Consider the following 144,179-nt stretch of genomic DNA (forward strand, 5'->3'; position numbering starts at 1 on the left):
ATTGATGGAGGACAACAGAGGAACGAGGAAATCCGAGAATTGAAAATTTATCGATCTTATGGTATAATATACTAGTTTAACGATACCTATAATATATATATATATATTTTTAAATATAATCATTATACTAGCGCGTGGGATGTGAACGAAGACATTCCACATGGCGCATATTGATTAGTTCAAGAGACTTTTTAAAGGTATAGAAAATACAATGTATGTAAAACATTGAAGCTTAAAATATTCAAACATAACTATATTAATATAATATGTCATTGGCATTAAGATTATTTATACTATTAACACTATACTATTATACAATATACTGCTGTCGCCTGTCAGCTTCAAACACGACCCATTAAAACATCATTATGTACGATTATTGTCTAAGAGGCTTGTTTGAAAAAAAATCACACTTATAATTTTTTCGTTCTAGTAATATAATATGTTTAATATTATTCACATACAAATATTATAGTCGAAGCCGACGCCGACCATATAGTTCGACTAGCAATTCGGGCGGTATATAATAATTGCATTGGGCCATTGGTGTGATTGGTATGTTAGAATATATTCTGCAGAAATTCCAACCTCAAGTGACGTTAGTCTACCGCGACGAATCTATGAGAAAAAAAATAAATAGATATATAGACTTTCGGAATAGACCGGACACTGCAGGACAGTACTTAATAATAATATGCCCGATATAAATGATATTATACGACGGAAACGTTCGAATATTTTATGAACGTCTTCACTCACACAGCATTCAATAATATTATATAATAATATTATATGTTTACGATTATAGTTCACATGTATACGCGTATTACGGTGTGCGCATATTATATTATATTATATATCGTTGGGTTGGCGCCACGGCCACTGTCCCGCGGGGAGGAACGGACGGCCATTACTATTGCGGTTAGTACACTAACTGCATTTCGTACACAGTACAACACATATATGCACACGATAATAAGTCCCGTCCTTGGGACCGTATTATATATAATATGTAATATTGTAATATTGCACCGACTGCAGCTCCATCGTCTGCGACTGCTGCTGCAGTAGTAGCTGTTGCAACGTTGTACATAATAATAAAGTTTCTACCACATAATATGTATGTGTATATACATTTTTCCGTTCGCCGACCGTCGTCCGACAACAATATAGTATTGTTAAAGATCTAAACTATCGACGATTTTGAGATGTTTGTCGTCGTCGACAATCGATTGTGTGGCCGAGTCGAGTGGTACATAAAAAACCGTCGCACCCCGTGCTCGTCGCATTTCGCAGATATCGTATTTTTTAATTATAGCCGAACCTTGTCCGCATGCTACCGATAAATCTTTGTTATTTATGAAAAATAATAAGCCTATACGTATATTATATTATATTCAACAACAACGACGAGGACGAAGCGGAGATCGCGTGGGAGTATAAATTATAACGGGGGGAGTGATTGTGTGAGGGGGGAGAGAATGAGACAAAGACAGAGAGAAAGAGAGATAGAGTGATAGAGAGAGAGAAAGAGAGAGAGTGAGTGGCAAGTCGTCGCCGTATCGTCGTAGCAGCAGCAGCAAAAACGGGGATTCGTCGTGTTATATTCCTACTATGGCGGAGATACGGTTTTGTGTTGGGCCCCGTTTGATTTATAATATTCGGCGAGTTTTTGACGATTCTCGTCGGTCGGTCGGAGCGGTGGAGAAGGAGGCGGCGGCGCGGTAGATCCCTCGCGCGCGCATAACAACGACCCGTGTAGATATTTTGAAAGAGACCCAAGGCCCGCGTAACTCAGTCAGTTTTTGACAGATTTATAACCGGACCCGGGGAGCCCATAAATGCGCGCATCGCGGGACGCTGTTAAACCGGCGGCGAGGTCGGTGGAGGGGTGCGGCGGAGAAGAAAGTCATCGCCACCACCACCGCCTCCTCTGTATATACGGATAATAATAATAATATACGTGTCCGTACCTATATATATATATATATTTGTGTATGGGGAGGAGGACTGAGCAAACGCCGCTGCCGCACGGGAGAGTGAGGGTTATACGGAATTGATTGTAAAATCGGCTTGGACCAGGCTGTGCACACGGTAAGAGAAAGGGTGGCGACGGGGTAATAAGGATTTCAGGACGAGATGTTACTATTCGATATCACAATGTACATGAGTATACGTGTGTGCATGTGTTTTCGTTACTTTTTTCCTCTTTCTCGTGTACAAGTGATTCACCAAGCATGCTCACCCTTATGTTTCCATTTAGTACCTAATGAATTTATTTTAATTCTGACATTTGGGATTTTTATGTACACTTACTCAAGGATCAAGATTTCAATTATTTAGATTTTATAACGTTCAAGGATCGTGTCCCGTGGTGACAACAACTTACTGTAAATTGTTAAGCAGATGGTTTTTTTGAAATGTTGATATATCTAAATAATTCGAATAAATAGTTTCCTATTTATTAAAACGTATGTATACGTGTATTAAGGAAAATAGTTCTCATAATATAAAATAAATATAATATTGAATCTAGTACATATCTAATATATATTATACTCATGAGTCATGGACAATTTTTACAAAACATACACTATTGTTAGGTTAATATTAATTATTTACCTTGATTAATTTTCAAATAATCATAACCTCTATTTCTCCCAGATCTATCATTATGAATCTATTATCTGGAATACACACAAAGTTAAATAACTCAAAACTACTCTTTCAAATTTAAATGTATGTATAGGACATCATCGTTTTCATAAAAGTTGTAATTCAATTCACAGTAAAAAGGGAGATTCTAATTAAACAAAAAATAAATTGGTATTAAAAAGTATAAAATTATAAACAATTAAGAATTCCGAAAAATCATAATATGAATAATTATTCAAAAACAAAATGGGGGTGAATATGTTCGGTGAATCATTTATACGCACTTACTGCATGCTTTTTCCCTTCTCCAATTCCTAAATATATATAGTAAAATAAAATAGTAATATGTATGTACTATATATTATTATATACGCTAGCTATCCTTGCTTTATTATGATTGTCTCATCTTCGTTGTACACACGTCCACCCACCCCGAATAATATATTGTACACTTCGATTCCGAGATACCGTATGCACGTGTTATAATATACAATATAATTCTATATGATAAATAAATAAGTATATTTATATATATATATATGTATACACACTGTTGTATTGTGATCGGTAGCAGCTACTCCGCTACCCCCGCGTCGCACTGCGGACACATAATTATGTACAGGTAGAGATACACTTGCACCTACACGTACGAGATAATTTGTAAGGTGTGTATAATATATAATACGTGGTATATGCGTGTATATTATACACTTTTCACGGTTCGTTTAAACGCACTCGGGCGGGTGCTCGAGAGTCGAAATCATACTTAAACCTATCGCACTTACGCGTATAATACCTTCACGGGTGTGTCGCCGTGGGTACTGGGTAGGTTACGAAAAATCCCGCAACTACGGTGGCAGCAACCGTGTAGGTACAATAATAATAGGTACACAATAATATAATAACAATAATAATATCAAACCTTTTGAGCATAGGCGTGAGTTTTCGAAAATCCTGTATAATGGAGTTGGTTAGTACTAACGTCCTGTCGAATTCGAAGTGGCACGTCATTTTTTTTCAAATTCATTATTTACGCTATCTATCAGTAACGTTACTTTTTATTTACCCGGAAAATTATACGAATTATAGATTATATCGCTCGACTTCTGTAAATTATATTTTAAATTTATTACAGTATTACATATTTGAGATGCGTGTCCGTTCCAACAAGTCGCCCTAATAAGTGTCAATTTTTTTATTTTTCAGTGAAATTATTAACCGAGAAGAATAGCCAATAATTTTTGTTTTAGTGTCAAGTTATAAAATATGTGTAGATATCGAAAAAACATTACATCTGAAATTGTATAAGTAATTTTATTTTTTTATTGTTACTTACAGCATCTATTACAAGGTTATTAGCTTACAATAATAGAATTTAAAGTTATAAATTTTAATTAAATTAAGTTAAACATTTCAATTTTTTTTTTAAAGGTGATTATGTTTTGTGTATCAGCATAGGGTCCTATAACTTCGTATAGATTGTCTGGGATTTTGCATTCTTTTCTGATCTCCTTGAAGATTTAACAGTAGATGATGTGTTTGACTGTGATTCAGGAATTGCAAGAACGGCATATCGGTGGGTCGGTCTTTTCCATTAGGTATCCATGAGGAACTCTCGTGTGGGAAATTCTGAGAACCTCTTCTTTTCGTTTTGAATAGTTGGGTTTTGGCCAGAGTTCTACTGAGTGTTTGATTTCTCTTAATTTACTATCGGTAACTTGACGCCAATCTGAATCTCATAATTGTATGCAATATTTGTCAACGTTCCTGTGTCTTCCGATTGCATTAGGCTGTAGAAAAAAAATTCTAGTGAGTAAATTTGAGTCTACGGTCTTAATTTTTAAACGATATTGATGGTAGATTTGTGAATTGTGATTATATGATTACCGATTACCTATATGAAAAAGATTTTACGTCATAAGGTGAAGTAAACATTTATGACAGTTAATTTAATTTTAGAACGGTTTTTTTGCTACCTATTTTCCTCCAGGAAATATTTCTATCATAATTAGTTTTGATATATCTAAACGTTTATTCCATTGTATTATATTATATATTTAAATTTTATAATTTATTTAAATCATATCCAGTATCAATTAAACATTATGGATACACGAGTAAAACTATCAGGGTTAGATTCGAAACTATTTAAATCCTCAAAACCCCAACTTATGTTTTAGTGTTTCATGCGTAATGTTTTCAAAGCACCTAATCATTAATTGTATTAATTAATAATCTTATCATTATCATGATGACCAACCAGTCTCTTTATTCTTTAAGTTAAGTTTGATAAATGAGTAATACTTAACTCTTTCTAGAAACTCGTAAGGACTTAAACTATTTTGAATTTTCTAAAATACAAATAAATGGTCACCAAATGAGAACATAATACAAAAAAATATGAAATGATTTTTTTCATAAAAAACAAAATTCATCAATATTATTCTTTTAAGTTGAAATCATTTTTTAAATAATCTCAAATAGAGCAATTTCCAATATAATAGGCCTGCAACCGACATAAATAGGTGAACAAACACTTATCGCAAGAGTTATATTTATTACTACACCTACATTTCCTCATACCTTTCCTTTATATTAATAATTATCAAATACGTGTGTGTACAAAAATATTTTTTACCTATATACTTATGTTTATAAAGAAAACAAAACGGCTAACGGAGAATCGGTGATAACTGCTGTAATAATATTGATCTTGACTCTCGTTAATAGGGCACGTATAGGGATAATAATATGTTATACATATTTGACATAATAAAAATATTATAATATGTAAGTAGGTATATAATATTATGTTTATTTACGCCTTGCTGCAGTATATAATAATAATATAGTTGTTATATTTTCAGAAACGCTTATTAAAACAAGTAGTATATAGTATATATAGTTGAGTGTATACCTACGCGTAAATACTGCAGCAGTGCATATTAAATACAAGAACATATAGAATTTAGTTTTTTTTTAATGTTTTTTGTGGAATCCATAAAATCATCATAAAAACTTTAATATCGTTGTAATAGGTACCTCTATATTATAATGCAGCGTACGGAACGAATAGCTTGTTGCAGGTTGAATTTTGATATGCATTTTAAAGGATATATCACTATTAAAATAATGTGTTTACGCGTGTATATTATAATATATTATTATATTGTATATAAATGTTTAATATAATAATATGTATTTACATTTTTTTCCACTGTACTGTACGTATATCATACCCATTATATTAATATCTGATTTCAAATCAAGTTCTCGAAAAACCAGGTGGTCATTTATATTATATACTGTTTGGGGAGATTTAAATTCGACATTTTTATATGCGATGCACCAATGTAGGTATAATAGGTACGTAAGTGGTTTGAATCACGACGCGTAGGTATATTAGCAGTAGATGTATATCGCTATTTATTTACAAACACAATTATTACACTAAATCGAATCGTTTTAGGCTGGTTGGTTAGAAAACAGTGGCTGTGTATATAATATAGTAGTGTGAGTGCGTGTGACAGTGGTGTATACATTCTACCTATTCGTATAGCGAAGTCATTAGGTATATTATAATATTATAATGTCGCACGGTATATGAGTAACCAATATACACGTCGTACGTTCAAAATAATTTAACACAATGTATCGTGTGGAATATTTATAACTATTTAGGCATAGCTGTAAATCCGTAATAATATTATTATATAATATAATATTAAATACCTATCAAGTCCTAAAAATAAAAATAAAACCATCCAAATAATTTCTGCGGGCACCCCGCGCGTGTTTCTATATGTTTCTATTTATAAATATGCGAATAATTAATGATATAATATTATAATTTAACATAGGTACTTACAATATAATGCTAAAACTGTTAATTTACGGTTCAGTCTGAAATATTATTATAAATAACATGTTATTATTTTTATACAAATATTAATTACATATAGAATAAAAACTAGAACCTGTGATAATTATAATTATAATTATAACTAGTAACTAATTTTTTTTAATACCTATTGATATGAAGAAAAATTTTGTAGAACCATAGTTCTATGGTTGTAACAAGAACACATTTACAGAAAAAATAAAATACACGCATTTCAAATATACACATAATATACAAGAATTTATAATAAAACAAATTTTATACTTCAACTAAACATCAATATGGAGATCTTAATATCAAAAATTACAAAAAAAAATTAGCAATATACCAATGATTGTAATGATCATAATTCATAAGTAACGAAGAAAATAAAATAAAATTGCGATGAATATTAACAGTTTCAAATCGCTATAAACCGAATCGTAAGAAAAATAAAATTTTGACGACAAACAATAAATTATTATTCAAGTTTAAAAATTAAATTTACAATAAAAGTGTGGCTGCTAGTTACTACCTGCGTGTAAGTCTCATATTGTGACAGATTATAGACTGCTGCTATTAAAATAATGGGATGAAAATTGCATTGCATCCCATTATATTTCTAGGAAAATCCCGTTTATCACAATTCAAACAAGAAAAATTAAAATTTGCTATCCAAGAAATTTTTTTTCGAGGGAGTTTGAGCACAATAGGGGGGTTATATCTTTGTCTAACATTTCACTCATAGTTTATATTGTATTTTAATACAATAACAATATTTAGTATAAGTTAACTCGTTTTTCACTTTGAAAGTAACCAGATTACATTAATTAATTAATATAATTGCCAATGGTAGATACAAACAAATTGAGTAAATATTGAAAAACATTGATTAAAAATATTATTTAGACACCTAAAGGTACTCCGTCCACCTGTAGTCTGTAGAACATGCTGCGGCACTACAAAAATTGGTTCTTCTCACATTGCCGTGTGACATCCTGCCCCGGGCAATGGCAGGGTGTCATGTAGATGTGTATTCCGCTGAAAATCGGAGTGAGGATACAGAATATTTAATACTTTATGAAACTTACATTACAAATTAATTGGAATCTTGATATATGAGCCTATAATCTATATATATACAAGTAAAGCTGTACACATTCAAAGTCGACAAATATCGTCCGGTACGTCCAGTGTTGTAACCAGTGGTGATGTTTTGGGTGTTGAAACATCGCCTCCCCTCAGTCGTAGTCATACAAAATTATAATTTTTATATGCTATTTATAAACTATGGTACCTATTTTTGTAAAATATGTTGTCATATTAATGAAAAAATAGATATGCCAACAAAAATCTTATTTTCATCCTGTTGATGCCATATATCTGTGCTCAAAGTCGTCCACATTTCATTGGTCGTCATTATCGTTAAACGGAAGCGGTTGAACTACGTGATAGACGAAGCATGGGGTGGTATGCGTATCAAAAAGTTTCTGACATACCTATATTTATTGAGTCATAGTCCTATCCTTGCATTATTCTGTTTCATACTACTTAATATCTTATTTTTTAAATATTATAATATGCTAGGTGCTAAACCGTACTGTGCCGCAATCATTCTGGATGATGGCTGACGTGTCCCACAATAATAAAGTGATTTTCTATTTTTGTGCACCGAATTATTTACTATATAACTGACTATTTTTGTTGCTCGTAGAGGTATATATACGTCATACTATAAAATAACAATAATAACCAATAATACGTACCTACCTGTAAATTGTGGCGATAAGATACGTGCATGTGTAAATATCTAACCTATATATGATAGTTATTTCAAACTTTAATTGACTTCTATATTTTATACACAAAACACGATGATATAATATTATTGTACAAATAGTAGGGATATAATAATATGATATTATTGTAGTCGAGCTGCTCAGCAGCAAGTATAATGTTATATAATAACATCGCAATTTGAACAACATACTTCTGTACGTATTCAGTACAATAATGTAAACCCAAAACGGTATGTGAAAATCGTGTTACGACACATGAGGTTTTTATGTATGGGTACGCGCAGGAGTTATTATTTGGCTGGATTTTGGTTAAGTGTACTGGAGGTCAATCGTAATTTACCTGCAGGCTTTTCGTATTCTATACGATTTACTGTAGTTTCACGGATTATATAGGATATATTATTATAGGTATCTATACGAAGCACAAATACAAAATGAAAAGACACATGATGACGGAGAAGGTCATTCGACGGGGCATCATACTCGTCATATATAATACATCGTGTCATCGTGCAGCAGTCAATGCTTTCGAATTGACATCAATGACCATTTTTTTTTAAATATATATATAGATTCCTCGTCGACCGTATGTCAGGATAGTGTGTATAATGTGCCGGAGCGTGCAGTATAATAATATTACGTACACATAGGGCATCAAAGTCTGTCTATTTTGAACCGCAAGTAGTTTTTACGGCGAATTCGATTTCTGGGAAATCTGCACGAATAGGCCCCATTGATAATTTATTGAATACATACCTATACTATATTCTTTGTGTGTATACGAGCCACATATTATTATTACATATGATATAATGTACATTATTTCGATTCGACAAGACCTTATGAATTCAATCAATTATTTTTCACACACGCGCGCTCGATGCACACGTATAATATGTTATATTATTTTATACATGGTTATTTATTCTTGACGTTTGAATACACATTATACAAGACGAGTATATTCTATGGATATACGATTTGCCTACCTTAAACCTACTTAATAACTAAAACAAACTTTACATCTGGAATTTATAATTTATAGCCTTATAGGTATATGTGTAGGTAATATTATATATTATTATTACCATCCTAGAAAAGGTCTATTATTATTTTTAAATCCGTAAAAAAGATAATATAATTATAACAACTATTATAATATAATATTATCCTATACACTTCTTATAGGTACCTACATAATATCTTCTTTTTATAAGAATTACATGATGATTACAATGACATAAATGTTGTGTGCGTACTGTGTGAATGGCATACGGTACCTACCTGTGTAATATTTTTTAACAATAAATCTTGTTTGTGTACATCTTGACCTAACTGTACTTAACGCATTCTATCTGAATATGTTCTATTATTATATTAAAATGGAAGAGGATACATTGTAAATTGTGACATTGCTTCGAATGTGGTCCAAGATACTTTTTATGTATATAGTATAATATGTATAGATACTTAAACTCGTGTTCTTATTTTGTGTTGTCTATGAGTACTCTATTATATAATGTTGTTAACGTAACAACGAAACGTGCCAAATTGATTTTGTTTAAAAAGAGTTCCATTATTTACTATTTAGTAATTTACTACCAACTATTACCATATACTATTTTATTATATCTTAATTTAAACTTAATCCTCTTCGTCCACGTCTTTCTGTAATCCTGACTGACATATCAAAATTCGTTACTAATTTTAAATGATTATTTAATTGGTATTTAATTGTCATAAATCATAGTACATTTAACGAATATCCGATATTAAGTTGTGTACGAACTTACAGACATTTCGTAAGCAAACATATTATTATCATATAATATGTTATAATATTATGTTATCAAGTAAGAAATCATTATACAAAGACATAATTGTACATTTTTTAAGTAGTGGTTAAAAGAGTTTAAATGTTAAAACTTTAATAGAGTACCTCATACCTAGAAAAACTATTTAACTATTATTCGTGTTTGCTAGTTAAATATAATGGGCAAAAATACATTTTAAATGTGTTAAATGTGATATGATTTTATAATCAGTTTAGAAAAATATTTTATAATAAATGGAGATAGACACTAAAGTTATAATTAGTAAATCGTTAAATCAGTCACGATTGTTATTATAGGTATATTTGATTTTAGCTTTAACATTATTTAATTAATGTAACATTATTTAGTTAAGCAGCCCGTAGATTAATTTATAGTTGTACCTATCAATAATTTAACCTCGATAATAAGATACCTACATATAGATATAACCTATATGTTATTGTATTTGATATGTCATTTAGGTACCTAAATGTTTATAAATAAATATTGTGTGCGTTTACGTGTTATATATATAGTATTAGTATATAGGTTGGCACATAATATTATATTTATTTACAGTTGTAATGTGTTAATAATTTATATCGGGAAGTTTTCGTTGTTCAGGATGTGTATAATGTAAAATTATGAATATATTGTATATTTGTATGTTATACATAGACGTCAACATTTTTATTTTGTGAAGGCATTTTAATATAGTTATTACTTATTAGTTATTACCCTCAACTCTGCAGCAGTACGTAACTACTATATAATATAATATAATATAATAATTTTTTAGTAAAATATTTTTTAATATTAAGTTTGATCTGCAAATTTAACGATTCGTAGTAAATTATTTGCCGAATACCTAATACATAGTAATAATATGACCTTTACATTTTCGTGTAAAAAAAACTTAACCGTTTTGAAAATAAAATTACACGCCTCTCAACTATTCGCATAAAATTAATATCTTTGGCGTATATCTCGTGTGCGACGAGAATATTTGCGATTACAATCGATTTAAAAACAGATTTTTTTTTATCGACACACATTTTCGCAGTTGTTTTGTCAACGTTTTCAATGTATATATTTCAATTGGCCCCCAAACAATGTCGTTCACGTTTATACGCAAACACACATACATACAAACATATATATATATATATATAAACTGTACATATTATATACACTGCTGCAGCAGCAGTCCGCTCGCGCGTTATTCTATTTATTGCTGCCGATGGGTGCGCGCGCGCGATAGAGAGAGAAACTGACAAAATTTACGAGTTTGAGATGTTCTCGGGCCCTTTAATTCACACACACTCACACTCATGCTGCACGGTGCGAGCTATAAATCGTTTTGGCGCATTTCTGTGGATATACATAGATATATATAAACGAAGAAAACGGATTGATATATACTGCCGCTTCTGCTCATGGATGAGGCTGCAGTGTTCGAAGCCATCAGCGGGTTTTCGTTTGTTCGCAAACAGAGTAGGTATGTATAATATAATATAATATATTATTATGTATAGAGTGTTGTACAGTTTATTTATATCTATAAATATATTGGTACCAATTCGAGGTGTATGATGTGCAAGGTTGAGGGTTAACTGCATGCAATTGCAACGTCCTCTGTCGCGTCATGACCGCAAAAGTTGAGCTCAGCCGAACTCTTGGAAATATTACGATAATACCCAAAATACAAGACCGACAACGTATATAACTGTGAACTCAACGCGGACTTAAGAGAAATGAAATTATATTTGTAAATCGGTACATAAACCTAATAAAAATAACAAAGCTTATGGCCGGGAAATTAGAGTAAAGTTGCAGATAGTTAAAAATAATAATAATATTATGGGACACAGGAGTCTATAATATTTTAGTAGCCATTACCCATGGGTGGCGATTATAATGTTAACAATATAGACACGAAACCGGTAAAAAAAAATTCAGCGAGTTAATTGAATTTTAATAATAATTAATAATTATAATAACGACAATAATATTAAAATAATATTATTATTGTGTATAGTGCAGCGACGAAGCGCACCCGAAAGATTTCCGCGCGGTACAGCGCGGCGGAGGAAAATTGGCGGCCGCCGGTCGAAAAAGTGATCCGGAGCGGTACTGGCTCTGGTCGGTGGCGGGCGGGGATGAGTTATGTGCCCGTACCCCGGAGTGGGCGTCACCGAATGCCGCCCAGACCACGCCCGGGCCGCCGTGACGTCATGGTCGGGCGTGCTCGGGCACCGTCGGACCGCGCGCTCCGACCGGCGTTACCGCCGTCGTCGTCGGCCCGCGTTGTTGACACCCGTCAGTCAGTGATGGCCGTGTCCGCGTCCGTGGTCTTTGTGCTTTTCGAGGGTTCCGTCGCCACTAACGCCGCCGCCGCTACCGCTGCCGCCGACGCCGCCTCCGACACACACTGCGTCGCCGTTGTTGTCGGTTGACGATTTTTATATTGTTTCGTCAGTCGTCCATATAATATTACACACGTCTCACGAAACGCGATCGCAATTTTTATAATATCGTACGATACTGTTTATTGTTGTAAATTTTTTTATTTATCATTATTCGTATAGGTACGTCGATCGTTTCGTATAATAATCTATTATATTAAAGTGTTTGTTTTTCGAGACTGTTTACGCGCGTCTGTTTGTATTACAAATATTGTTACTGGTACGAATTTTTATATTTTTTAAGATTTTGATTCTCGCGAAACGAGTCATGTCTGACGATGATCAGTGCTGTTCGTGATTATTAGACGCGAATTTCCGTCTTCCGCGTGCACTCGGAAGTCGCGTATCCCGCTCTCCACCGTGTCTTGCCTGGAGGAAGTATTCCGCACGTCGCAGAAGCCGCTACACCGTAGTAACGCCATCACGATCATGACCAGAAGGAAGCAACACTGCCCCAAAAGGATGAAATGTGAGTACTTACGTGTAATTTTCTTTTTTTTTCATAGGTAGGTAATATTATCTTTAGTATAGGTATATCTTTCGTCACCTCCTCGTATTTTTACTCAAAAGCTCATAAATAATTAGTCTGAAATAAAGGTCTCATGTATTTAAGTATACTTATAAAGGTATACCTTTATTATATCATACAAATATTATTATTCATTAGAAATCTATCTATAGAACTAAAAAAAAATTTGGAAGGTACTTAGGCAAATACTAAAAATAACGAGATGCGCTATACCATAGATTAGGTATAGGAACAGCATTTAAACAAAAATGTTTTTCAATCGAGCAAACTATTCGCGGCATCTGGGTCTATTTGATATAACATTTCAGATATAATTTATAAATTACATAAAAACTTAACAAATGATATTAACAAAATTATTTGGCTGAAAAAAAAATATGTCCCATAGGGATTTTGTTATAACATCCCAATATTTTTTACGTCCTCCCCAAAAAAGAAACGTAGTTACTTTGGTCATAGCACGTCCACGGTCGTAAAACATGGGTATATAAATACTTTCATAAGTCCCTGCAGGCTGCAGGTATTGTTTTCAAACGATAACTATATATATATATTGTGCCTGTAATTTATGATTACGAGATGAGAGATTATTTCTCAAAGGTCACCGCTACAATATAAGAACACCTACTGTTTGTCTAAATGTAGGTGTATCTTTAGATACTATCACCGCGATTTTTTTGTCGTATGTGATCCGTTGTGTTTGAATATTATGTAGCTGTTCGTCGTTGTGTATGAAGACGTTTCGACCTCTGGTTGCTATAATACCTAGGTACTTTATTCTTCGCTGACGATGACGAGAGATCGGTTCCTATTGCAATTCCACCTGGTGCACTATCTATATAGGACGTACCCTCGCGGCTCTGTTGGAGATTTTTTGGGTGTACTATATATATATATTATATATATTACAGGGAAACCATATAATAGTATAAAAGGTGTCATAAATTTTGGGCACAGGTTGCTGTACACATCACACACATATAAATATTATATATATTTATATAGATATAGATAGGCGCAATGACTTGCAGGGACCGTGGTGGCGGCGTCGCGTTATTAATGATGACCGCGACTACGTTTAACACTTTTTCCCCGTAAATACGCACGTTTTTCGGCGCCTTCTTTTGATCTCTTATTTTTGTCCCCTCCTCCGGGCGAGAAATACAAAACGCGCTCTTCTTGGGACTACAATTATATAATAGTCGTTCTACAACAACACACGTTCGCCGATACAACCACGACTTATCATTATATTATATTATATACATATTCGGTTGTTCGTACGTGTAGTATAGGTAGGTAGGTACCTAGTGTGGTATAGTATGTATTATATTGTATATTTTCATGTATGAGATTTTGTAGTGGGACCTGTTGATGGGTGAGCCGGTGTTTTGCAGCCGGCAGCGTGTTTCGGCGGGTCGGCCGCCAGCTATACCGCGAGGGAAGACTGCCGTGCAGGCGGCAGCAACAGAGCGGCGTCGTGGGCAGAGCAGGGCGCGCGCGAGGGGCGAAACGCCGCCACCGCTGCCGCCGCCGCCGCTTTCGACGCCGCGTGTGCGGCTAGCCGGGGGTAAAGCGCATCTCTCTCCTTGTCACTGATAAATGAAACGGGCACGCCACCATATATATATATGAAATACATATACACCACTCGTACACGTATATATATATATTATATATAATGCGCGTATATAAACACGATGAAGCTTGATTATTGCTCCTTTCCGGGTGCCTAAATCAACAAGTGCGCGCGGAACTTGTATATAATATATATGTATCGTTTTTTTTGGTTCGATTCATATTCATGCATACGCGAGCATGAGGGTTTTTTTACCGTTTTGTTTTTTAAACATTTTTTGACGCCGGAGGATGAGATTGGGTGCGGCGAGAATGTGACACTAAATTCCATCGAAGGCCAAAGGTTGTAAAGAGAGAAAGAAAACAGTAGGTAGTAGCACGTCCAAAAAAAACGAACGTGAAAAAGGTGTGCGTGTGTATGTGTGTGTAGAGTGTTTAGAGCAGCGAATTGGACGTGAAACACGTGTGCCATTTATCAGCCATTTGACGTTGTCGTCGTCGCCGATGTCACCCTTCTTTTAGCTATATCTGCGTATACCTATATAATAGGTATACGTTTTTTTATGCTGAAAAACTGCGCGCCAAACATTGACTCTGGGAAGATTTATGGAACTATGAAAGTTTATTTGAATGCCGTCGCGCTCACGTTCACGCGTGACGATCGCGTTCAAAATTTGTAAATACCACTGAAGCGCACCCTCCCACTGCCAATTCATTACATGATATTTAAGCACATAATGTGATATAAGGTGTCTGTACCTATATGAATATAATATAATTATTTATTATAATGTGGAACCTCGAGGACGTATTTCCGGAAAATATTGGTTTTTCAAATTATATAATTAATTGCTGGTGCATATGATATTAGAAAATCCGTTATGAAATGTCAAATTCTGACGACGGCAGTCATTTGTGTATGTTATCTGGTCGTTTTTAATTTTTGTCTCTCGTTTCTAGTGCGATTTCGTTGTTTTTTGTTTTATAATACGTTCCGATAAAATATTACAGTGTCCGCCGTTGTGACGACTTGCCACGGAAATTACATCATTTCACGTTACATTTATATTTAATCTCGAGTGTGTAGATAGGTTATTGGACATATTCCAAAATTCTTTTAATCGTTGGATATAAAGAAAATGTTACATACAGAAATGCACAAAAAAGTGTATATGGTCGGCACACAGACCAAAATTTTAGTTACCCTGATAGAACAATGTATAGGTTAGTATTTAATATTTTGGTGCCGAGAAATCGTCTCTTAAATTGTAAATGTTGAGTTCCAGCCATATATTAATATATGTGTAGACTTAAGTACAATTTACTAACTACGTGAGTTTAAAAAATTCGTTTTTGTAATATTAAAATAGTAATTAGTAGCTATAGTAAAATGGTGATCTTTTTTAAACTTTATTTGATCAATTATTAATTTCAAATTTATACCTATAAGTACTGAGTACTTCGATGTTCAAGTAGTAATAATAGGTAGTCGTATTTAAGTAAATTCCGTATTTAAATGTAAACAATCGTGGTTTGACGGTAATTGAGCTCGTATAGGAGCCAGGAGACGACCGAATGTAGATGGCGCGTTTGTGTATTCAAAATGTTTTTGTTCCACAGTTTGTTTTATTATTACCTGTACCTACCATTGGTTTATTTTGCTGCACCTGTCTACCGCTTATTATCAATTATATTATGTTTACAGTCTACATCGTCCTCGCAGTTATATACTAACGTGACTTGATAATCTGTTATATTGGAAATTTAATTTCGTTTTATTATTATATCAACATTTGACATTTTAATACATCATTATAAATTATTTAATTAAACCCTCATAAATTGAAAATATTTTATATTTATATTCTATTTATAGTTATGATAAGTTGCTGCCCACTGTATGAAATATCTTGATAAAACAAATTTAATTTCTATATAATATATTGCATAGATTTTCTATTTTAATTCCCTCAATCCCTGAACGTATGTCCAATTATAATATTTTTGGTCAATATCAAAATTTAATATGATAATTAAATTAATCATTATGATTGAATTCGTTCTTCCTTAGTTAGTGGTTAACCATACTTAATAATAATTCTCATCTGTAGGTAACTCAATGGTACCGGTATTCAATATTAAAAAAATTTATAAAATATAAAATTTTTTTTATTAATTTCAAGCAATATAAATATTATGTTTGTGGTTGATGAGGTGGATAGAATACGGTATTCGCTAGACGCTAAACGAGTTAATCATTTTACCACATTTTCGGTCAGTTGAATATTTTTAAAAGACAGCGGTAAAGATATATTTATATATATATATATATATGCGAATAATAATTTGTAAAAAATGTAATTTATTTAATAATCACGTCATTTATAATATATGTAGACCAACGTGTACATTTCAATAACATCGTTTATACGACACGATAAATAACAATATTATTACACACATACGCATAAACACTGGGACAAATGTAACGTGTGCGAAATCGTCAAATTCAATATATGTATATGCATTAAATAATAGATTATATTTAATATATTATATCGAATACGAATGTCTGCAGACGACTTCGTTTGATTTCTGACTATTCTCGCAGTCGCCGTGATACGATATGCCCGTAGAGAGTGCACATCAAAACTATATAAAACGTTTTGGAAAAAACACAAGTATAATATCTATAATGAGTCTATACTAGAAACGATGGTGTAAATTAACGAACGGTTTGAAACATATAGTGTGTACTGCTTATAAATTTTTAACGACTATATTATTATGCAATGATTGTGACGTGGGGAGAGGACGCGATTACCTGTGCATTATTATCATGCATAATAATATAATAGGTGTATGGATTAAGCGTTATAATAAAATAATAGACCTCGGCTGTGTAGGTATTTATAGTGGGGAGTCGGTGATAAGGAGGAAATACGTGTATAGGTAGGTAGTAGGTACTATATATTGTTTTGTCGTCTGCAGTGCAGTGTTCGCTGCTGTCGCGGCCAAGGGTTGTAACTGCGCGAGTATATACTATGTGGTGTGTACATATATAATACGTGTGCCATGCCTGGAGACGATGTTTTCCCGTATGACAGTTTAGACAAAAAAGGAACGCGACGTTGATTGACAGCGATTTATATATAATACGAAAGCGCCGTCAGAGACACACACTCGTACCTACATATAATGTTCGTCTCTCTCTAACACACTATCCCCCGATATCGTTTCGTCTCTCACCTTTTGTGCTCGCAAGTGCGCGTGCGCCGGTCTCGCTGCGTTTGATTGATGCGTTACCTTACTTTGTACGTACGCACACAAATGCACACAGATTAGATAGGAGAGACCGCCGTCGAGCATTATTATTATTATATTATTATTATTGTGTGTGTCACACGGACGTCTCTTTTAGACGTAATGATTTTGACATGTCTACCGACGACGGAGGGGACATGTTTACTGCACTCACACATATAATATGCCTGCCTACCTATATCTACTTCATATTGTACAGGAAGAGAGAGCGGGCAGGCGGTCGATCAAAACTCGATTACATTCGTGGCAGCTCGTATACTTAAATACGAGTGTATCTTTACACACACACAACATACACACACACATATATATATATATATATATATATTTACGTTGTATACAGGGAGAAATGGGAATTAAACGGTTTTATTTTTTTGTCTCTATTCTTCCTGCGTTATTCGTTTCTTTAGAAACTTAGAAAGAAATCACGTTTGTATCGGATCTAAATTTTACACCGACCATCGAGACGATCCAAATTTTTTATAAAATGTACGTTTGTATCGTCATGCGGCGCGGTCGACGTGTACATCATCTATACCACCGCCGCCAGTTTGTTCATGTTATATATCATTAGGTACGTTACTTTATTATATCATATGGATTGCACTAAACATGAATAATTCGTTTTGTGTCTGATAAAAGTATTTAGGTACTTAATCTATTTGACCTCCACAATAGTATGAAATAAGAATAATTTCATTTATTCAAAAAAGAGGAATTTTGACGTTTATTTTAATTTTAATTTTATGAGTTTGATGCAGGCTATAAATAGACCAATATACCTGCGTAAGCAAAGCCGAGTTTATTTTTTAACCTGGCTTCCTATTTCCTTCTCAAAACGGCGTCTCAAAGTCGATCGGTATGATCGCGGTATGCTTAAACTAAATAATTATAATATGATTAAAATGATATTGCTATATTATTACAACGAAAATTGAAGGGAAATGGATCTCAAATTCTGTACAATAGTAGTCCCGCGATAACGCGATACCAATAAATATATACGTCACGTGTAAAGAATATCGATCCACGTTATTAATTATTACGATAGGTATAACAACAATATTATGTGTTGTGTGTATTATATATCAGGTCTCCGGACAGACGTTTGTTGTGCTTGTCTACGTCGTGAAGTATATCGTATATAACAATATTGTGCCGGACACATCATGAGGCGACACGCGGGCCGTCGGTTAGTTATTGTAGACATTTTATGCTACATTATTGTAATCATATCTGCGCGTTTTACACATCAATCATTTTGGACTTGTGTATCCGGCGCGCGTTGTAGTAATGTATATTTCGTGTGCGTCTACTATATGTACCGTGATATATTATTATTGTAATGCCATAGCGGCTATACACTACCACATCTGTTGAATATTTACACTTTTGACACACATATTTTTTTGTCACGCAATTGAAAATCGAAACGTTATAAAATAACAATAACATTAATAATAATTATTTAACGTATAGGGACACGAAATTTGTTCATTTTTGTGTCTGACAAGTGCCTATAACCATCTAATTTTAATAACATTATATATATTATATAGGGTTGTACATATATTATATTCAGTGTGACGACAATATACTTACGACGGTGTAGTGAATCAAGACAGAGTATGTGGTGTGTTGAAGGGGTGGTTTGGGGTGTGCGGTGGTAGATTCCTCTGGGATTTTTGGTCGAGCTCCTCCGGTGCTCCGCCAACGTTCCATTCGCTCTACTACGGTCTGTGTACACCACTACATACATTTATACAAGTATACACGCCGTGTACGTATTTTACACACACACACATCCGCTTACACAACAACATCCTCCACGGCTCCACTGATTCCGCCACCACCCTCTACGCGGGGGCATTTATATTCACGTGGCCGCGTGTTCCATTCAAAATTTTCTCCTCCCTCGGCAGTAGTGCAACAAGCGCGCGAAACTCGGTCAAGAGTTATTTGATAGAAAAAAAATAATAAAAACAACGATATAATATTGATAATCATTTCTCTCGAGTGATATGAAAACAAATAATAAGTATAGGCTAATAATCCTGAAGTCAGAACAATCAATATTGTATTGTTATTATTAATAATTTTTTTTAAGTATATTCCTATCACACCTATTGATCCCTCTAAACTCGTGAGTATTTATGAGTCAGTTACATATTTATAATTTAATACTTTATAACAGTTCCTATTTCCTATACGTATTAATGCGTTTATAAAGCTTTCCGAAAACGTGACAACGATATAACAGTCATAATATAATATGCATAACCGTTGGCCTAATTTCTTGAGGACCGGTTTTGAAAGAAAAAAACCAAATAATAATGAACACATAACATCGCTACGCCGGGAGAAATAAACATATATAAAACTATCGGTACAGGAAGACGCGTTTGTAATACTCGTATTATAATATTTTATACGCGTACGTTTTACCGATTATAATATATTTTATTACGAATTTTCGGGCGGCCGCGCTGCAGTCACTCCGTGTCAATCACGTTTTTTCTTTGTTTGTTATTTATTTTGTTTCTTAGAAATTAAATAACAGCCTCGGGGTTCAAGTTTTTACGCATTACACACACTTTAATATATCGCATCATATTTATTCATATTATTCCAGTGAGCCGATGTGTTACATACCTACGCGACGTGTGTATATTATTTATTATTATTATGATGCGCTTAAAATATACCTATACTTATATACGATATACAGTCGACCGAACGAAAACTATTATCACTGGCTTTCGGAAACCATTCGGAAGACACGTTTTTCTCCCTTTCTACATTTCGTCGGCGGCGTCGACGCCTCCTCCTGATGTTTGCTCGCATCAAATCTCAGGTGACTTCTATAAATCATTCGTCGTACACTCGCACACATAAAAAGAGACTCACGCTCCGCTGCAAAGGACGACGAAAAAATATGGGCCTTTCACGCGTTTTTTGCCGCCTGTTCCGCGTGCACCGCTCGCCCACTCCGCAGCCGTCGCTTTGTTTATTTTATCATCAACACAAATATTGCGAATACGTCCTCTGTACGTCTCTCCGACCTCCATCATTTATACAGGTGTCAAAATAAGAAGTAGAATGGGAAGAAAAAGGAAATAATATATAACTTAGGTGTACAATGTCACGCGCGCCGCAAACACACACGCAAGACAGTTATTTTTTCAGCTGAACGTGCGTGCGCTGCCCCCTCGCCGACAAATAGTCAAACTGGCTGTAGTTTGTTAGTAGCTAGCCGAAATAATCACTACCTTCTTAAACGTATAACAATTATAACAATTATTTAGGTACCTGGAACCTAATAACGTTGCGTACACACTTCATTTTTTCCAAACTGTTTCCTAAAATATTACGTAACTAGGTACCTATCGTTTTTTTAGTACTATTCGTTCGTAGTGTCGTGTAATGCTATAAAATTATGTATAAATTAGTACCGACTACTGGCTTATAATATTATTATAATATATACACACACGCAACTTGTACATAGATATTTAGATGTATTATAATTATATGGGTACGCGTGTACCGGTGGCCGCGGTTCCTATCCGTTAGTGATGTTGTGGTGTGCGAGGAGGGGAGCAGTTGTCGCGGTAAATATAAATAATCCGTTCAAATTAACAGTCGATTGAATTAATTAGAGAAACAAGTTTTCTCTTTTCGTTTCGTATTATTATTAATATTATTATAAGCAACATATAAGAGCAATGCCGTAAGTCAATGGGCCAGTGGGAAAACGTTTTAATTGGGCGCCCGTTAAACGTGAAACGTTGATCTGAAATTTCGATCGAAGAGTCAGATTTTATACAATTCTAAGAAGCTATGATTCCGAAAACCCCTTCGAATATTCGTTATTATTGTCGTCAGTTGTCGGCTGACAATTTTCTACCCCATTTTCTCAGTTATATTTTCGATACCCGGTTACAGGAAACAAGCGAATCGTTATAAAACTAATATGTTATATTATATACACTGACATAGGACCTGGTCTTAATGTCGAATACTTAATATAAAACAATCAGTTTTACGCCTGTACTCGGGTAACCGTTGGTTTACCGGTGTGCATATTATCCCCATGGCATATAGATCAATTTATTGCCTGCAGTATGTCTGTAGTCTGTACGATGATGTATATAATATGTGTTCCCTTCGCGCGCAGGTGTCTCGTCATCGCGCAATTACGATTGTATAATAATAATTATTATATTTGTCCCGGCCGCAGCGGCCGTCAGACTTGTTTGCTTAACGAAATAGTAATCATAAAAAAAAACGTTTCACGTATACCCCCCACTGTAACATAATAATATCTTGTATGTACATATGATATAATATACCTACCTACCGAGAAACGGGACTTTGTAGGAAAAAAACCGCTGTCAATCCGAAACTAATACAATATATTATATATATAATAGATGATAGTTATACTGGTAATGAAAATGTTTGGGCGCGGGGTGCAGGGGTTGGTTTAGGCTTTTAAAATACGTGTCGTGCGCGCCGCATTGAACGCAGTGTCTCCGATGGGAGACAGATGTTATCCGGACGGATGGGCACACACACTGCAACACGGCTATTATATATATATTTATCATTTATGATATCCTAGTAGATCGCACCAGATCTCTATTTTCGTTGTCATTAGACAATGGGTCCTACTCGTCAGACGTCCCGAGGACCGTTTTTTTCTCCATATACGTTTTACGCACTTATGGGGGTTTGTGTTTTGTGTGTTAGTGATTTTTTTGTCCATTTCTTTAGGTCTCTACGTGCGGTCGCAGTTGTGTCACATGTTTATATCGACGTTCGATTGTATCGATGCCTTTTGGAAATAACAGTTTAAAAAAAAAATGATTTTCAGCGCAATTTTGCGTATTCTCATGTACCCATTACTCATTATATTTCATAACAAATAACATGTAACTGTATGTGATATACTGATATAACTATGTAAGACATAATATGTCCGAATACGTATTAGAATATTATTAGGCGCTCCTCTCTCCGGTTTTCCTTTGTAAACGTTGCCGATGCGTAATAAATTTATTTTTAAAATGGCTAACAAATAATTTGACTTATGTTAATGTAACAACGGCAATATAAATCATGCGTGCGCCACGTACATCGACTGCACGCCCGTTGCTTGTTATCTAGCCCGATAAAACACACACACATAGATTCACTTAATATATAATCTGATACTTATATAATACTAAAATAGCCATGTCTGTATACAGTCAATGTGTATTATGAAAATAATAGTGTCCCGAAGATGGTTTGTACCGCAATCGGACGATAGTAGAACAACGACGATATAATAGTAATAAGACGAATATAATGGGTTTTTAAGGAAATAACAATAATAAAATATTATTACTGTATAATTAAATGGCGGCCCCTCGGCGCTGTGACGTTCTTTATATCGGAGACCTAGGGCGTGCGGCGGCAACAAGAATGGGATATTTTCATTAATATTTTTATGAGACCTGGTTCTATACTCGCGCACGGTATTACTATTATTATATTATTTTCAGGCTGCACCGTTGCCACCGTAACCTATATAACCTAACCTATCATTATTATATAGGTATAATAGTATAATGGGTATATATATACATACATATAATGATAATAATAATACACTTTACTACTTTAGTGTAGTATAGGCACACTGTATATATAGGTTATAGGTACTTAGCCATGTACCCACGCAGAACGAGTGTATGAACGTATTATAACATAATATATTTTTTCCGATCGTTTTCCGAAATCGATGTTGATGATACATTATTTCGATATAATATAATAGGCACTTACACCCAAACATATAATGTATAATACGTGTATTCGGGGACGTCGTTATTATTTTGGAGGTGTGTGCTGCGTAGTTTATTGTCTCCGGCCAGTTTTTGCCGCCAGAAGAAAACTAAAAAAAAAACGAATTTCAACCTGATGTTTACTGGCTCGATTTTTATTGCTTTAAATAATAGACCGTGGCGCCCGCGCGGGACCGCCACCGCCGTAATTGTAATTTTGTCTATACGAGTGAGTACCTTCTATACTAGTTATACTACGTCTTTTAGGTAGGTATTATATTTACCTACCTATAATAATATGATGATGACGATGACGACGATAATATGACCTTTCTCGTCGCGAGACATTCGGCCCGATAAGGCGACGCGTTTATAATTATTAAAGGTGGGTTACTAGCCGCCGTCTAGTTTTCTTTACCTACACTGGCCGATATTGTTGCTGTAAGAAATTTGTATGATTTAAGTCATTTTTTCGAATAATTTACCCGATTACTGTGTAATTTATAATTTTCGACGCAATGGACCACGGCGGCGGCACAGCATTTAATATAATATGTTCAGAGAGCGCCCACACGACACTCACACACGCAAATCTGGTTTCAATATGTGATTTTTTTTTAAAACATAATTTATTTATTCGATTATACTTCGAGTAGTTACTCATACGGAGAGTGACGTCGACAACGTTCGACAATGTTAAGTCGAAACCCTATTTAAGTAGGTGTTTGTCACTTGCACACACCCTGTATAAACGTGTTACAGGTGTTTTACGTTTTTCTGTATTTGTCGCCGAGCGCTTGTGTAATGCACTCGCGCTGTATATGCGTGCTACGGAATTATAATACCGTACATTATAATATTATAGCTGCTCCGGTAGTATGAAATATTATAAATCATTTTAATAAATTGTGTAAATAGTGGTTTGACGTCGCAGACATTTCCAATAAAACGCGATTTCAGTGCCCGTCGAATATTTTAATACCTATCCGCGATGTTACGTGTGGAATATGTATAGGTACATACACTGCTCGGACCTACATAATTTTATTTATCGGCTCAATCGTTTGCACAATTATTAATATACTACCCGCGTGTGGGTTACGCATATACGCGTACACCTGTCATAGTCGTCGTACGATGTCTCGCTTGTCTCTTGCCTCTCTTGTCACCGCGTCTATAATATTATTATTATTATTTCGGTAAGCCGTCGGAGTGGTTTTTATTATCATTATTATATTATTGTGTTTGTTCGTCGACTCGAAAACAATATGTAGGTAATAATAATAATAATGTGTTGTCGTGCTAGGGTTTTAATTTATGTGCGCTTATACAACGACTCCCGGACTCCAGCTAGAGGTCGACGTTTGTTCTACACACGCACGCGCGTTAATATTATTTCTATGGATTTGGACGTACCTGCAGGTTTTTTTTCGTATGCGCAGACCGTCACGTCGTCTCTATAGCAGGTTTATTTTCGTCCTTTTCGTCATTTAAATAAAAAATAAATAATATTATTGTTTCGTGTCCGAAGAAAGTAGCGCGCGCCGGTGGAACTCGATATCCGCCGCCGCCTCCGCCTCGAAGGGGATTGACGTACAGAACAATGGAGTACGATAAGACACAAGCGCAACGTCAACGTATACGAGTTTGTGTGTTACGTCGTCGTTTCCTCGGCAGAGATTTCAAGAATCTGTCAAAAAATCTCGATTGAAGCACCAAAACTAGTTTCGTTTTTCGCCTCCGTCGAACGCGCCCCGACCAATATGTTAATTTTTCTCGAGAAAACTCGTCCTTCGTCGCTGTTTTTGACGGATGTGTGCCTCTTCTATATCATCGCGTACATACAATTCAATAATAATATTATAATATCTTCGTACGTCTGGGAGTCAAAAACCAATAGACTCGAAAAAAGCGCCTTTTATTAGGGGTTCAATTAATGTCTGGTGACGGTCGTACAGTGCACGGTTGCTTGATAAAGCAACCAGGTAGACGATATAATAAAATAATGTATTTATTTAATATAATAACGTGCGACCGTGTAATTTATATTTTATTTTATTCGTCCGCGTGGTCTTCGTCTAGTTTTGATCGGGCGAGCACACCGTTTTATGTTTCACTGCTTTATTATTATTCGTGCACGTGCGCCACCCAACAATCATACGATATCGACCGCCGGACGTTCAATGATCGATAATAATATGTATGTGTTTTTCAAACCAGACTTTGGTGGTCTCCGAAAACGTGGTAAAAAGGTATATATACTTTAAACTGTCTATTGCAGGCAATGTTGAGGCGGGTGGTAGAAATGAGGTGGTGGCCTGGAGATTTATTTTTTTTGACGATTGGTCCTCTGTTTTTTATCAACTAATAAGTATTGTGTATACACGAATTATTATCGGTGGTGAATGGGTTCGTCAGCGTGTGTGCAGTCAGTTCGTAGTGTGTTTTATTACCACCGGACCGATGCGAACACATGCGCCTATACACTATATTATATTATATAACATTATTACGCGTCCTATACTATATGGTCGAACAATCGGTAAACGAAAAAGAATCCTTATATATACATTTATATAAACCACGGAGAGAGTTGTAAAAATAAATAAAAATACGAATCGTCTTAAAAAGTCGATGCGGAAATTCGTTGGAAATAATACGGGCGGGGAGCAGGTCGAAGAACGCGTCAGTCGCCACCGCCGCCGCACGTACGGAAATGTATATACCTATCTATATACACGAGTATATAATGTATATATATATACACATATATAGTAATAAAAACGAACGTAACGCGTTTTTATATTTCTCCCGGCCATTGCGGGGGGTAAAGGATATATATTCGCAGCCTCTGGCCGTCGTTTTCGTCTAGTGGTTGGTATGGAGGAAGGAGAAGGGGGAATGCCCTGAGGACCTGGCGCGCGGGGCCCACATAAACAGACATTTCGCACGGCTACTGCCAAGTGATAGACATGGATGGATGCCCCTCAAGAGAAATAAATAACAACGGGGCCGACACACTCACACTCGCGCGCGCGATTTTCAATCTAATTCCGTTCGATCGCACTCCGTGGCGGGGCACACTTCGCCTGTTCCTCGTCCGTCACCCCCGTCCCCCCGGCACCGCCACCACCGTTCGCTTTCGTCCCTCTGACCTTTTTTCCGCCACTCCCGGCCGACCCTTGACCGATCGCTGTACCTATACATAACGAAATCACCTGCAGCAGAAGCTAAAAAATTGTATACACACGTCACACACCTAAATATACTGGCTCGCCACCCCTGGAAAGTTTTATCCGGCTTCGGTGCCGGGTTTCGTCGGTTTCGTCTTTTTTTTGGCCGCGTAATTACCTACTCTGGAGACGGGCGGATATACCTAATATGATTTTATCATGCCGGTTTCCTCTTTCTCCGCGGTGATGGATCGGATCGTAAGTCTGTGTGTGCGCGCGTGTGTGTATGTGTGTGTGTGTAATTCTTATGGGTTTTCGTCGATTACATATTATATTTATATACCTGTTGCGGTCAAGAGAGTGAAAACCTGTTTTCACGTGTTTGTGTGTATCGTCGATGTCGTCCGGAGTGACGTGCTTCCCCAACCGAGTGACGAGACAGTGCTCGCCAAGGCAAGGCTAATTTAATATTATATCATAGTCTATACAGTATACACCTACCCACCATTTTATATATGCGTAATAATAATAATATGTATAATTTTTTTTTTGGTTTTGAAATTAAATCCGTTACGAACGTTTCATGTGGAAAGTCTGACGTCGCCTGTCACTCCTTGTCACGTCCGCCTATGTACGTAAAACGTATACATGTATGTATACGAGTCCTACGAAATTTTAATTCGGGATTGGGTTACTTTATTACTGCCGCTGTACCACAGTTCGCTTGTCGCGTACGATTTTAGTGTCAGCCGAGTGATTTTATGTATAGGCGCGCCGTGTTTGTTTGTTAGGGCGTTTTCGTTTACGTATATACACGTCTACTGTTGTAGTAGGTAAAATTGCAGACATAATATTATAATAGATATAATATTTTACCTAAATGTTAGGCACCGGACGTTCGATGCAAAAAAAAAAATGTGAAAAGACTATTGATTGTTGCGCATTTTTTGACCGAGTCTAATCCGAATCATTTTTGGATCCCGTCGCCGCGCTTCGATTTACCTACAGCGTTGACGCAGAATGTCGTCCGTGTGTGTGCAGTGTATGACGGGTGGGTCGTTGCGTCACGTTATCCCCAAAACGATTATAAAATATAATCATTTTATATCGATACATAGCTCGTCCCGCCCATACAATAGTATAATATGTACACCAAAAACGTAAATAATGATTTACGGTGCGGGGACAGTAGCAGGCTGAAATGTCGAAAACCCCGTGAGGAGGACCTTCGGATTCCAGCGAACGCTGCGGGAATCCTTGGTTGCGCGTTCGTGTGTCCGGAATGGTCGTCACGGATTACGCAATTATTCATCGTGACGGATTCTCTTCGGGCCGTTGTTGTTCGCGACGGACGCTGTACACAGCATACTATTATACATCGCGCAGTACACATACACACACTCACACACACACACATTTACATATATACTGTATTACCGTATAATTTATAGGAGACTGAGATCTTATTCCTCTCTTTCTAACAGTTTTAAATTTAGACACTACGGACCGCCGCGACGCGTCGATCGGCCAAAACGACTCGGCGTCTTGCGCGTACGCACGCGATATTATAATTTATTATTATTATTGTGCGACGAGATTTGAGGTCTGCGGCAGACGCGTTGACGGACGCGTTCCATTGGTCCGTCAAGATACGGCCGGCACTGTGGTCGTTAAAGTGCGCAAAAAGAGATTGGCGATCGTCGTCGGCGTCGTCGTCGTCGGACCAGTGGCCAAAAAAAAGGGTCAGCGAGATTGCGATATTATTATTATATTAAAAAATCTCGTCGCGGGGCGAGCGAGAATCGCATTAAATAATGATATTTTAAAAATCAAGACGTGTAGATAGTATAATAATATATGTTATAATATAATATCGTATGAGACCGACGTTGTGTGTACATTATAATTTACAACTGCACCGCTCGAGCGGCGGTGACGAATTTGAATACCGCGCGAGCGACGTGGCGGTGAAGGAGTGGTGTAATACCACGGGTCGGGGATTTGACGTTGGGGGGGGGGGAGCGTGGAGGGACATGTGCAGCGCGAGACTTGACACATTGATGCATGGCGCTGCCGCCGTCGCCGTCGCCGCCCGTGAAGGAAAGGACGACGACGACGCTGAAGAGTTTATCTGTAGTACGAGCGACTGATGGATTTATTGGTCCGGCCTCTGGCGCGTCTTTTTATACGACACACACACACACACACATGCTAAAAGCGAACAGAGGCGCATCTACACCGGACGTGTTTCGAATGCACAACTATACGATATTACGGTCGCGTGCGTGTATATAATACCTCCTAATAATATTATTATATTTGATACGATATCGCCGTCTGCAAAATATAATATCTCGCGCGTTTCCTACACACATTTGTGTTATATTATGTTACACGTCGTCGTCGTCGTCGTCGTCAAGTGTCTCGATAGTGATGTAATATAAGAGTATTGATAGTTTGATAGTTTTTCTTCTATATACATACACGCCAGCTCGCCTTCATGGTTCGGTATGTACACCTATGAACCGCGATTGACGGATTCGTCGTCGTCGATTTCGAACGGCAGTTTTTTATATCTGTCGCGCGAGACCTTCTGTGACTTGCATAATATTTTCTGTGCGTCGCCCTGAAGACTGTTTCGTCACAGAAACTACGCCATCTCTGTCCTCTGTGAATACCTGCACGCAGCGTGTAAAGGAGGATAACGCGTCCCCCTCGCCATCCGCCACCACCGCCGCGAGGTTCGCGGAGGGCGTTTTCGAAACGGTCCCGATCGTTTTCACGGTTCATAAATCTCTATTAGGCCGAGGGCTGTCTACGAGAACGAGTTGTCGTAGTCTAATTGTGCGAATGCTGCACGAGAGAACCAGTTGTTAAATACTTCTAAACTGCTTTTTGACGTGAGCTTGACGAGCGCAGAACAGGTATTATAATATTATAATATGTACACATTATCACGGCGGCGTAATAGTATTACCTATATTATATAGGTATACTTGTGTATATAGTGTTCGGGGCTACTATAGTAGTCGTAGTCGTCGTCGTGACGGCGGGCACTGGTTGACAGATTGTCGACCATTGTGCTCGAGTTTTTCTTTCTCCGCATCGTACACACATGCTGCACAATATGTTTAATAATAATAATAATAATAATAATATAATGTATGGCGATGACGATATTAATAATAATAAAAATAATAATATATACGCGCAGCGACTAATTTTCTGCCTGGTCTAATTTGAATGAACTCGAACGGCGGGAACTTCCTCCCCGCGAGCAATCGTAATCAGCCCTTTTTTATTACTATTATTACGGTCCACTTGGCTGTTTGTCTTCTGCGAACAAACCTCGGTGCGAAATCATTTTTTCCCGTTCTCGACGGACCGTCGTCGTTTTCTCGTCAAAGCGTTTCGCAACTGCACGACTACAACTGTACATATATATAAGGTGTGTGTATATTATACGCTTTAGACGATGACATTGGTCGCATATATACGTTCGAGAGAGGAATCATCGGCAGAGAGTCGCCGCACATTGCGTGCGAGGCATTAATCCCGGTCCCATTTCTTTAATAACGCAATAAATCATCACCGCTCCTCCGTTCGTCTTTCTCCCGCTGTCCGTCCGTCTATCGCTCGGTCTCGGCCTGTGCAGGTGGCGATGACGGCGGTGGTCCCTGGATTTAAATTTAATACTAACAAGAGAGCTGGACCGCATGTACGCGCTTTGGATTTTATTTTTGGAGTTTTTATTACCCGACGAGATAATATTATGTTGTTGCGTTTCCTCACCGCCGGTAACGCGGTAACTGTGATGTATTCGCCCGAAAACGCTAAACCACACCGATGAGCGTCAGCCGATGGCGAAATTAAAATTACATTTTTGGCCGTACGTCAAGGCAGTCCCGTCGTCGGTTTTTTGATTTGCATAAATATTCGTTACACACGTTGCTCGCACGCGAACTATTCGAATGGCCCAAAACAATATAACGCGCTACAGCATCGGCAGCGTTAATCAATCATCGTGTGAAAAAATGAAACCAAATAAATAACAAAAAAAACTTTGCACGTCACATTTCAAAGTCGTTTCGTCGGATTTTACGGTCCAGCGACTTTGCGTCCCGTGTTGTATACACAACATCGTCCGATACTGCACGACCTGCTGCTCGCACGATTGCGTCGCATCACGATTGGCAGCAACCCGCGAGTGTATTCGATCGACGATTCAACCATTTACAATAATTTACGACGACGGCGACGATATCGTACGCGATTTTTACCGCCGCCGACAGTCGAACGACGTATAGTGACTACTGTCTTGAAAAATATTACACGTGCGTCGAGAATATATTGGAGAACGACTGCGATCTCCATAACATATTTTGTAACGCAAGTAGCTTTATAAATATGCATTTAAGGTATAAGAGTAGTAAACCCGAAAACCCAATTACTCGCTTTGTAGAAATCGAAACCAGATAATCAGTACCCATGATACGTCCACCCCGCCATAATATGTTTTATGTTTATGAGTATTGAGTAGGTACGTACGTCGTGTCGAGACGAGTGGTTTAGATTTGCGTTTCTTTTGAGAACAACTGCGCGTCTGCGGTACGACAACCGACCGACTATATTATATTATGTCTATATGTATGCGTCTTTAATAATAATTCGTCGTCGTCGTCGCACAGCCTCCGGGTGACGGGCAGGGAAGTGGAAAAAAAAACCGTTGCCGCGGCGCATTAAACGTCATTATAATTTGGCAGGAAGACAAATCCGAAACCGGCGAAGAATGATACGAACGGTTCCTGACGTGCTCGGCGCGAAACGTGTTTGCAAATAAATTACCCCCCGGACATTTTACCGTGTATATACCTCACTCACACACAATCACGCTAGTCCATATTGTATACGTGTAACGTGTGCACTAGCCGAGTGTACCTCTTCGTCGTGTATGTGCACTTACATGTATGTGACGCGGTCGGGCACGACGGTATTCTCTCGATAGGCCTTCGAGCGTATTCTTTGATCAACAACCCCCGAGTTCTCCGGGGCGGTGGGGGCGAAAACATCGTTACTGGATCTCGTTATGGGTCCGGGTAATTGATTTGAAGTCTTTGTGGAATCACGGCGGCGGGCGGGCGGGCGGACCGGAGCGGGAGAGCGCAGCCCGCGGCCTAGGATTCGCCGCCACCGCTTTTCTACCACCGCCGCCGACCTCTTTTATGTCGTTGTTATTATTTTCGGTAAACGAAACAAAAGTTTAATAATTCCGGCGGCGCAACACGATAACGTCCCGGTGTATACGCACACACACACATATATATGTAGAAAATATCTCCTTCGGCAACGCAAAACGACGTCCCTTGCGCATCACGTACATATATATGTATATAATCGTATTTTCCGACACACGCGTGTTTACGATCGACGCAGGATGAGGTCCCAGGCATTATAGCATCGTCGGCGCGCTGAAATCGGATTCGATATCTCCGTCTCGGGCCTATCATAATAATAATATATCGTTGTACGTATATTATTATTGTTACAACATGACGTGTCTATCGTCGCGCAATAGGTCTAAAGGATGTTTAAACGAAACGTCTCTCCGCGTACGTGCCCGCTATGGTTGTTTAAACTATCCGGTGTTCGGGACCGCGAGACGAGCGCTCTCGACGGGCGTAGTGAAACGGTTTAATAATCGTTAAGGTCCAAATTAATGCGAAAGACTGCAGTGGGAGAAATAAATAGCGATCGCATGTTCGGCCGGGTAAAAAGGATCACGATGCGAAGGTGTAACCCGAAAAGTTATTAATGGCGTAAGATACAAGCGCGCGCGCTCGGACGGTGCGTATTTACCGAGCGGCGGCGGCGGTGTTGGTGGCGGTGGTCTACAACACTGGGAATCGATTACAGCGTGGTAGCCGGGTATATGCGCTGCAGGACGTGACGGTGGATAGGTGATGGGTCGGTGGCGGGGGAGACATTGATGAGCCTGAGTCACTGGGTGATTGAAATACGGTCACGGTATGCATGTAACCGTGCTTCGAGAGGGGTGGGCGCCGAGGGGAGGGGAGTGATTGATGGGTGCCATTATCAGCTGACACGTTCCAGACATCATCGTGTCGGACAACTAATCCCGGGCCTGGTCCCTTTGTTGTGCGGACTCACAAGCGCTCAGGTTATACACTGACGCCCACGATTATTTATCATTGCTCTAGTTTTATATACATATATATATATATATATTACATTATACGTAATTAATGTCCGTAAACGGACGTAAACACACACGCCGGTAACCGACAAACCCCTTCGTCCAATCCTGCCACTCCCTCATCATCGCTAATGTTTACCTACGTGGCGACCCACTCGAACGCCAGGCGGACGAAATAGGAAAATTCGTGTTCAATTTTATACACACATAATAATGCTGTACTATTACCTATTATAGTAATATTATATGTTATACGAACACGAAAACACAATTTGTTTCCCTCTCCCCGTGTTTGCTGGCTCTCACCGTCGGTGCATGTTTGCGGCGGTTACTCGAAAAAGTTAAAACTTTTGACGGTTCTTATATGGATATAGTAAAAAGTTTTAACGCCAGGCGGTCGTCGTGTTTTGCGTTTACATTTTATGTTTTACCTTAGTATTTTTTCACTCTCGATCGACGTCTATTAATATTGGGAGGCGTGCGATAATAATAATGTTCGATTGCAGCTTTTCAGCGCGCGCGACACACTATTTAAGCGATTCATACAAGCTTGTGCGGGAAGTAAATATTTAATAAATATAACGTCTTGTCCGTCACGACGACGCCCCTACTCCTTATCATGTTTCCATACCACACCACTCTTGCCCGCAGTAACCGGTTACACCTTCGCGGTCCGGTTTTGAAATACGATAGTGATTGATCCGTCGTATACGGTTTTTTTCAACTCTTTCCACTCGTTGCAGTCGTTTGTCGTTTTATATACGTTTTAACTCGAGACGGAAACTGTCAACTTTTTTCTCATAATAATAATAATAATAATAATAATAATGGTAATAAAAAAAATAAAACACAGAAACCGGTTGTATTAACCCGCGAAAACAACACGTACCTTACGCATACCTCTATATAATTCTCGTTAGACGGACACAAAGATTTTTTTGCGGTTTTCGACGCACGTCCGGCTTATGTAAGTATACGTGACGGCGTGCGTGCACGGCCCCGAGATAATATTCATCCTGCGGTGGCAGGACGTCCAGGAGAAGCTTTTCGCGCGCCGGCGATAACGTTGACGTGCGGCGAACGCGTATAAATCATTTGGTCTGCCTCGGCACGTCCCGCGACGGCGTCACTGGGTTTCTCGTGTGCGCTTTGCGAATGCTTTGTTTTCACCCCGTGTGCGCATTTTTCTTTACGTTTTTTTTTTCACTCGTCGTCCGGTCGCCGGGCGGGAAAAGGCGGTGGCGGTGTAGAGGTGGCGGCGGCGGCGGCCTACGGGGATTTGCGCAAAGGACCAAAGTTTTATATACAGACGCACACACACCCGTATATGTATATATATATATATATTATACAGGCGGGCGAGGCGGTAGTCCGTTCGTCCGTCCGTCGTCCGTCTTCTCCCTCTCGCCCACTTGACGGGTACCGACCGCTCCGGCGTTGTGCAGTTCGTGTGTGACGGGCCCAATACATCACCGGTTGACACACGTCAACAATATATCACTCGGCCGACCGTACAAACGGGCGTCCCCCCCCCTCCCCCAACCACGCCGACTCCGCCACTCTCCCGATTCCCATTTGCATGTAACCTCGGCACCGTGCGTATATATACCGCGAAGAACTTTGCCGCGCCCCTGCCTACAAGTCCGTCGCCTCGTTGCCAGATTTATGACTTCCGAGCTCCAACGGTAAAAATTAGCCGCGGCCACGCAACGCGCTACCGACGGTATATATATTTTGCACATATATAATAACAATATGAAATGTAGGTGTATAATATCATATTAATATATATGTATACAGGGTCGTCCAAAATTCGCGGCATAATAAATGACGAACGACCCTCTCCCCCCCTAACGTAAATGCGCGTATAATAATAATACAATTCGCCCTCATATATTATTATGTTATGTAAATGTAAGTTATGGACTTTCGCACGCCGGTCGCCGATAAATCGCTGTCGACCGACGGTCAAAATATTTTCGATTTTTGATTCGCGTCGACGAACCGTATCATATCCTGCTACTCTCTATGCGAGCGCACTCGAATCAATTATAATAAATATGTATACATACTGCATGCGCTTGACGATTTCCCACGAGGCCACTGGAGCCGCCACCGGAGCTGTCGTGTAAATCACCGACGCCGACGGACACGGGGAGTCGGTGTCTCGTTACTCGGCACGTAGTATGTATATGTACATAATATTATATACTATGGTAGGTACGTATATATATATATATTTATTGAAATTTGATAGGCAGATTTATACGTATTATATGCACGCCCGATGCGAAGAATATACGCACCCCGAAGATATTGTTGTAATAGTCTACCAATTTCGTGTGCAGCGCACAGAGGTGTACACGCCGCGAGCTTTCTACTGTGACGGGGGTGAGTGCGAGAACTCGCTAGCACGGCGGGTCGTACGATATTTTATAAACGTCATATATATATGTATACGTATATATTCACAAATCAAATCCGCTCACCGCCTCCGGTGAACTTTTGATAGATAACGCCTGGCCGGGGTCGCGAGCGTACATAATACGCGGGGGAGGGGGCGCGGCGGAGTCTTTGATAACTTGTTTCGTTGCCAAAACGCCAAATTTGCTCGCACATCGTATCCCCCTCCCCCCGGTTCACGTCATCTGGCCCACCCGTCCGCCCGTTACCGAGAGAGCGCGGTAAACAACGCGTCCAAAATAAATATTAACGCCATAAATCTAGACGTGAGAGACGGACAGAGAGATACAGAGTTGGTGAGACGGCGAGAGATATAGAGCGTATATGTACTGCACGGTATACACGCGGAGCGAGTGAGATATGACGCTGCGGCGTTCTGACGGGGATGAAAAACTCTTACCGTCACTCGCCGCCCGCCCGCTCGCGTCCAGAGATATTATTATTTCTGGGTTTGGGGTACCTATAGATATAGTGTACTGCACAAACACGTACATATATATATATAGTCGCACTCACTCACTGCACACTGAAGCACATTTACAGGGGCGCGTGCGCGAACGCACTTACACACTCACGTGGATATATTTTATGTACACACACAATCGACAGCCCGAGGTGATTGAAGGGGGATGATAGGGTGGAGGGTGGAGAGAGTATAGCAAGAGACGATTGACTGATGCCGTCCCGTTCGCCCCCGGCCCCGCACCACCCATCACCCAACCGTCCAGGCGGGGCCGAGGAGGGAGCCCTTTGACTTATGGCCGTAAAACGTGCGTTCCCCGGGAAATACTACTATACTGCCTCCACCGATACTCTATGCTATTAATACTACTACTACTACTACTGCTGCTGCTACTACTACTTACTATCGTTCCGTGATATTGGCTCAGTTTTCATTCCCACATGTTTCATAAAGTTCGCACTATATCGACCGTGCAGCCCGAAACAATACGAAAAAAACATAAATTCGATTGTTATAATACGTTATTATATAGGATACATATTACATATGTATTATGTGTATGTAAACGTCCACAAACACACATAGGTTACACAATACACATGTTGTTACCGGCTACGGATCGGTAGGTCTACAGCCATATAGGTGTTTGATATACGGTATGCATAATATCGACATCGGAGGAAAGCTCGCGTGTATTGCCCGCGTAATTTTTTTTCTTGTTCTATCGCCTTTTGAGAACTTACAGGGTTCAATTAAAACTCATCATCGTCGAGAATCGTAAGTTTTCTTATGTTTAAAATATTGTTTTTCTCTTTCGATACATGTAGTGGGTATACCTAAAATTCGTTCTTTAATGTTGACTCCCAACTCAGAAATAGTTGTATAGGTTCATTTTTGAAACAATTTTTCTTACAGGTTGATAAAATTGATGCTGTAGCAAATGAAAAAATTAAATTTATGTATAATCCGTTTTTAATACCGTATTTTTTCACTCATGTTATTATTTTTACACCCTGGATATTCCCGAAATATTCGATTGTTATTTTGTAATCTATTCACATAGGTAGGTATAAGGAATTATAAATAAACGCGTGTGCTTATTTATTTAATATTTTACTCTGATTACTCTCATTTGCAAGTACATCGACAGTAATGTAATAAAATGGTTATCACGATAAGACTATTGTAAAAATTAACACATTACTTACCTACCAACGTATTTTGGAACTGTACATGAAATATTAATTTACGTTACATAACTTCTAATTAAATGTAAATCAATCTATCAAATTTTTATTATGGTGACCTCGACTTATCTTGTGTAGCTGTACAAGTTGGAATTTCTAAGTAAATTATTAATAAGAAATAGTACGCTTATTTATATATATCTTATTTGTAAATTGATTACTAAATAAATTCGACAGTTCAACAATGAATAATAAGGTTGGAAAATAAAATTCGTTACAACTCTAGTTCAAATATTTGACTAATCGACTGGGCGCTTTTTCTCACCACCTCGGCAAGAATATATTATTATTTTTGTACCGAGATAAAAATATAATGTTTTTATGCACATTCGCGGTATAAACAACATTCCGTCGCCGATATGTTGGATGTGCTCAAACGTCGTCACGTGATGCATATAATATAACATAATATACCTATCGTTTAAAAAAGTTTTTTTCGGTAACGGTTGAATAATTCCCGCGAAGACAGATGCTGTTGTAGCCAGGTCGGCGGGTGTGGCAGGGTGTATCGCGGCAGCGGTCGTGACACACTCTTGAGCCCTAGTTGTGGCTGGGCGCGGGTGGGCGGGTGGTGGAGGCATTGGATATTTCGAGATCAATCAATTGGCCATCATGCGGCGGCTACTACTCCATCAATGTGTCAATTAAATTTAATTTGTACCGACGACGCCGGGCTTGGAGATCCATCGATCAGAGACAATGCTCGCCGTGTCTCGCACACATATACATTATACACACAACTACTGTGGCATAATAATATACGGACGAGTTGCGTCACAATATTGAACAGTCGCACCGCTAATAAAACGATGACTAACCCGTCGTGGCGGCCCTCTCTTAATGCAATATAATAATTTTCCGTAAAGTCACACAGTGTCCAGACGGCGCCTGTGTCGCGAGTTCATTAACGATTTCACAATAATTTAACTCTCACACACACACACACACACACACACACACACACACACACACACACACACACAAACACATATACAGAGTTACACGCACACTCAGCACACACACCCGCAAAGCCAAACACAGACTTACGCGCGCTTGGGCCGACGAAAACCAGTTCCCCTCGTCGCCGCCATCCATCAATCTCGAAACTCGTTTTCGTCTGTGTGTTTTTCGACGGGAAATATTGTCACCTATCGTCGTCGTTGACGCGCCCACGTGCGTGTTAAGTGGATTTTGCTTTTATTTCCAACGTCTCCGGCGACACTAATGTGTCCGTGTGTATACAACAATAATATAATAATATACCGTGCGGACGGCCCCGATAATAATATGACGTTTTACATGTACTTGTGTCATGTGTCTCCGTACCGGATTTCTCCGACGCGTAGGTATACGGCGGACATTACGTAGGTACGTTATAATAATATTATACATATTATTATCGCTTTCGTGAAACACGACGGACGACGTTGCCAAAAGCCGATATCGATTTTGTGTACGGTCGTGCGATCGGGCGTCGAGCGCTGACGATATATTGTATTGGCGATCGAGAAAAACACACGATATTATTCAGTTTTGTCTGATCTCGGTGTGTACGACACAATGATCGAAACGGACGCTTTTACCTGGTTTTCAATGGCCCAGCCGTGTTTGCTTTACAAAAATATTACTAGCAAATATAATATACCGCCGACTTGTGATATGCATAATATTATTGTTAACAAATAAATCGTTAAACTTTTGGGAAACTTTGAAACGTTTTATCCCGTGGGTCAAAATGATCGACCGTGGCTACGGTTAAATTTGATATAATGTTGAGTCGAGTTGAGGAATTATTAAGAAATAATAATCTAACTCCCCGCGGTTAAATCCACCATGTCCGGCGCATATAATAATGTATACACAACGAGACGGATCAGTTTTTACTATTATTATTATTATTAATATTAATATACATGGGCGCTTGTGACAACGAACACATTAATAACCTGATTATTTCAGATAGGAAACTTTTATATATTAAAATATTTTAATCTCGATTGATATGAAATAACGGCCTCATTAAAAGAACATTAATGCAATAAATTGTGTATTTGTTTTTAATTTGAATACCGGTCGTGAAGCTAAATTAACCTAACCATATGCCATATGTATATATATATAAATGTATAATGTATATAATATACACATTATAATAATATATAATATCGAAAACGGACAAAATGTATTTAATTGCTTATTTATCTGCGGGCCATTGAGGCATTGAGAATTGACTTGTTTACTACTCTCTCGACACACGTGCTAAAAATATTTAAAATTATGCTTATGTAAAGGTTAAATATATTTGTTAAAAATAAATAAATAATAACAGCAACTTACCATTTTGGCCATTATCTAAGTCAGACCATATTTTATTCATAATATTTATATAAATTCAAAAATAATGAAAATGTTTAAAACGACGAATAATCTACAGGTGCATTTCGGCACCTGTTAACTTTAGCCAATTAAACTGGAGTTTGTTTTTAGATCTATATAGTAATACTATTTTTAGAAATAATATATTATATTATAGGTAAATATACTGTTATGATATTGTGAACGAATATTATACAGGTCAAGTTTCGTAGTTGTTTGGCCTATTATGATCGTATTAGGAGTCTATTCGAGCACTGCCATGACTTCAATCATTCTCGATTACTTTTCAAAATATCTTAAATTTTCACTCTCAGCCGTCGCGTCCGTCACGATTATTTTAAAACCCAAATTACTCATATATATATACTATATTACTTAATTACTCTAATATATATTATATTAATATTTTTACTTATTTGACCATCGGAAATATTTTCAATGTGGTTTAAGTGTACAATAATCTCAGTGTCGCGACTAAGGCGGTTGTTATCGTGTAATGCTCGTTTACAGAAATAAGGCGTATTGTTAATAATATGTCGACACACTCGGTCAAGACTTCCGAAACTTGGGCGATTTTTTGAAACTTTGCAGCAACTGGCGAATAAATAAGTCTGTGACGTCGCATCCGAGTCGTCTAAATAAGGGTCGGTCGGACGTTCGAAACGGCCTCGCGCGGCGTTTTACTGCGTAGTATTCAATAACTCTGGATTAGACGCGCGTTTGCGGCCTCTCCACTCCGCGTGTCACAGCCTCTCCGCACCAGTTTTATGCTTATACACCACTCGAAATATATATATATATATATATGTACGTCGATGCTTTTACCGTGGTATCGTCGTCCTCCGCCAGTTTTGGTCGTCGTCGTAGTCGTAAAAACGAGCGCCGGCAAAACGCAATATCAATAAAACGTAATGGAACACGGACGAGCGTTAATTCCGCCGAGGGGTCCCGGCGGCGCATTAAACTAATTCAGCGACCGATGTCGGTCTTGTGAGCGGGTGGTGGGTGGCGGTGGTCCGCGTCCGACCGCCGTATAATATGTATACGATGCAGCGGCGTCGGCGACGGCAGCAGCAGGATATGTCCCGTCGACTCGAAAACGGTCTTTCGGTAATTGCCCTATGAAAACAACGGCCGCGTCCGATACGGAATCCAAATGGTCCAATTACACGCACACCTTAACCCCGACCGGAGGCGAAGGGTTTTTCTTTTCTTTCCCTTTTTTTTTTATTCAGTTCTTTATTATTATTATTATTGTCATTATTATTGCTGTTGCCATTATTTCGTAGTTTCTCCTCGTCGTAGTTTTTAACGCCAATCGCACTGCTTCAGCAGCAGTAGGCAGCGCAGTAACACGCGCTCACTATGTATATATATATATATTTATATGTATACATAAGGAAACACTGAGGGAGAGGTGAAAAACAAAACGCTACGACGGTACGACGACGTGCTCGGGTATTAAAGTTCCTCCTAGGCGTGACTGGGCTTTTTGTCCGCTGAGCCAGCATGTATTTAAGGTCCGGTGGAATTACAATTGTCGGCACCTTTATTTTTCCAATCTGTGGTAGAAGCGGGCGAGAGTCCTCAAACTCATTTGGAGGATGTGGTGAACCAGTGAGGAGGTTTTTTTTATTTTATTTTATACGGTACACTACTATGGTGTGGTTTGGTGTAATAATTTTTGGATGCTGTATTAATCGCCGTTTCATTATAAACCGCCAGTAATACCAGCCAGCAATGTTCAACCGTTTTGTACTAGAACAAAAATACCGAACCGGATGTAGCCCGTAGCCTGGAACATATTATAATATTATATACCTAATATTACTGCTGTTCTATATAGCAATTGAAATATGCAAATTTGTTTTCTGTCTTGACCACGGTGGTGGTGGTGGTGGACGGTGGTGCTCTTCGAAAACGGCAGAGGCAGCCTCAGCTCTGCCTGTGTTCCATCACCGCATGTACTGCAGTCACGCCTATTTAGCAGAAGGTGCCTACTGCAGTATTACCGCACCTGCTATAGTATGCACTTTCAGTATCACGGTGTAAGCACACAATCGGCGGGACAGAGTTCATTCGGACACGACCGGTGCGTGCAGTCGCTGTATATATACATAGTATTACTATATACTTACACTCGCGCGCGCACACACACACACACACACACACACACACACACACACACATATGTATGGTGTGCACCGGGCGGCGGAGAGTTTAAAAGACACTCCGTGTACATGTGTATATATTTGCGAGTCGTGTACGCGTATACGGGGGCGGCTTGTCGCCGATATTGATTATATCGCGCTCGCGTTTTCCCCCGGAGTTGACTGACAACTGACAAATGACGTCACTCACGGGGCTATAAACGTAACAGAAAACGCGCCGCGCACTTGAAGTTTCCGTCTGTCATTGTACATGTGTGAAACACGCCGCGGCGCCTGTGTTGTATGCGTGTGTGTATATATATATATGTGTGTGTTGTATGGTGTACGCGTGTATATAAATATAATTTACACGGGCCGCTCACACACGATCGAGGACGTGTGTGGTGTGCGTACGCGAAACTGCAGGAAAGAAAGAAATCGATGGGAAACCCGACGCTTTGTGTGCGTGGATGGGGGAGGGGGGCGAGAAAAGATGGCAATTGCTTTTGATATGAACTCGCAGTGAAGCTTTTAAGGCGGCAAGAAATAATAATAAAAAAAAAAAAAAAACTTTTACTCATTTTTTCGCTCCTTTCTGTCTCGACATTTCCCCTTTATTTCTTTTCTATACTTCTCGTCTCCTGACGAATATGCTCGATATTTGACGTTATTTTTCTTTCGCGTTTCGTCACACCTCCGCCGCCCGAAACGACGGCGATTATAGTCGTGGGGTGGTTGTGGTGTCGGTGGCGTTGTCGTCGTCGTCGATCCCAATCATCATTGCGTCGTAGTCTTCGGGGCGCCCCATTTTACTCGTTTTTGTTTTTTTATTTATACGTTTTTTTTCTTTGGCCCGTGTGCGATAAGACTCCGAGACACGTAAAGCGCCAAATCCCAGTTTTCTCGGCCGACCCTCCGGCAACTTTGACAACGACAGCAGCACCGGTAGCATCGGCAGCGGCATCAGTAGCAGCAGTAGCAGTAGCAGTAGTAGTTGTAACAGATTAACATTTTCCCCACCGCCGCTGCCGCTGCCACGGCCGCGTGCTGTTTGCGTTTTTATAGGTTTCCCCTACACCCCCCATCACCGACCCTCCACGTCCGCGATGTCGACAAAATAACTCCCGTTTCCCGGCAAATCGACCATTTGGTATATATACATGTATACACTTTGTGTGCGTGCGTGTGTGTGCCGGGGCGGCGGGAGAGGCAATAATCGAAAAGCTACAGGCAACGGGAGCGGAGTAGATCCGCGCGCGGCCCATAAATCTGATCCACGTCCCCTTGTCGCGTCCGCCTCGCCCGGGCCCGGTTTGACATAAATCAGTCAAAAGTCTTGGCCGGGGCGGGTTTATATGTATATATATATATATATATATATGTACGCGCCAGCACGAAAAGACCTTGAGTAGGCGGCGGCCGGGATTGTCCTGTGACGGCTATAACGGGTGAGATATGGTCCCTGAGGGTGGGCCGCTGCCATATAATTCACCCGGTTCTCTCTTTGTCACGCATCCCCCCCACGCTCTACCCGCCTGTTCGGTCACCCCCCGCGCCCACGCTACGCCGACGGTTCTTAGTCGTCCCCCGTCTTCGTGATGGCCCATTGTCGGCGTCCAATCCACCGCCGCGTTCTCTTACTTTTATTTCTCTCCGACCATTATGCAGCAATACAACACGAACGTATGCGCGCACTGTTGTGCAAAAAAAAAAAATTCACTCAATACCTACACAGAATTGCTATCATATCGCAACCGCGAATATACACCTGCACTGACAACAAATGTAATAATAATATTATGTGACGTAAATATAATTTGTAATATTATTAACTAGAAGAGGCTCGTATTAGACACAAATAATATTATATCGTATTATTATTGCACGGTCGGGTCGGGCAGCGCTCGGTATTAGGTACTATATATACCTACGTGACACGCACGTCCGTTGTCGGGTTGACGTTTGACGAGCGTCGCTTTTGTACCACCCCGTAAGTGACATCTTGATAGACAGCGGCAAGGCTTCCGTCAGCCCCTCTCTCCCCCCCCCCTATCTGCCGCCAAAGTCCACGTCACATCCCCACATACGCCAGTAACCGTATCGTCTCCGTCCCGCGACCCCGTAACGAGCTTTTGTCGTTAAAAGATAACACGGGCGACCGTGTCTCCGCCGTGTGACGTGACACCCGAGTAAACCTTTATTAATATATACTATGTACAGCCAGTGGCTGGCTGGCAATCAATATCTGCGCGTGTGCTAATGTTTTTTTTGTCTTTTTGTTGCAGGTAAGTTGTGTGACGATATTATTTTCGAGAGGGAAGACGAATTGGTAGCGGTCGAAAAACGACGGAGGGCCGACAATATTATACGGTAATCCCCAAGCGGGTCGTTCATTACGGGTCCGGTGCTGGACTGAACGGCTGCACAGAGCGCGCGTATATGTCAAAAGTCGCGTCGTCCGTCGAGAGGGCGTGAGGGAGACGGACAGAGAGCCTCGCGCGCGTGCATATTAGCCCCGTTGCAAACAAATCGCCGCCGTCGGTCGGACTTTGCGGGGGCACGCGGTCATTAGGACAATTCATCAGTTGCTTTCGCCTCTCTTATACCTTTCTCTCACCCTGGCACCTCGCTTCTACTCTCTCTCTCTCTCTCTCTCTCTCTCTCTATATATATATATATCTTTTTGACCTGCTTCTATACGACTATAACCCCTTCGTCTCTCTCTATATATAATGACGAACTTTCGGTTCGCTAATTGATGGGGTCTCGTTTGTTATTCGGCGCTGCCCCCGCCGCACTTTACTACTACTACTACTACTACTACTACGATACTGCTACTACCCACCACCGCGCGACGGATCTGAAACCAGCGGGTCGGGCAGCTTTGTAGCCGGCATTTAGTCACATTCCGCCGTCGTCCTTTACACGTCACATTATAAAACGCAATTAATTCAAAACCGTCGTCCGCCGGACCGAGTTGAACGACGTTGACAAAAGGCCGGGTGCCCCTAATTATGTTATACCCCTCCGTCGCGCCGTGTAGCACTGTTTGGCGTGTGTGTGAGCGGTATACATTATAGTGTGTGGTCCCTGCACTGAAATGTTGTTGTCACGCGACCCGTCAAACTTTCCAGAATTAACTACTTCCGACCATGAAATCGATTATTTTCTGTGTGCGTCGTCGTCGTCGTCGTTTTATATTATTATGTGCAGTGCGGCCGACACCGGGCCGGTTCGGTCGGCGACGAAAACGACCAAGATTTCTTCTTCTCCTATACACGATGCGGTATACTTACACAGCGTATATATATATAATAAATAAATGGCTCGTTGGCGGGTCTCTAGTGCGGGGTGGGGGGCAATAATAATAATAAATTTTCGACTCTGCGTCCGTCGATAAGAGTCGCGCTTAATTGAAGCGAGTGGTTCGGGCGAGAGCGGGGTGAGGGCCCCGGCGAAGAGTTATGGCGGAGTTTGTCATTCACGGCTGGCCAAACTGCGCAACGGCGACGGCGGGCAACGGTCGTATATCTCGGCCGGAATGGCCTCGGGTACCATTAGAGCTTCTATATACCTTCGACGGGCGAAAACTTTTGGACCTCCGTCCACCCACTCTCCCGCCCCGTCGTCGGTCCGTCAGTCTCCCTCGCCCCCGTGTGTACATCGCGCGCGCTCACATAAAGCGGCGGTGGCGGAGAGGTATATACTTAAGAGCGCGGGGGGGGGGAGGCTCACAATGTGAACGATATATAGAGGGACATTATGTCAAGACGAACAGATGTATTAAATAAATATCCTGCTCCCCGCGTGTCCGCCGTGAATCAGGCCGTCCCGGGTTGTGTTCGCAGGGGTCCTACGCGTTTTCTACTACACCACGACTATATACTGCTCCTATACTTCTTCTTCTCCTTCTCCTACTCCTACTCTTACTTCTTTTGGTCGTTCCTATTACGACGACGTACGTACGGGCTCGTCCGGCATAAATCAGCCGGCCGAGATAAGAGAGTGCGGGGCGGCGGGAATTTTTACGATCGGCCGCGGCGCTCGTTAGGTATCCCGTCGACCGGGCGAGCGGCGCGGCGGCTCGAGGAGGGGGTGGAAGAAATTACAACGCTTTCGCGCGAGTAAATTACGACCAGAAAACTCTTAACCGTTATTGGCTCCGTCGGGCTTTTTTTTTTTGCCAGATCACCCGTTTTGCACCCGATCCAACCACTTATCGTATACAATATATTTATACGGTTTAACGTCACCGGCCGTAAATGTCATCTCGTCTTGTCAATTTTTTCGCGAAATGCATTTGATCGATATTATGTGCACGGCCGACTATAGGTCAGCAAGTGTCTATTCCGATGTTCAGTCGTATACTTGGGAAACAAATGTCTCAATTTAAACGGAACGACGTTTGTGTGCACTTTGAGACTATTAACCATATTGGATAATATTATTAGGTGGTTTTTGTGATGTAGGGTAAAGAAATACAATCGACTCCAACCTTACGTAGCCTGATGGTATAAATTTGTTTTTTTCTCATTATTTTGTCCAGCACACATGGGTGTCGTCTCGGCACGGACGTCACCTACAACACAACAATACTATCCTCATACGCGTTTGTTTTACGAATTAAAAAAAAAACACGCGTTCGCGGGCACACCATCGTCATCGTTTACAGGCACACACGCTACATTGGAAACACGCGCATATGCGTACGAGCAAGCATGCACACACACACACACACACACACACACACACACACACACACACACACACACACACACACAAAGAGCTCGTTGACATTTGAATTCAAGCGCAATAATTCTCTGACTGACAATACCGGTTGTCGCACATAAATCACTTAACGGCTCTCGGCCGCCGCCGTACGGTCGCCGGCCAGTATTTTTTATATTTTTTATTATACGTGTATAATATGCACATTGCATGACGAAACACTGTGTTGGCATTAAAACTATGTGCTTGTGTGTACGCGTGTGTGTGTGCGCGCGACCAGTGTAAAGCTACATAAAATGCAAAACAACGAGAGGCGCCTACGAATATTATAATAATCAACCGCCGCCGTACCCCACGTATTGTTTTTATGCCCGCGCGCACATATACACACACACCACTCACTGAGACAACGATACTACTATTTAGTAGTGTCCATCTCTCTGTGTGTGTGTTACGTCAACCGAGCGGTTTTTGCGACTTTATTTTAATATCATCGTTTAACAGCGAGGAAATCACGAAATTCCCTTGGGAGTCGACGGGCATGCTATTATTGTTGTATCGATTCTGTATTATGATGACCATTTTTATTTTTTTGATTTTTATGATCGTTCTCGAGTTTTAAATCGCAGTGATTTTTTTATGTCACGTAGACTCACATTTTATCGTTCCTGAACCGTTCTAGACCAGCGGTTCTCAATATTTTTATATCCGAGTAACAACTATTCAAATTTTGAAAATGTTCGTACTTCTCGATTTTTCGTATCTATAATAAGTATACCTTTTTTATTTTACCTAATGTCTAGATTTTAGGTTTTTTAATAAAGTATCAAATGAAAACAATCAACTATAGCATATAAATAGTAAAACCGAATATTTAATTTTTTATAAAATTATTATTTTTATTATTCATACGATCATCATGCGACTCCTGCATATTATTGGTAACCTCCAGTTCCTTCAAATTCAAGTTGTGTTACATCAACGCAATCTATTTATTCACCTAACGCACATTATAACAGTCAATGTACATATTGTTCGTAATTTTTTTCTCCTACTGGGGCGCTTTCTTTCCTTTCCACCAATGGGTTTTCCGAGTACCATCGATTGAGATCCGTTGCTCTAGACTTTGGAGTCATTCCATATCGCATTGTTCGCACGACCATCGATGATAGACTTGTTGGAGTAACAGTATACGTAAAATGTAAATTATTAATATATGGTATGCATGACGAACACCTGTCGTCGGTTATATTGTATTATTCCATAAGTATTCCGATACGGGACGCGCAGTACGAAATAACCGTATAATATATTTTAGTATAATATATCTTTATCTCCCCGCGGTATACATTGCGTACACACAACTATACATATCTAACTCATGAATTTTCATGAAACAAAAAAATAAAAATGTTTATACGAGTATATATGTGAAAAAACCGGACATCGACGCGTTCCAAACGTCATTCGTGTTATAATGCACGTCAGTCGGACGCACGGGGTTTATTTTTTATCTAGAGTTCTTTTATTTATTATTTTTTTTCTTTTAGCCTACGTGTTTTTTATTTTTTCTCCACGACTGACAAATAGCACCTTGCTCCGGGCCCCGTTCCGTCATTCATGACACTCGTGACTGACACTGATCCGCTACGCGTGTTATTATAACGCCGCTGCGGTGGCGGACGTCGGACGGACGGACGGACGGACAGACGGACAGACGGACAGACAGACAGATAGACAGACAGACAGACAGACAGACAGACTATGTGTGTTGCCCGACAGCTATGGAAACCGATTATGTGCAGTGTATGTGTGTTTTCTTATTTTTTTTTTTGCGTTCGCGAATATATAGAAGAAACGAATTCCGTTTTTGGCACGTGTAATATTGCTCGTCGATTCCGTATACATAGGTACAAATATATATATATATATACGATATCCGCTTAAACCTCTGGCATTTCGACTGCCTCGCGACGCTTTCGGCGAGCGCCGAGGGACTAGATTTTTCTTCGGTCACGTGCGGCGTCAATAACTTACTCTCTTCGGACGGACGACGCGATAACGGACGACGCATAGGATCTCACACCCGCGTGTGGTCTCCGCGGCGCCTGTCGTGAATACCAAAGAGGTCGAACGGTGGCGGCGGCGGCGATGGTCGCACCGCGATTAGTCCGGTCAGTCGACGCCGCCGCCGCCGGAAACAATAAGCCGATGAGGTTCTTCTCGTTAGCGCCGGCACGTCGTCGGGGGCACCGGAAAATGAAAAAAAAAAAAAATATACATTTGTAATAAATTATTATAAACAATACGTGTCGGTACACGGTAAGGCCTTTTAGCGATCGGCAAACATACCTACGCACGCACACACACTGGTCACGGTAATAACATCGATAACTCAACGCGTGTATACTCATTAAAAACCGATTCGACTCGGAACACCTCGCCTAACATTCTCGTAATTGTAATATATTTTAACGAGCGGGAACCTATGGGAATTAATCAGTTGTTCTTACGTAGGTATATGTACTGCAGCACGTGGTGTCATCGAGTATTGTCGTAGAAATTATAAATTATTTTACCTCGCAGTTGGAGGTATATTATTGTAATACGGCGGAAACCGCATTGTTACAGCTGGCCAGCGAGCCGAAATCATCAAGTATACGCGTTTAGTCTTATGGGCTTGTGGGGAATTGACCGATTGTGTACGTACATATATATATAGAGTCCGGATGATCGGTTTCCGCCGAGATTTCCCCGTAGTACAATATCACGTGCGTTTCCGATTTGCTCCTACCCGCGCGCTCTGACGGACGCGATTCCGTGTGCGAGTGAGTGTATGTAAGTGAGTATATAGTGGTTCGAACGCTCTTTGGCCGTTGGAAAGTCGGTGCAGGCGGCGGAGACGGGGAGGAAATAAAATAACTGCGGTGGATGACGAGACCGGCACACACGAAATTGCGGCGGCGGCAAAATAATAGTGATACGGCTTTAACGACGTAAGCCGATTTTTTTTTCCACACATACAACTCACAATTTATTGTTATAGTCGTCGAGCGAGGAGAGCTTGAATATAATAGTTCGTATCGCGAACAGCTAGAGAATACGCGCCGATGACTGCTGCTGCTGCAGTTTGATATATACGTGCGAGATCGATTTCGATGATAAACGGGGCAGGATATATGCGGAAACGTGGGCAGCAATAGTCTATATAATATATTATATGTATATGGGCTTATGTTACGGTGCGTGATGGACTTGGACGTTGCCGGTCGTAAATCTATCGTCGCGAGAAAATAATAGGTACCTATACCCACCTATATATATATATTACCTATATTATATGGAGTCGCGATCGACGAGGTGTTATTTTTGTGCGAAGAAAATCGCTGCACTCGGAACGCAATATTTCGTGAAATCGACGGTAAACGCCGCCGCACCCCGTCTATAGTCGTGGATGTATTGTTATTTCCTCGGGCGGTTGTTTGCGAGATAAATCTGATTAGCTCTCCAAATATAAAACGTCGCGTAGGCATACACACGTGTACGAGACATATATATTATTCTACACTGCCGCCGCCAAGTATATGACCGTATACTATAATGTATATTATATTATAAATGTTATTATTATTATTATTATTATTTGTGTTTGCGTATAGACTGCGCACAGCAAAGGCGAATAGCGGCACACCTTTTGCGCCTAGGGCTCCATTTTTGTTTGTAACGTTATGTAATAATATAATAATATGTGTTGTATACTCGTACGGTGGTGGCAATAATTGAAACGGGACGTAAAAGGCGCACGTGAGGCAGGTACTTGCTCTGCTGCTGCTGCACTAGTGAAGGAAATTCGCTGGGTTTGACATCAAAGGCGGCCGCCCTTCCGGCTAACGCCTCTGCCGCCGCACCGCAGCCGTCGTCAACCCTTTACGCCGCGTACGTCGACCGCTGCGCTACCCCCCCACACACACAATCCGCCACCGCCGCCAAATTGGAATATCAATCAACCGAGACCACCCCCTCGCACTCTGCCGCAGAGCCACACGTCGCCGTCCGTCAATCATTTCGCTCACGTCGTCGCGCCGTCATCGCCGGCACTGCAGAGTAGTACGCATATATATATATATACGTATGTGTGTGTATAGTCGTCGTTTCTGGCCCGACCACCGCAACCGGCGATGGGTGAGTGCGGCGACCACAAACAAAGCCGAATCTTAATTAATCTGGCGCGGACGTGGCTCTCAAACGTCAAAACGCGCTCGGCGGCGGCGGCCGTGTCACTTGCATCCATCGGACGGGCATCCCCGAGAAAACCCAAATCCGTCAACCCAGTGGAAACTTTTGATGAATCGCCCCGTAGGTCCAATTAAGTTTCCGCGACCAACTCTCGGCGGCGTGGTCAAGCCGAATGTCGAAAAAAACTCACTTTCTTCGACGAGTGAGAGGGAGAGAGAGAGAGAGAGAGAGAGAGAGAGAGAGAGAGAGAGAGAGAGAGAAAGAGCCGGAACGAAGCCGTAACTCGTCGGAGCCTTTTACCACTACTATTGCAAATATACTATAATATTATATTTATTATAATACGACCTATGTGCGAACGAAATCCACCACTGGTGTAATATATGTACACAATAATAATAACAATACTATCGTCGTCATGGCACGATAAGAAGAGGGTGCAGTAAATTTCGGGTGTATAAAAGAAGGAAAAAAACCAATTTTAGAGACGGCGTCCGGTTATGCAAAACGACTACGGATTGGACGTGCGGGTAGCGGCCGCAGCCAAAGAAGTTTTCTTATTATTTTCCGACGAATCGGCTGGCGGACGGGTAGTGGGCGGTTAGCTGGAGGGATGCCATTCGAAGACGACTGCGACGACGACGACGACGACCGTCGTAAACGTTAAGGGCGAAAATATCATTGCGAACCGGCCGAGGTCATAACTTGCTTAGCCCCCGGTGCGGTGCGGCGCTCACAATGAGGTGTTTAAATGCAATACTTGTTCTGGCGGTGGGTAGGCGGAGGAGACCTTTTGCTGATGCTGCAGTAATATATATATACGCCCGGCGCAGTGCTCATGCATAACAAGTAGTGAGCGTATTATATAGCGGCGTTTGCTAGTAAATATTAACCCCCTGTTTTTCGGGACGACGGTAATAAAACGCCAGAAAACCACTACCGCAGCCGCGGTGGTCGCAGGGCGTGGTGGGCGGTAAAGCGCGTGGTGTGACATTTCGTTAGGTCGGTATATAGATAATACGATGTGTATATGTAGACGTGCACACCGCAATAACGACAAAGTGTCGGCAAAAAGAGGTTCGACTATACTACTACAATATATATTCATATGTGATTGTGTATTGTATATATAGAACATATATGTAAGTGTAAATCGTGTCCGGTCGATTTCTAGCAAAAATGTTCGTGTCGTCGTCTTCCGGCCAACGACCGGAGGGTAGTCGTGCGGCGATCTTGAGGGATGATAGTGGGTGCGGGGTGGTAGTCGGAATTTCCATAGCTCTGCTGGTCGCTGCTGCACTGGGGAGGCGGTGCGGTCGACCGCGGAAGAAAATCCTTGTCAATTTGAGTCGGTCCACCGGGCAAAACGTCACGGACACGATCGGATAAGTCAACCGCGCCGGAGAGAGAGACACGGGGACAGAGGTATAGAGATAGGGGGAGAGGGCCGGCCGTGCAGCTATATATACGTTGGCGGAGGAGGGTGTGTATGCAGCTCGGTGCTGTCAGTCGCCCGACGGTCGTGTCATTCCAAAGGGTTTTTCCCGCCGCCGTCCGTTGCATATTCAATGAGCGCTCACGTCTATCGTGCCCGTCGATTTCCAAAAACGCCTCCACCGAAACCCAATAACGCGAGCGGTGGACTGACGTCTGCCCGAGGACGGATCGGACGGGTCACCGCCAACCCTCCGCCGGTGAGGGGAAAAACAATAGTCTTCGCGTCTAACCGCTGAGGTGACAGCGGTTCGAGATTATGTACATATTATATATGTACCTATATATGTATATATGTATGTATAAATGGAGAGAGGATGAGAAACATTCGGCGGCAACGAGCTCGTTAAAACAAATAGGAAAAAATATCCTTTTTATTTCCTCTCTCGCATTCGCGTGTATATATAGTATACTCTCGGCAGCTACCGCATATTATATATATATATATTATGTATGTATAATAATATTGTATTATGTGTTCTACCTCACTCGCCGTTATTTTATTATATGTACTGTAGCACAGCTATACATTTATATATATATATATGTCTACTTGAGATGGGGTTAACATTATATACGCACACACGTGGACGGGTGTCGAAAAAATCCGCCGCCGTGCACGTCACGATTTGATGGGGTGCCATAAGTCTCCCGGCCGGCCGGTGTGCAAAGATATTATGACTGCGGACGTTGATCGAAGGCCGCGCATCGCGGTAAATAAACGCGCGGCGGACGTCGTCGGTAGTCCATCCGTAACGCTCATTGCCTGCCGTACATCAACCGGACGGCCGACCCCTGCAACTATATATATAACACAAGTCCGCTACCCGTAAGTTCTCACCCGCCACCACAGCCTCCGCCGCCGTTTCAATCATATCGCTTTACTCGAATTATTACGTTCGTTTTGTCGCCCGTGCTGCTTTGCGTCATATATATATAGTTCACCGTCCAATACGAGTGTGTTGTTATCATTATTATTATTATTCTTCGTCATCGATCAACGAGACAGACGCCACGACCCGTTTCTATCGATTTTCCTATATGTCCTCTCTGCGTTGTTTTCTTTCTATTTTTTTTTCACTCGTCTTCGTAACGAATTTTCTCGTCTGCGTGCCGGATATTCTTTTGTTGTTTCTCTGACGTCGCCGCTGGAAAACGGCGGACAGCTGTCTCTCCGCCCGTATATAATATATACTTAAATGTGTGTGAGTATAGGAAAATAGGAGACCGCCACTGCTACACCGGTGGTGGTGGTGAAAAGAAAAACGGGAAGGGCGAGCGGGTGACGGTGTATCGCGCAGTACAGTAGTATTATATAGTAGTAGCGGGTTGCAGGGGATGTGACGCGCCGACGAAAAAAGCGGGGAAAAGGAAAAGAATATACACCCGGGCGGCGGAGAGTGGGACGACAACGAAGAGGAGGAAGAGGTATATAGAAAGAAAGAAAGCCGCATGACAAGACTGTCACTCATTGCCGTCGGCCGGGCAATCCGCGTTTTCCAATTTTCCGGGGGACGACGTCCACAAGCAATTTCCTCGACTACACCACCACCGTCACGCCGTACTTCTGTGTATGTGTGTGTGTGTATATATATATATACATCTGCCGCCGGTGATCTGTGGGTGACGTGAACAGGTCGCGCAGGGCTTCAACGTCACTTGCAACGGAGCAAAATAAAAAAAAAAAACAAAAAAAACAACCCTGTCAACCGTTGTGTAACGTCGACGGCGGCGGCGGTGGCGAAGACGACCGGACACACACGCACGCACGGATCGCCGCCAGTCACCGAACCTTTTTCGCGAAATGAAAATGTTTATATTCGGACGTATATAAAATAATATTATTAAACGCACCCCGCGCCGCAGCCGTCGCAAAGAGAAAGAAATAAAATCGTCCCCCCCCCCTCAAACGAATTTCACTCGAGTGGCTTCTGCTGCAGCTACCCCGTCGCCGCGGACACTGTCGGGACGTTTTCGTCTCGCGGCGCGTATTTCGTGTATTGCAATCGCCCGTCAACGGGTTCATCTGTGTGGTGGAAAAAAAAATTACTCGATTAACCGTTGTGTACGATTTTTTTTTTTTTTGCCAACCGAGCACTACAATTTACGACAAAAACACATCAAAACCGCCGTAAATTATGTGACATCGGGTGTGTGTGTGCGCGTATGTGTGTGACGTGTGTGGTGCTTTTTTTCGTCGTTAATGATTTGCGCATAGGGCCCGAGGATTAGAGTCGTGCGTGGTGTTAACAATGATGTGCGCGATGACGAAACTATATATATGTATATATTTTTTATGACCACGCTATATATGGCAATAATATAACAACAATAATGAAAGATGGAAAGAGTAGGTTTATGATGATCCGGGGCTGACGGACAAAACCTTGATTTATTGCCGTCCGCGTGTGCATATCTCGTGGCAATAATAATAATAATAACGATGATGATTATAATAGTACCACATATAAATATATGTATATTGTATATGCTATATATATATAGCGGTTTGTGCGCTTCGGATTTTCGTTCCACGCCTATGTAGTCGTCCCCGCGGTCAGCTGCAGAGTGCGTTCTGCAATCGGTTCGTCTCTCTCTATCTCCCTCGCTCTCTCACTCTTTCTCTAAGCCACGTTATTCAAAAATATAAAAAAAAAAATACTAAAATTCGACGTGACGGGCGGACGCGAGATTTATCGCATTCGATATCGGTTAACTATATCCTGCAGGCCCCAAAGGAGACCTCTAATATACTGACGGGTGATGTGTATAATATGTTGGTCTTGGTGGTCGCCCAGTGGAAATTTTTTTTAACATAGTTCCTATACTATTACGAGTACACTGCAAACTCGCGAAAAACCTTGAAACACGTCTCGGTAACTCACGCGCTTGCGCACACATACTGATCGCGAGCGTATTATATGACATGTGCCAAAAAAGAAACGCCGGATAATGGCCAAACGAATAGTAATAATAATAATGATTGGTTGGCTCGTAAACGCGTCCCGAGGTAATAATAATTCGCCTTCTATATTAGTACGAATGCGGTAGGTCCTGCAGCAGCGCTCGTACCTATATATAACATATATAATTCTGCACTGCAGAATGTTATTAAATATTACGCCGTGTGTATATAATAACCGTCTGCATATGAGACTTCATTATTATTGTTGTTGTTACGATGTATTTATTTTTCAAGAACGAGCGGGCAGCCGCCACCGACAGTGTGCGAAATATTAAAGAGGCGAAGAGCGGCAAATTAGCGTCCTCGAAACGTCTAGATTTTTAAATAGGTATTCGCACGCGACGGCGCCCAAACCAATATAATTGCTGTCATACAATTCGATTCGATTTCAATTTTTCGACCGCGGCGCCGTTTTGATTGGCAAACGTCGTGATGTCGTAGACATTTAAATAATATACAGAGTGATTCACTTATGCATATTTTTTAAATTGTAAATTGCCTGTAAAATAATACTTATATTACTAAAACTTTCAAATTATCATACTTTCCAAGTTTATTATTTTATTGATTACTATTATGGGCAATGATTCTTAGTTGAAAGTCAAATAACTCAAAATTATTTATATGAATTTTGATGATAAATAAAGATAGCAATAGGTAAACCATTGATTAAAAATCATCTGTTTTTATTAAATCTATTTGCAGTGAAAATGGGATACTCATTTGGAAAAATAAAGTTCGGGATATAAATACGAGAACGAGAAATCTTAAGTATTTCAGAATATGATCCTTAAAACGCCCAATGCAGAACTCCAATAATCAGAATTTAAGCAACTGCAGCTATATAACTGGATAAAATATTGGGAGTGGGAATGCTTAATGAAATTATCCTGTATTTTTTTTCCGAAAAAACCATGACGTATTGTTAAAATTTGCGTATCGAGGAGGACGAGAGGGAAAATTATTTAGCGCGAGTTTAATAATTATATCCTGTGGTCGTCCGAGGTAGGGGGCGTAGTTGAATGTTTTTTTATATAAAATATACATTTTTTCTTCTCCTGTCGAGTCCGCGTCCCCGCGGCGGTCGTTGATCGACAGCGTCCATCAAAACGAAAAAGCAAAGACCGGAAAAGAAAACGGAGATGGGAATAGTGATGGAAGAGAGTGGGTATAGGGGGGGCATCGAAAAAAACGCCTTGCTGAAGCGCGCGTCCCGCGGCGGTGACAGCTCTCGTATTTTTTACGCGAAAAATGAAACGATTCGCGGGCGCCGTGCCCTTAGCCGCGGGCGGTCCAGGAGTAAAGTGCGCGTAATCTAAAATAAAGAGGGAAAAGACGAAAAGGAAAAAAAAAATAATAACAACGCCAGAATAATCGACGGGGTGATGGCGGAAAACAAAAACAACGCGATGCTGCGACGAAAACCTCGCCATTTATACGTACACATCATAATACACCGAGCACGTAAACAGTAAACACGACCACCGCTCTCGTCGTATAACATCGTAACCGCACACGATTTCGGGACCTCGACGGTAGTTTGTTTTCCGGCGGCGGTGGCGGCGGCGTTTAGGGGTTTCTTGACAAATTAGCCGCCGACAACCGACTGCGCCGCGGCGTAGGGGTCGCGGCGGGGTCGGGTTAAACGCGCCGAGAAGGTATAATATTATTATATTCGTATATACACAACACACTCACACACTTATACTCTTCGTGAGCATGTGTATTATAAGAGTGCATTACGCTTGCCGCGGGCGTACAGAAGGAGAAGGGACGAGAGAGGCACGCCAAGTCTACGGGGCTCGCGGGGTCGTTTTCACGACTGGTATGTATCCACGCGAGTTTATTACATCGCATTAGTACAATACGCGATCGGTGGAGGAATTTTTTTCCTCCCCGATACGAATGGAAAATGGCCGATTCCGATTTATTCGAAAATCGAATTTTGACGCACACCATTCCTCAGCGTCTTATGGATTTCCGTCGTGTGTGTATACATTATATTTGTACATAATATTATTGTTATTATTATGTAGGTATCTACGCTTAAGCGCCCGTTCGCGCATACACGTTTTTATTCGATATTTTTTTCGCGTCGAACATCTGCCGCGGCGGCGGCGCTCGGTGATAAATGTTGACAGCCATTATTGTGCGCCTCCGTATAATATATGTGTAATTCGACAAACACATGTCCATCGCGCGCTGTGCACACACACTGCGGCGGCGGCGGCGGTTATTAATTGCGCGTGTGTGTGACGTTTTTTGATTCCTCCGCCACCGTCGCCGACCTAAAAGTGACTATCATTATAATATTACGTATATTATGTATAACATACACGTATACACTGCACTTTTGTCACTCTCACTGTGACCCGTAAGTATAATAATAATAATAATATTGTACGCTCTGATGCCGCTCTCGTGTCTTCGGCGGATCGCGGCACTTCGTCAACAGACGCGTCACAAACACTTTTATAAATCGTATAAATATATTCGCCCCACGTCGTTCCTGACGGAATCGTATGTCGTCTGTACACGCGTAATATATACAATATCATAAATTTAATAACTAAAAAACCGTAATTCACCGCGTGTAATAAAAATAGTAATAAATGCATAATATTGTTGTGTGCATGTGCGGAGCTGCGGGTACGTGTATAATGTACACGAGGAGCAGTCGCAGTCATCACATTTTATATTATTATTGTATAATATTGTCGTCGTTCCCCGCTCCGACTCGCGTGTGTATCGGAGAGAGACCGGGAGAGTGCATTACGTTCGTATGGGTTTGTATGTGTGTGCGCGCACACGTCACCTCTTGATTTATAGACACGACGATGTCGATGGTAATTAAAGTGGAAAAAAAGAGGGGCAGATGTCCCTCGTGTGCGGCGACAGCGGAGGTCGTGTGTATCATCATCGTCATCGTCAACATCATCGTCACATTACACTCGCGTGTGTGTACACTGTGCTGCGGCGATGAAGTTTAAGCGCTTTTGTATTATGTTCCACGCCAAAGTATTCTGATGCCGCAGCAGCAAAAGCATCGGCGCGTTAACTATATATGTATGTCGAGTGAGTTGGTCGAACGGATAACGTTGTCTTTATGCCGTGAGACCAAAGTGTCGAAATAATATGACATGATATTATGTAAAATAAAGGAGGTGTTTTGGAGACCCCCGCCACATGCAGACCGACTCAGAGGTGATCAACTGTACAGGTGGCTCTACCGCATTTTGTTTACATGAGTATTATATACCAGTTATTTTGTTGTAAGAGCTTTTCTCAGAAACTCGAGTCATTTTGTGAAGTCCACAAGACTGAAAACAAAAAGAAAATTCAAAAGTCGATGTTTGATAACTTTATCATATTGTAGCAGGTACCTGTGTTATACACAGTGTGTATATAAAAGATCGGAAATCTGACATTTTTTTCTGGTTTTTTTTTAAACAGTGATTTTGTTCTTGCTGATTTTTGTTTTCGGTGGCATTTCATTACCTGCTTCGTCATGCTTTTGTGATCCTCATTGAGTTGTCGCAGACCGATATTCGTGTCCACCGGTCGCGTTTTGTACGATTCTATATATTAGTTTAATGTATGTGTGCGTGCATGTCGACGATCTGTTTGCGTCGGCCGGGACGCGATATCCGACTGTTGGCCCGGATTAGACACGGAAAAGAACGTATAGATTTATTGTCGTGCAGCCTCCGGGTGTGTCGAAGTCCAGAGATCTAACGATTTTTTTCCCGCCATGTGCATCGACTACTACTACGACGACGACGACGACGACGACGACTATACGACGTCGATCCCTATGTATGATATATGTTTAATGCAATATAACAAACGTGCGTGTACACGCGGATTTTGCACGGGCCCCGATGTCGAGAAGGGGGTGCACCGGGGGGGTTGACAGCTGATCTTTTATTGCAGCAGCTTTCTGCGGCGGTGGCGGTGGCGGGGAAGCCGTTTATTTATGATATCATATACGCTTGTGTGTGTGCGTGTAATATATATATTTTTTCTCGCCCCGTTGTTGCGGCAAAAGACATAAATCAGTCAGAGGATATTTTCGACAGGGCCGCCGCCGCCGCCGCCACGGCCGATCAGCGCCGTTCGAGCAGCAGCAGTTCGTCAGAACCCCGACGGACGGATGGCCATTAAAATTATTAATTACATAAATAACGCGCGCTCTCACCCCAACTGTATCACACACACTCACAATCTTTTGATGTCAAACCGATAGGACATAAATTACACAATTTTTTTCCGTCCCCCTCGTCCCGCGACACCCCCCTCCCGACGATATTTTCAAATGCACTACTGTGTTATAATGCGCGCGTCCGCCGCTTTTGTCTCGACCGCGTGTGCCCACGTGATATATATTATCGAGTAAATATATATATGTATATAATATATTTAAGCGACGTCACCGTTTTATCGGGGTGCCATGTGATTCTATAGAATTTCGAGGGAAAAAAAGCGATTTTTTTCCTCCCGAAATCCTCAAACTCATAAAACGCAATAACATAATATCATATTTTTATATAGATCATAATTAGACGGCCCATTCAAATCCTCGATAACGACCGATTATACCTACCCGCGTGTGTCACGTCAGCCCGTATATATATATATTACAATGCGCTTCATCGCTACCGAGGGATTGATCGCGGTTATTCGGAGTCAATGACTATATTTTCAAGCATAATATTAAAAAAACGCCGCCTCCACGGAGATAACGAATAGACATCGGGCATATCGTACCTTTATAGAGATGGTAATGATAATTTTTATCCCCCCCAACCTGCACTAGTGGACATCGAGATTAAGTAAATAGAAAAGCTGAATATATTCTGATGAACTTTACTGATTTTATGGGTGTTAGAATAATATTAAGTTTAACATGCGCACTGTACACTCAGATCGCGCTCGAGATGAGGTCAGCCGCACAGTAGTGTGTACATTGCTACACAAGCACTAAAACTACGTGTCCGTCGTAAAAATAATCGTTTCGGCCGCCGCCGATGACACTATAGAAAACCATGTGTTTATGTTGTATGACATTGTTTCGTTTTATCACATCACTTGTGTGTTTTTTTGGTCGCGTCGCAGGTGCTCCCGCCGCCGGCCGGACGTTATAATATTTAATAATGTTTTTTTTGAAGACGGTTAAGGAAAGATAGATGGTGAGCGAGTGAGTAAAAACGATTTCGGAGCCCTTCTGACGTACACTCACACACACACACACACACACACACACACACACACAAGCACTCACCTGATGTGTTATATACGCCGTAGCATGATATAATAAAATATACATATATGGGTTGTGTGTTCGCGGCGGTGGTGGCCAATAAAATCGTAAAAAAATAACACGAAAAACACGCCACGCCGCACGATGATGATAATTTACCGACGATTTATTTATTTTTTGCTTTACCTCGAGTTACGACTGGCAGTCGGGTGTCCTATCGAGAGGAGCACAATATGCATAATATACGTCTACGCATTTTCGAGAGTGCGTGTGTTTATTTTTCGTATTTTTTTGAGAACGTACCAAGAAGTTTGTAGACTAGGTGAATTGGGTCGGTAAAATTAACTGGCGCGCACGTGTGTGACAGGCCGCGCCGGCGGTGGCGGGAAATCAAAATAAATCAAACGACCGACGAACACGAATAATATAATAATATGACTCGCGCGAAGATTTATGCCGCGACAGCGAATTGCAGCCGAGTAGGTTGCGAAACTTCAAAATCGAAATATAATATTAATGATATTCTCACTTTGCTTTAGGTATAATAATAATAATAATAATATGATACCTATGACAGCAGGCTCTGGACGCGAGAGTTAAGATAATATATTATATTTGGAACGATTAACGATATCCGAAGCCAGTCGGTTGGGCACTTGGGCCAACGATTTGCGGTTTCATTATAAATTCCCGTGTCGCATTATAATATGATATTATATTTAATAGTACTACCGCGAAAGAAAGCACGATCTACCTACCGCGCACGCGCATACCTAATATATATTATATACAAAAATGCATGAAACTGCACATTGTGTACATGTATATGTGTACCCGGCTCGTGTTCATTAGCCGAGTTATGTCGTCGTCGTCGTCGTCTGACTTGCCTCCACTCGTCCGCCGCCTGAGATAACCACCTATAACCTAACCGTTGATTTAAGAACGTTGATTACCGCGCACGTAGCCATCTCGTATAAAATCATAGTTATATCGTATATACGTATATAGGGTTTCGTTTCGAGCCGATAATCGTATTTGTTTACGGTCTGCAGCAGAGTGATACTTCGCTGAACCGGCGGAAAATTCGCATTCGCATACACACGTTTAATGACGACAATAATTGGCCGCTATTTCCCGCAACGACAACAATTTCGGTTGAATCGAGTTAAGTCCCGACGACGGTATGCGTGAACGAAAATTCGATTACCTGCAGACGACGACCCATACGATGACGTTAGGTATACGACGCGTACGTTATACGCAGGTATTTAATAAATGCTCGTAGGTATATAGAAAATTCCGCCTCACCATAAAAACGCGTATAATATAATATAATATTATATGTGTGTACCTGCCACCATAACGCATGTCGCATGTAATAATAATATGTGCAATGTGCAATGTGCAATGTGCATCTGTATACGTCGTCGCCGCCGCACCATCGGCGCGTATCACACGACGACGATTGTCCAGAATAAAACCACACACACACAAACACAAACAAACAAACACACTTAATGTTATATTTACTCGGGGCCTGTGCCGATTGGCCGACTGGGGCCCGTCCATTTGGGGCGGGGGGCCGGCCGCGCGTTGCGCGTATACCCGACGACGACGGACGGACGGACGGACGGACAGACGCATTCACTCGCCACCGCGTCCCGCCGATCCAGTGGCGGCGGCGTTTGCATCGGTAATGAGGTGCTGCGCCGAGAGTTAAGCGTCGTTTACGTACGTACACGGGTACATAATATACAATGATAATATTATATACCTGCGCGTCGTACACGTATATAATATTATATACATGTCAATATATCAGCTATATATATATATAAAATGGATACGTGTATAGAGTCCACGGGCTGCAGTGGGTCGTGTGCAGACGTGCAGCGCTGCATCTATTGTGTTGCTGCTGTTGCGGTGCATCGGCGCGCCGCTTTTGTTTTTTAATCGATTATTATCGCCGCCCGATAATTCCCTCCCCCCACAGCCCCCGACCAACGTGTCATCCGGGAAGGCGACACCGTATTTGAGAAGGTGAGGGGAGGGGGGGTTCTATCTGTGTAATGTGTACACTCGACGTCTCTCGCGAATCGTTTCGTACATAATATTATATCCATACGGTTTTTTATTTCTCATCCCGCGCGGACCGGTTTGCCGTTCGCCCGGGAATCGCGTCTCCAGCGTTTACCTCTCCGTCGCCGCCCGAAATCTCGGACCGACCGATTTCTCCTCTCCCGACCCGGTCGCTGTATTTTTTTTTATTATTTTTATTATTATTTTCGTTTTCGCTCAACAAACCTACCAGCGGCCAGGCGACGACGCGGTCATCGCTCATTTTGACAATTCAATGGGACCAAAAACGCGAGCCGGTAATAAACATCGCGTCTATATAATAATGTATACTTGCGCAATATATATATATATATGTCACGCCGCCGCTCGGTTATAAATTTCGAGCCATCGCGCGCGTGCAGGAGATTTATAGCCGTGACTGCCGTCGATATAATGTACGTACAGAGGTATAATATTATATTTGCTGCAAGTCTGTCGAGAGCGTCTTTTTTTTTTATACCCACATAACGGGCGGACGCGTCGCGGTTTGGCGTCGGTGTCGGTCGGTTGTCGTGTACGGTTGTCGAAGGACGGTCGGGTGCGGGGTGGATTGTGCGCATGTGTGAGGACGACGGTTGGAAGTGGTCAGGAAAAAAACCGTCCCCCGCCGGTGACCGGGCGCGTTTCGATATTAAAAAATATTTTTAAAAAAATACCATCGACGAGCAGAAGATAGCTGCTGCTGATTGACAAAAGGTGCGCAGGAATTTCCGACCAACAACGTGTCGCCGCCGCACATAAGACGTCAAATATTATCTCGTTTATTCGTTTATTCTTTTGTCGTCAACCAGTTTGACCGGGCCCGTCGTCCCCCGCCATAAATCACGCGCCGCCGCCGCTCTCGAACAACGCTCGCGCACAATGGCCGCCGCCGCGTCTCGGGATTGCACAATATGCGCGCTCGTATTATTACTATTATTATCGTACAGCGAAGGCAATAATAATATAATATATAATGTATGGTATTATATTATATGCGTACGTACGTGTGTGTGTGTGCCCCTGTTGATTTTCCGCCGCATCATTTATAATACCTTTTGCCGGACGTTTTTCTTATTATTTTCGCCATCACGCGTGTCGTGTATAATATATACCCATAACTCGCCTACCTGGCCGTTTTATATTATTATTATTTTGCTCTCGGCCGCCCGGGGTACGCGAACTGTACACATGTACGTATATGACGTATAGGGTGCGGGTCGTCGTCGTAATATTAATCAATTGACGGCGACGCCAGTCACCGGGCAATAATTTGACGCAGCCGAGATACTCGCAGGAATGCTAATGGCCCGGTCATCGGGCCGTTGTCGATCGCGCCCCTCTTTCCACCCTGTTCCACGGAATAAATCAAGTTTTGTATATTAATATATACGTTGGTGTATGGAGCGTCCCGACAGAACCCATTTTGGTTAGGTTAGAATTGAGATCTTGCAAGAGTGAATACGAGCCGATATCGGTGTTATCTCCATATCTTTCATTATGCAAAAAATGTATTTATTTTTTTTTCATATGGTTCTTGCGCAATACGACTGCAACGTGCAGTTTAATTTATACGTCTATTATTATAGTAGTGATACGTCCTCCATTCGTGTAAATCGTCTTTTTGTTGCAAACTGCTGCAGCAGTTTGAAATGCACCGGCCACGACCTCTCTCGGTGCGGCAGTCGCCGGACAGTAACCTATCTACCACGCGATACACTCACACTCACTTTAATAATAATATACGCGTACCTGCAATGTATGTATAATGCGGCCCGCAGCACGAGAGTGCGGCCATTGTTTCGGAAAGTCCGTCGCAAAAATCGGAAAGCGTTTAACGACGGCGACGACGAGACAATACCGCTACACGCGCGCGTACATATGCAAATGTGCCACGGAATTTGCATACAAACGCCGCGTTCGGTGTACGGTATGGCGATCGAGAGGAGAAAAAAAAAGGGGCGGCCGATATATTATGTTATTTTAATATGCCTATAGGTACGTACCCGAAGCGGCGTGCGGGATAAAAAATTGTTTTATTGTGTGTGCTCGATCCGACTCGAGGACAACGCGCCGCCGCCGCTCGTCCGTCTGAACGTTTATATATTATATCCTATAGGCACGTCGTGAGGCCTTAGGTCGTCGTCGTCGCGAGGGCAAAACGCTGATGCAAAGCTATAGTTCTCGCGATCTCTCGAACGTCGTCTCTTTTCATCGGCATAAATGGGCAGAGATGCCTCCGTCGTATTATACGTACTATTATGTCGTATAGTCGCGTGAGCGTGTCGGTTTGACTGATGGACTGACGTCGAGCGGCTGCTGTGTACCCGCGAGACAGAAGAATACATTATCGTTATTATTATATTATAATGATTATTATTATTATTGTTGTGTTTATATTGTGTCGTACAATCGTGCGTGCAGTATGTATACGCGTCGTGGCGCGGTGAGGAACGTGCGCGGGACGGCTGAAAAAGGGGTTTGAGGTGACAAATGAGAATTAAACAGACAGACGGCTCGCGCGCGCGATTCACCCCGAACCGTGGGGCGCGGGGGTGCCTGGCCCGGGGTCGGGGAGGGTGGAAAACGCAGCGACGTTATGCAGGCACCGCCGCCGCCGCCGGCAACTTAATGTTTAACGACATCACGTTAATTGGTGCGGTTACCAGAGTTGACAATTAATTTACGAGTCTGTTTGTTTTGGCGGTCCCGTCGTCGTCGCCGTCACCGCCTAATTTAGACCTTTCGAAAACGGATTGCCGGACTGCGTTCCACGTGCTATATACAATAGTAATATATTTACACTATACTTGCGTTGTATTTTATGCTCTCGTCTGCGCATGCGCTTTTTCCGTTTTATGTTTTCGTATTGGTATAGGTAGGTAGTATACCTCTACCCATGTAGTATGTATGAAACGTAAAATACAATATAATCTCGGGTATTACCGCGACCGCGGTAACGTACGACGCCGCTTATACCTATGTGCACAGTAATTGCGTCGATTTCCGCGTAGATTACGCGTCGCGCGTGCGCCACTAGAAACGACGGCCGACGATCGGACCCGGGATAACAACCCATACAATAATTATAATACACGTAACCGACAAGTCGGTCGTGAGAGTGTGCCTTTGGATAGGTTTGGCGATAATAAGATGCGGTGGCAACGGCGGGTAACGACCACTGTTGTAGCCTGCGAGGAGTGGCGCTGACCGGTGGCGCTGAAACATAAAATATAATATAATAATAGTAAAAAAAAAACGGACCATCACGACCAGCACGTGAACAATAGACGATAAATCAGACCAATTAAACGATATTTTCTTTTCTCCGCATTCCGCGCACACATATTATATTAATATATATTAGCCACCGTCGCCACGGATGCGATGGATTTAAAAAAAAAAAAAAATAATAATAATAATAATAATAATAAATAAAATAACCCGTACACGGCGCGGTAAGAATATACTTATGGGTGCCTACGTATAATAGTACGAGAAAAANCCCGTACACGGCGCGGTAAGAATATACTTATGGGTGCCTACGTATAATAGTACGAGAAAAAGAGAAAAAACCACACGCTCGAGCCTAATGATCGAGGAAAGCGTGGTGTGGTTTATTGGACGCGTCGTCTCTGAATGTTCATTTCATTACATTATACAGGAATACTTGTACACCATTATAATAATAATAATACTATAAAGTACTAGACGTACACATATTTTCTTTCCTGCTCCTGACGCGGCGGCGGTGTACGCGAACTTTTCCTGGCGCTGCACAATGGTCGCGGGCATCATTCCGGTGCAGGGCGTCGGTGCGCGGGCCGAAGGGTAGGTAGGACGACGACGACGTCTACGGTTTTAAGTTTTCTTAAACAACCCATTCGTTTTTTATCGGACCATCTGCAAGGCGTTAAGACAATAGGCTTTGGGTCGTGACGACTTTGGACAGGTTCGAGAGATCCGCCCCAGGTTTTATTGTTTTTATATCGTTATCTAGCGCGTTCGATCTTGAGGGTTTGTCGGCCCGGAAAATTCGCGACCCCCATTGTCCTCTTCTTTAACTACACTGCAGAGTCCACGCACAAAAATAATGAATTCCGCTGCACCAAAACCTCGTCTTGTCTTTGCGTTCAAAAGTTTTTTTCCCTTATATACCATACCATTATATTATTATTATTCTCTCTATCTCTCTCTCACTTTATTTTTTACGTCCGCGACGTCTATGAATAAAACGCGTTGATCAAAAAGACGAACGTCTGCGGAGATAATAAACTCTTTTCTGGGTCGTTTTTTTTTTTTTGGTAAATTTTTATTTTCTGCTGAGTTCGGGCTCCCGTTTTGTTTTGTAATGCTCGTTCGTTTCTTGACAACGCGCTGCTACGGTCGATTCGCGGGGCTGTGTAGAATATAATAATATAAACATATATAAGCGATGCGGCGGCGGTCGGCTCGTTAAGGGAGGAGAACTATCCGACTAAACTATACTGCACCGTGGAGAGTGAACTCGGCGTGTATCGTTTTTTTGGAAAAAAGAAAGAAACCATTGACAGCCAACGCCGTACAAATAAGTACAAACGACCCGTCGCCGTCGGGCGGGTGTTTGACGACGACGGCGACGCGTACAGTTAATCTAAACGTCGACTCGACGGCAGCCCATTATTTCAAATTAGACTCTCATCTCGACGCGAGCGGGCCGATCGGACGAACGATCCTCTATCGCGTGTATCGTATACCCGAGCAAGCACATGCAACACAATTTTACTGAACACGTCTTGCAATAATTATTATAATTTATAACGTACGACGAGACCGCCTCCTCAATCCCTGCAATTACGCTTTCACATAGATCCCACACGAGTTTATTATCATTATCGCGACGTCTACTACCACTTCCTCACTCTTTATATATATTTATTATTATGTTCAGCCCTCTATGTATACATAAGAATTATTATACCCTATCTACAGTATGTTATTAACACAACGTTCGTTTCGGCTTTTCCAGGGGAAGGTGGTGAAGGCGAAGAGCCTCCAGCGGGCTACCAGGAAGACGACGGCGGCTGTCCGGAAGACGACGAGGACGAAGAGGAAGAAGAGGAGGAAGGCGTGTCCGGAGGATCGTCCGGCTCGCCGCCCAGGTCTCCGATCCCGTCAAGCACGGACGTCGAACAAGACGCCGCAGTCGCTAACGAGCGTTTGCCTCTAAGGTTAGTATCCATACCGTGGTATAATATAATTGTTGTATAGGTACTCAATAACATAAAAAAAAAATTATTTAGTAACGATTTATCGTTTTAGCACGATACATATATATATAAATATAATATATTATATTGATATTGTATATTTAAATTGAGACTTTATAGGTACGCTTATCCTCCCCCTCCGACCCACCCAAAAAACACGAAAACGCGTTACGATCTGGCGGCGGTCATTTTCGTATTTATAGTATTTAATATTTATGTCTCTTGGATCGTGTGAGCGTTCTACACTATCCGAATCGTAATAATTAATGATTTGGTTATATTTATTATTTTTCACGGCAGAATTATTATACCTAATAATAATATTACGATTTACGGTCGACAAGATCTATATAATATTTATAAAACGACCAACAGATTATTAATATTCCAACAGTCGTGAATTATTATTGTTATTATTATTATTATTATTATTATAATAAGTACTGAGTACAGACGATCGTTTTCTGATCCCGGTCGTCGTATATTATAACGCAATCTTAATTAAAACGTATAATTTAATCACGCACGAATAATATCGTTGTGTTCTATAAATAAAATATATAAAGACTGTGATAATAATAATTATTACCATCGATACGGTTCGTTTAATTGGGCCTTGACATTATACTCTCTGTAAGAATGCCATTAAATTTATTCTTGTAAAATGGCCGATTTTACGCAATGTCACACACGTCTCGTCGATTAAACGAAAACGCCTCGGCCATAAATCTGGTTTGATGAATATGTGAATATACGTGTGTTCTATTCGTACTTCAACGTCTTTGAAAATTGTGTTTGAATGTTGCCTTGTATTTTTTTTCTTCAAAATATTATATTTTCTTCGTAAATATATTTTATTAAATTATCAATATTTTTTATTATATGATGTAGTGTATCGTATTTAAACGGCATCGTAATCGCACAAAATTTTTATGTACATAACACATCGTGTGTGCACGTAAAATAACATGTTGTTATACCATTACTGCGCGTTCAGAAATTATTTAAACTGAAAGAGATCCAAATGAGGTAAAATAAAAACCCCCGGTGAAATTCGGCAATGCAATTTCGACCTAGGGCGACAATATATAATAATAATTCAGCCGAAAACTCTTCAAAATATGTATATATATATATACACCAGAAACGTTCCCGGCGGCCCCCATCGTGCCATTAAAAAAAAAACCATTCCGAATGTCGACGAAGGCGAACTGTGTCGTCGTCATCGAGCTCCCTGTAATGTGCTCAGGGTGTGTTGGTTTTGCCCGTTCATTTGAATTTTCATTTAGTCTTGGTTCGCGGCGGAGAGATGGCGGGACTCTTCGACTGATTTACGATAATGGCTCGGGTGCCGCCTCTCCTGCAGCGGCGGATAATTTCTTTTTTTTTCGCCTACGCTCCGCTAAAGGAAGTTCCGGGTGCGGAGTGGAAACCGACAGTGTGTAGAGCGGTGCTATATAATATAGGGGTGGCGGTGGCGGTGGCGAGAGCGGGAAAAAACTGTTATGACCTCCCCGCTGGGAACGTCAACTTTGTACTTTGGATTCGATAATTTTTAAAATATATCGCCCGTTGCTGCTCACGTCGACTCGACTATATATACCGCCGCCACCGGGGCACCATGATAACGTCGTCGTTCCACCCTCCCGCCGGCGCTACCGAAAGATACACCTTGTCAACTTGAATTCGTGACGGCATTATATTACAATTATTCCGGTTGCGCCGGAGACGACACTGCAAACTCCATAAATTGGTTTTAATGCGGCACTCGACTGAGTTTGTTTTTGCGAGAAAAGTCTTGCCAATATGAAATATTGTTCATTAATCTGTCTTGTTAGCCGGAAATTATTGCCGACGGAGGATCGAGTTCCGGGCGTGCAAATCCATTCCTCTACTTCTCCCTCTCGCACTCACTCTCTCTTTATATACCCGCCACTACGCTCCGTCCCAACGTACCGACCCACACCAGAAAAAAGGGCCCTTATATCAAATTCTGAATAATATATATAACGCGTGTGTGAGAGCGAGAGTGGATGTGTGTGTGTTTATACTATGCTCCAAAGTCACCAGGCACCGAGCCAAAATGGCCGCGTGCTAATCATTCGGATTGAAATCTTGTCGCCAACTCAATGTCGGGTTATGCTAATTGTTTCCATTAATTAAACCGACAAAAAAAATAAAAATAATAATAATAAATAAATAATAATAATGCAGTCGGTTGACTGAAATGTGTAGTTGGCAGATGGTAATAATAAAAAAAACACGTCGTAATTAATGGAGAGGAGAAAAAAATATCAAGTAATTTTGATAAACGCCTTCATTAAATCAAGGACTTGGTCCATCTATTCGTGTCAATTTTTATAGTGCGTCTCGTTTTCAGACGACATTAAATGTCACCCGGTCATTAGTCCCGTGTTATTTCAGGTTTTCATTATATTTTTGAGTATACTGTGAAAATATCTAACGTACCAAAAGAACCTAACCTGAATATTATTCACGTAGATTATAATATAATATCGACCTCGAATTATATTATTAAATAAATATATTAAATGATGTGAATGCGATGAATGAGTAATGTTTTAAAATTTGAATGTGTTTATTTTTTATGTTCACAGAGAAACAAACAGTCCGTCTAAAATGAGTAGAGGATCACCGAGGAGCGAATCGAGTCTTCCTCCTTACGAAGTACCGTTGTTGGCGACCGTGTCTCCGGGACGTTCGCCCCCATCTTCGGACGTTCTCGACTTCAGTACGAAAAGGCCTGCCAGCCCACCGGCTTCTTCCCAGCCTGCAGCCATGAACCTCAGCAGCAGCAACGACGACTCACCAATCGACCTGACCATCAGGAGCAAGAAAATAAAACTCGACCCATCACCCGTATCGCCGTCCACTGACGCATACAACCGGATGAGCAGACCGTGGGCACAGTACACTACACCGGTGATCAGGCCCATATCCAGGGGTGAGATGATGACTCCTCCGAACGACACAGTGCACATGTGGAACGGCAAGCACGGCAAAATGACGTACGGGTCGTTCCCATCGCCGGCAAGCGACGCCACCAAGGCGCTGGAGAAGATGTGTGAACTGAGCAAACTTCAAGACGAACCGAGATCGGTGCTGGCGCCCAGCTCTGGACGACACAGCGCGTGGCAATCTCACTGGCTGAACAAAGGAGCCGACCAGACCAAAGACGTGCTTAAGTGCGTCTGGTGCAAGATGAGTTTCCCCACTCTGCAGGCCATGTCAACGCACATGGCCGAGACCAAACACGGTCAAGCTTCCGCTCAAAGTATCCAGCCTCCCCCTCCCCCACCGCCGCCACCCGTGTCCACGTCTTCTGGGCACAAAAACGATCTCAACATGTTGATCAAGGAAACAATGCCGCTTCCAAGGAAGCTGGTGCGCGGCCAAGACGTCTGGCTGGGAAAGGGCGCGGAGCAGACTCGACAGATACTCAAGTGCATGTGGTGCGGCCAGAGTTTCAGGTCGCTACAAGAGATGACCACGCACATGCAGCAGACGCAACACTACACCAAAATAATTTCGCAAGAGCAGATCATATCGTGGAAGTCTGCCGACGAGAACAAGTCGTCGAGTGGCGGTAGCAGCAACGCGAGCGCCGCGTCCACCAGCTCGCCGGCCGGCTCGGTGAACACGTCCGCCAATCACGTCAGTGCCGTGCTCACGTGCAAAGTGTGCGACCAGGCGTTCAACTCGCTCAAAGAATTGAGCGTGCACATGGTGAAGAACGCGCATTACAAGGAGCACATGATGCGGTCGATCACGGAGGGTAGCAACAGGCGCCGGCAGACGCGTGAGAAGCGGAAGAAATCGCTGCCGGTGCGCAAGCTATTGGAGCTGGAGCGGGCTCAGCACGACGTGAAAAACGGCGACGGAGGATATCCGACGTCCGGCGGCGGGTTCAAGGCAGTCAACGACACCAACCACCGACTGGGCAGGATAATCTGTGAAAAGTGTGGTGAAAAAGTGGACGTGGCCAGCTTCATGGAACACTTGCGGGTGTGCGTTACGATGACGGCGGACCAGAAAAACCTACTGAAGACCGCGCTGATGTCGCAGAACTCGATGTCAGCTGCGGCGGCGGAACCGGGCCGGGAGAAGAGACCCAAGAAGGAGCAGGATAGATCTCATGCGGCGGCCGACCTTTCGATGAACAAACCGACCGCGGCCGCAGCCACCACCGGTTCGTCGCCTTCCGTGCTCAACGCCATCGAGAAACTGATCGAGAAGAGCTTCGACTCGCGGCTCCGGTACGGGACGTCGGCCACGGGCGCTTCGATAGGCGAGAGCATACTCAAGCGTTTGGGCATCGACGAGAGCGTGGATGCCACAAAGCCCATAATGGACGTGCAAGCGATGAGCTTGTTGCGCAGCTATCAGTCGATGGGCCGGCACGAACGAAGTGGCAGCGAGTCGAGCTCCATGTCACCTGAATTGGCGGCCATGCGGAGCGATTCGACCACGCCGGACCGCAAATACGAACCGGCCGACTATCAGCGCATGCGATCGTTGACGCCCAAGTCAACTCCCGAACGACACAGCTCGCCCAAGTCGTCGACGTCGTCATCCGGCAAAGGGGGTCAAGAGATCGCTGGCAGCATGGAAGTCAAGACCGAGCCGACCGGCGGGCCCGACGAAGGGTGCGTCGCCGGCGAGTTTGAAGTGAAGAAAGAATATGTGGACGACGACGACGTGGTGGCCAAGAGCCCGGCAGAACGTCGGGCCAGGAGCCGGGAATCGGCCGAGGGTTCGGTGGCGGATGAGACGAACGGATCGAGCCGGGGACCGACACCCATCAACGTCAAGAGCCCTCCGAGTCCGGCGGGCAGCGACAAGTCCACCGCGGACAACGGCAAGAAGACGCCAGTCACGTCCAGCAGTCTGGGCGCGTTGTCATCGATGTTCGAGAGTCTGACTTCGGCCGCCAACAGCGGAGGCGGCGGTTCGTCGTCTTCGGCCAACGGCGACGGTGGAGGCGGTGGCAAGAGCGGTGGGGGCGCCAGCAGCCACCCCCTGGCCGCCCTCCAGAAGCTCTGCGACAAGACGGAGAACCACCACCACCCGCACAACCACCATCACCACCACCGGCCCAGCAGCCGTTCGTCTTCCAACGCGTCCGCCACTAACGGAGGACCCGCGCAGTCCATGTCGCCGCCCGCTTCTATCACGGGCAGCACCGCTCCCGGCGCCATATTGGCGTTCAGCTGGGCGTGCAACGACGCTGTCGTCACGGCCGACTCGATCATGAAGTGCGCTTTTTGCGACACTCCGTTCATATCCAAGGGCGCGTACCGGCACCACCTGTCCAAAGTGCATTTCGTCAAGGAAGGCATCACGCCCGAGCCGATCATGCTGAAACCGGCCTCGTCGTCCGCGGCGGCCACCGCCGCCGCCGCCGCTTCGTGCCACCAACAGTCTTCGTCGTCGTCCGCGGCCCATTCGCCTTCGCCTTCGCCCTCGTCTTCTTCGCAACACAAGTCGTCGCCAAATCACAACAACAACAACAGTAGTAGCAACAACAACAACAATAACAACGGGTCGCCGTCCACCTCGGCGGGCGCCGGCGGCGTCAAGAGTCCCGAAGCCAAAAACGGCGGAGGCGGCGGCAGTTACGACGAGAGTCCGCATTCGAAATTTCTCAAGTACACGGAGTTGGCCAAACAACTGTCCAGTAAATACGTCTAGTCAACGCGCGTCCGTCATTACAAGCACGGTGTATACGACGATAGCGTCGTCATCGCGGTACCTATATTATAATATTATTTTGTATTATACACATATTGTTGATTTCACTATATTATTACCCATGACGTACTTCCGTTATTGGTTTCAAATATTGTTCGCTCGCGACAACCCCCCTGTACATATTATGACATAGTTTCCGAACGTTCATATGTATACACTCGCCCTACATAAAATTCACTTTTAAACGTCTTAAACTTTTATTACTACTACTACTACTACTATTACTACTACTACTACTACTACTACTACTACTACTACTGCTACTACTGCTGCTACTACCACCACCTACAACGACCAACACTACCGCCACCACACTACTACTATTACTTAAAAATTTTAGACGTCTAGCGTGATGATAATACATAAAAAAAATCATATTTTTTAATATTATTATGTACTTAATCTTCCATTTTGTATGATGTATGCGAATTGTGGCGTAAAACCCATTACCTAAAATACAAATGTATACGCGTTAGGAAAATAACGAAACAATGAATTGTTTTTTAATTTTTATTTTGTTAAACAATTTTTAAGAGAAAACTAGTTCGCGAAAATTAATATTTATTATATAATATATACATTATATTATATATTATTATTACAACACGATACGCGAACGAATGTCCTTTATATTATGTATACGCGTTTACTCGATAATAATATCATTATTATTGTCGGCGTCGTTAGACTAGCGACATTTTATTAAATATGATATATAAAAAATGTTAAATTATTTAGTACGATAATTGTAATACTATTACGTTTACGATACGTTTCTGCTCATACGCTATATAAGTGTCCTGTGTTAAAACGGATGTAACTTTAAGGATAAAACATTTTAAAAGGCTGTCACGTCAACTATGTATAACGATTAATGCTTAAGTGTAGAGTTAATTATTTTAATCGACGATAGGTTAAGGATGAATTCATTTTCCGGTTAGACGTTTCCGTCTCGCGGAAACCATTCCACTTTGAACTAAACAATATTTATATTATATAAAATTAAACAAAAAAAACCCACAAAAAAAAATTACAAATATGTATACTAAAAATATTGTTCTTCGAAAATACTACACGTCGTGTTCCTAATCCGACTCGTTTTGTTTGCGTTCGACTACAGACAAAAAGAAAATTAATAATAATAATTTAAAACGACGGTACCTACCCATGATCGGTTTCGCACACTCAAATTTTAATATTCATTTAACCCGTTCCCCGAAGCACTTAATTTTTTTAAATTTAGTTATTACCTAATTATTATTAATCAGCCAGTAAGCAAAATAGTTACCATTTAAATAATTTTATTAGTTTTGTTGGTTATTATTTAATTTAAGGGGAATTTTTTCATTTTTAGTGTAAAGTAACTATCGTAGGTACTTCTTAAATTTTTTTTTAATTTTAATAATTTTTCTATAGGGGAACACAATAATATTATTTAATTAAAAATGATATTCTTAGCCATTGACGGCGGCTATAATATTATTATGATTTTGGGTGCCACAACCAATCGGGAGCCGTGCGAATAGCTTACGACAGATTTCCGTAGGTCATCGTGACGTTAGACATATTTTTATTTCCATTCGATTCGTTCTTTTAGTTGCGTTATCCATCGTATTAAAATACAATTATCATGTTATTATTACTATATGTGTAATACTATGTAGCCGGTACTCTTCAATATATAGTGGCTGATGCTTTTTTTTAATAATTATAAAAAAAAATTTTAAATTTTCCATACGAATAATATTATTAATCATGTTAAGTAAATTATTATCGAAAACAATTTGTCCTAAATAAATAACATATAATATACGTGTATACGATTATAAAACAATATTCTATCGAAAAAAAATTACTAATTTTGCCATGTTTTACGTTCGTGTTTTGATTCTATCATATTATTATAATATTGTAGGATTTACTATTTTGTTTACAAGGTTACTATTACGATAAATTATTATTATTATTATATTATTATTATTATTATTATTATTATTATTATTTTGTTTTTATTTTAAGTTTTTATCAGACTACGAAAAACCTTTTGTACATAATTTAAATATATAGTATTAGACATCAAATACGATTGTAATATAAATTGTACTTATTTATTTATTTATATAAAGAAGTAGGCAATATTTGTTTTAATTTTTAACAAATAATAAAAGACATTTCAATTCGACGTGAGTGATTTGCATTTCTACTCATCCTTTTCAGATATTCCTTTCATTTGGTGAGGATAGCTACAATATATATATATATAGATGGTGATACCAAGTATTGCTGGTGAGTGTTGAGCCAGAAAAAATATCAAATAATCAATTTTTTACATGAAATTGAAATAAACAAATCAACAATTATAAAAAATAAAAAGTAAGGAAAACAGTATCAATAGGGCTATACGATTCATATTATATAACAAAAATAATTGGTAAAATATGGATTTGCAGGATTACTAAAAGTATGCTAAAATATGCAATGAAAATGTGAAATAAAAATATGACACTTTGGTACTACTGCAGCTTGGTGACTAACATTGAAAAATAGTGTTTTTCCATCGGTTTTAAAAACTGCATTAGAAAATTCTTCAGTCTCACATCAGTCGACTTTTTACACTTTGTATTTTTGGCATTTTAAACGACCAAAAGTCAAAATGAATTCGGCACACAAACAACACACGGCGACTATTTTTAATATAACTGTGTAGGTAGTGTATTTGTAGAATGATATTAAAAAAATTAAATCTAATTTACTGTTGCAGTTGCACGAGTTTAATATGACAATAATTTATTAAGATAAAGTATAAAAATTAAATTGCAATAAATTTACTATCCCTACTATTTTGCAATATGGTAGGTTAAATACTAGCATATTTTTGGATGGATATAATATTCTATTTTCTTCTTTCGCCAACCATCTGCATTGCTAAAAATATGGGTTAACCACAAAACATGAATTTCGTCAAAAATATGCAGAAATATGCAAAGAATAATGCAAAAAAATATGAATGTATTGTACAACTGCAGATTGGTCATGACCACTAAAATATAGTGTTTTGCAATAGGTCATAAAAACTGCATCAGACTTTCCACCAACACAATATTGTTGAAGTTTTGCGCCAATACTTTCAATTTTTGGATTTCAAACGGCCATTTTATATTGAAAAATTCTAGAAATCGGATTTTAAATAATATGGAGAAAAAAGGGGTGAGTAATCTTGGTGATTTACCCTTTATGGTGTGTTAAATATACTAGTGCACTATACATGTATTTGTTGGATAGATAACATTCTATTTTCTTCCCTTGCCGAAAACTACCGCTAAAAATATAATATATACCACAAAACATGCATTTTACGTGTTTATAGTTGTAATACGCAATTATATTAAATTATATGCAAAAATAAACTCAAAATATTAAAAATATTCAGAAATATGCAACTTATGAATAAGGGAAAAGATATGCAGAATTATGCAGAATAAAATAACCACCGTTTGCTTTAACGTGACGTGATTTGTGGACATCATAATATGCATATAGCATGCAAAAGCATATAATATAAATCCTAGCGCATCAATTAAAACAACCGTAATTACCTTCAAAAATAAAATTGTTTTAAACTGTTTTAAAAGGAATTCCATGAAAAAACTCAAAACCGTTATTATAATTAGGCATACCTCTTGACGCGTCATACAGGTTTGGATAAAAATAATTTATTTTGCATAATGTGTCTTAGTTTGGACACATAACCAATCCAAATAGAAATTTTCAACTAAGGTCAGTGGTAATATTGTATCGGTCGAGGCGTATAAAGTAAAACCAACATTCGCGGTTTGGCGTAGTGCAATCAGTCATCCAACGTGACTGAGAGTGCGCAACCGTGTGACCGTTCCTACTTCCCGGATGGGTGACCACCCGGATTCTTATAGTGGTGCAAAAACCTGGCCACAAGTACACGAGTTTCCAACAACCGTACCGACCCTAACGTAACTCTTTAAAATGCCTACATAATAACACCAAGTGGCCTAATTAATAATAATTATTTAAAAAAAAAAGAACATAGTTATATTTTTATCTGTAAATAGTGTTGTAAGTCCACCGAGTTTTCCAAAACGACGTCACTCCACAATGACTAGGAACAATCTGAGGCTGAATAACGATTTCGTTAGCTGTTGCTGGGACGCAAACGCAGATAGTTTTTCTCTGACCGGGTAAGTGAACCTTTGTAAGAAATGAGATACACCACGACCACCCCGAGTAGAGGCTTTTAGTTTCCTTGACCTCGGTTTAGGTTATTGCATCTGTCACCTCGTGAAAAAAAATGCGATCAATTGGCTTCAGCCAAGCAATCTTGACCACTTTGTGTACTTAGACGCCGCAGTTTTTGGTCGACGCCAATCGATACTTTGGTGAGATCGTTTCCGGAGACTTGCGAGTTGTGAGCCGCAGCGTGGGTTAGCAGTACCCTATACATATTTATGAATTCGGTTAGCGGGGCAGGATACTAAACTGTTGGACCACCAAATCATGTAGCTTATTTTTTAGCTCTTGTATTTTGCACAAGCGCATCAATTTAACTGTTTCGTGTGTATATTATATTATTACCAATTTAAATTTGAAAGCTGCAGCGGATATAACATATTCATATAAAAATAATTAATATAATATATAATTAATCATAAATACTCGAAAATCAAAAATATTATTTTCGCGTAGGTGCAGTATTCCCATATTGTACTCGGAAAGCGTACAGGTAAATGGAAAATTATTTATTGTTATGACATAAATAACAATACGTGTATAGGTATACTATTGCAGGTTGTTGCGATTGGACAAATTTATTCAAAAAATAGTCATAAAAATACCGAGAAATAGTGAGATTATAATATTTTTTTTGTTTTAGAAAAATATGGTAACTTTCACTACCAAAAGCAGGTCGACCTCATGCTCCATATTACAGTATACACTACACCGTCTCTAATAATTGCCTGTCGAGTTGTACTTATACCAAATCACTAACCGTCACACGGCTCAACAGTCGCATTTCGTTACTATTTGTAGGAAGATAAAACAAATAATTACAAACCAACGATACGTAATATTTTATCATCCCATTTTCGTTTAACTACCATGATGTCCTGAAAATATAGATGTGCTATTTTAACAACAAAATACAAAAAGTAAAAAGATAACAAGAAGAGTGTTTATCTAACACAGTCAGGTATAATGGTCGCAAGTGCAGATTATGCTAAAAAACAAAAAAAAAAAAATATCAAAGATCGGTACGTCGGACGTGTTGGTAAATTCGGTAAGCTTAATAATAACAAACCGACTAAAATAACGCATACATTTATTTCGAAATTATTTTTGGACAGTAACAAATAATGTAATAGTATCTTGGCAATTGTAATTGAATCTTAAATTAAATCTCATTAGTTGTTTTCTTTGATTCTCTCTGATTTTTTTGCCGTACTCGTACTCAAAAATGAATATCTCGTAAATCAAAATAAGATTTATTGGGTTTTGCACAATGATGGCATTTTTAAAACGTTTGATTTCTGTCAGTGAATATACTCATATAAATTATAAACTAAATATATTTTATGGTGCATGCTGTTTGTTTTGATCTGTGCGATTATTATTATTTTTATAATAAATACAATATCAGAACACACTTTCTTTTAAAATGTTTAACATCTAAAATGTCAACGCAAATGTAAACATGATATATAATCCAGCATCCTACTTACATATCGACATAGAACTGCACGTATTATATAGTCATAAATTGATAATTTTTTCCCCTTTTCCTCATTTAAATTACATTAATAATTATTAAACGCTTCGTTATATCGCATGTATTGACGTGTAAGATCATTTTCGTTGTTGATACGAGAAGACTTTAAACTGATACTATAATCGGACACCCTCCCAAAAAATCGTCGAGAAATACGACACGACTGTTCACAAGGGAATTCGTATTCTTTTACGATAACGTTTTGATACGTATGTTGTACGAGCGTATTGCGGTTTCATCTGTTCTGAATAATTGAGTTCAAAGTTTTAAAAAACGTCAAGTTCAACGTCGTTTTGTTCCGGGTCGATGGTTTCCAAATTTTTTTCTCAAAAAACTACTTATCTTATGTCTATACAATTTACTATTTTCCCTAAGCGATTGCATCTATGACCGGTGAAAATTTGCTTTATCACCCGAGCTCATATATCATTATTATTATTATTATTATTATTATTATTATGATCATAATTTTGAGGTAGATACCTGCTAGCTGTAGAGCAATTTTTTATTCTATGACAGTTTATTATTTCAACCGAGAATCCCGCTAGGATTTGCTAATTTAAAGTTGTTGGCGTATAATGCGAATTACGTTTCCCTCGGACCACGTTAAATAATATTATTAAATCTTTGCGGGTAGTTGTTCGGTAACTGTTCAAACGAATTCTACGCGGGAAACGATATTATATGTTATTTTATTGCAACAACTTCATATGTTACACTAATAATTATCGATATGAAATAAGTGGTTAAGGTTTTTTCAAAATGTTTACTTACGAACAGTGTACAGGACGTGTCGGATTTTTTATCGCCCTCCATACACTAGCAATTATTTCGTGGAATGAAGATTATTCTAATTTATATTGCCCCCTACACTATATTCTATTGTGTGGGCACTTCATTTATTGTCTTGTGTGAACTGCAGTACAAGTAATTATACGAACCGATGTCGAAAATAAAACCAACCAAGAGCCAAATGCGTTTAGTACATTTTTACCAAGCGCACGTAGATTTATTGGTAGAATATAATTTTTTCTTACCGTCTACTTTAGATAGGTACTTGATGTAACCTCAGTCAAAAGTAAACAAAAATAAACACGTTCACACACTGACACGCACGACATTATATAATCGTGTGACCCACTGCAGATCGTAATATGTAGGACATCATATTTCAGTAATAATTTATAGTTAAACTATAACTCGTTATAAGTATTTTAATAATCGACTGGTAAAATCCTGAGAGGTCTAAGTGACAGTTTTACTACATTTCAGAAGAGCAAAATCAAAACGTTCCTATCGTGTTCCCAACTAAACTAACCTTTAGCGTTAGTAGCTATAGGTTTTTAGAAATGCTTTTGAAATTAGATCATTATTATATATTTACATTATTAGATAGCCTGAGCACTAGAATACATATTTTATTGAAAAAAAACTAATTATTTTCATTATTATTGCTGGATACCTATAGGTTACCTGTACAACTGTACAAGCCTCAAGATGTGACAGAATGACCTGATAAATTAAAGTACTTTTGTTATAGTCAATAATTTAGAATCGTCTTATTTTACATCTAAAAAACTGTAAGTACTACTGTGGTAAAACTGTTTATCTAAGTCAAGTAGTTACTTTTTTAAATTTTTTATTATATCAGTAATTTTTTGGAGTAAATCAAATCTAAATTAACCTAATAATTGTTTTCAAAATATTCTCTTTGGGAATTTTAGGACATAGGTAAATCTTAAATAATTTATTATCTATATAATTTTCGTAACTTTTTTCATGTGTATTTAATTATCACCAATTGACAATTAGAATTTTTTTGTTTGCCAGGTATTTCTGTTTCATCCAGCACCACAGTTTTAAAAGTACCAAATAGAATATTTTAATGAGAACAATGTTCAAAAGTAGAAATAACAAATGTGTTCCCCCAAAAAAAATTTGGGGTATGATAAAAAAGAATTAAAAATTAATTTACTTTTAATTGGTTTGCACATATTTTATTTTATTGCACGTAAATAAGAGTTATTACTATCGTAAAACAAAATTAGTCTTTAGACTTCAAACCCATCTATATTGATGTCCACAAAGCCCTCAAACTAATCAACACAATCGTTATGATTATAATTTTGCGAGAAGATTGACAGTTTTTTTTCTTCAAAATTCACGTCCGATTTCCCTAAGAACCATTAAGACATATTACAATATTACAATTCATTCTTTTTGTGCATCGTACTCGCTAAGATTAATCATATTTTAATATTGCAAAATTCAATAAAGTATCTGAATGTTGTCGTAATATTGTAAATATCTGAGCTAATGACCGTAATTGTCAAGGCTCCAAAGTAATAATAACGAAAAAAAAATATTGTTACCTCGGCGAATAAAGGCGCGAGCGAGACCACACTAACCGACTGACCATTTCCGGTCGGTCGGAATTCATAGGTAGGTAGGTATACCACCTATATAGGCCATTGGTACACCTTTGAATGTCGTTTTCCTCGACGGTACACGATATTAATTATTAATGACACGACGGTGCGACAAGACGACGTCTGTTTAACGATATGATATTATATTATGTGTCATGTGGGTACTATTTTTACAACACTTTCCGGATACGAACGACATACCCGATAATAATAATAATAATAATAATAATAATAATAATAAATAATGTATAGTAACAATTTATTATTTTCGTCCACATATAATATTATATTATTCACCGCGCGTAGCACGACGCCCGCCATTTATTGTATTATATTATGACGTGTTATATGCGATATTACATTATATTATTGTCGTTATTGATTATCGCCTCGTCTTTGATCCCGGCCCGGTACAATGCCTACAATATATTGTAATAGTGTGATGTAACGACTCGTACGGTGCCTGTCTCGTGGACGTGGCGACCATCAAAGACGGTGTTTATTGCGATCATTAAAAACTGTATATATATGTACACACGGCACGGAGTGCGGATGGCTCGGCGGCCGTATTGCTAATGTGAAGGAGAAGAGGAAAAAAATATATAATATAATAATATATAAATCCATTAAATTGACGGTGACTGATCGTTGTGCTCGCAGCACACGCACAAACGATAATCACGTGTTGGCCGCGATTGTGTGCATTATTGCCGTGCGCATAAGGGAACAGCGAGCTCGTCATATTTTTCGCGTGATAATAATATAATAAAATGTAATGAAACGATTCCGCAAAGAATGGAAGTGAAAAAAAAAAATCGCGATCCGCCGCCGACTAATGCTCGGCGAATTCCATATACGCGCGATTCGTATATGTATACACGGAGAGGTATGATGTGGTAGGTACCAGCCACAACCAAACCTGCAGCCCCGGCTATGACATATTATAGCAACCAGCGTTTATGGCCTGTTCGCACACGTTATTATTACTGAGACCTACCCATGCCTGCCGTATAGTCAATCGATAAAAATTTTTGCAGCTCGTTTGGCGGAGGTTGTGGTGGAGGCACAATCGACCGGGCTCATCATATAACATGATGACGCGTAGTGTATGGTTGCGCTCTTCCGCGGATAAGCGTCGGTTTGGTGATAATTTTTTTTTGAATTTTTTTTCCATCGCTCGTGCGTGTTGCGGGTTTTGGTGGCGTCGTTATTGGCATGACGTTTTCGAGATTACAGCCACCGACGAAATTGGCATTTCGGATGATTATGCATTTATGTGTATAATTCTTCGTTTGTAGACTCCTCGTGGAATATCTATATATACCCTGTCCGGACAATGACGTTAAAGTTATTTGACTTGTCAATTATTACAGTGGATAATGTTACAAGTTGTACAATATTCGATGTATGAGTGTAAGTATGTATGTATGTGTATAAGTCTTCTAAAGCAGTGGTTTCCAAACTTTTTTTTCAGTGGTGCCCTTTTTTGGACTACATTTAGCCACGGTGCCCTGTCGTAAATAACTCTAAAAATAAACATAAAAAACACTTGTTCCGATTGATAATCAGTTTTGATTCGTGCAGTCCGATTCGGACTACACGATGCATATTTCATTTTATAAAATTAAATTTGAAGTCAACAAAAAATACAATAAATCATACATCATTTTTGATGAGCCATGTTTACCCTGGGAAAGAAAATAACTAAAATACGTATTCATTTCAATGTCTGTGTCATTAGTACCTAACTCATTAAAAATTATACACAGTTACCTAATTCCTTATTAATAATTATTTTCGGTCCATAAATTTTAAGAACTATAGTTTGAAATTTTGATTTAAATACCTTCACCAAAATATAAAAATAAATAATATGTTTAACAATAATTTACAGTGAGAGACCATTATTATGCGTATCGAAAACGAAAAAGTTTGCAACAAAACATTGATAAAACGGACCAAGATAATCATAATAACAAATCGACTCAAAAAGTTAGAAATTGCGGGACGGCAGTGCTCCGTCGTCCGTGGGGCTGCAGTAGGCGACGACGGTATCACACTCGCAACGGTGCCATAGATCGACGGTCAGTGTCAGTGTCGGAATCACAAGCGTTTCGTATGCCGACAAGAATTTCAATTTATTCAACAATAATAAATCGTTATATTATACGCTAGGTGGCGACATCGGCGTCGACGCACCTTTGAAGACTCCGTGAGTCACGGGTCGCATCGCGCGGTGCGTTCTCGTCGTACAGGTATAATTATGCGACCAACCGTTACCGAGCTATGTATTTCCCGCATTTCGAGAGGTTTTTTGTCAACTCGACCCCGGTATACCGAACAGACGACGGAAATCCTCGCGGTTACCCACTCGCCGGTATTATACTGGTGCAGTAGGTACATGCAGTGCTGCAGTATACCGTGCGGTCACCGAGTTTATGCCGCGGTCGAGGCGGATGTTATGGGTTCTGTATAGCGGTCGGATAACCACGATCCGGTCTAAATCAGTGGTCTTCAACCGGTGGATTTCGTGAACATACTATATCATAATAATACAAAATTAATTAGGTCAAATTTTTCCGGTTTTCCCCTTTTCATTAATCACTTTTTCGTACTGATCCTCGCTACGAAGGTTCTATAGCTAGTATACGGCACTTTTCGGCACTAACAAACATAAAAAACAAACGACGGGAGAGGCTTCCTTCCATTTGATCGGGAAACGCATAATGTGTGCTTGTCTTAATTCGACCACTTGTCGAAATGTTGTGTACGAAACGACAAACTCAAGTTTCTCACTAATAATTCAAATTTTATTCTGTTTATGATGTAATAAATGCTTTGCTTGAATAATTTAGTTTTTAAAATATAATTTTGTTGCTTTATTTAAAAAAAATAAATACATTAATAATGTAATGAAATAATATACAGTTTTCAATATTTTTTAAATATAATATTACATTTTTTTTCAACAATTACAAATAGCGGACATTTCTCGATGTACACCTTGTCGATCTCGCGGGACAGTAGTGCACCGGGGCACACCGGTTGAGAACCACTGTTCCATAGTTCTATACTGTATATAAGAATCGAATTTCGAACGAGCAGCGCTTTCATTAGTTACAATTAGCTGTTTAAACTCGAAAGTTTATGCGAGGATTAAAACAATGAATAATGATTTGTTGTTTCGTGACGTCCTCTAAATATACGTAACAATAATATTTCGAAAAAAGGTAAATATTTCTTAAATGCTGCATCGTTCCTCATCACTCTGTACGCCCAATCGCTTATCTGGTTTTCGCAATCGTGGTCGTCGCTATTATTATAATATCGGCCGTCCGTTAATTGTTAATTTATGAGCGGCGACGACAGTATCGTTTGCATCCTTTACACACACTCGCGCGCACACACACACACACACTCGTATGTTTAAATATCTAGGTATATAGAGTTTCGTGAGCGGATGGAAAAGTTTCGGGACTTCAGACCTCGATCGAGACTAAATTTAATATTTTTCATAGACGAACTTCTTATTTGCTCGGTATAGATAAGACGCTATAGCAGTGCGGAAAAGGAAAGCGCCGATCGAAGAAAACTTAACGGCGGGTTATCGTCACTACGCAATAGAATATATACACGGGTGTGCGTGTGTGTGCGTGTGTGTGTGCGTGTGTGTGTGCGTGTGTGTGTGTGTGTGTGTGTGTGCGCGTGTGTGCGCGTGTACGTTCTAAATATTATGTGGGCGCAGCACCTACGCCTAATTTATGCGTTTAAGTTTCTCGCGGTGTTCGAGATAGATACGACTATACGACTATATGCGATATCCGCGCCGTGACGCCAAAAAGCGCCTCTATATTCTCGGCTGTACCCAAAATAGTATTTTATCGTCGGACGATATATTATTATTATTATTATATTGTTTTAATGAGCGCTCGTCGCGTACGTGTTCACGTTATATTATCGTAAAGGTAAGTTACCCACCCGCGTGTGTATAAGATTACGAAACGTAATGACAATATTATATCAAAGAATTACCTATATACGTCGTCCTTTCGGTGAAATCTCCGTGACGCGTGATCGCCCGCGGTCGTATAATCTCGGCGAATTTTATAACCTATGACCTCATAATAATATATTATCGTCGCGAGGAAAATCGTCATCGTTGTGCGGTTGCACTCTGATGTGAACAAAAAATGTACAACTGCCGCGACGTATTGTTAATGTCATCAATTTTTTTGTTATAACATTTGTACCTATTGTGCGACAAACATTATATTATTATACGGAGGAGATGTTTGTATTTCCGTCTTTCTTGCCTTCTTGGAATTTGTTTTTTTATGGGGGGGGGGGGGGAGATTTCGCTTCGAAGATATAATTTTTTGGTGCACAGCCCTGCGATTAAAATGCGATTTGTAATATTGATTTCGGCGCCATTATAGAGTTTTACCTTTTCAGTATCGGTTATCGATAACAATACTGCTATATTATAATATTACGGGAGAGAAAGAGAGAGAGAGAGAGAGAGAGATGAGTACCTTAAAGTTGTCTGTCTGCAGCGTTCTCCGGAGCCCGTCTTCTTTTTGTGTTTATAAAATATATTTAAAGTTCTAAGCAAGGATTTTGTTCGGAATTTTTTTTCTTTGGAAACAATTTGTTTGGTGGAGGAGGAAAGGTCGAAAAACACTTTTGAACAGTTCAAAGGTAGGATACTTTAGTCTGGAGGGCGTTTCGAGCTAGACTTTTTTCAATTTTCTTCCTTTGTTTCTCCGTATATATCTATAGAATCAAGGAAAAATTACTGAAGACACGTGAGCGAGTGACAGTTTTTTTCTTATTCATATCTGTTTTTTTATCCATGAAACTCTAAATACTTTCTTAGTATAAAATATACCCTTGTTTCGTATATTTTTGTATTGAAAGATTTCACATTAATAGTCATCTTAACTTTTGATAAAAACTATAAGTACGTTGATTAATAATATAGGTTTGCATATATACTCTATACTCTCATAGGCACAAATAAATAGTGTTTAAGATTTCTTTTTTTCTCTGGAAGGGGGGGGGGAGGTTGACTTAAGTTTGGGCAAGTAACCAATTCTTATAAGACTTTTCTGATATTGTGCAGAAACCCTAAAACAGTTTTGTTGACTTGTCGAATCTTGAGTTCCTTTGAAGGACGATCTTACAGCCACCTGCTATTTACGTCCATGTCTATATCAGGGGTCACCAATTAATCCCACTGATATTATTAATCAAAAACCTATACTTTATCTCATTCTATAGACACAGTAAATGAAGCATAATAACAATAATAATTATAATTATAGTATAATGTTTATTTAAATAATATCTATCGTAAAAGTATATAATCATGTAAGGAGTAATTCGTGTACAATTTACTATTGTTAAAACCGAATATCCTTCATGTACATAATTTATTGAGAAGACCAATGTCACACGAATATTAGATAATATTTATTAATGACCGAAGGCAATAATTGACAGCTCATTGTATGGGCGGATATTATTCCAAGTGGCGTGGCTGCAGTTTTTGCATGCATACATATAAAGTTTTTTTTTTTTTGGTTTTGATGGAGGAAAAAACTTCAAACAGACCAATTTCGGGATTTTGAAATTCAGAATTTTATTTTTAAGAAAAACTTCTAATAATAACTTTCAGTACAGACTATTAATGTAGGTTATACATTGATCAGATGACCATAATCTGTGATAATCATACTATTGTAACAGAAGACTTAGCCACGAGTGACCATGCATAACCATATTTTAATGTTTATAACTTTATAGAGTTATAATTTGCATTCGAGCCTCACGTGTTAAATGGATCCTTGCCACAGCTGCGTTTGAGACGTCAATAACCGGATTATCATATCAGAACCTATATAAGAAAATAAAATATCTATTAACTACCTACTGCATCTAAATTTGGAGAACAACAGTGAAAATCAGATAAACACATTTTGTCAGCGATTCTTGTCTGTTCGGTAAGTGTTATATGAGTACCGATAAAATAATATTATTGATTTATCAACTTAGTCGTTAGATATTAATACGCAGTGGCCTGCTGTATCCATAAAATATTACATAAATATTGTCTAATGTATAGCTTGCCTACGACCTTTACATACTCGCGAACGAGCAGTGAAAACATTGTGGCCTGCAGCTGAACAATTTTGTTCGACTCTTTGATTTGTAGTACACAATTTTTGACATTAGACTTAAACACCCATCTTGCGCTCATTACGTAAGTTAGCGAAACAGGTGATTCAATGTACAAACAGGTTTTTACTCTCCAAACCAACGGACATTTATTGGATTTAAATTGGTTATTTCTTTTTTTTACGTTTAGGTAATATCAACAAACTAAAAAAAAAATTGTTTATTACACATAAATTTGCTTTTATATTTCTGACATGATTATTTTTGCTGCGTGTAGGTAAAATGAATAATACTAAAAACTTAAAACACACGTATGGCTCATAAGAGTAATAATAATAAAAACAAATTGTATTCAGTTTACGTTGCACGAGGACATCGGATCCATAATTTTTTTTTTTTTCGATTTCACCGGACAATCGTATATGTTAATAACCACACCGGAGGTATAAGCGGTCCCTACGCCCATAATAATATACTGTGGTATTTATTCTTTATTTTATACTATAAATAGTAATGTGACAGTAAGTCGTCGGATTGACGTTGAAAACGAATACGGTTTATGCGCGTTATCTGACAAAAATGATTGACCGATTAAAGTGATCAGGTTTTAATGAAACGTGTTTTGGAGAATTCTCGTAAAATTGTTTCATTTATTATTAACAAAAAAAGATATTCTTGAAAGATTAACAAGTGGTGTGTCTGGTCGCACAGGTAAAATATCGAACCGTAATTGAATCGTTACGCATTATTTTTTACACGTTCATAAATAAATATGAAAGGAAATACCTCTCCCCCGCCCGTCTGTCCGTCCTGCGTGCAGTGCGAGTTGTATCAGAGTTGGTTTATTAAATTCGAACTATTATTTCATATATATAATATTATATAGGTGTACACGCTATCGCTAATTACAATAATATTATATTTCGTATATTACGCGTACGGCGGCGGACAGGTACACGCCCGGTTCTATATAATATTATAATCTAATCGCGCCGCCGCCGATAGGTACGACGGACAACACTTCGATCGGACGAAAAATAATAATAATATCGTATACGAAATAAAAGCTATTAATTTTCGGTCGTAAAACCCGAGCGTAATTTTTTTTTTTGTTCCCATCGATTTGCCGACGATAAGGGAATTATTTTGGGGCGCGGAAGGTTTGGTTTCCTTCGGAACGTATTATTATTATTATTATTATTATTATTACGAGTATTATTATTATAGGTGGTTTTCGGATGTGCACCCCACGACCGTGTATACTGTGCACTGACGCGTCGAAAACAACGCCTCTCGAATATGTTGCAGGACGATAAGTTTCCTTTTAAACACGGAATTTCGCTCAAAAATACCATATGTATTAATAATAATTATTATTTCGTGATGTATAATATTGTGACGAACGTTTCGGTCGTTGGTCACCGCACACTGCAATTGTCATACAATTGACCATTATTCGATATCTTAATACAGGTATAGATACCACCACCGACTAGAATATTGTTCTATACAACGGCGAACTAATCATAGTCATATATATCAAGTGTTCAGGCGTGTGAATAACAATTAAAAGGACAGAAGGATTGAGAGCATAGAATTTTCTGAGAAAACCAACGTAACCCCACAAACGAACTCGAATTCCGAGGTACCTCTAATTGTTATTATTTATGAACAGAAATAATCGAAAATGATTTCCGCATTGCCAAACACTTTTTTATCCTCACTCGAAAAATCAAAGAAGACGTAGGCATGAATCCAAACCTTAGGGTTAAATTAAAAATTAAAAAAATCATAATTTGACATGGTTATTCGGTTATCGAATTAATAAATGTGTATTATGAACTTTGAAATGGACAATGACCCACTGTTAATCTAAGCGTGTCCCACGTGATCCCGACAATCACGTTCTTCATTTTGTGAGTGCTTTACAATTATTATAGACAATGCAAATTAATTTTAAAAGATATACTATAAAAACCAGCAAATAAGGTTGGTAACGAGATATCGGTATCATGAAATTCGTTCTTTTGTATTTGGCGATAATAATATAATGAAACCTTTTCCGCGCACCGATAAAGACTAAATATTTTACTAATAGGTATAATTTAATTGATAAGTACGTCGGCGACAGTGCGATATAATCGCCTTTAATTTCCCGAAAAATTTAAACAAGTTGTGGATGCAAGTACGAGTGTTAGCATCGATTATACAGAGTGTCCGCCGTGTTTGTCATCGTTTACCGCCAACATAGGGTTGCAGCTTTCAACAATTTAAATGAAGATATTTTTCAAGTGTCGTTTAGCTCCCCGTTAGACTATAACACTAAAACAGTCGAGAAATATTGACTTTCCCGGTGTTCGCGTACAAACCGAAAAAAATACTCAAAAAGTTATCAAAATATTATAATTAGAGCTACGATTTTTTTGGTGACTTTGCATTGTTTTTCTTTAAATGCTGTTCAGTTCTAACCAAAAACTAAATGTGTTTCGTAGCATAACAATTTAGAATGTGTAATTTTTATTTTGAATTTTTTGTGTTAAAAGTATTTTATTGCGTTTTTAAGCTCATTTTTACAAATATTACTTTCATTTTGATTATTTAAACTAATTTTTGTTTATTTTAAGTTTTTTTTAATATGTGTTGAATTTTAGGTAATCTCTCGATTAGTATTTAGTACCGATAAATACTTTTATAAAAATAGCATACTTTTGAACTTTTATCGACAATTTACCATAATATTATTGCTGTTATACCCGTTTTCTAAAAAATTATTGTCAACTGTTGGCGGCGAATATGGAAAAATGAAACTATATTAATAAAACAATATTAAAAATTTTTTAAAACTGGTATATTTTTCGACGTACTGAGTTGTCGGTGAATCAGGATCATATTACTCGAAAATGTAATTTAATTAATAATTAAACTCACAAGTCAACTCGAATTTGAATGTATTTGTTTAATTTACTTCTTAAAACAAATTCTTACCATTTTTGTGTAATATAAAAAATGAATAAATAATAATTAACAGTAGTATTTTTTTTTTAATTTTTTTTTTCGCTCATCTAAGTATATTTTTTGTGCTCATTGTTTAAGTTCATTTTTAGTTTTAAGGTTATTTTTGCATTTTTGTGTATATTTTTAGGCAATTAAAATCTTAGCTCTAATTATAATGCATTTAATGCGAATCAATAGAACCCCGAGGATCGCCATGTACACCACTTAACGCGGTCGTAATTTTCTGGAAAATCTCGTTTCCAAGCTCGCGGGATCAGATCTCGCTTACAGCTTTCAACAATTTAAGTGGAGATATTTTTCAAGTGTCATTTATCTCGCCGCAAGACTATATAACACTAAAACAGGCCCGTGAATGTTTTGACTTTGGCGGTGTTCAAGCCGAAAAAAAAATACTCAAAATGCCGTCATGATATTATCATAATACATGTGATACGAATCACGAGAACCCCGCGGATCGCCGTGTACACGTAACGCGGTCTCAATTTTCCGGAAAATCTCGTTTTCCAAGCGAATAAGGTACTCGCGCAGGTGATTTATATCCGTAGGTAGGTATGTCCGGGAATGGTCGCCGACGAATTACTATATACTACTGTGCGTTTGTCCGGGGTACGTCGGAGCGGTTTTTTTTTTTCGTTTCCCTTCAATGGGTCGTCGCCAATAACTCTGCCGCTCGCCCACCCTCCCCCACCCCGTTCGGCCGTGCACGAAATACAATCGTTTTTGATTACACACACACGCGTGACTTAAAACTGCTGTGTGTACTCTGACGGTGAAGCAAGCGCGGTGTATACAGACTATGTCTACGGACGCCGTTAAGGAGGTTTAACGACGGACCACCGACCAGAGGGTTTTCGTCTTATATAGCCGCGGCAATAAAGGCGAACATATAATAAGAGTGCGCGCGTGTGCGGACGGAAAACCCGTTCCGCACCTCCCCCGCCCCAACCGCGCGGGCACCGACAAGACCGTTTTCTTCGATACCGAATATTATTGTTGCCGCTCGCGAAGTCGAAGTCCACGCCAAATCGCACATCAGCCAAAATCCCGACGTCCCCCCCTCCCCGCTGCCGTAGCTGTTTATGTGTCGCGCCTCTATCCCATATAGTCCGTCGGTGGGCGTCCGACCGTGTAATATATTATGTGTGTGTGTGTGTGTGTGTGTTTGTGTACGAGGAGAAGACGACGGACCGACGCTGGAAAACCTCCGGAAAAAAAAAATATAAACCTAACATAACTCTCCGACTCACTCGACGCATCCATATATATAATATATATATAAGCTCGTCGTCGACCGCTGTTTCTTCTTCGACAAATCTCCTACGTGTACTTACACACGCACACACACACAAATGTACGCTGCGACGTTGTCACCGCTCATCTCCCCGCCCCCGCCGGTGTACACTTCGGTCTTTATGTATATACATGTATATATATGTATGTATGTAAGACGGCGATCGGTGACGCCGCCGAGAGGGCGCGGATTTATATACTTACAGGCCGCGAGCAAGGGGAGGGGGTGAGTCTTTATACCGGACGTGCCAAATTTCCCGCCCTCCCCTATACATGTATGTATGTGTGTGTGTGTGTGTGTGTGTGTGTGTGTGTAGCGCACACGTGTGCCCTCGGTATACGCACACACACACACACACACACATACATATTATATATTTTGTCTTCTCCGCGAAGCTACTCTCGTCCGAGAGTTAATTTATTTGATTTTCCCGATGCGGCGGCATCGGGACCCGCCCCGTCCGCCGAACAGTCCTCGCGGAATTCGCTCCGACCATATCCGCCGCCCAGACGTCTGCGTTATCTATTACTTTATGCATTCGTGTTTCGGTCGGCGATCCGTGTGGACCGGATGCAGTTGTCTCTACTCATTCGACTCACGCGTTCGACCTGCCCACAGCAGCCGTTGCGCGCCAATCAGCGATTTCTGGATTTTTCATGATACGTCATCTGACGTGTGCAAAGGACTCGACGAATCCGACGACCTTTTCTGGAAATGAAGCGATGCGCCCTTACATTTGGAGATTATAGTGAAGTTATACCTATACTTCAAAATAATCTTTTATTTGCAAGGTGCTATTCATGCATGGTGTACGCGTATATGTACAAATCAATCGAAGAGCACATGAATTGTTTGGGTGTTCGGTGTTTTGACCATGAAAACGGTGCAGTAAAGGACGAACTAGACTTGTGCAAACTAGAAGTCTGTTTCAGACGATAGATGAATATAATATATCAGAGTATTAGACCGTTCAGTATAATGCTGTAAACCGGTATCTCTGCTCGGGATATAGGAGGGGGAGACTAGATTTTTCGTCCCAGCACTGATTGCTCAATGCAGGTAGTGTGAATCAAACATTTTTCTGAATATTTTAGACCTATAACAAACTTACATTTTCATTTCACAAAATGTTTGATCTATTTGAATTTCCACGATAAGATAAATCATACTTTTAAACGTTTTCGCTGATATCACTCGAAATTCAGATCCGGGGGAGGGGGACAATCCGCTGTCACCTTCTCTAAATAACGCCGCCGTTGCAAAAGCTTAGTGCATTTCTAATTCGATGACACTTTCAGTCATAACACCAGAACGAGCATATTATTATTTTCCACCGTGACGTCGAGCCCGTGACCCAGATATTTGCAATAATATTATTATAATGTCGTGCGCATAATATACGTACATGTACGTTAACGACGTCAAACTCGTAACACGTCACAATATATCGCGTCATCGATGTAATTGCGAACACGCGGCGGCACGCGATTTCCGAGCTGAAAACTGACGATAACCACATGCAGCAGTGTCATAATAATATCGCCGGAAAAACTCGGAAAACTCGGGGTGGCCGCCGCTGCGGGGGTGAGGGGGGGGGGGGGGTGGAGAAATACATCGTAACACGCGTCATCGGTATTGCTAATATAACGTCGAGATTCCGTCGTCGGCGGCGAGTGAAGGGCAATACAGCGGTGGCGCGGGAGGGGGGGGCAGTCGATTGGTCGAATTCGACGGAGAGCGAACAACTGAAACAATAAGACGTCAGCGGGAACGCTCAGACCGTATACTCGCTCGCGTTCGGTTTAACCGCCGTCACGCGGTGCCCACTTTCGCAAAAGTTACGTAAATGACGTCACCGCCGGCTGCTCTTTATTGGAGCCTCCCCCCAACCCAGAACCGTCAGCAGACGACCGGGAAACGTGGCGAGAGGCGACGGCGAGGGAGACACCGAAAGGTTTTCCGCCGTCGATACACAATATTATTATTATTATTATTATTATTATTTAAACGCACGTGGTGTTACTGCACGAAGCATAAACCAGAAAAATCAGGCGGATGTAACTCAATATATAAATATGATTAGGTAAAGACTTTTATTGCAATCGGTTTTTTAAGAATTGACTTTTTCAGAATTTACATGACGACGGTTGTTCATCATATTATTTTTTTTCAAATAGTATTCGATTGAAATCAGAACGAGAGCTATATTATTACACGGTAATAAAGTTAATTATATTAATCGGCCAAACCCACGTATATCATTGTTACACCCTTTGCAGAGCAGTCTACTTCATTTTTCTATTATTTTGAAACGATCATAATTGAATTTGATCGTAAATGATGGAATAATAGCTTAGCCGTATACATTTCGTGTACGACGGAGAGCAATCCACGGTGGGAAATGCACCGCAGACTATTCGTAGATGCGACGCACAAAACGAATTCGTCACCATTGTCAATTATATGGCTTTAACCGACGGTAAAGTGTATTAAACTTAATCGATATTGCAGAATATATATTGTGTTAAGTATTAGTATTTGGACGAAAATAGGATTCAATCAAAAATTAAACCACTGAGCGATGGAAGCATCTGAATATTATTGGTTTTAGAACGATGTCAACGATGATGTGCTTTTTTATTAGCGATGAGCCAAACAAGATCGAAGTCAAACTCGGTCCTGGTCTTGGTTGCACCTCTTAATCTCGGACTTGGTCTTGCTTTACTGAGAAAAAGCTTAGAACGATGCGTATTTAACCTACTTTACCTCTTATATTATTATGGTAAGAATTTCGGAAGTCCAAATACACGTTTATTATTACATGAAATATATTTATATTTTATAATTAAACATAATATTATACAAGTCCGATCATTATAAAAGTTTTTCCTTGTTTTATCACACATTTCAAAATGTTAAAGCAAACAAGTTTAACAAAGTTTCTACAGTTAAAGTAATTTTTTATTGCGGAAATTCCGAGACACCATGACGTATGGTGCGTACTGCGATTATTAACTACGACAGTAATAAAGTCTCGGGCAATAAACGCGAATAATCAAAATATGAGACCCGCCATAATGACTTCCTGTTATTAGTTCGATATTCGAAGTAGATATTTATTTACAGACATAAATAATCGTATGTAATCTCAACGTCTGTGTCAATTTCGGGACATCAAACTAATCATTCCAATATTACTAATTTCTGCAGGGTTCTTATGAAACGAGTATGGTTGGTAATATTGTTTCCAATTGTTTATCATCCTGTTTTCAATAGTTCGTCATTTTCTCGAACACAGATTAAATTTAATGCTGTATTAATTCCTCATAATATTCCTTATAAATAAAAAATTAAACAAAAGTAGTATACTTACTATAAATTACGTGTGTTTGTGGGCAAATTTTTAAAAAAAAATCTCGGGAGGAGGTTTCTTGTAGAATGATCTATTTATAGTTCATACCTTAGGGCGACAAAAATAGATTTTATCCAGTATTTTCTAAAAAAAGAAAAATTAAGAAAAAACAAAACAATTCGCCCAAATCAGTTTTTGAGTACAGAGTCATATTTTTGTAGATAATTATTTTATATACGTAATATAGAGGACGACGACCGGCTTCGCTAAGATTCTAAGAATCGTTGTTAATTTTTCAACGATTTCACATCGAATTCAAAATTAACATAATGTCCATTACAGTTGCCCGCTCAATAGTCATCAACGCCGAGGTACATTCATATTTCATACTAAATACTTTACGCCAGAATGCTTACCTATCCACTCGTTCCATTTTTAAAATTTAACACATTTATTTTATCCGCGAAAAAGGATAGTAACTACGCCGGAAATAAAGTGCGTTCTCGACTGCGAATAATATTCGTATTGTGAATAAATACTCAAGTGTTGGTTGTTCCTAACTTTCGCAGAACTGTGTGTTATCGGTAAGTAGTTTTTTAACGCCTTCCGTATTACGCTTTATACGCATCTCCTACAATGACGCCTGAATTTAACGATTCTCGTTTTACGCATTATATTGTTCCGAATTTTGTTTATTTATTTTCTTTTTTTTTATCAAAAAAAAAATGTGTAGAAGGTTCAAACTCGCGAAAGGTGTGCTTTGAGGAACTTTTTTGGGTCTCCCGTCGTTTATTATTAATACAATTGACATCACTTTTGGTAATAATTAGCAATACGCCATACGATTTTGTACAATTTGTATAATAAAAAATAAAAATATCCAAAATAAATAATTCGACTAAAATGAAATAGAAACCTAATACATGTAAAATATACTTAAAATGTACAAATAAACCACTTGCTACTTCGGGGTAGTAGTCTAATCAAATTCCTGCACCTCACTATAATAAAATAATATATTATATTTACGGTGGATACCTAAGCAAATAAACAACGAAAATAATATAGTGCCATTTTCAATGTTTATTACCTCGACAGACTCACAGTAAATAATGTATTATATTATACTTGTAAAAATAACGATGGTTTTCAATCAATTACGTTTTCCATATCTGTAGACTATATCACTGTAGGTAACCGATAACCAAATTGTTTTTTGAAAATATTGCATCATAATATATCATATAATAGGAATTCCTGTAAAATGTGTATGCAATTTAATACTATTTGGACCACTATTACGTGCGTGTTAGTGTGTTACTAAAGTGAAATAAATAACAATATTAATTGAATAAGGTTGGTATTGTTTTCGTTTACCGTCTCAATAACGGAAGCCAATCAGAACACTCAAACAGTGATCTTCGAACGTTTCTATAAGTCAACAGAAAAACCAGACGACCAGTTGCAGGACGTACGTATTAGGTAGGTACCTACGTTTAGTGGTTCGAAGGAAAATTAATTTTATTCTGAAAAATACATTAAACAATGTTTCTCATACCTAAGACATAGAAAATATTGTATGTCCATTAAATTTAGGATAAGTATTCGCTAAAGTATGGTTGTCAATTTTTATCATGTTCAGGAAACAGCTTAATAAAAATGTAGAGATTATTTATTTATTATTTATTAACTGGGGCACTTTGCCACAATTTAATATTTAAATTAGATTAGTAAAATATAACAATTAGTAGCCTAGTAATACGTAATTTCATCAGTATTGATGAGTGGTGCTCTAGTTAGCCAACAGCATCATACGGTCTAAAGAATTATTATTTCTTATAATTTGAATCAAATTTTCTTAATCAAAATGAATAATGAAATATTACTTTCATTTTATCATTTAGTATAAAGTAAAATATTTTGCTTTTTAATGGTATACTATTACTATTAAGTATAAGTGTATAATATTATTTTATAAAACCAATTTTTTAAAACTTTTTTGAGACAATGTTTAGACTATAATATTATTTGGTCGTGTACAATTATACAAAGTAAAATATAGCACATTACTCGATATTTTGCCTCTATAAGGGATATCTATGAATCGTAAATATTTTTTTGTTAATAATTAACTATGATATCCAAAACCTTATGAAAATTCGGTTAAAAACAAAATATCTTGTATCCAGCCCAAAGCATATTTGTATTAAAAATTAGATTGTTCAATAAGACAATAACCCAATTTCCCAGTATGGTATTGATTGAGTAAAAAATAAATAATTTGTTGTTAAATTTTAATTATATTGAATTTGTTTGTACAAAATGCAAAAATTGCTCAATTAATAGCAAAATTACTTAGGTTAGGATGTAATATTGTTTAAAATCTATACTTACCTACATATAATTTCTTCTTACTTATTTTTAGATTCTATTGAATCGCAGTTGCAGGCATCAATAGACGGAACTAGAAACAGTTCTAACAGATATAATATAATGAATAACACTTACCAATCCGTTCTTTTTCAGACTCTGTATTTAGCCATCTGGCATCTATGTAAATTAGATGTAATTTTAGGTACTGCAGAAAAAAGAAAGTGGATGAGATGAGACTATGCATGTCGCTATAATATAAGTCAACTATATAGAAGCAGACATGCATATATAGGTTAGGTTAATTTATTTATTTTTCGATAAGTTGATTATATCAGGTATTCATCGCAACGATTTTTATGGTTTTTTTTTTTTTAGGGACCACTGAGAGGATTATTTAAACTGCATGTAATAAATAAAAACGACGAAGAGAGTACTGCGAGAGATTAAATCTGTGGATACAGAGTATTTAATAGATTTATTATATTACGTTTTATGAAATATAATATTATATTATTGGATAAGTGAAATAAAAGACATTATGACTGGGAATTATCCACTAAACTTATTTACTGCATGGTGTATTGGGAGGGGGGGATGATGTTTGATAAACCGCTTTATGCAGTGGCAGTTGGCGAGAAGACGTCCGGTAGAAACCATCTCGCGCAGTATATTGGAAACAATAATATAATAATATATATTATAATATGCTCCACTTTAACGGATACTCGAAAAGTCTGTAGGTTATAATCGACGACTTAATTATCTGAAACTGCTATCCTTCCATATTATATTACTTCGATTTATTTTCACGAAAATTAAAATCGTATAATAATCTGTTTGGCGATTTCCATAGTACGGAGTCGTTAAAGGCGAGGGTCTCTAAGCATTTTCTGCTAAAAAAAAAACCGTGGTCCTCTTAGAATGGCTCAAGTATATTATAATATAATGAAAGCATCTGAAAGTATGGTATTTGGGTATAATTAAAAATTCCTAAAATCAGAATTCGAATTAATTCACTATATTAATTGAAAAACAATGGGGGTGAGCATGCTCGGAGAATCTTTCTATATATATGTATGTGTGCATCCGATTTACCGCGAATTGCAGGGTCGAAGTCGGATTTGGGCTGCATGTCATTTTCATATTATATACGTCAACCGATTCGGTCGATTCCAGCTGTCGACGGTATATAATATGATGTACTTTATTATTATTACGACTGTTACAGTCCGTTCGGGCTTTTGTGTCCACGAAAAGCTTTTTTAACACGACGCGCATGCACGCGCCGAAAGACCTCGAAATATTTCACCAAAGGCATGCTCTTCAGATTCTTGTAAAAAATTAGACTGACTGTTGAAAATACGACCCGCAACAATATAATATGTATTTAATATATTGTGTAGGCCACGAGAACGAGTAAACGATGTTCTCGCTCGTCTCACTATTATTCGGTATATTCGTCGCGTAAAGATTTTTCAGAAAACAGTTGTTCACGTTTCTATATGATTCGATATCTTAATAATTATTTCGATAGAATATACTTAAAACTGATTTCATTCATAGGTTCAACTTTTTCTTCTTCTAGCGTCCGGTGTTGGACAGTCGTTCGATATTCATTCACCTAACCTAACCATGCTCGGATTAAGGGGGGGTCAGGACCCTGACAAAAACGAATATCAAACAATAGTGGGCCCCTAGCCGGTAATACTTTTCTTTTACTATATGGATAACGAATGGGCCACAACTAGTTTGCGCATATTTAAAAATTTCCCTGTTAAAACCTGTGACACGTTCGCGCCCAACATATTATATTGTAGAAGGGAACTCTTGTTAACAAGATAAAATGCTGTACCCATGATTATATTATGTACATAATATTATTGTATACCTATACAATTCAAAGGTTGGTAAAAGGCTTAAGTATTTTTTTGGTTTGCCGTACTTGCCACCTGAAGAAATAGAAATGGCATTTTCAAATTTAATAGCTATTTCTCCACCTAATGGATTAAACTATCTGATTATATTTTTCATCATATTTATTACCTAATTCAAATGTCAACCCATCCCCGTGGGAGGGAAAACCAGATGATTTACCCAGAGCAACGAACGGGGTTGAAGCATTCCACAGACATTTTACTAATCAATTCTATAACAAATCATTCACACGTGGACCAAGTAATAGATGTTATTTTAAACGTTAAATCAGAAACTGAACTTAAATTGAATTCAATAAAAATGAATGTTAACAACTACTGTCGAAAAGAAATGTCACAAACAATTGAATACATGAACAATTTGTGGACAAAGTATTTAAATAACGAAATTGACCAGTTGAATTACTTGGAACATAATATGGGCAACCGCTTCCAAGGTAAACCATTAAAATGGGTAATTAAAATAGATATAAGCAAATGACCACTACAATAAAAATTAACTGTACATATTTCTTAACACAGCACACCAAAAATAAAAATGTGTGCGCAAACGAGTTGTAAAATTGTGTGCAAATGAGTTGTAATTTTAGTAAATATGCTTAGACCATGTGCACCCTAATGAATGTGTTATTTAAAATGTTTTCAAAATTATCAAAATACAAATTCTCGCACAACGCACATGGGTTTTGTTTTATTTTGTAATTATACATATTTAATAGAACTTGCGCAGTGTATGTGGATACGATTTCTCTCTTTATATAATATATTTTATAGTCTGCAGAATATGCTCGAAATATTCCCTTAACTCTATAATATGATGACTTATCACTGAAAAATTCGTGTCGGAATAACCTGACGAATTTGAGAGGGTGAGGGGGGTCATGCTGCATGTATATTATGCAGGTACTCAGAAACTGTATGGTTTATAATAATATGATATTATAACATTGTAAAAACATAAAAAAACCGTATAAAATATAAAACTCAATAAATTGCTACGGTATCAGTTTTTTTTTTTGTAGAACGTACCTATATTGCAAGCGTTCTTTGCTTTTACCACGCACGCCGCTGTATAATATTATAGGCGCGCGATTGCTAATCCCTGTGACCTATAATAATATATACGTTTAATCGCCTCCGAGAAGGTAGAACGGAAGGTAGAAAAAAAATGTGATAAATACCATCGATCGTCCTCGGGTTTGTTGCAGGTGCAGTTTTCATGTTTGACAATATTGTAGTCATTCAGTCGATTTCCGGGAATTTCGATTATTACATCGCATAAAAGACAAACATCAGACGCACCGCGCCTGATTCCACGCAACAGTGTACGCAATGTACAATTACTTCAGTATATATCAGTCGTTTTCGAACAGAAGTTATTGAAAACGACAAAAAAAAAAAAATTAAAACCGTCGTGCAAAGGTATAGTTCAAAAGTTAATATTTTAAAAAAACATTTTTCGTATTAATAAGTGGATAATTAACTTAATCAGATTGTTCGTTGTGTAATAACTTATATTTTAGCAGTTTATAAGAAATAAAATATATGGATACTTATGTTAGGTACTATGAAATCATTTAAATCCATAAATGTGGTTAAAATTAAAAAAATAAAATAAAATCTCTATTGGATTTATCACGATTCATGATGTAAATAATGAATTTGAATGAGAATAAAAAAATATATTTCTTAATTTAATAACGATTTAACTCACGCAAAATATAACAATATATAACAGCCTAATAGACGCACAACAGCGGCGTTCGAATAAAAGAAAACTTATAGGATTACTTAATAATTGTTAATTAAATGATTGCCGAGTAATTTAGAATTGCACCATTGCTTAGTTTTGTGTGATTCAGGTGCAGCGGTGATTGAAAAAAAAAAACGAATAAACTTTTTTCTCACCTCGAATCAAGTCGATATATTTGTCTCCATAGTATACGTATACATCAACTGTGAACTATTACAAGTTATATACAATATATTATTTGGTAATATATGATGAGACTTAACGCCCCCAAACTTCGACAGAGCTTAACCAAGTCCGACAATTTTTTTTCATCAGCACACGCCATAGCCGTTATACATGTACTCGCCGCTCAGACATCAATCTCGGGCCACGAACGATTGCCTCTCACGACGAATTACGATTTTAATTCAGACATAACGCCGGATAGTTGTGTATAATCAGTATGATGACTATCATTCCACCCAATCTCCCTTCTATGCTTAATACCCAATCTGAAACAGGCACTGATGCAGAGCAAATATCTGGGGGGAGGGGGCCCACAATTTTTTGTTAACGTAAAATTACAATATTGGAATCACCTTCCAGCATGAACTGAGATAATACTAGGAAGGACACTACTATATATCCCAGAACGATACGTACAATAATATATATTATATTATCAGACACAAGTGTAATTTGAAATATAGTAATATGAGGATCTGCAGAATTATTGAAAAAATTTGAGAAATAATATGTCCTCGGATCCGTCCCTGACGGATCTGAAATGGTCATCGAAAAAATAATTAACTTCTTATCGGAATACGGCTTTTTAATTTAAGGTGTTCAATACTATCTTCGTATAATATTAACCAATTATATACTTTATATTATCGTATACATCTTTAAGTGTCTAATATCACTTTATAACGTTTCTTTTTCTACATAATTTTGTCATAAGTCTTTCTGGTATTTGTGTCATATTGTGTAGTTAAACAACTGGCGAGCTATCGTATAGTTATCAACTATAAAAACTATAACAAAACAAATTTAAAAAAAAAAAGTCATAAGTCACAGCCGACAATATTGTCATAAATTGTCATTGATCCCCGACGTGCAAGTCTCGGGATCCAAAGATATCGTATACCTACCCTCGGAGCGCACAAATTCACCACATGTACATATTATGTTACACGATATACACGCAGAGCGTCGCGTAAACCGTGGCCCGCAGGCTAAGCTGCACAAATATATTGTAGTAAAATATATTACACCCACCGGTGAGTGCGCGTGCGCGAACAACAATATCTACGCGGGTCATTGTTGTTGGTTTTTATTATCCTTTCTATATTTTAAAATTATTCGTAGAAAAAAGCGCGGCGAAAAACGTTCTTTTTTATGGGCAGCTTAAAGTTCTTTCGCTCGCGCGTATTTTATTTTCGTACACTTGTATACATATGCCGGGGCCCTTTCGTATCGCACACCCACATGTATATACGGGCTGCTGTGTTATTTCTTTATTTTCCCAGGTATACGCAGTTCATGTAATGTAATGCGCCCCGTACGATATTTAACTTATTGCACCTCCCCGGCGCATGTATATGTGCACCCGTATGTATGTATACCTATGGGTACCCTGCCTGTACGCATGCATTGCATAAAATACGCTTTGCAATAAACGAGTGTGCACGTTTTCGTTCGAGAATGCATTCAGAACAATAATAAACGGATAAAACATTATTGACGATGGTATAATTTCGAAAACAAAACGAACAAACCGGTGGACGCGCGGCGGCGTGCGCAGTAGGCGTATACATAATCGCTTATATTGTGAATCTTTTGTGTACACAGGCACGGATACAGAGCAAAGATCTGGGAAGGGGGGGGGCACAATTTTTTGTCAATGTAAAATTATAATATTGGTATCACTGTCCACCATGAGCTAAGATAGTTCTATCTCAATCTGTGCAGCCCTGAAAGATACGTTTAATAACATCAGACATTGCATGTAATTTGAAATATAGCAATACCTGAAGGGCCTGTAGAATTATTAAAACGAAATTGGGAAATAATGTGTCTGGGGGGAGGGGGGGGCTGTGTGTACATATTATGTTATTGTTGCTAGTATGTTTTTAAAGATCTATATAAAAACATGAAATCTCCAAGCACAGTATATTGGCCCGGATTACAAATCAGAAATCAGTATCAATTATATCGAATGCATATTATATATTCACTGAGTGTAGAAATAATGAAAAATTTAATTTTACTCAAATTGAATATTTATTTTTTCCCATTTAACCCCTACACAGGTACAATCCGTAAATTTGTGTGAAATAAGCATATAACATATTACCTATATATATATAAATCGGTTACTGTTGTGGGTAATATTTTGTTTGATCCCAAAAACAGCAGCACGTACCTGTTTTTCCGTTAATATTATAAATGCAAAATAAAGAAAACTCAACATCATTGTGCAATAATACTAAAAATGAACCCTCGCGGATTAACGAAAAAGTCTTCATGAATTCAGTCCACTATGTGTTAAAATAAAATACACTGCGACTTCGACTTTATCAATATAAATAAATATACAAGCACGTGCAGTTTATACATTTTTTTAAACTCTAGGCACGATGTAAAAAATGTTATGAAGTGTACCTATAGAAAATTATGCAATTGAAATGTCAAGTGTCCGCCGTATACATAATGCATATACGTAACTTTACTTAAGTTTAAATAAGGCAAAAGATTACTGGGAAAATGCGGTAGGTGCGTAATGAATTCATGATAAATTTAAATTCAATTTGGCTTTTATTTTTATGCCCCTCGGAAACACCGTCTTACAAACAACATCATCGCTGCAAACAAGTAGAAAAGTGTTGGGTGGACATTCGAGTTAAATAGAAAACCAAAAGTTATCGCAATAAGACTACCGTGATTACGACAAAGGTGCGTAAAATGTTCAATAATAATAAACACATAATATATAGTACAGTAGTAATAACTGAATTTGTATATTTTTCGTTACGGATACCTATTTACATTTTTAATACGAGATGAAAAAAAATTTTATGTTTTTAAATAATTCGCGGCATGCAGCGAAAACATCTCACTCGGCGACAGTATAAATACAAATAATTTATTATAATTGTAGAATTCTTAAATTGCATTAAATGTATGTTTCTTAAATATTTTATTCCCGAGAAAAGTAAAGAATAATATAAATTCAAATTTAAAACTATACGTATCAGTGTTGGTAAGAATAGTTAAACACGAGCTGCAGCAGCGTCAAGTCAATATTATTCTGTGGTATAATATAAACCAAAAACTAGGTTCACTTCAATTCACAGTTTACGTAACGTACTTAATTATTAAAATACATTAATAAACCATTAATTTTGATATCAATAATATAATTGATATCACTCTTAAAACTATGTTTCACTTTATTTACTAATAATTAAGATCAGTGTATTTCAAGGTACCTATTTGAGTAATAATTAATGTCATTAATTTTTAACTTGCAATAAAAATATAATATCGTTGTTTCTTCAAGTCTTTGTAGTTACTGTTTAATGCACTTCAAATATCGTATATGGTTATGTACAATTATGTAAGTAGTTACCTTAGATCACATATTAGGTACATAGTAGTATCATAGGCGCAACTAGACCTCTAAAACAGGGGGTGCTAAATATGTGAATATACCAAAGAGCCGTGGGGGGCTTCGTCCCCCACACCCCCTACACATGAGCCTGCAATGCTCGATAATTCAACATTTTAAAACATATATTAACACACTTCACATAAATAAAGTAAAATAAATTTATAATTTTTTTTTGCTAAAATTTCAGTAACATAAGGATACATTATAATTTCATAATTTTGTTAGTAAATAACTTATATATATATAATACATTTTAAATTAGCATAATTTTTCTAGGTTTCATACAATATTTATTTAAAATAGTTTCAGTGTTAAGCTGATTTAATAAATCTTTTTCAATATTCGGCAAAGATAAATTGGTAAACCTTTGCTGAAGCATACTTGATCTTAACCAGTTTTATTATTTGCTTTATTATTATGGGAATATCCGTGTATGGAATGAATTAGAATGAATTATATTATAAGACTTACGACCAAATAATAAAATATTTTTTCAGGAAATTTATCATAATATTTAAAAACATAACATTCATGGTATTTCAATAAAATAATAAAAGTTAGATATAAAAAACAGGGGGTGCTAAAGACCTTTTTGCACCCCCCTAGTTGCGCCACTGAGTAGTATAGATATAAGGTAATTACACTGTAAAATTAACCTAATACGCAAGCAGCATCGCAGTTATATATTTATTATTACTTATAAGTTATAAATTATAATACATAAATTAAACAATTACGCTCATATATTTTATACTTTATTTGTATTTTGTGTCACAGTATAGTAACTTTCATAGTGGTGACTTATATAATTATAAAATCATATTAAATTACACACTGTACCCATTGAATCCATTTATCAGTGCACTTGCACATTAGGTTTTAATAGGTACATTGAATACATATTCTATTATAAAAATAATATATTTATTACATTAACATTTATTGAGCCCGAATATACTTGCAAGTGGCTGCCTATATAAACACACGATTTTTGTACCTTCACGAAAATACAAAAACCAATGTGTAAGAAGGTATTAGATATTATTTAATATAAACTCTAAAATATTAGTCACTAAAAGTTAAAAAAATTGAATCTCATATGTGTTATGTTTCACACATACGTCTTTATAGTTATTAGTAGAGCAAGGACTTTTATGCATTTGCATATTTTTTTCTGGTTAACATTATCACTCAGAGTTTTTAGTGCATATTTTTGCATATTTTGACATTTTTTATTATGTTAAGGACATATTTTTGATTACAAGAGCATATTTTGATAGTTTATCGAAAATCAAGCACTTCGGTAAATATTTTTCACGAATCAAGGCCAACAATTAAATTAAATTTGAATAAGGAATGAGATCTGTATTGGTTGTATTATTGTTTTTTTTTTATACATATTATTACATTGAAAATTGAATTATGTACTTAAAGTAAATAAAATGTTTAAAGAAAAAATATAATTTTTTAGTACAATACTGGTGAGTACTTTTTTTAAGGTAATTTAACTGCATGTTTTTAATTTTTTGATGCATAAGTGCATATTTTTAAATTCACATTTGAAGATTTTTGTCTACATACAAGTCCTTGCTCTAGTTATAAGTACATAATATTATCGCGAAACTCCAGGAACGTTTTTTTTTTTTTTAATCCATGCAGATCATAGGTGGACGACTAAAATATAATCACACATTTTTTTTTTAAGAATATCAGCCAAAAAATATGTATGTTTATGTCTATGTATATTCAAAAAAAAAAATACCACCGCCTTCCGGTTATTCCAATTGTCGTCATAATATTATTTATTGAATATCGCATGCCGATATGCTAGGTGCGTGTATGGAGGATTTTGAATAATGTCATACCTATATATACTGAAATTACATTTACACATCACATTACTTGTCTTCCACGTACACCCTGTATATGCCCATCCCTAGATTTTCGTTGCGTGCCCGCTGCAGATGCCGACGTGGAAATGTGAAATACAAGTTGCAACATGTCAAACACAAGGTTCTATTCGTTTGTGTACTCAATAACAATTATTTTGTCGAATTTTATTCTATTGAATTTTAATTTCATACAATATCATATTTTGTCAGTTCACAGGAAATCGTCAAAAATACCATCCGATATTGGTGTAATTGTGTCAACGTTGTGTTTTCATCGTATTCCAAACGAACGTGCGCACGAAATGCATTTCATGTTATATTTTACTAGCTTTTGATGCAACGCTCAAAAACATATAACATATAATACGCAACCATTTTTTGGTATTATGACGTTTACTCTAACCTACCTACGTATAATGATACTTTTCGTTTGGTATACCGTCGACAGCTGATGGTGGTCGAAGGAAATCCGCCGCTGACCGCAGGGTACTTGCCGGTTAGGTTGGAATCCAAATATTATATTTTATGATGCTCAATATTGAAGCAAAACAAAATATATCAGTAACCCATCATCAGTTGTCCGTATAACTTCATCACATCGATTTTAGCATGCCAGGACACGTCGTATTACGTGAATCCTCTGCGAGTTGTGAAATTTCTCCTCTCGAAAATGTCCGACGCGTATCCCGACGACGACCGACCTTCGACCCGGGTCTTCGGATTTTACACGCCCGGCGAGTATGCGAAATACAATAATTTATTATTATTATTATATTGTCACGGCGGCGGGACATCGTGTGCAGCAGTAGGTTTATAGGAACTATGAAGTATGAATTACGGACGAGTGTGCGCGTGTATAGTACAAGGGTCCGACCGATGTGTGTGGGGTCGAAACTTTGTCAGTAACGAACGTTATAAAATTTGAATATTAAACGCGAAGTTATAGGATAATGTTTAGGAGCTATTCGGCGGAATGATTTACCGGAAACGATATAGTAATAGTATTGTTGTTATTATTTCGTTCGGCGCGTCATGACGTGTCCGCGCGCGCTTTGGCAAATTAAACGCACCCGTGTACAAACGATAATAATAACAAACACATGACGGAAACGCGAAAAACATAAATCACGCCTAAACTGTGTGTACGATAGTAATAATAATATTTAGGTACAGCGCAAACGTTGTTGTATTATTGTTACACGATTATCCGATTCGTAACGCCGCCGCCGCTGCCGCCGCTTTTCACGAAAACGAATCGTATTGTAATAATAATATTATGATATCAATATCGTGGTAATATGATGGGTGTAGGACCTTTACGCCGTTATATTTACCCTTCGAAAAAATGTATCTTAGCACATAGTGATGACATAGTAGATTGCTGCAGTGAAACCTCCGAGTACCGGACACAATGGGATGCCGAAGTCCGCTTCACCGCTGCAGAGGTTTCAGTTTGTAGTTGGTGGGTCCCAAGAAAACTTCGGCCATTTGGAGGTGTCCGTTTAGGGGAGGTTTCACCGTATACTAATAGCAAACGGGTATTGCACGACATACGTCTGGTTTCATATTATTGTTGTCAATATTACGAGAAAAAATGCATTTCCTCCAAGTCCAACGTTGCATGAAATACTGACGATCGTACCCCAAAACATATTATTTCGTGGTGTTTATTGCAGGTGACGGTGCGGTGATCGTCAGACGGTCTCTGGATTTTGCGTCTTCTCCGTTTTTGGTTTGATATTCTATTATTAATATATCCCCCTCTAAGTGTACAACATAAATACAATATTGTTATTGTTATTTTTTTTTATTAAGAATAAGGGCTACAAAATCTGGGTCATTAGCTTGCGGTTGTGTTAACATTACGTACACAATTATATCCACCTACATAATATAATGTATAGTCTTGCGCTTTATTAACCTTTAGCATATTATCAGAAAAACAGTGATACGTTTTTTAATCGGATGACAGTAATTATAATTATAGTAGGGTAGATTTTATAGTTCGTTCTCAAAGTCGTAGCACTATACTCGTACGTTCTTACGCCGATCCAATGGTACGTATCGTTGAGATATTCTTTTCAACAAAGTCTTATAAATAACATTCACGTACGATATCGTTCATTATCTTTACGAATGATATATCATACGATTTTTAGTATTTTGTGCATCACAAACAATACCAAATACAAATATAATGTATTCTTATTTCGATGATTTTTTTTATCGCGTTCGTCATATAGATTATATAATATTTACATCACGATTGTATACGGCGTGACATAATATCTTACAGTTTCTGATTTTCTTATTTATCCCGTTGATGTCGATACGGCCGTTTCGCAGTAAGTGGCCCCGCGACATCTCGACGGACCAGACGTACACCCGTTCGCTAACAATTGGTCTTCTACGAGGCGACTTCGTCCCGACAAAATCGATCACAAAACAAACACTACTTATTTAGTGTACAGTGTTCGGAGACCATCATCACACTCATTCTTTCTGCGTTCGAGGGTGCGAGCGATTCGGACGATCGCGAACGGAGGAAAAATGTACACGCAAAAGCGGAAACCGAAAAGTCGCGTCTTTCTCGTTGTCGTCGTCGTCGTCGTCGTCTGGCCGGGGAAATTATAGGGCATATTATTCGGGGGTGCGCGGCTCGCATTATTCACACAATAGAGAGCACAAACGGATTGTGTTCACATCAAAGGAAAAACGTTTAATTCCTTTTTCGGTCGCGGACGTGGTCGAGGGGCGGGCAGACGTATATATACATTATATAAAGTGTGCGGAGGACTGCACCGATGGGAATGAAGAATATAATAATAATAATAATATGTTTGTTACGCCGAAAGGAGCTCCGGTCGAGGAGACGAAGACGAGGACGAAGACGACGACGACGACGTTGTTGACGTTGTTTTTGCGACCTGTCAAAAACTGCTGCCGGCTGATGCGCGCCTAATTCTTGCGAGAGACCTATACGGGGTGGGCGGGGGAGAGAAAAAAAACCGTCCGAGGCGCGGGCGGGGGGCCAGGGGTAGAAAAGCGACCGGGGCCGCAGACAGCCGCCGCGGGGAGGGGGGAAAAATAATAGTAAAAATAAAATAAAATTAAGTGTGCGCGGCGAAAAACAAACTCATTCCGTTTTCCGGACGGCAAACACACACAATTTCCGGAATACAAAGCGCAAACTTATTCATTACAGCCGCTGCGTGCACTTCTTACACGCGCTGTATATATGTGTATATACAGAGCGTGCGCGCGCGCGTTTAAACGTTCCGCGTTGTGTGTACGTCACTTACAAGATTAAAACATAATTTACTGTGTAATGACGGGTTTTACGGGCAGTAATGCGTTTTCGTTTATTAAATTAAGTGTTTTGTTTTCCGAATAATATATATACATATATATATAAATAATAAGACGTCTTTCCTCTACGTCTCTCACTCACTCCCTCCCCCTCTCGCCCTCTCACACCCTCTCTCACCCTCTCGCCATCTCTCTCTCGCTGCGCGTCTGTCTTTCTCTTGGTCTCCGCGCGTATACCAAAGTGTTGCCGAAATATACGCATTTTTATCTCCCCCGCCCCCCGCACCGGCCTACTCCGTATGGCCTACCGTCCGTTTTTATTTCTGTGCCGCCGCCGCTGCCGCCGCCGCCGCCGTCGTTTCCAGTCTTTATTTATTTACTATTATTATTTTGTTATTTTGTTATTTATTTATATATGCTTTTTTTTTTTTTTATATCAAGAACTGGTTTAATGAGTGGACGTTGAGTGATTTAAAACTTGCCCGCGTCTGACACGGCCACTGATTAACATCTCCTCTGCATCTGCTTTACGAGTCATGTCCTTAATTAAAGTAAAAGTTTAGACACATAAAATATATACAATATATATAAATGTACTGTGAAGCAGCAGCAGCGGCAGCAGCAGCAGCAGCAGCAGAGGTATATATATATATATATGCGTACGAAACGGAGGAAAAAATCCGATAGGGAAAAAAAAATTAATGAGTACTAAATTTCAATGTCTCGTGTTTTATAACTGAAAAACGTATATAATACACATAGGAAGTTTAAACTCGCGCGAGCTGAGATTACAATCGCACGCTATTGCTGACAAACGCGTGTATAATGTACCTTATATATATAAATATAAATACGTATTTATGTGTGTACGTGATATTAGTTTGTGTGTATATACGTATAATATGGTCTATGTATATATAATAATATATTAACTAGACGATCTCGCCCGCAGCGTACCTACTAATATTGGGTTCGAACGAATCCGCGGTCGTATTTCTAGAGCAGATGAATTTTATTCGATATCATAAAATAATATCATAATCACTATATATTATTATTAATATGCAGTACCAGCGCCTGCATAAATAATACGATCGACTGACCCGAAGCGGAAATATTTCACGTGCACTCAAAGTCTGACGATCGCATACAAAATAATAATAATATGTATACGACCTAGTTATATAATATACTCGCATACGACACGATGACACACTCGCGGAAAGTGCAGTCTCCAGTTGGGCTATGGGGGGAAAATAACGTCTAATAGGTACCTGTGTATTAATATTTTATGTGGAACTTATTCTACATCCAATTAAAAAATATAATATGTTGTGATAATATTATCGTATAACTAATGTATAACTGTATAAGTCATAAAACAAAACGAATCTTGCGGATAATAATATTGAGTTTTTTTTAGTCATAATTAAATACGACTTCAATGTAATATAATTATTATAGTTCACTCACTGTGCATGGTTATCTCCATGGTGACATTTTATTTTAAATTTATTTCAACATCATAAACGATTTTAATCCTTCGGCATTTGATGTATAACCTAAGATATATCGTTTTTAAATGTACAATACATATTAAACTAACTGCGTGTATAAAAATATTCTCCTAGAAACGTCGGCCCAACAGCGAGGCACGGTTATGCGATTTGAAAGCGAATATTATAATTCACGGACCTACGCGATGTTTGAAAGTCGCCATGACTTGTCGTTCAATCTTTGATCCCAATTATTATTACGCATTTTTCGTAATTAGGTACTTTATATGTATATTAACGATTAAACAAACGCTATTTGATCGATCGTGAAAGTATAACGTTATAAGTCGTATTACATCAATATACATATTTTAGCTGTACAGTGTACATTTTACACACACCCGCCCGAGACGTTGGTGATGGTTGATTGACAGGCAGCTAAACCGTTACAAAATAAAATGTCAAGTCCATCGACAGCGATCGCGTCATAACCATATCATGACAAAGCCAGTGGCGTACCTGTGAAACATTTTTGGGGGGGGGGGCATAAATTAATTGCACAATTTTTTATGGTTATAAATTATAATATAATCTGAAACAAAATATGAATTATATAACAAAATCTAAATTTCTTTTTTTACTGCCAGCAAATAAATCAATAACTTCGTCAACTTCAGCTGTTCTGTGTCTATGAATATTAATAATTATTTTTTCTTTAATATTATCAGATAATGTACGACCGGGTGTTCTTAAAAAGTTTCCAATGTCCATATTGTATGTGTCATCACAAACTGCACTGTTACAAGTAGTTTTACTTAATTTAGTAGATTCATCATTTTGTGTCATTGTAGATGATTCAATTGGAATAATATTCTTTGAATTGAAAGATTGTGGATCAGATGTAGATGATTCAATTGGAATAATATTCTTTGAATTGGAAGATTGTGGATCAGATGTATGAAGTTTTTTCGTGATGGGTCCAGTGCTGTCATCACAACAACGCTTTTCAGCTTTTTTTGATACCCATTGAGTCAATTGTGTCTGAATGTTTGATTTAGACATAATGAATAATATTTAATTATTTAACAATTAATTCAAACAATATTTAATACAAAACAAGGAAAAAAACAATAAACTTCGTTAAAAGCGTGTATAGTAGATACAAAGTAAGTAATGATAACATCCTCATGTTGATCACTTGATATTGTGGCGTCTCGCCACAATATCAATGATAAGTGATAACCACATTATGAAATAGTGACTATATATTGTGACCATAACATTACTCCTAATCCCAATTTAGTCGAATATTGACATTTTATACATAGATAATATACTATCATTATTTTATAATACATTGATAAGTGATATCAAAAACTTTTGATATCAAACACGATTAAAATCAGTGAAAATTAAAAATATTTATTATTTTCATTATTTAAGCTGGACAATGAATTTGCATTATGACATCAAAAAACTTCTCGGGGGGGGCAAATGCCCCTGTTGCCCCCCCCCCCCGGAGGTACGCCACTGGACAAAGCTGTATAGGATACGCACGAATAACAACAGGTGATACGCACTATCACAATGCCGGAATCGGATCAAAAGAGTGAACGATATAATTATTACGGGTAGTGACCACTAATCGTCGGACACATTTTTTATTTCTTAATAGTACAAGTACCCGACACATTTTTGGTACTTAATAAATATATTTTCTCAGCGGCACACAGATGGATTATGACAGTATACATGTAATTAATAACAAAATGCATACCCACTGGACGTTTTTTAATTCGCCTAAACATTGTCTTGCTGCGATCGACCGTGCCTGCATTATGCATAAAATATATTTTTGTGTTCGTTATTGTTATTATTTTTTTTATTTGCACGTGATTAGTATTTAGGATATTATTTCAGAATAATGGCTCAGTGTCTTAGCGAATAAAATATACTTAAATAATCCAGTGAGTCACAAAAATATGGAGTAGAGTATAGTCTACAACTATTATACATTTTATATGGTATTGGGTTCCTTGTGCAGATACCAGCATACCATGTATACCAGTATTCCACTCCTCCTCCCCATCAATAATACGCAGTTGCAGTACTTGGTGGTCTGCAGTCTGAGCACTACAGCGAGTGTGTAATTTTCAAATTTTCTTTACGTTCGAGAGCGAGCCGACGATTAGTAATATCATATTTCCAGCTATCGTGTTTTTCTTATACGTCAAACGGTCGGGCTCATCGCATCGATGTTTTTAATAATTATTGTACTGCATAGTATTTCAAACAATTTTATTTAATTTACTTGCTGTGAAATTATAACTTGGACGACGATGCATGTCGCCGTGGCGGAGACAAACGACGACGACGACGACGACGACGACGAGTGACACGCGCGGAGTGAATAATATCGGCGTCGTCGTTTGACATTATACATGTAGGTCAATCGACCGGAGACCGGAGGAATAAAAACACATTTTTTACTTCTCTTTCGTATATTTATTAATATTGTATGCTATATTATATCGTCACACGACGACGACGACAACGGCGGCGGCGGCGGTGGCGGCGTAGGTCGATTTTGATTTTTTTTTCTCCCGAACTGTTCACATTCTCCGGCATGAATAATCGTACCATTAAAACGTTTATAAATTTACAATACCCGATAATATTTATTGCCGTCGTGCCCGTCGGTTTTCGGCACCGACGTCCGTTTCGTTTCGTATATATTATTAAAATAGTAACGTCGACGTTTCGAATTAAAAACGATAATAAAGAAGACGACTTGTCGGACCCCGCGATGTGCAAGTAGTACACACTTCAGATGAATATATTATTATTATCGTTGGACAACAAGACCTGTCGGAAACTCGTCGTCGTACGATGTACGCACAAGACACGACACGATGTGTCATGGACCATGGTCGATAATTTTGTAGATATTCCAAAAATTCGATCGCAAATCCACTCGAATCGCGTTTGACCGTTAAAATGAGCAATGCCCATTATACTATTATTACAATTATTATTGTTGTTGTTGTTATTGTTGCTGCTGTTGTTGTTGTTATTATGACGACACGGGCAAGATTATTACGAACTACGTCAGTCGGACACGAACGCGGTTACGGTAAACCGTAACTAATATACCTATGTGTCACAATTTTCATTACGTTCACGTCGATCGGGGTGGATATATAGAACAACGACGGTAATTAATATATTATCATAAACAAACGACGATTTCACAGTAAATTCTAACAATGTCACACAACACAACAGTTTTGGTTGTACACGTTAATTATTTATTGTATAATAATGATTGCATTATTGCTGAATCGTCGCGCGGCGTACCGTTGACAGGTACTAATCGGATCGCGAGCAAGGGTGGGAATTAACTGGTTAAAAAGTTAGAGTCGAGTTACAAAGGTATTTTTTAAAAACTTTTTAACTCGACTTTAGTCACTATAGTCTTGTTTGTGTGTCTATCGTAATAGTTTAGTTTTTTCCAGTTGATTTCAAAAATAATGAGTCAAGTTAAAATCTTGCTGATGTACAGAGGTACATGATTTTATATGCATAAACACAACGTATATTATTTATCATTGTAGTTACGGCTTCATTTCTTCTTCGTTTGAAACCACCTTCCACACAATAAACTATTTTAAACACAAACAAACAGATAGATGATGTTTCTTGATTCAATAATTATGTTGACACAAACGAGTACTACCACTACTGCAGCAGCTACTGAGCGACAATAGAATAAACAGGTAATAGGATGCATTTGTTCACGAAATGTTGATATTATATGATTTGAAAAAAATTCAAGTTTCACAATCGGCGGGTGTGGCCATCAATAATTAACTTATTTTTAATCGATTCAAGCTAATATTTTTCTCCGCAGTCACTTTAAACTCTTACAGTTGGTCATGTGATAACAAAGTTATTATTTATAGTAAGACTTGTATTTTTTTATTGCCGACAATATTATACTTAACTAATTCAAGTTTATTAATTCTTTTCAGCAACTAGTTGGTATTCGCACACAGGTGTCTAGAATGTCTGAAGCACCACAAAATACAGCGTAGTTTATTATAGAAGATGATTCGGGAGGCGAAATCGATCGAATATACGGTATCAAATCGTCCTGGACCAACGATATTCCACACGACCTCCGGTGACCTATAAACTATTGTACCGAATCGATTTTGTTTTTATTGTGATCGGATAACTGCTGCAGGCGAACGGGAGTGTTATTATTATTATTCTTTTTTTTTCTTCATTGAGAATAATAGGCTTCTTCTGCTGGACCATTGGATTATTAGTCTACAATTAAATCGCATTAATTATAATACAGCCAATCAATTAAATCCTATATGGTATTACGCTGGTCACACGTCATGTATACATTTTTTTTTTTTTATAGTTATTTACGCTGCGTACGCATGATATATATTATCTCATTTTGATATCAATACTCACACGTGGTTTCGAAAAAGTCGTGAATTATGTTGGTGCTTTTTGTTCCTCGTGTGTTTTGTTCCCTCGTCGTAGGTCGCGGGTTTGGAATGTTCGTCGCTGTGGCGGATTTCGGGCAACGTATATAATATAGGTCCATGCGTCTTATTGCGTGAGGGGTTCATCACATTGACTGCAGTAGGGTTGTTGTTGTTGTTCGCATTTTATTGTGTACACATACGACGGACGGAGTTGGTGTGCCCGATTCCCGGTCGCGTGGTAATCATGTTTGAACTGCGAGAAACGTTAAGCCATTTATTTATGTTCTTTTTAATTGTTTTGGCTCTGCGCTGTTAGTCCGTCCCGACATGTTTGCCACGACTCGGCTGCATAGTGTGTAATTTTTATTTTTCACTGTCCTATTATGGCATGGAAGTGTGTAAGTTATGGTCGTAGATGTAGGAGAGATGATTGTCTCCGTTGCAACGCACTGTAATGTGTCGACTCTTAGCTCGGACGTGTTATTATAACGTTTATGATACTACCACTACCACCACCACTACTATTACTACTACTAATAATAATAATAATATAGTCTCCGAGGAGGACGGGCACAGAGAAATCGGATTCGACATTCGCCCACCTTGATGACATCTGACGGAGTTGATGATACAGTGTTCTCGGCTTCGGCACACACCGATCGACCCGGTTCGTGTGTCGATATGATCATTTTATCGTCCGTACGGGTCGCGGGTGGGTTAGAGGAGTTATCGTTATTACAACGCACTCGCGCCATCCGCCCACCCGCGAAACGAATTTTTATATACATACGTCTCGCACAGATGACGTATAGTTTCGGAGTGTGTATCGGACATGACGAGAGCCCGGACTGACCGACGCCGTGAAGTCGGAGTGGAGAAAACCGGCGTCGCCGTGGGACAATATTATTAAAATAATTTTCTTATAATAATACGCGTCGTTCGCCGGAATCGTTACCGCGTATATGGTATACGTCCGAACGCGTCATTGGTAATAAACGAACACGACCACGTTCGTCTTGTGTAGCCGTGTAGGATAGGAAGTATAACTTCGTTTATTATTACAATATTATTTTGATAGGTGCGCGTACATATGTTATTATTATTATGATTATTATTAGGTATACAGGTACCCGTGTGTGCGTGTGTGTAATGATAATATTTTACGATTATTAACGCAAACGGTTTTGTATAATATTTTTCTTATTCGAGACGTATTCGAGTCGTCGTACAGTAATATATCACATTATTATTATTATTATTATTATTATTATTATTATTATTATTATTATTATTATTATTGGTGTGTTATGTGCGTATACACCTAGATACTCCGGGACAGCTGGCAATAATAATAATAATAATGATAAAGAAAAAGGAAATAAAAATTATGAGTTATCGGTGATGGACGCGGATATTACACACGCGCACATGTAAAGAGTTACAATAATATACTATATAATACGTGCGCGGTCAAAGCTGAATATTATATGTACGTATGTTTATTTATGTATAATGTATATATATATATATAGGTAAAACGTGTGCGTGTGAGTGCGCGTGCGGGCGTGTGTGTGTGTGTGTGTGTGTGTGTGTGTGATGGCTGCGGGAGACGGACCTTGTCAGCCACGTCATTAAATCATCGGCCGGGGGGGCAAAAAACAGAAAAAAAAAATAAAACAGAAAAACAGAAAAGGAGACAGATAAAATACACAATAAATTACGGACAGATAAAAAGACTGCGCGTACGGTATGTGTGTGTATAAATATATATATATATATATGTTTGTGTATATGTGTGTATTATTTGTGCTCTCGCGTGGCCGTCTATATTATTCACTCACACACGCACACACACACAAAAGTTCATTAAACGGACGGTGACCATATTATTATAATAACGTCAAAAATCAAAGAGCTGAGTGGGTTAGAGCGAGTGAGCAAGAGCGAGAGAGATTGAGTGAGAGACGGGCGGACGGACGGACGGCGTATGAGAGAATAAGAAAATCTGTGCAAGAGACCGAGGAGACAGGTGGAGAGAGTGAGAGTGAGAGAGAGAGAGAGAGAGAGAGAGAGAGAAGGACGAAATACCGAACCAAACGATTTTCTAATGTAAATTTTTATTTTTTTGTCACACACGGGCCGACACGGGAGTCTAATAATTTACCGGAGAGCGACGAGCCCCGGTCGTCTTACGTTCATGTGACAAACGGAAGTTTTACGATCGGTTTTTTTTTTCGTACGTTTATTATATTATATACATAATGTACACACTCATACAATAGCACATAACGCTCGTGTGTACCGTGTAAACCGTATCGCATAGGTATATTATATAAAACGTATTAAAAATACCGACCGGATTATTGTCAGGAATATTCTTCTTTCCACCGCCACCGCCGCCGCCTGCACACTTATAATATAATGATATACCTGTAACAGTGTGTGTGTGTGTGTGTGTGTGTGTGTGTGTGTGTGTGTGTGTGTGCGTATGATACCTACATGATTATACGCGCGGTGATGTGTTCGGATTTTGAGTTGTTTTTTTCGATTCACTCGTGGCGGCGATCGATGTCGACCGACGTCAAACGCCAAAACGCGATGTTTTAACGTTATTTTATTACTTCAACTACAATGAGAATATTTATAATTCTGCAGTAACCGCGTCACGCCACAACATCTACATCAATTGTCACGCCAAAAACTCCACCTGTATGCGTGTCGTAGAAGAATTACACAATATTATAATAGATAGCTGGTAGGTACTGATATCATTGGAAAGGCGTTGTCGAACCAGTAGAGTTGCACGAAAAAGATGTTTAAACACGAGTGTTGAAGTCAAGGCGGGTAAATTACGAAAATGCAATACAGCTGCAGTGGCGCAACCTGTACGATTACTCAATTTTGAGAATTAAAAAATAAACAGTCCCTGCTGAATTCGGAATGAATGCAAAATGGTTACTCAGCACTTAAATAATTTGTACGATAAAACATAATAATAGTTTTTCTCAAAATCAAAAAAAAAGCAGAAGATGCGCAAACGCCGTACCGAATAACACGTGTGTGCGAGCTAAGAAATGCAAAATTTTAGCACTTGTTGATTTGACAACATACGAAAAAACGCATCATGACGGATTCTTGTGCAGCAGTGATCGCCCTAATAACCTAACCACGACCGATGCCACGGGTTTTGTCGTACACTCTAAAAAATAAGTACTAGGCAGAATATAAAGCATAGTACAAGAGTTTAACTATTTAATTATGACGTCTTTGCAGGTGAGTATAAAAAATAAAACGGTTCCCTGAAATGAAACCTGTTAATTGACCATACACCATTATAAAAAAAAGTATTTCAAATTACACGTTATAATAAACACCCAATATTGGTATGTAAATTAATTGGAAAGTCAGTGACCCTATATATTCGAGTGCGATGTGATGTAGTGTGAATATTTTATAGTGAAGTTTTTCTTAATTTAATTTATGACATGTACATCATATGAATCACGATTATATAAATGCTAGGGTTACCGACTTTCCGATTAATTAACACACCTGTACACAATTTCACCAATACGGTTAAGTGTTGTGTGCGAATTCATGACAGTAATTTATAACGCTTCTCATTCGCAGCAGATCCTCGCTCGCCTCGGTCGAGACAGTTGCAGCTTAAAAAAATGTGTTGACATATTAAGGTTATTATTAATTTGCAGCAGTACACTGCAGGTTATTAAGGATACTTGCAGTCAACACTTCGGACCTATTTTATAATGTGTCCTGTGTGTCTTATATGTCACTAGTTCGATAGGTGCTCGAATACGCTACCACAATTTGGTATCCACATAAAATACCCTGTATATTAACCGATTGAATTTAGTACAAAACAATTTTTTTTGAAATGAGTTCATTTTCGTTGAATAGTAAATCTATATAATTTTAAATCTCTACAACTGAAAGACGAGTTGAGTTTGATGTCACCTCTATTTGTAAATTGTTGAACAATGATATTGACGCTCCAAATTTAATTTCTAAATCACCATTAGTCGTTTCTTATTTTTATTCAAGGAATCTTCAAACTTTTAAAACGGAATTTCATTAAACTGCAGGATACGCAGCGCCTCTTGATCGCGCTTTCCGCGCTATTGATAATTCCTCAAATATTGATATCGCTTACGATTCTTTGTTATCTATAATTCATTTAAAAATTGTATTAGTTAATAATATTATCTTAATTTTTTTTGTTAGTTTTTTCTCTTTTTTTCTTTGCATTTTAGTGCATTATCTGAATCTGTACTGTACATTAAGCCAAATGAGGCGCTGGTATTTATTTAAAATAATAATAACAAAAAAAAAACGTCATTTAACTGAGCTGCTGAGTTTCTACTTTCTACATAAAAACAAAAAATTTCAAATCATGCGTCGGCGACATAGCCGTTACTCTCAATAATATCCGATTCGATGTCGAACATACAGACCCATGAAATTGTATTTATTTGTGGGTTGCTGAACGTAGATTTTTCATCATAGGTGGTTGCCTATTGCCAACATGGTTAGATATTACCCAATACCCGTGCATGGTTGATAGTCCCTGCAACGTGTATGCTTTTTTTTTTCTAAAAATGTTATAATATCTTTGCTGTCGAACTCTCGTCTCTCTCTGGCCATTAAAGGCTAAAAACGGATCATTTTGTTGAGCCATATATTTTTCAAACGGCGTTCCCCCCCCTCCAAACCTCTGTCTCTACGCTCAGTCCGCATGTATACCTTTATAATATTATTACGTCTATGGTGACGATTTCAAACGATTCCCAATCGCGCCACTTCAAATTTGACGGCCAGAGTGTTGTAGCACGTCCGCGATTATCCATCCACATCCACAGCCACAGCCACTTGTTCTGCATCCTCTACATACACTCGTACAGGTACCGTCCTTTTCCTTGCCGTTACACATACCTACTATATTTATTCAATTTTGTAAGCGGCGGCTCAATCGACGGTACTTTATTATGATAATGCCAACCAAACAATCGCGATAATAATCAAACGTTGTCGACAATGTATTTCGCCGGCCGGTCAAATGGGAATCACTGAGAATCGGACCGCCGTGGCCACCGTTTCCTTTGGAGACCGACCACGACGGTTACCTGGTCACGAGTAACGTAACCATATAGACGTGCATCAGCTTGGGTGATGTTAAAACAATATATAAATAAGTGAAAAAAAACAAACATCATTTGGTCAAAAAGTCGAGTGCCGCTAAGTAACACTTTTATAAACGCAAAGTACTCGTATTTTAGTCGAAAAAAGTATGTACTGTAAATAATATTTTTTTAACCTGACTCGAAAACAAAACGGCGAGCAGTAAAAGTTAAAAATCTTTCTTTGAGTCATTTCGCGTTTTGTAATAATATTGAGTTGTGTCGATTCATGTGTGGAAAAATTAAATACTTAGATCATTTTCCGTGGAAAAAATATAATACGGTACACAAGCGCGACCTCTGCTGATTATGAACATCATTCATGCCAATATTTTTTTATAATTATTCTGTAATAATTAAACACATTTATTATAGGTATAGGTAGGTATAATAATATGAAACGTAAGTTATTACGATGATAACTTTCTTTTATTATTGTATTGTCATATATCATTTGCCCATAAGCGATTTGTTTGCTTATCGTTTATAACTTTTTTTTAATGTTTACACGTGTTTCATACGATCGGAATAATAAATAATATTAATAATCATAAATAACGAGATTAAACTTTAATAAATTGGCCGTTCATAATAATTAGTAATTACTTTTATACGTATAATATATATCCTAGTAAAAATCCATTAAATCAAAACAGTGACTACAATGAGCTTAATATTACACAGTTAGGGACTTACACCCTTCTGACGCAACCCTTACGTTTCGGTGAAGGGTTGCGTCCGGCAGCGAATACGTGCTCGAGCTATAATAACATTTCAGATACTGAAAAAACACATTAGCTTCGTTTTACGAGGACGCGAGTAATTTGATTTCGTCAAATTATTATTGTCTATTCTGATTAATTTATATATAGTTAATCGCATACGTATACAACATATAGCCATAAAGGTAGATATCTAAAAAACGAAATCGCATTAAATCAATTTTAAGCGAAAAATGTCACTCGTACCTATACATGCTTATGTATATTATAAACTTACTAATAATGCGAATGCGAGATTTCAATAGGGTATATTATATTGTTATACAACGGTGTGGTGTAAAAAGTGTGCATAACTACAGAATATAATATTGCAATGAGAACTAGTCATGATTCATGAAATCGAATCGCCAACGACACTTGTTGATGCCCCACGAGAGTACCATAATATTAGGTGTTTAAATACAATTTATTAAAAATTATGTTCAGCATAGTATAAACTATGAAGTGAATTGCTTAAAAAATAACAATAATGCATGAATAATAAACCTTAATATTGATCACTGTCTTGATCACTATTTATAATGTCAATAAAAAATAAACATTAAAAAAAATCGTATGAACATTATGAACATTAAAAAATTGTACGACGATTTGTACGAAACATAATTTTTCATTTAGAAATTTAACACCAGATTTATTTTAATATGTTCACAATTTAATTGTGAACATTTTAAAATAAATATCATACCACTATAATTACCATAGGTGCCATGGATTTATTATTGTTAACATTTAAAGAGTAAAATTGGATTATGTTTTCACCCATCTTAGTATTCATAATGATATAGCTTTAGTGATATGGTGTATAATTTTATTATCTTCACTCTATAATATAAATCGTTAATATATGATACAAATACCTACTAAATACCTACTAGACAGAGTTATACCTAAAAACAAAAAATAATACAACTTATGAATAATATAATATGATGAAAATAAAATAAAATAAAATATTAATATTTTATTTACTTATACAGTTATACCGTTTATTGTACTAACTTAACTGCATTAGGGTTTCATAACGATAAAACGATTATAGTAATATTAGTAATAGTAAGATTATATTAATTAATAATATACAATTAAGTCTACAGTTCCAATAGCTACAACTAGAGCTAGGATTTTGGTGACTTTTGCATTTTTTTTTCTAAGTGTAATACAATTCTAATCAAAACTAAATTTGTTTCGTAATATAATAATTTAAAATAAGTGATTTTTATTTTGCATTTTTTGTGTTGAATGCATTGTTGTCATTTTTCCGTAATATTATAAATATTACGTTCATTTTGTGTATTTAAACTAATTTTTATTTATTTTAAGCTTTTTATATTTGTGTTGTACGGGTAATACCAATTAGGAGCTATAGGCAATTACCTACTCCAGTCCATTGATATTGAAATAGTTTGAAATAGTAGTGTAATTAATTGTCGATTTATCCGATAAGATTAAATATCGAACGAACCCATAACTATTTAGGTATACAACAGTAGCGAATTCGACACGTACCTATGTGGTTCTACAGATCTTAACTGCTCAAAACTCCAAAAAATAAGTCAACAGTAGGAAGCCGTTTACGTAGTTTTGTAATCCAGTTTGGTGCCGATGTTTTTTCTACTGACGGCATGGTGCTGTTTCGTAAAGTTTGTAATGTTGCAGTTACCTCCGAAAAGAAATTTACAATTCAACAACACATCAGTCGAGATAAGCATGCTCGTGGAATTCAACGAAAACTGAATGAAATGAAACAAAATAATCAAGTACAATTATCTAATTTAAAATATATAATATAATATAAATAATAGTGATCAATCGTCATTTAATTTAGAGCTTTGTGAAACATTATTAGCAGCTTATATTCCACTTGTTAAATTAAATAACACAAATTTTAGAAATTTTTTAGAAAAAAAATATAAAATTTAAAATCCTAGATGAGTCTACATTGTGTAAAAATTATGTCGAAAAATGCTATTTAAATACAATACGAAATATTAGAAACTATGTAGGCGATAAAAAAATTTGGGTTAGTGTAGATGAAACGACAGATGTTGAAGGCCGTTATGTAGTAAATATCGTTATTGGTACCCTGTAAGCAGAAAATTCAAGGAAAAATATTTTTGTTATATTCTGATGTCACTGGATGTCTTAAAGCATTCTTGTTTGAAAATCTTAAGAATCATGTAATTGTCCAATGTAATAATAATATCTGTACAGGTGAAAAAAAATACGATATATAGTTCATTAAAATTTTTAAATTTATGCTTTTTTCAAAATAATTATATCAGGAAGCGGTTACATTCACAAGTCTATTATGTTCGTAATTAATAATAATATTTATTTTTAAAATACATTTTTTTCTCTCATCTAAATATATTTTTTAGGTCATTTTTGCATTTGTTTTTAGTGTACTTTTGTGTATTTATTAGGCCATTAAAATCCTAGCTCTAGTCGTACGCGAATAAAATACGATCCAATAGCAACGAGATAATCTGACATAACAAAACAAATGTCCATAAAAAGCAGGTAGACTGTAAAAGTGTATATTATACAATGTATATAGGGCTCACTGCACTTCCGGTCGAAAACTATCGGTCAGGGAGGGTCGTACGGCCGGGAGACGATCGTCTGATTCCGGTCCGGCTCGAAACGTCGGGAAATCAACTCCAAGTCCGGCTCGTCGTCGGCCGTAACTCCGCGACAAATGGGTGGCGACGCAATTTCACTGGCCGTATACGAGGGCAATAAAAATAGTCCTTAATGGTGTACAACCTGTACACACGTTGGAGTGTATTATATAGTTTTGTTCGGTAATAAAAGTCTACTTGAATCCGATTTCGCAGCGTTCTGCCTCACTCACTCTGTATATTGTGTCCCACTCACACTCGCCCTGTACCTCCGTCTCCCCTACTCTGTCTCTGTCCATCGAACTGTTTCCCCGCAGACGAATAATAATTGCGCTGTGACCGTACACGCGCACACCTATGCACACACAGCGTGCATATAATATATAGGTAGTTAGTGCAAATATTTGTGTAGTACGAGCACCGCACAGGACGAGACGACTCTTCGGCCACCGCTTCCCATCTCGGGCTCACGACAAACGCCCACCGCATAATGATATGTGGGCACGTAGCGCGGGTGTGATGAGCGAGGGGTGCCGGTATAACAAAACGAGAGCTTTTCGAGTGTCTGGCGTGCCGCTAAAAGGTCGCCCGCCGCGATCGAGGGTCTCGACGCTGACGCGATTTCGCTCGCAGTCACACTGTCCCTCTCTGCGTATCTTTTGCGCTCCGCACAGACGGACAGACCTCCACCCGTTCACGCGGCACTCTGCCCGGTGACAAAAGCGTTCCGAGGAATGTGCGCACGCGCACCCGAGCGTGTGACGAGTGCGCGTGTGCGAATGCTTTCCGGTCCGAACGCACTCGGTTTGAAGTGACCTGTCTCATTGTTTTGCCTATCTGTTTCATCTACCGCTCACGTTGTCGGCGGCGGAGGCGGCGGCGGTGTCGAGTCCCGTGCCGCCACGTCTCGTGTAATAATAATATAAGTTAGAACGTGTTCATTCGGTGACGGACGCACTGCGCTCACACGTCGCGGACACAAACTTAAAAACACGACCGGACGACGACGAGAAAAAAAAAATTCTCACTTTGCCCTTCGTCGTCTATCGTGTACCGACGCCAAGTGGATTGCTCACTGTCTAGCGAGTATAAGCACCCGAGAACACTGTCGTTTCGAAAAACGTCGTGTTCATCGTACCGGATATCGGTTGACAAAATATTAATATTATCGTTTTCAGATTTCGACGGCGCGGCAACACGCACACACGCGCCATTAACGACGTCGCTTAACTGTGCACTCGTCTCGCAGTTTTCGCTCGACTCCATCAGCGAAGACTTCACGTCTTGATAACATTATTTTCGTGACGGTTTCGTGTGTGTCACATGACAGACAGGCTCTATTCGGTGGCTACGACTACGAGTAGTCGGTGCCCGAAAACCGAAAGAACCCATTATTGTCAACGATAAAGGTCAAAAGCTTACATATTATTATTACAAAATGGCACTATAATTATGGTATTACGATATTGTGTTACTATAATGATTACATACAGTCAAAATAAATGTTTTTTTTTTTAAACTTTTAATTTGATTGTACAAGTCTGTTTTTTTCAAGAAGTCGGACATATGTTGTTGATATTTTCTGTGCTCGGACCCAAAGCTGCGTCTAAATTAGATGGGATGTTGAGTTTTATGACGACTTCGATATATGTGTAGCATTCCGTTAATAGTATGTGTTTAACTGTTGACGCTGCAGGTTGAGTACTGACGAGGTGGTTCCTATTTGGCCATTAGGAGTTGACCTTGGTGTGACCCATCTGGAAACGATTAATTAATATTTTTTCTCTTCTGTTGAGATTTATACTTGACCATTCATACAACATTGCGTTTTTGATTTTACTGAGTTTGGTCCGTTGTCTCGACCAGTGGTTTTGCCATTTCATTTTACATTTAATGTTTTGTTCGATAGAAATCGGACTGCAGCAGGTGGACGTTGCGCCAAGATTTGACGGCCAACGTATAATATAATTATTAATTGCCCGACAAAGATAAATAACACTATAATAAAAGTATCTTTGTTAAATACACCATAATTTACAGTGTTTAAAATAGTTCTATTTTCCATACACACATATTATTGTTTTAGTGGATCGAAGAACTATAGGTCATTAATTAAACACTGCACATGACTGTGCTGCAGTGCGTGTGTGTTGATATAACTACCACCTAATATAATAATACGGTCATCCGCGATGGTCCGAGTGTATCGTACGTATTAATAATACTATAATAATGTATATAGGTACGCACATGAGGAGAATGATTCATCGTTCCGAAATTCAGTCAAAAATCGTAAAATTAAAATTAAAATACAAAATACTTATCTACTGCCAAAATAAATGATATATAGACGGGTGCCTACCTACGACGCGGTAAAGAAGTTTTATGGACATTATTATCATATTATTATCGTATATATTTATACATTCCGCTAAGACGAGCGGGGTACGTACATCCTTGAGAGACGATGCGACGGTTGATTTTTATTTAACGTCTGCACGGGGACCGGTGAATCGCGTCCAAACGTCATAATTTATTAAGCAACATAATATATTATAATATACACACGACGACGACGACGACGAATATTAGAAGCGCGACGGTTCGTCGTCGTCGTATTTATGAGTTTCGAACAATTTTTTAATTTTTTCTCTAATAAATATTAAAATACGGTGGTCCTGTCCGCCGGCTGGCTCTTGCAGCGGATTATCTGCAGCGACCGAGTGAGGGCTATTATATATACTTATACATGTATATGCACTACGCCGCGCCTGCCACACTGATCGAGATTTATGACATTTATTGTGCGATCGCGAGAAAGAGAAAAACGACCGAATCAACGTACGCCGCCGCGGAGGCGATACCTGTTAATTGTTATACATTATAGCGAAACGTCTTCGAGTGCAGTATACTAGCTTATTATATAATATTATTGCACGAGAGAATGTAAAAATATTGAGTTAATGTGGGCCAAAAACCTCTGTAGTTGAAGCCTTTTGCCAAGTATAAAATAATAAACTTGAATAAGTATTGCTAAGTATTATTCATAGCAACTTTTGGTTGAAGCTAATAATGAAAAAAAAATTAATCAAAGATTTATTGAGACTGCGCCACACATGACCACGTGTTGTCAAAATTGCAAATCCGTGTTCGACTGTTCCAGTTTCGTAGTGACCTTTGACATTACTATATTACTGCGAATCAATAGAATCGACCGATTTCATTATGATTGGACCGAACTCAAAAGTAAAAACTTAAACTATGTCTTATTGTGGGTTTTATTACAATATTTTGATTTTTAATCGTTCACTGCTGAGAAACAAACAAATGAACGTCAACGAGTATTATACAATATAGGTACCAAAAAAATGCGTATTTTTTTTTGTGATGAAATATTGTTTTATTTTTGTCTTGGAATAATAAGCGCACAAAACTTATTATTTTTCTTAAACATAGTATTTTAAATGATACCTTATATCCAAAATGTATTATCTCCAATCTTGACGAGAATTTATTTCCAAAATTGATTATGTAAATGTTTAATTCCAAGTATTATGAATTATGATCTGCAGTCATAAACATGTATTTCAATACGTCCTTCTCATTGTTTAAAACATATATTTCAAATATTATCAACATGACGGTTTTCATATAATATTATAACAGATTTTAAATTTATTATTTTAGTTGAAAACCATTTCGATTTTCATAAAGATAAAAAATTCGCTATGAATAAAATCGTAGCGATTATTTTTAAAAATAACCAACTCAGTTAGAAAACTTAAGCTCGCGGTAAGTTCTGATCTAATTAACTGAAAGTATTTCTTATAAATATTTCCTCTTGGATAAAAGTTTTTCAGACACAAAAACGTAGATGGAAAAATATCTAAAAATATGGAGGGGGGCAATTAAAAACGAATTGCATGGGTATATAATCATATAAATATCAGTTACAAGTATACCTACAATGTTACCTACTACGACCATATTCTTATCTTCGTTACATCGTTTTTTTCTCTCCTAACCTATTCGTTTTAGTAGAAATTTGTTAGAGTGTTTTCTTCTGTTATATCTGTTCCAAAAAAAAAAAAAAAAAGCTGCCGTTAATTAGTTGCAGAAAATACACTTTCCGCACAACCATAGCATGTACGATGTTCGTACTATACGCGAAACGGCCATCGGTACGTATTATTTTCGTTAACCCTCGAGATGTGTACAACATCAAATACGTGTCAGAACCACGTTAAGGCCGCGATACGTATGTCTTATATGTATGTACGGCATGGATGTGTATAAAATGTGTAACATTTTGATGGATGATGAAAATTGACATGTGTATCGCATTATTTTCCTCAGTCACCGCACCAGTGTGTAGGTATTTACCACTGCCACACAACTGTATAATATAATATGATATGTAAGTTTAGTAAGAATGACGGATTTCCCGAAAACTTTTGTGGGGGAGGAGACGACGGTCGTAACGTGCGTTGTTGTTTTTGTTGTTGTTGTCATGTCGTGGGTGATGCAGTCGTCCCGTGAAGGACTCGTTTGTACGCTGCAGGGCTTGATCAATAATAATAATAGTATACACCTTGGGTTTTCCCTATGGGTAAAATATGCCACTAATCACCAACAATATAAATTTGCGCTTTTTCCGTCCGCGAGGGGTGGTTGAGATCCTCCGAAATTTCTTAGACGTTCTATCGACTCGACTAGTCTTAATAACTTGCTAACGGTATTACGCGCACATAATTGAAAGATTTTTATTCTTACAATACTTATTACGATATCAACAGCGTTTGATAATTTTGCAGGCAGGTACTTAATGTTCTGTTCCTGATGTCGAAGTCCTCCCCTCAAAAATGGTTTTTAACTTATTTGAATGTCTCAATCATCATGTCATATCCGCAAGATCTAAAAAAATGGTTCGCCAAATATTGTTGCGTATCTCGTATAATGTTGACATTTAAAAAACAGAAAAAATCATCGCTATGAGCAGTTCATCGTGTAAACGATAAAAAAAAACCAATAATTATAGTTATATTTTGTGTTTAAAAAAATAAAGTACTTATTTTCTCGGACGACGTAAATATACGATGATTATGATGTTGTTATAAACAAAAAAAAAATCGAAACTAAGCAAAACCCACGAAGTTGCAGGCGAAGACTTGTGACGACTCTCTTGCATGTGAAATGTACGTTGGCAGTCGTCGAAGAATAATAATATTAATAACGTGCAATTAATAAAATATGCAAATACCGACGGCCTCGTAATAAATGACACACACACACACACACATACACACACAGAATTGTAATGTCGTGTGAATGTGTGTTTTTGAACTGTATGTTTTATTATAGGTTGTTTTGTCAACACTTATTATAATACGGTACGCGCGACGTCAAAACGAGAGTTGTAAACGTCCTTAGACATCGAATTAAAAATTAATAAATATAAAATCGAAAATCGATTTTTTTACATTCGAACGAAATATCGGCCGGATCATGAGGTAGTAGGTACTATACTCTACACCTACTTATTTACATAATAATATTATAGCGAATACCGGTTTGGTGAGATATAGTTTTTTTTTGTCTAAAACAATATCACAATATTTTAATGTACCGTCCCCCACGCTTGACGAGTATCGTTTCGAAAACGGTTTCGATCGTAAGTCACACCGCACATATTTTATAGTTATAATACAATTTTATACACATTCTGTGCGAGAAGTCCGACGTTTTTGTTTAGTCATTATTGAAATCTACACCTCGCGGCTACACCGCTAATAATAATAATGATAATATTATTATTATTATTATTGTTACGCTCAGCAGTCTAAAATATGTACAAATGTGCATCGTTATATATGAATGCGCCGCTGCAGTGACATTGTACACGCACTGACAATGCAACGCAGAATACTTTAAAATGTTGCCGATTTACGTACCTACCTATGTTGTGTATATTATTGTGTGTGTGTGTGTGTGTGTGTGCAATAGAAACGCATTTTAAACGTTAAACCGATTAATGCCGTTTAAAAGCTTAGAGTGATATAAACACTGTCAAACAATTATTCTTCCGAGAAATTAAACACTGTTCGCCAATCTATTGCAGATACCTGTACATTATAATGGGTGGGCTATGTTTTCATGCGAGTGTGCCATTCGCATACCATAATATATTATGTAGTTGCAGCGCGTTTTCACTTCACCGTGATCATAGGCACACCACAATAAGACGTGTGTTTTATTTGCCAATGTGTATTATTCGCTTTACTTGGATTTTCAATTTTATTTTCAGAAATCGGCGCGCAAGTATTATACCCGCACATGATTCGACGTCGGAAACTATCCACCGGACACGACGCTTTTCCGGAACGATCTGCAGTTATTATTATTATTAGTATTCACCGTATATAAAACATGCGTCGCACGATGACATGACGTATATGCGCAGATCGAAGGAGATAAATACGTATATATTATGTAGGTACGACACGCTAATGCAATTTTGTTATTGAGATTTCGAAACGCTGCAACAATCTGCTGGGAAAACTGCAAATATTTATTATGTTTTACGAATTCAATTAATTACACACATCGTCGGCGGCGGCGTTCTCGATCGCGCGTATTACGAAATATCGAAGAACACAACACTATACGTAGCAGGTTGGTCGTGAAAGAATATTACATTATTATCGTCGTCGTTGATCTGATCGGCAAGAAAATTAATCACGTTTAGAATGTACGCGTATACGAGACCGCTCTGTAGTCGGACGATTGCTGCTGCTGCTGCTGCTGCTGCTCGCCGCCGCTGTACCACCACGACGACCGCCGACGTTTTAATCAGTTTCCGGGCATTAAGAATAATAATAATAATAATAATAAAGAGACACCGATGGATAAAAAAGCGGGCCGGTACACTGCGAGCTGCAAGAAAACGTCAATAATGTGCATAATAATTTTGATGTATGTACAATACGGCCATTAAATAACAAAATATATGCGTATGGTGTGTGCACATTTTTATTGAAACATGATTTATGAACGAGCGTGGACACATTATTACCAGCATTATTATTGTTATTACGTATATTTCGACCTTCTGCGGATTCGCGATCGGAAATAATGCGCTTGACCTTGAATCCTTAGCCAAATATCGTAGACTGCCATCGATACGTCATAATCGGTTTTCGAGAACAGTATATGGTTTTGATGTAATTTATAATGTGCCACATACCACAACCTCATTCTTCTTACCGCGGCCATTGCTAACTTTTTTAACCGTCGAATCGTTAGAGACAATAGACGAATAAGGTTGGACCTCTGCTTCGTTTTGAAATATTACATAATGAAAACTACTTTACTAGTTCTAATTTACTTTGCCAAATTAATTTTATCTTTTCCTAGTCGTAATACGCTAGGCAATCAAATACTTTTTACTCGCCATTTCAGTCCACAATCTATAATCTAAATCAGTGATGTACTGATTCTCAACCCTTTTCCCCGGAGGGTCACTTTGGTAGACAATTATCTTCAAGCGGGCGGCCAACTATAAAAGTACGAATAATCTCAATATTACTCTGATAATACAATACAATTTTGTTACGAATAGTAGTTATAGGTACGATAAACGCCATGTAGCCGTAAATATTGGACTTGTTTTCTTATATTTTATTTACTATTAAAAAGATTACAAATTGAGGTTATAGGTAATAATTTTCCTTTTTTAAAAATATTTTTTTTTATTTAAAAAAAGTGTAACGGGCTCATGGAATACCCATGGGTACGCGGGCCGCATGTTTGGCACCACTAGGTTCAGATGCTTCTGTAAATAGATATATGACATATTAGCGAACAAGTAAAATGTTGATCTTTTTCTATGTGTAACTATATTCATGTATACATTATTTGCTTTCGGAAACTGTTAACAACCATAACCTTGTGTAATAATCGTAACATATTAGTAAAAGAGTGACTAAGTGCCGATCAATCTTTATATAACTGTTAATATTTATTGCATACTTAACTCTTATACTTTTAAAATCGTTGAACTTTAATCTTGTGTACAAGTAGTGTACTATTAATTAATCTTTACAGTATATTGTAATTGGGCAACCGCCCTCCTAAGTATAAAGTAAGTAAATAAGTAAATACAATGTCATATAATATACATAGGAGCGCGATACACATTTTTAGAGACGTTAATCATTTCAGCGTGCCGCAATATCAATTATGATTATCTTCGAGAACATAGTAGTTCGATATCGAAAAAAACACCTAAATGACGATGACGGATGTTTTTATTTTGTCATATTCTCTTTACAGGCCCGAAAGAGTTGAAATGTCGATAGTAAAAATACCGGGAAACGATCAACACGGTAGTGCTAAAAAAGTGATCGATTTATTTGAGCTTGCATATCTACAATTTTTCCACTGAAGAGCGTAGAAACGACAATGCGCACTAAATGAACGAAACATCACGGTGGGGTCGACTTACATTATATCCTAAGTAGATCGTTGCAATATGAAACAATGAGCAACACCGCCGTCCGAACATCACCGGCGTTTGTATCGTATGGTCAAACAAAAATAATGTTCACCGCTTCGAATTTGCAATAACATTATTGATCGAGATAGTAATTAATATAAATCGTTCGACGAGCACTCTGACCGTAAAAGGGCCGCCGCGCGCGCGTGAAATCAGACGATTTTCCCCGAAAGAACACAAGTTTTCACGAAAAGCAACTTCCTAAACGCCTGCAGTATCTCCGATGTGTGGGTAAACACGAGTTTATATATATATATATATATATATACCGTTGGCCATGTACATAATAGGGGTGCGAGCGCAAAAGTCGACGACGACGTAGTTGATTAAATGACTGATGAGAGGAAAAACGGCGCGGTGGACGTTAATAGCGCGAGGCGGGGGTACGTCATTAGTCTGCGGACCGCACGCCACTGTACCGCGTGACCCGTCGACGGTCCGCGGGGGTGGAAATAGTGGTGGGTGAGCGTTCGGAGGGTGTTGGACGCGAAATCGTAGTCCTTAATAATCCCGAAGACGAGCCCGAAAGGTCTGTATATTCGAGTGTATAAATATATTTATAGGACTGCTGCAGTGTACGTACACATGTACACACTGGCTAGAAGCACTTAAACATCGAGTACACGTCTGTGTGTGTGTGTGTGTGTGTGTGTGTGAGTGTGTGTGTGTGTGTGTGTGTGTGTGTGTGTGCGCGTGTGCGAGTGTGTGTTATACGTGTGAGCCACTTGAACTCGACAGTTTATATGCGCCGCCGTCACTCTTTTCGCGGTCAAAGTACTCGATCGAGTTTTTTTGTTACCCGTCGCAGAATATCGACAGTTGTTTTCATCATAGGTACGTTTATTTATACGTTTGATATAAAATAAAAAAACATTATTTTCGTCTATATATAGGTACAAATAATACCCATCGACCATAACTGATAAGTCTTATTATTCGACGGCAAATAAATGTATATTGTTTTCAAATCTAAGAGTAGGATAAATTTATTATTGGCATACGCGTGATTATAGAAATATCATTTAATGAGTTCCGTTCATTAAATTCGACGGTAATCGTTGTGAGAAACTGATTTCCCACTCAAAAGATCTTTCGATATCCGGTGTGATGGTGTCCCTTTAGATTATTAATAATACATTTCACTTGGGCGATTTAAACTTTAAAAGCCAGCTTTGAAAAAGAATGCAAAAATTTAGTGTGCCGATGTTGTTTTTTCCTATCACAATAATTTAATATCTATTTTTAAACAATTAAAATATTTCATTCACAGAATTTTTATCCGACCCACAGTTATATCCAAATCAAATAATTAGTCCACCCAAAAATGATTGATCAATATAAAATATAATACATGGTAAACAAACCGTGAACTATATTTTACTACTAAAATAATAACTATATTGTACGTATAACCGAATAGCGAGCAATCGAAATGATGCGTAACGGGATATTTAAAATAAATAAATCATAGAGTATATAATCTATTAATCGTAAAATACTATTTAGGGTGATTTTTTGAGCTTTCCGTTTATGCCTCCTATTGGCTATTTAACAATCAAACTATAATTTAAGCACAAACACGGGTACAATTACGTACAGTGGAATAATTTATACCATTTTTGTCCAGCATTTTAACCCAACCGTGTTTTAAATAATAATAATATATTGTGTTTAAAATTCGGGGTCATGATTATTATTCATACACAATTTTATCCGTTTGTTTCTGTCAAATGTTATTAGTAGTGACTTAAAATTTCAGAAATTTAATATTTAAGAAATTTTGAAAATGTCTAAAATTTAAGAACTAAATTGAACTATTTAAAGCTTACTTTTTACATGCATCATGTAAAAATTAGAAATATTTATTGCATTTTAAAATACGTTTCATAATCCAAAAATAATGTACTGGACAAATTGTATTAATTTAAATATTTTGTTTTTAATCACAATTAAATATAATATTATTTATTATTTGCACAGTATTGCTATTTTATCACAAACAAATTAATGTCAAGAAATAAAAATAATAAATAATAGTTTCTAAGATGGACATTTTTAAATGGAACTTTTTTTTATTTACATTTGATATACGTTTCTCCGGAGACGGGGATAAGGTGGTCTGAACGAGTGACGTCATGTTTCCGTGTTCGACAATCGACGTTAGCTGGTCCAATGACAATCTCATAAGCTACTGTTACGGAAAAATGCAATGCGTAACGAATTCTTAGGCATTCCGGTTTAAAATCGAATGGACGAATCAACAACAATATATTCATACACAAACGATTATAAGCCGCGTTGGATAACACGATTCGTCGATGGTGCGGGCCAATAGAATGACATATTAGAAAGTGGTTTCGTGTAGAGAGAATTTTGATTGGTCGAATCGGTTAATACTCACCATTCAATGTTGATCATTCATAGGGTTTGTTTTCACAAATTTTTGGTCGCAAACTGTTAAAATAACAAAAAAATAAATTATAATTTTAAAATAGTTTTCGACGTATTTCGCTTATAAATTAATACAATAAAATCTACATTATCATCATTATTTTTTGTTCAATTTTAAGTGTTCCCGTTCGGCTACAATTTCATCGGGTTTTCCGATAATTGTTGTGCAAAAATTTCAAAATAATCTGCCTGTATTATCCGGTAACTGCATAATATACTGATTGTGCACCGAAAACAGGATCAACAATGGTCAGTAAAATATGTAGATGTATATTATCATTGCATCGCTTTACTTGGCTATTTCTACGACTCTGACCGCGGTCGCGGTCACTTATCGGGATGCCTTCCACCGCCGTAATCATCTCCACCGTCGTGCATAATAATACAATAGCTGATATTATATACTGCAGTGTTATAAGACCTGTTATAAGCGTGGAAAAATAAAAAGGGGCTTCTCGCCAGTGCGCACTGCAGCCGTTGATGTACATGAATACACGATTAATGATCGTCGGGCCCTCGCGATTTTCTCCCGACGTGATAATAATATTACATTAATGATAATACTTTGTAAATAATTGTATATATATATACGTTACGACAAACAAGCACAGACATCTCCGTAACAATGAATATAAAATAAAATGTGCAAAGGTAAAGGGACAATAATAATTCATAATGCGAACAGAGAGTGTGTCGTTTACATACGCATTGGTATAAGTTATTATGCTATAATCGTTTTGTAATTACGAAATATAAAAGTAATTTATTATTTGTATCGCATTGACACAGTACACGCACTCGAGCGTTGTCAAGTCGATTTCTTACCGTTCACGGTCGGAGAAGGCTCGCGAAGTTCAAAATATCAATGTCATCATCATCATAGCACGCATACCGTTGTTGTTATTATTATTGTTTTTATGTTGTTTTCCGATCAAAAAGCACATCGCATGTACAGACGAAACCAAGAATATTTACTATCAAATTTTAATATTTCCATCTTTGTCATATTTTTTACGTCTGTCCCGTCTTCGATCAGCGGCGTGTGACGGCGTATTCAGTTTAATGCGTGACACCGCTTTCTCTCAGCCGCAGAGATTAATATTGTGTTTTGTTTTACTTGTTTTATACCAGTATTATATTATATATATATATGTTTAAGTTTGAAATATGTGACTCGTTTTGTCGAATGTTTATTTTTACCGACAGAAGACTTGACGTCGATCATATATCTATGCGAGACGAACACGGTCGTGAAGATTAAACGGATTTCTCTTTTCAAAGCAGAGTCCGACCATTTTTGTTTTTGCAGTATCATCTATGCTGGTGCGATTTGAATTCAAAATCGAGTTTGAAAACAAAGAGACGGTGGATGTGCTATATGCGCAGTAGGGTCGTCGCATAGACAAGTTCATGGCATTTTACTGCAGTCTTCTAACAGGTGATTCACTTTGCACTGGATATAACCGTGTTAAGTCTCCTCGCCGTTTCAAAAATATAATCTATCACTGGAGGTGCAGGACACTTGTTGTTGGAATATTTTTCACTCAGTGCCAGTGAACGAGTTCACAATCTGAGTTTACAAGATTATATTTATATAATCACAACCAATGGGCAGCGACGTTACTATCATACGGCGCACGGCGTTTTTGTATAGGCAATTCAGCTACATCAGTGCTGTGGTTACATTTTTACAGTATCCTGCAGATGATATATTATTATTATTTTGGAATTCCATAATAATATGTTCAATGCGTGGCATTTATTATAGATAGGTACTATATAGGCTATACGAGTACAATCCGAAGGTCCGATTTCACATTTTTTTTCTTCTGCGTCAAAACATCTAAGATATTATAACACCGGAGTGTCGACGAGTGTAAATTACAGTTGAAGTGGTGACGACGTGTTGAGATCGAATTCAATGAAATTTAAAACGAAATAATAATTAGTAAAATGATATTAGATCGTACTGCAGACGACAGCGTTGTGCCTTCTGTGGTCGTTGTCCAGCCGGCGATGATAATCTCCGCTTCCGATACCGCGGCCCTCGGGGAGTGCTTCCGGTAAAACGAGGTAATAGAGACGTCGTTCTGCGGCTAGTCGAAAATCCACTCCGAACCAATAATAGCGTGGATATATTCATTACTTTTAACTAATACTCCAGCTCGTTGTCGCCCTAATAATAACATGCGTGACACGAACGGCAACGTCGGCGAAAAAAAAACCCTACGCCCCCCGAACTTGATCGAAACGAAACGTTTTCGTTCGACGGTTGCGGAGTACAACGCGTAGCTGGTACATAATGACGTGCGTTTGCAGTTATACTTAATGTAGGCACATACCACCTCCGGCTGTACGTGTGAGAGTGCCGGTGCGGTTCGGTTTATTGGTTGGGAGGGAGGGGGGGGAGGGAGAATGGCACCGAACGGCGTTTTTTTTCGCGCACACGATTTTCGCATGCGAGAGGTCACAGAAGGAGACGATTTTTCCAGCGCTGAAAACGGGAAATCCGGAATTACAGTTTCGCCAGCAACGCCGACGTACGTGCATTTCCCGGAGACCTTTGCGCCGCGCACTGATGTATGAGATATTATATGTTATATATTATGTGCGTTCGGATTGATTGAACCATTTACGCGAAAACGACAACTTCAAAGTCATCGTCGCCGGCGCCGCCACAACCCCCCCTCCCCCCGTCGCCACCCGTCGTCGTTATACAATTGTATACTTAACTATTACACTGCAGCGTCTGCAGGATTCCTCGTATAACGCGAGACTGCGGCGGATAAAAAATAAAATAAAAAACCTTCCGAGACGGAAATTTCCGACACTCTGAATGTGGGTCACAAATCACACAATCGTCGAGGATCACACGATAAACACCTGACGAATCGCGATGTAAATTTTCAATACATTACTAAAGGTTTAATGTACACCGTCATCGTCGCGATACAAAAATAAACAGAATCGTCTACGATGACTCGATTATCCGTCGAGTATATAAGTACTCATTTTGCGCAACACCTGTCTGTATCAACGCAAATTATTGTAATTATTATTATAAAGCCGAATTTGTTCACAAAATTATTCACAACTATATACCGACTTTATACCAGTTACCACGCAATGGCAAGTATGCACGCTCTTGTTTCCGTGAAGACACTCTTTATTAGTCTCCACTACTATTTTTTTTAACTATACCTACTACGACGACGCTGTGCAAACACTTCAATGACGTCATATACTCATACTACATTGTACGCTCGATGAATAATTTTACATATTTCTCGTCAATTTTTTTAATCCCGTAAACTTTGTTTTCGAGCAAACGTCGTTGTATTTTGCGATCGGACACGCAGTTCGTTTCGCGCTCTTTCAATATAATATTATTTTGTTTTAACTCTCACGACGTGTGGCTATATTCAATAATAATAATAATAATAATAATAATAATAATAATAATAATATATTATGTGCGGCGTCGTTGCTGCTGGCGACGTATATCGATTTTGCGATATCGTTATTCCGGGACAATAATGCGCCATTAATATTCAGACCGATTGTCAATCATATTATTATAATTCGCGCCGAGAACGCATCGCGGAAAATTCGGAATTTTAATGATTTATGTAAGTTGTTTTTTGCGCGAGTTTATTTATGGACGAGTCGCCGTGCTCCGCGCTTTATCGGCTGACACATCCACCAACGGGGCACGTCCCGCTCAGCGTTTTCTGTTAGCGTTTTCCGGATGTATTTTCGGAAGTTCTGGTGGAGTATCCGCAAGCGGCGGCGGTACAGGCGCGGGTTCTTTCCATCTCCCGCTGCAGCGTCAGGGTATTCACTGTTGCAAGATATGGCAATCATAAATCTTGGGTTTTCCGACACGTTAGTGTTCGCCGCGCACATGTATATATATATATATATATACTACGCCGGAGCGTGTATACGCGTATATTGTATGTATATTATAAGGGTGACGCGGAGAAAAAAAAATATAGTAAGTTTTTATTGCTCTCCCTTTTGGCCTTTTATTTAATTTTTTTTTTTTTTCACTCGTCCGACTATACCCCGCGCTACACCGCTCGCGCACGGGCGGCAGTTAAAAATAATAATAATAATACAAAAAAAAAAAAACGAAAACGAAATACAAGTAGGTATACCACCTATATACATTTACACACACACACACACACACACACACACACACACACACAGTGTACACTCGGCGCACTATATATATATGCACCCTGCACGGTCTAATTAAATCCAACGTCATATAAAACACAAGATAATGGGTGACCAGTGGGGTAAACGATAAACGGCTTACACAGGTTAAACTATACGTACATACGAAACGAATACATTCGGAACGTGCACACATATATCAGAGAATAATAATGGGCGAGCGGTGGCAGATGAGTGGCGGGCGGGCCGCGTGTATGGTATAAAGTTAACGGCGGCGGCGGCGGTAGTTTTTAATTAGGGAAAGGCGGAATATATATTCACCCTGGAAAACGACATTTATCATAATGATGTAATGTAAGGATTCTGTTTTGGACCCGTTATCTGCGTCCATAAATCGTGAAGCCCCCAAAACGGTTGAATAACAATAGCGGCGGCGGCGGCGGCGGCGGCGGCAGTGGACAACGGACCCCTGAGGAACGACACCGCCGCCGACCTAATAAGATTTACTGATTATTCATGATTTACTCTCGTTTTGTAGACTTTTTAGCTTTTAGCGCATACACATGCATTATAATCCGCATGAACGTTTCTTGGACCAAAGCCTGACCCTTTTTATTTGTTCGTTTTCGTCCACCGCATCCCCAGCACACGGTCATGGCAACCCCCTCCCCTCCGCTGGCGTGTTATTATGTACACCGGCCGTATACCTATTATACTATCATAATAATATATTATTGTTATATTACACGATATGTGTACTGCTCTGTTGGTGCGTGTGTACTCGTGTGTCCCTCTTCGTTTTTTTTTTTTTATATTGTTGCAATACATTATTTTTATCATCCTCTTTCTTTTTCATTTTTTTTTTTTTTGCAACTTTATACGCTCCTTTTTCGTATTCCTCTACTGACCAACTGCAGCAGATTATAATACGTCACACCGCGCACGAGGCGGTCTTTATTGCCAGCTACTTCTTTTATGCTACCCGCGTGTTATGCCGTGCATAGGTGTTGTGATAAACGCTCGCGCGGACCGGAGGTTGTGCCAAAATTCGCACTTTCAGTCTAATTTTTATCGCGCCACCCCTCACCCACCCGGTTCGCCGATCGCCCACGCCGAATCGATCGCATCGCTGAAGATTTCACCGACTTGCTGGGGAAAAAATCTTAATATATGTGCGCCAAAACAAAAATATGTGTTTTTCGGGACTTACGTGTAAACACTATTTACTGGCAAAGAGCGTGTTCTAAGCACAAGTCTACTCACCAAAAAAAGTGCAATCAGAACCACTTCTGTTCGAAACACTATGATTTTAATCACAGTCCTGCGGGTTGGATAAATACTTTGATGGGTGAGACTGTATTGAAAAAAACTTCGTCGGATGAGACTACGAAAGAACATCTCGTACGAAGTGTTCATTATTATTTAATAGACCGAAACTAATAGCAATACTTGTACGGTTTGATTTGAACTCGGCATAAAAAAGTAAAAATAACCGTTCTTATTTTAAAATGATGTGCATTTATTTACAAAATTTAAATTATAATACAATAATAATAATAATAATAATAATATAATAATTATATAATACAAGGACTAACAGATAGACTTGACCGAAAAAAAAAATGATGCTACCTTAACGCGGGACAACATTTTTTAACATTTCATGAGTAGTAAATAATTTAAGAAATATACTCGTGTCATCAAATTTCTTAAAATTATATTTTGAAAAAAGTTATTACGTTCCAAATGAATTTAATCAAAAAAATATTAATAGGTACATTAAACATTTCTAAAAACTAAGCTACTCGACTTAGATAAATGTTTTTGCCATCAAAATTTTTCTTGTTATCAGATTCACAAATCGGCTATTTTGAACTTATTCAAAACAAAAAATTTAGTCAAATTGAAAATTTTTTTTATTCAGTATTGAAAAGTTTTAAAAAATGTCATATATTAAACATGTAACGCAAGTGACTATGTGTTAAACACACAAAAAAAAATAAATTGATTATAACAAAAGTTATTTCATTAGTCAGTTCTTTCTGTTACACCCTGTATACAGTGGCACGCCGTCTGTAAAACTATTCGGAGAAAACTATTTGCAGTATCAGAGTTTTTTAAACGGTTTAACGGCCGACTTTCAGGATAATCGGACGTCGTGAGAGGTCGCGTCGGGGGTTGCATACGACTCGGTCGTGACGGAACGTGGAAAAAGAGACTATTCTAATGGAGGTGATAATTATTATTGATATTATAACATAGGTATAAGTGCAGCGGGCGAATAATTGAAATTGAAATTCCGATCGTTCTCGTGCAACTACTGTGCAACAATAATATATCGCCGTAGACTCCTGCCGTCTGCACGAGTCGCACTATATCCGCGTTCAAAAGCCTTCGTCACGCGAATGTGACGCCGCCCAAAGATTTACAATAACAATAATAAAAAAAAACAATGATAATAATAGTAATAATAACGATAGTAGTAATGATAATATACTGTCAAGACTCACAGGCTCGGTCGTAACGCACTTATTATTGATAGATATATTATGTATAATACATTAATATTCAATACATTATTATGTACCTACTGCAATAATACAATATTATGAGTAATGTGCATGTGTATAATATGTTATAGCGACTAAAATCGAAATGTGTAATAATCGGTTTTTTTTCTTCTTACTCGTGCGTAACCCGTTTTCTCACGACTGGTATTGGAGAGAAAAAAGTATGTATAAATATAATAATATACCATTCCGGTGGACGTTTGTAATAATTTTCCATCGCGTTCCGAAACGCTGTTTGAAACCGCCAACGTCAACAGACAAGCAATAAATCAACAATGTTTGATGTTTTCGATGCGTATAACTCACTCGGCTGTAGTCGGCGCGTGCGTGAATGTGCTTGCGCAATATAATATATAAATTCGATTTACGCTTATTATTATTATTATTATTATTATCATTTATCCTTAAATATTAAAATATATGCACCGCTCAATGTCGAGTCGGCGGCGGCGACATCGAAGGCCACAGCAGCGGTAGAGATATTATTTTTATTATTTCGTTACCAATATTGTTGATGATAATTTATTATCATGATAGAAAATCAATCGATATATTTTGTCATTACACGTGTGCGATATCCGCGTTCGTGCAGCGTGCAGAGCGTTTGGGGGAGGGGGCAATTCTGTTATTTCCAAACCAGAAAAATGCCCTCGTGACCAAAATAAAATATTACGTATTGTTTGCACGCGTTTGCGGCGATATAATATATTAATATCATAATATTATAATACCGACTCGACAAGACCGTTTGGACCGATGGTTTCCGTTGTTGAAATCTCACCACCACCACCGCCGCCGCCGCCGCCGCCAATGATTCTCGAAATGGGAATATGTCCGCGAACTGGACGAGGGTCGAAATATCAATTGGTAACCGTGAAATGAATTTCCGACTACGTACAGACAGATGCTCGTACATATATATATGTGTGTGTATATATATATATATATATTATATAAGTCACTGGACGTCACGTCCACGCTCGGACGTCCGTGCCCACTCGGGCGATTTGCCCTTATCCGCGCGACGGACTCTCCTCTCGAGTTTCGCCGAACCGTCTGTTCGTCTGCCCGTCGAGTCGGT

General features: G+C 38.6%; 1 protein-coding gene across 1 annotated transcript; it reads left to right on the top strand.

Annotated features, from left to right (window-relative positions):
* Positions 1 to 12,470: 12,470 nt before the first annotated feature.
* Positions 12,471 to 74,352, top strand: LOC111030353 (protein tiptop-like). The gene is made up of 3 exons (XM_022309792.1): positions 12,471 to 13,082; positions 67,750 to 67,951; positions 70,609 to 74,352. The coding sequence occupies exons 1-3, from the start codon at positions 13,043 to 13,045 to the stop codon at positions 73,700 to 73,702; spliced, it is 3,336 nt and encodes a 1,111-aa protein (XP_022165484.1). The 5' UTR covers positions 12,471 to 13,042; the 3' UTR covers positions 73,703 to 74,352.
* Positions 74,353 to 144,179: the final 69,827 nt, after the last annotated feature.

This window comes from Myzus persicae, unplaced genomic scaffold, assembly GCF_001856785.1.
Source record: "Myzus persicae strain clone G006 unplaced genomic scaffold, MPER_G0061.0, whole genome shotgun sequence".
Classification (NCBI taxonomy): Eukaryota; Metazoa; Arthropoda; class Insecta; order Hemiptera; family Aphididae; genus Myzus; species Myzus persicae.

Bases quoted from the DNA above. Each gene is read 5' to 3' on its own strand.
- LOC111030353 (XM_022309792.1), top strand. From the start codon at position 13,043: ATGACCAGAAGGAAGCAACACTGCCCCAAAAGGATGAAAT. The intron at 13,083-67,749 runs GTGAGTACTTAC...CGGCTTTTCCAG, and splicing joins CTGCCCCAAAAGGATGAAAT to GGGAAGGTGGTGAAGGCGAA. The intron at 67,952-70,608 runs GTTAGTATCCAT...TTATGTTCACAG, and splicing joins AACGAGCGTTTGCCTCTAAG to AGAAACAAACAGTCCGTCTA.